General features: G+C 42.3%; 3 protein-coding genes across 4 annotated transcripts; 2 read left to right on the forward strand and 1 right to left on the reverse strand.

Annotated features, from left to right (window-relative positions):
- The first annotated feature begins 1,617 nt into the window (after nt 1-1,617).
- BYSL (bystin like) lies at nt 1,618-12,474 on the forward strand. Its single transcript, XM_054982025.1, has 7 exons — nt 1,618-1,920; nt 3,145-3,307; nt 5,151-5,289; nt 5,875-6,008; nt 6,970-7,130; nt 9,227-9,329; nt 9,684-12,474. Exons 1-7 carry the CDS (start codon nt 1,641-1,643, stop codon nt 10,030-10,032), a joined length of 1,329 nt encoding a protein of 442 aa, XP_054838000.1. The 5' UTR covers nt 1,618-1,640; the 3' UTR covers nt 10,033-12,474.
- Nucleotides 12,475-16,188: 3,714 nt separating this feature from the next.
- CCND3 (cyclin D3) lies at nt 16,189-111,122 on the reverse strand. Of its 2 annotated transcripts, none has more exons than XM_054980956.1 (5): nt 111,001-111,122; nt 32,302-32,517; nt 26,424-26,583; nt 24,396-24,538; nt 16,189-18,007 (listed from the first exon to the last, which is right to left on the reverse strand). In XM_054980956.1, the coding sequence occupies exons 2-5, from the start codon at nt 32,470-32,472 to the stop codon at nt 17,837-17,839; spliced, it is 645 nt and encodes a 214-aa protein (XP_054836931.1). In that variant the 5' UTR covers nt 32,473-32,517; nt 111,001-111,122; the 3' UTR covers nt 16,189-17,836. The 2 variants fall into 2 exon arrangements, with proteins under 2 accessions (XP_054836931.1, XP_054836930.1); XM_054980955.1 differs by lacking the exon at nt 111,001-111,122 and adding an exon at nt 36,039-36,441.
- Nucleotides 111,123-114,153: 3,031 nt separating this feature from the next.
- TAF8 (TATA-box binding protein associated factor 8) lies at nt 114,154-125,259 on the forward strand. The gene is made up of 8 exons (XM_054981953.1): nt 114,154-114,249; nt 115,965-116,121; nt 117,245-117,343; nt 118,364-118,426; nt 119,096-119,220; nt 119,548-119,695; nt 120,088-120,221; nt 121,220-125,259. Exons 1-8 carry the CDS (start codon nt 114,181-114,183, stop codon nt 121,361-121,363), a joined length of 939 nt encoding a protein of 312 aa, XP_054837928.1. The 5' UTR covers nt 114,154-114,180; the 3' UTR covers nt 121,364-125,259.
- The last annotated feature ends 12,188 nt before the right edge of the window (nt 125,260-137,447 follow it).

Raw genomic sequence — 137,447 nt, forward strand, 5'->3', positions numbered from 1 at the left:
GCATGTGTCAGTGAGCTGCATGCCCTGCCTGGCGCGCGTGCGCAGCCTGAAGGACTCAGAACGCAAGAGGAGCCCAGCAAATCCAGCTTCCCTTTTCACCCGGGGGCCCACCACTTGCGCTGGTATTCAGAGGCGTCCTGCCTCTAGCCAAATCAAAAAGAGTCCAGTAGCACCTTTAAGACTAACCAATTTTATTGTAGCATAAGCTTTCGAGAATGAAGTTCTCTTCGTCAGATGCATGATACAGAGACTGGTCAAATATAGAAGAGGAGGGAGGAGAAGGGGAGGAGAGAGAAGAGGCAATTAGGGGGGGAGGGTGCAACCAAAACATTCCTTTGCTAGTATATGTAAACATCTCCTTTTGGTGTGTGGATCAGTTGGCTTCAAAGGAGTTTGCCCTGTTAGTTTGTAGCAGCCAAACAGCTAGACCATCCAATTCCAATGCAGTATGAGCCTTCGATAACCACAGCTCTCCTTGCCAGATGCATCTGACAAAGAGATCTGTGGTCCCCGAAAGCCCACGCCAGCTTATGCTACAATAAAATTGGTCAGTCTTAAAGGTGCTACTGGACTCTTTGATTTTGCTACCACAGACTAACACGGCTAACTCCTCTGCCTCTAGCTGTGGCACTTCCTTTGAGCTAGTAGCTGCCGATGGGCCTCTTTTCCATGAAGCTGGCCAGTCCCCTTTTTAAAGCCACTTATGCCACTAAATCTAGAGGATCCCACAGTCTTTGCCCCTGGGTTGAAAGACGTTCGCGGCGGGGGGAAGAAAGTAAAACCAGGATCCACGCGGATCGTCCAGTTTTTTAAATACCCCACAAATGTAACATCAAATCACACATCAGCCAGGCCCACTCCCCATATTTTTGGATCCGTGTTTTTTATGTTTCAGTCTGTGGACTTGGTTCCGACAGGTGATTTGATGTTACAGTAACATTTGTGGGTGTCCTATTTAAAAAAACTGTTGGATCCATGAGGATCCTGGTTTTACGTTCTTCCTGAAAGGGGCAGGCTTCACCGTGGACTCCCGAAACAGATGCTACTAATAATAACCGTTAAAAACTATCGTTATTCATTAAAAGCATTTATCATTGTTATTAGTATCAGTATATAAATTATTTGCTATTCAAATTCTAGGCGCTGTTAAAAAGAGCACTAGCGAAACAGGTTGTTGCTACAATAATAAAAATAGCAGTGGAATCATAAACAGAATGACGCCGTCCTAAATCCATTGAAGTTAATATGCACAACTGTAGTTAGGACTGTAGTGCAAATAACTTGGTCTCAAGATGTTACGACACATTTTGCCTCCCCCCCCCCCCGGCAGCCAAACCACAAACAAATGCAGAAATCTCGTTTACTAAATTTGAAATTCGCTCTTGCTTAAGTTGTGTCTTAAGTGGGTATTTTATTAGTACTGTCGTGACTCCCTGCGGTCTAGATAAGAATAGCTTAGCACCTAAATTTTCGAATGCAGGCGCAGGCAGGAGAGGAAGTAAAACCAGGTACGCGCGCCTTTAAGACGAAAGCACTGTTGTGAGAGGGAGGAGCTTTTGGAGCGCGACGGTCGCAAATATTCTACGAAGCGCATGCGCTTTTGCGGCTCTTCCCGCGTGTGTTTCTTTCTTGGGGGGGTCATGCCTAAAGTTAAGCGGGCGAGGGGAGCTGGTGGAGGAGCGGAGGCGAGCGTTTCTCTGGCTGATCAGATTATCCAGGGCGATTTAGTGAAGCCCATTACGCGCGTGAAAGCGAGGGGTAAAGGGAGGAGGCGTGGCGGTGAGGAAGAGGAGGATGAGTACGTGGATGAGAAGCTCTCCCGGAGGATCCTGGAGCAGGCTCGGATCCAGCAAGAGGAGCTGGAGGCCGAACACGGCACTGGCAGGGAAGAGTCAAAGAAAAAGAAAACAACTGTCCTGGGTGAGTATGAAGAGAAGAAGAAAAGGAGCGGAGATTAGTCTCTCAAAAAGCGACAGGGGAGTAGGACAGCTGTTAATCCCGAGCTTCTGTTGCATTTTTTAGCAGATCAAGTTCAGGAAGTGTTCAGAAAGCAATTATGAAGCCACACATCATAAAAAGTTCTACAGCTTCAGCCGACAAAATATTTCTGTACGTCCAAGCAGTACAACAGTCCAATGTATAATCATTCTCGCTTGGGACCTATTGAAATCAGTGGTACTGATATCTGAGTAAGCGTGTTTAGGACTGAATTTTAAGGATTTCAAGCACTTTTATAGGAGTGGGTAAAATATTTTAAGTGATCACATTTAAAAAGTGAGTGAAATGAGCATGTTTGCACTGCGCTGTTACATCTATCAGCCTTGTGTAGTGTGTGGAATAGCCCTTGAAATGTTCCTGTAATGTATCTAGCCTGTCTTCATAGGACTTTTTTTTTGTTCTGGGTGCTTACAAGCTAGAGTGTTTTATTGCTGGATAGCCTGGCCTCTACTATAGATTTAACCTCTGGCTTTGGGCAACTTGCATCTTTTCAGCCTTATTTTTCTGGGAATTCACAGTGAAACCTGTAGGAGTTTTGAAAGGGCAACCACAAAGGTTGGATAAGGCTTTGAAAATTAAAAAAATATTGGCAGAAATATATAAAGTGGGTGGGGTGAGTTCCTTCAGTCAGGATGCAGTTATAAATCCCTCTGTTTGTACCTGAAACAAATAGCCTGTGTTAGATGATCATGGATAAACTGAGGTGTTTCATTTAGGGTCATTATTGTGCTTCAGTGCAGCTTTACTCTAGTTTACGATAGAAGATCAGCCAGGTAGCTCAGATTTAAAATAATCTGTTTAGGAAGTTGGCACCCTGGAAGAAATAATATCCTCTCCCGCTCCTCCCAGCTATTTTGTAGTTTGGGGATTTTTCAAGGCTGATGGACAGAGACCTCGCAACACTGGAAGCAGAAGTCCCTCCAACTACATGCTTGTGCTGCCTGATGTCAATGTTGCTTGCCTCCAGGGTGGTGGACCTCTTGCCCATCATATTGTGGATGGAAATTCAAAGAACCATTATACTGTTGCCTCCTTGACCCGGTTTCTGAATCACCATGGTTATTGATGCTGAGAATAGCACAGATATGCCAAGGAAGTTGCTTGAGTTGATAAAATGTCCAGCACTAATTTTGACTCACTTTCCAGGACCTGTATCAAAGGATGGAAATTCAGATACAGAGGACGATGAGTGGCCATCACTGGAGAAAGCAGCAACTATGGAGAAAGGAGATAATTGTGAGGAGGTGACTGTGAATATGGAGGATGAAAAGGCCATTGAGATGTTCATGAACAAGAACCCACCATTGCGGTAAGCATCAGAACAACTTGTCTTTGTATGTTCTTAATGTTTTACTGTATGTAGCATAAAGTATAAGCTTGAATAAGGGTTTTCTGTGCACGTATGTTTTCAGTATTGATTGATTTTGCTGGAGTGAATTAAAGCAATGGTTTTGAAAATATGAAACAGACCATCCATAGGAAGCACAGAAAGTTGATGCGGAATATCGAAACTTTTCCCTGATTGCATCTGTTGTGGGTTTTCCTTCATCTGGGAAGCAGCAGTTTGCCCACCCTCCGCTTACATAGTATGCGTACAATTTATGGGCTTGTTTCTTGGGTAGATTTCCTGTGGAAGTACATGTTAATGTAAATCTTATTAGGTAGGAGTATGTGCCTTTCTAACCCAATTAAAGCATGTCGTTGAGCTGTATATGAAAATGTTTGCCATTCCTAGCCCTGGGCATTTACTTTATGGGCTATCAGATAAGTAAATACCTTGAGTTATTCTAGATCTTTTCATGTGTTCTTCCTTTTTAGTAATCTTTTTATTCATTAGCTGAAAAAATATCAGTGTCTGGTAAAGTGTCTTGTCTTTCATCAGTTACCCCTGGAAAGTTTTAAAGAGGTGCTTTCTTCACTCAAAGGAAAGTTTGGGCTACTTCACCAAGGGTAGTGCTGCCAGTTCCCTTCTGCACAATCATCCTTGGATTCAAGTGTACCCAAGACCACATGGGGATGAACTCCTAGTCCTCGTGGTGCTATGTGCATGTGGCATGGCACAGCAGTGATTCTCATAATCTTGGTACCTCTCTTGAGAATCACAAGAACACCATTGTAATTTCATGTAGTAATTGTAATTTCACTTTGCTTATTTATACTTGCTTGTTTTTGCAGACCCCTGCAAAGTAGGGGATGATTGCACAGAAGGAATTCATCACCACTAACTCATGTGTGAGCTCTTACAAGATATTTGATCTAGGGGTTATATCACTTTGGATTTAAGTTATTAACATAACTTCCTCAGATTCACAGTAAAAATTTTAAATAGCCTTGGCCCCCAAGAATACTTCCAGTTAATTTGGGGGAGGTTTTTTATTTCATTTTTTGACCAGCAGATGGTGCTTAAGGCACTATATAAATCATGCTGCATTCAGTATCTCAGTGGTAGCTGGAGACCCAGCTCTAACTGCATTCTACTTAGTATGGTGCATAGAAATGGTAAGGTATTGCTTCTAGGAATTTAGTGCATGAGGCCTCTGTGCAGTGTAAGTTGTTGGGGTTTTTGATAACTTATATTTCTAACCTTCAAAGTTTGCAAAACCCCATGATTTTATGCAAAATGGTCGTGAGATAACTTCTTTTTCTTTGTGACTGGGGGGGGGAGCAATCATAAGCAGGTCTGCTCAGAAATAAGCCCATTTTATTTACTAGAGCTTACTACCTGGAAAGCATCCCTTAAGATTGCTGTACTTTAAATTGTAAATCAACATCTGTTATTTTCAGGGTTATCTTTAAAGCTTTAAAGTATTCCAATTTTTAGTTCTGTGCTAGAAATTGTACACAACAGTGCAACATATCCATTGTGTCTGATTTCTGAAAATAAAGATCTGTTAACTAGTAGCATGTATAAAGATGCACAAGGTAGTTACTGCCATCAAGAAGGTTTGTTTTCAGAGCCCCATTTTAAATTGGGCATTTTAGAAAGGGCGTTCACATTGGAGACTTGGAACCTCTTCAGAAGAGAGGCTTGGAATTAAACAATCTTATGGTTGCCTGTACAGTTAGGTTGCCTGTACAGTTTGCTAATGTTATGGTTGATAAGGTCCATAGTTTGATTGGGCTCCATTGTGTTTCTTTTTGGTATTTATTAGGCGCACCTTAGCAGATATCATCATGGAGAAAATCACAGAAAAACAGACAGAAGTAGAGACAGTGATGTCAGAAATCTCAGGTCGACCCATGCCGCAGCTTGACCCACGTGTCCTAGAGGTCTATAAGGGTGTCAGAGAAGTAAGTACAATACTACTTTAGCGCAAGGGATTGAACATATGGATAGATGGAGCTCAGCTGCTATGTCTCAGAAGCGTCATTCTAGTTCTGTTCTTACCTGTGTTTTGCTTGAGAGCCAGTGTGGTGTAGTGGTCAGAGTGTCATAGTAGGATCTGGAAGGATCAGATTTCAAATTCCCATTCTGCCATAGAAGCTTGCTGAGTAACCTTGACCTGCTCTCATCCTAAACTACCTCACATAGTTATGAAGATAAAATGGAGGAGAGGAGAATGATGTAAGCTGTTTTGGGTCCCCATTGGAAAGAAAGGCAGGGTATAAGCAGCATATTTATCTCAGCAGGACCTGGGAGGGGCGGGGGGGACAGCACTGTGTGCCATCCTGGCATGACATTTTCAGGGAATTTTATATAGATACAAATATTAATCAGGGCTGAGTTTTACACTGACAAATTGGAACAGTATATGAGGAACTGAAATTAATATCTTTGAATGATTCTTGAAGTGTTCTCATACGAGAAGAGAAACCCAGGAATGAATCATCTTCCCTGTCCATTTCTGTTCTAACCACTTACAAACATTTTTAAAGGTACTGTCAAAATACAGAAGTGGAAAACTGCCCAAAGCCTTCAAGATTATCCCAGCATTATCCAATTGGGAGCAGATCCTTTATATCACAGAACCAGAGACGTGGACAGCAGCTGCCATGTACCAGGCAACCAGGTGGGACACTGTCTGTGGCTCTTCTGTGGATAATGGGTTGTTTCACTAAGGATGGTGCATCCTGCAGATGCAAGAGGCTCTGTTTGCAGGATGTACTTTGCACCAACAGAATGGACCTTGCTCTTGACAGAATATGCTGCCTTTAGCTGAATGGAGTGGTAGGATACAATGCCAGCGTAATGTTTTCAGGCTGAGTCCCATTCCCATAAATGGCCATAATTCCTTTTATCTTTATTCTCTTGCAGTAAGTAGTATAACCACAGTATGCTATTACACAGGAAGTGGAAACAGTACACATGAAACGTGTTTAATGAAATATAGAAATGGAAAATGTATTGATAACATATTTCTCTATAATTTTTGGTGTCAAAAAGTAATTGAGGGGATAGTCATGGAGCAATGTGTGTTTCTGTTGCCAAGAGTTCACTTGCACTCAGTTTGGAACCTTAGCACTACTGTATACTTTGCTTTGGTCTATTGCTTCTTTTTAAATATTAGTTGCTTTAGCTCCGCCCTTTTGAGTCGGAAGGACCTGAAACAGAGGATAGTCTCAGGGGGTGCAGAGGGAAGCCACAAGTGAAAATGCATCTAATGATTGGTCCATGTTCTCTTTCTCAGGAAGGCTTTGGTTCCTCTTTATGGTACAGTTTTGAACATACATGCTATGTCAGAGATTAATCTCCTCATAGACAGACAGGGATAGCTTTTTAAGATAATGATTTGAAGCACTGCCCCACTGTGGAAAACTTCATGGATGCACATCTGAAATGATATTCCACACCCGAGAGAATGTACAGTATGAGGGCAAGGTTTAGAGGTTTTGTATGAATGTACCAGTTACTCCTAAAGAACACATATCCAAGAGAAGAGGTTTAGCAGTGACTATTCCTTAGTTTTCTTAATATGAGTGTACTATTATGCTTCCTTTCTTCTCTCACCTCCACCTTTGTTGCTTCTCAAGAATATTTTCATCTAACCTCAAAGAGAAAATGGCTCAGAGGTTTTACAACTTGGTGCTACTTCCTCGAATTAGAGATGACATTGTTGAATATAAACGTCTCAATTTCCATCTTTACATGGCATTGAAGAAGGCCTTGTTCAAGCCTGGAGCCTGGTTCAAAGGTAATAACAAATCTGATTGGACAGCACAATTATTTTTGAATGTAACATTGGAAGGTGGCTGGATGGTGGCGAGAACTTTGAGAAGGCCTTTTGTAAAGAGCATTTGCTATTAAATTTGTCAATGTATAACTGCTGCTTATAGTAAGTACAGTAAATCGGGCAAGCACCATAGAGCTTAGGAGTTGGGCTTACAGTGTCATTTTTCATCAAAACAGAAATTCTTGCCTTCTGAGAGAACTAATATGATTTGTGGAGCATAGCTGTGTCTGAGCTATGGATTTTTATTTATTTTCTTTTATACATTTATATGCTGCTTTACCACCCAAACAGGGTCCCTGAGGCAGCAAATAATAAAATATTTCAACATTAAAATAGCATTCAAATAGAAGTGTATTTAAATAATTCAATAAAACATGATTTTAAAAATATCAGTAAAACAGAAGTACACACAACACCAAAACCAGGGAGGTAGGCCTGGTGAATTGCCAAATGAAACAAAAATTGTCACTTGCTTGCGGAAATCAACAATAGAGGGAGACAAATGAACCTACTTGTAGCAGGAGTTCCAAAGTTTTGTAAACACCACCAAGAAGGTCCTTTCTTTGTCTAGCCTCAGTTGGGCTGGGGGCATCTGAAGCAAGGCCTCCAAAGATGACTGGAATGAACAGGTAGGTTCATTTGGGAGTGGGCAGCTCTTCAGGGTGATTTCTGGTATCATACGACCAGTCTATTAAAGACGGCACTAAGGATGCTGGTCTGTAAGGCAAGCCAAACAATTGAGTTAAAAACAGATTAGTTGTTATAGAAATTAGGTTATTAACAGTGCTATCCTAAGCAGAGTTATATCCTAAGATCATTGACTTCAGTGTGTTTAGAAGGGTATAACTGCTTAGAATTGCACTGTATTTTAGAAGCCAATCACTACAGATTAATGTTCAACATCAGGGTCAAATGACAAGACCAAGTCTTAATGTTGAGAAGAGGTTATAGATTCTGGAAGTGAATATGAAAAGAAGGGAACGGGCAGAGAGTTTAGGAGAGATGGGAAAGATGATGAGGGAAGAGGTAGATCTGGCTATGAACAGAGTGTGTCAGCTAGCCCTGATTGTCCTATAGCAGCAAGCCATGAGAAGCAATGGATCAGATAAGGTAATGATTTCACCCAAAATCTTGCAGGGTTTCAATGTGTGCAAAGAGACTAATCATATTAATTATGTACTATCATCCCTTCTTTACAGAGATGAATAAACTCTGGAAGAAGGGCAAGTTGAAATGGGCAGGGTGCTGAAGCTAAGATGCCAGTGCCCTGGAAAAATAACATGGGGGAAATGGTCTGGTTCCCAGATGGGATTTCTGAGTAGATGTGTGGGGCCAGCTGGCACTGCAAGCCTCCACTAGTTGGTTCCTGATACAGAACAATTATGTAAAATAGCCAAACTACATTATGATGGAGGCAGCCATCATTAAATGTCATCCTTAATTTCATAAAATAGAGGTATGTGGTTGGGTGTGTGTGTGTCTGATTTGAAGGGAAGAAAGGGGGAGACCCTCTCTGCATTCACCACCCCTATAATTGAAAAAATTGGATTTGAATAAACGAAGTGTAGTACTTCTCTTTTAGCCAGTCTCCAGTTCCAGAATGGTGTCTAGCTGGGAAAAAACTGCCTGAAAGAAGGTGCTGCAGAGAGAGTTTGGTTGCTTTCAACCATGCACCCCTGTTGATCTTTAAATCAGATCTCTCACAGGTGATCAGGGCTGACTCGTGTGTATATAAAATGGTCTGTCCTGAGTTGGCCTGGTATGAGTGAGTCAGTTAGGTTTAGTACTTTATACCATATGCTATACTGATAACTATTTTCAAACTTTGTTAGGGTTTAATTATGCCTAATTACGTTCCGGAGCACTTACAACATTCCTCTGTGTGTGTGTGTGTGTGTTACACATTTTTGTTCTAGTAAACCTTTCAGATACCAAACCATGTTGCTGCTGTGGCTTTTAAAAATAATTTTCACTTTTATGTCAAGTTAATTGGCTTTTTGTAAAGTTTTAGAAAAGAACTGATATGTAACTTAACTACCGCCATCCTTTTTTTCCAGGGATCCTTATCCCCTTGTGTGAGTCAGGAACATGTACGCTGAGGGAAGCCATAATTGTGGGCAGCGTTCTTACCCAGTGCTCCATCCCTGTTCTTCATTCCGGGTAAGGTGGGGCTGGAGGGTGGAAAAGAATTAAAACTATATAACCCTCCTTCCCATGTATTGCTAGTTTGCTTGGGTCATAACACTTTTGATAGCTGCTTTGGCATCTTTGGAGGCATCCTACTCTGGTGCATGTTGTCCCTCCTGTGGGATATTTTCAGAAGCTATGTTAAGAGAGCAGCTGAGAGTCTACAGCATGAATACAAATATAGCCCTTTAGAGGTCTGCCTGCTATCCTAAGAGTATTCTCTTGAAAGGCCCTTCCCCTTTCTAACACTTTGTACATTTTGATACCTGGAGGATCATTCTGGAAACTGCAGCAGATCTCTTCTTCATCTTCTCCTAATCCACACAGGGCTGCTATGCTAAAGATTGCCGAGATGGAGTACAGCGGTGCCAACAGCATCTTCCTCCGCCTGCTCATTGACAAGAAGTATGCATTGCCCTTCCGTGTTGTAGATGCTCTGGTCTTCCACTTCTTAGCGTTCCGGACAGAACAACGCACCTTGCCTGTTCTGTGGCACCAGTGTCTCCTGACCTTTGCCCAGCGTTACAAAGAAGACCTCTCCTCAGAGCAAAAGGAAGGCCTGTTGGAGCTGCTCAAGTTCCAGAGCCATCCTCAGATCTCTCCAGAGATCCGCAGGGAACTGGTGAATTCGAAGTGTCGGGATGTGGAGGGAATGCAACCAGAGGCAATGGAGTGACCTGAAGATGAAAAAAAGAATTATGCCCTAGAACGTTTCAGTTGTGTGGTGGTGACTTTGCTTCAAGATGAAGAAGGCAGCTGGGTTGGTGTCGCAGCTGTAGCAAATTGTTTTTGCACCTTCTCTGTTGTGAGTCTGCATGAGTTCCTTATGCAAAAGGGAGAGAATTTATAACCTTTTCCCAACTTGGGCCTGTTTTGGATTCCCATCCCCACCCCCACTTACTAAACCCTTTTGTGCTAGAGTTGTAAAAATCTGTGGCCTTTGATCTGCAAGGGCTGCAATTATATTTCTGCCTTTTTAAGGTAGTAGGGGATGAATGCTTTAACAAAGAGCTGTTGGACTGCATATAGAAATCTGCAGATTTGCAAAATACATGTTAGAATAAATCATTATCAAGAATTTACACTCTAAAGCAAAGAAGGCCACTTGGACTGTCAGTAACGTCTTTGTGTTCTCTTCAGTGCCCACCAGTTCAATGACGGAATCTGGCACACTGCCCCTCCTGCCAAGCCTCTTGAATGGTCTTGGATGCTGAGGAAAGGGGCAGCAGCTCTGCTTGGAAAAGGCACGCCACCTCCCACCCATGTTGTATTACTTTGGGCTGCTCTGCTTCTCCAGTGGTCCAGCCCAAGCTCAGTGTAACACACCTGAAAGATATGAGCTGCTTCTCAGTGGGCAATCAGTCCTCTCTTTCAGTACTGAAAGCATGGATGGCCTGAGTCACTGGGAAGACAGAGGCCATCCCTAGCAGAGTTCAAAACTAAGTTAAGTAGCATTTGGCTTGAGGCAAGCTCTGTCCCGGAACAAGCCCTTAGAAAGGTACTAATTCAATTCTCACCTGGTGTCATAGAATCATAGAGTTGGAAGGAATCTCCAGGGTCATCTAGTATAACGCCCTGCCCAATGCAGGTAATTCACAACTACCTCCCCTTACACCCCCAGTGACCCCCTGCTCCATGCCCAAAAGATGGCAAAAAAACCCCTGCAGAATCCCTGCCCAAAGTGGCCTGGAGAAAATTGCTTTCCGGCCTCAGCGTGGTGATTAGCATTACCCTGAGCGTGTAACTAAGCACTGATGTAACCCTTCCTGTGCTGCCTCTCTTGATCTGTCTAGATTCATAGAATCAGCATTGCTGTCAGATGGCCATCTAGCCTCTGTTTAAAAACATCCAAAGGAGGAGAGCCCACCACCTCCCAAGGAAGCCTGTTCCACTGAGGGACCGCTCTAACTGTCAGGAAGTTCTTCCTAATGTTTAGCCAAAAATTCTTCATTTAATTTCAACCTGTTGGTTCTGGTCTGACCTGGGGCAATGGAAAACAACTGTGCCATCCTCTATAATGACAGCCCTTCAAGAATTTGAAGATGGTTATCATATCACCTCTTAGTTGTTTCCTCTCCAGGCTAAACATACCAAGCTTCTTCAACTTTTCCTCATAGGACTTGGCTTCTATATCCTTAAATTGTGATCTCCAAAACTGAACGCAAATACGCTAACCAGAGCAGAGTAAAGCGATACTATCACTTCACATGATCTCAGTACTGTACTGTTGGTACAGCCCTCATGTCATATTTTATTAAATCTATACTTTGTGACTAACAAAAATCAAAAGCAAAATGGAAAAACTGGCTGTCACTTCCTTCAACTGAAGGCAATCAATACACATCCTTCTAACCTACAAGAACAGCCTTCAGCCTTTCCATCATTGGGATCAAACATCTCTAGGATGATACCCTCATCTGGTGGGGCTTTATGGAACCGTTGGTCTGTCCCCAAGCAGCTCAGCTGGAAAGGATAATGTCCCATTACTGGAAAAATCTGTCTATACCTGATTTAGGAGCACACAGTGCCTTGTGATCCCATTTTGGCAAATATGAGAAAGTTTTCACAAATAATGATCATTCAAATTACAATGCATAGTATCATCATAGTATAACTTCAGAATCTGTTATGCCTCCCGTCTTCCCTGCTTCATTTTCCATGAAATCTGCCATTCAACCTCATTGAGGGTGAGCAATTGGCTTTCTAGGTTTCTAGCAGTAGCATCCTAAGCAATATTACACCTTTCTGCACCTGTTAAGACAATGGAGTTAGAAGGATATAACTCAACTTAGGATAACTTTTTTTTATTTTGCTACTGGTACAGCTACAGCAGTAAATGTACACACTACTTAGTTAAGGCTCAGACTGCTAATTTATGACACTGGAGAACATATGCAATTTAATAGTATATATAACATTCAGAATATCATTTGTGTATCTAGCGACATCATCTCAGAAAACATGTATAAAGTGAGCCCAGGTTTTCCAGTTTTGATTACTGTTGTTAATCCTAAAAAACAGAAATAGTCCCTTTAAAATCTAATGTATGTTCTTTCATTGTGGTTCTTCCGTTGTAGCTCTAGGAAAAGAAAACTTTGCCTATTAAATTTCCGTCTGAGATGGTTTCAGGTGGGTAGCTGTGTTGATCTGCAGTAGAAGAGCAAGATTCGAGTCCAGTAGCACCTTAAAGACAAACAAGATTTGCAAGGTATAAGCTTTTGAGAGTCAAAACTCCATCAGATTTGTATCTGATGAGGGGAATTTTGATTCTCTAGAGCTTATACCCTGAAAATTATCTTGGTCTTTACAGTGCTACTGAACTCGAATCTTGCGTTTCTGACTAATGCAGCTGTTTAAAAGCACAGGAATTTTGGTGGAAGCAACATTAGTAACCCTAGCTCCTGTGGCTTGCAATTTTGTCTGGGTTCTGTGCACATTCTCCAAAATGTCTTGCAGTCCAATCCTGTGTAGATAAACTGTTGGAACAGTTACTGTTGCTGTTCTTAGTAATTAACAATGCAATCCTAAGAATTACACTTTTCTAAATCCATTGAAATTAGTGGACTTTGAAGGGTGTAGCTCTCTTTAGGATTGCACACTAAATCTGTAGTAATTGACTAACTGTGTAACATCGGCACATGACTAGTCAAAACAATCATTTTGAAAGAGAGAGAAAAGCATTCTTGGTTTTAGGTAATGTACATGGAAGTTCTTCATGTCTTCATTTTACAAACATTTTTGCCTGTGCATGAGAATGAAAGGGAATGCCTTTTCAAAAGGCCCAGTGTTTGCTACCTGTCAGGGATTCATAGTCAACCTGGCGGGGGGGGGGGTGGCAGCTCAGGGTAGAGTATATGCTTGATGTGAGGATGGCCAATATTCAATCAAATCCATCTGCAATTAAAGGATCTTGGATTGCAAGATCTGGGATGGGTCTTTCTCTGCCTGAGAGTCTAGACAGCAGCAGCTGGTCAGAGCAGACAGTATTGAGCTAGATCAAGATGGATAGCCGTGCTAGTCTATAGCAGTAGAAAAGAGACAAGAGTCCAGTAGCACCTATAAAACTAACAAAATTTGTAGTAGGGTATGAGCTTTTGTGAGTCACAGCTCTCTTCTTCAGGTACTCTGATGCCATTCTTAGTAATTAACAGTACTGAGCTAGATGGACAATAGACAAGTTAGTATAAGGCTGTTTCATGACCCATTTGTTAATGTTGTAAGTGATCAAATCCTGAGTGGTTTCTAATGTTTAGGAGTGGCCATTTTTGCAACTCGCTGTCTGGTTTCATTGTCCTAGGTGGGGCAGCAAGGGGAGGTAGTGATTGACAGGCATCTGTTGAACCAGAACATTTAGCTAATTGTCCTTTTTAGCATGATTATCCCAATTGCCATTTTATGTTCACTGTAACATTTCAATGGTTTTTGGAGGGCTTTCTAGTTCTAGATGAGTACAGGTGCTGTGTTTGCTTGAGCTATATTGTTCTCTGGGACTGAACCTGGTAGCAGGAACAAAGGGGGAAATAATGGTATGGGTATCTGTCCATCTGTATCTTCTGTGACATTCTGGTGGATGCAGTCAAAAGTTGAATCTCTTTTACTTTGTACCCTCAGTTGCCAGCCATATTCTTTTGCTTGTTTTCTGTGACTATCAAACCTTGCAGCTGCTTGGCAAACCATGTTAATTGCTTGAAAAGTTAGGACACATTTTCCTATCTGCCTTGAATTTGGCAGAGATGATCCCCTGGATGAGGGGTATAACTGCTGAGAATTTCCTGTTGGCTGGGAATCCAAAGTTGCAGCCTGAAACATTTCCCACTGAAACCAATGGAAATGAATCCAGATTTAAAAGGCAAATTGCAATGGGAGCATGTAACAAATCCCAACCTGAAATTGCATGCTACTTTCAGTTTTGAATTTTAAAAGAAATACTACATTCTTAATAAACCAGGAAGCCTTTTAAACTGGGTTAAAATTAAGAGTTGCAATTAAATCTGATTAAGCCTTGCAGCCTTAAAAATTCCAAACTCTGTTCTTTCTCCTCCACTTCCTTGCCAAAGTGCTGAGAATATATGATCCAAGCCACAGGCATGCTGTGGATTTCATGTCGCAGAATTCCATCTTTCCCCTACTACTAGGGTTAGCCAGGGATGGGCACAATTGATACACCAATTATTTTAATCACTGCCTTCCTGTGCCATATTTTCCTCCCAGTACCTTGCCTCCTTTTAGAAGCCTGAGGCTTGCTGCAGTCACTTGCCTAACATTAATGAGTGCAGGGATTCCAAAGAGCATCCTTGTCTATTATCAGGGGAGAATCAGCCCAGTTCCTCACGTAATTTGCAGGCCAGTGCAGGGCTGCATTGATGTGGGTGCGATTTTGGACCTCCTGGCATCCATCTGTACCAAGCAAATCCACTATTCTCTGTCCAAGATGCAGTCAGCTCAGAGCTGTCCCTGTAGCAGCTTGGAAGGGGCAAGTAATTGGTTTGAACAGGTTTTAGCTCCCAGGGAGATCTGGTTGAGTGGCTGCTCTGAGCAGCAGATTTGTTTGTATTAGAAGGTGCTCCCCCCCCCTGCCCGCCCCAGACAACAACTTGCTAAAGCACAGGTTTCTGAACAATCTGCACGTCTCCCATCCATCTAGTTGGCAGCATTTAGCCAAAGCAGTGGCAGGCAAAAACTGTTAGCTCTACATTGGGCTGTTAAATCAGCTCCTTGAAGCAGCCAAGAGTGCTCGAGTGAATAGAGATCTCCCCTGCTAGTAACAAATAGCCCGTTCTAAAATGAGGCATGTAAGGGGGAGAGGAATGAAGTTAGGCTAAGGAAGACAGTCTTGTAGGCCAACTGTGGTGGCTTAGACTTGTGCAATATGGTGAGCAGCAAGCTGACTGTCCATATCAGTCTCTTAAGATCATTGGCTGCTGCTTGTATTATTTTATAATCTTATTAATGGGTAGGAAGAAGCAGCTGTGACTAAGTCACCATTATGAACAGGATGAAAAATGTTTTACTGGATCACTTGAAAAACATAATAGCCCAGACTTCTCAAATGCTCCTGTAAATGGCCAGTTCTGCGCTGACTGGTATCTCCTTTTTGCTTCTTGTAGTTTAGGTTTCTAGAACAAGCCAGTTCATTTGCACCTGTGATTTTGTAATTGTAAATTGTGTACAATCCAAGCTTTTCTTTTAGCATTTTAGCATCTCTTACATTCCTGTTTCTGGCTTGTTTTTTTTCAAGAACTAAAACAGAAAATACATTAGTTAATTGAACAAAAAACATTTCCAGGTTTTCAGGCTGTACTACATCAGAATGAGTGGAAGCTGGAAGTTTAAACATGCACCCATAGTAAATTCTCCCGCCATGTTCAAGGCTCAGTGTTGACAGAGGGGGCTAAGACTCCTGTCTGTATATAGCAGAACTCTTGGGAGCTTTTCTTACTGGGCAAGAGGGAGCATTCCATGCCTTAACCTAGTCAGTTTTTGGAAAAGGCTGGAGAAAACTGTTCAGAGGACAAGTTCAAGAATAGGCAATTAAACTGAGTGAAGATTTTAAAAGAGCCTGTTCCAGTTAATGGTGTCTGCACTTGTTTTATGCAGTGGTGTCATTTGGCTTGTCTCTTGTTCTAAAACCATCTGTCATACTGAAGTGGCTATAAGTGGATTACACTTATAGGCGAAATGGCAAGAAACGGCCATTTTCTTTCATTTGAAACAAGAACTATAAGACAAACAGCTTTATTATAGAAAAGGGATAAGGTACTTTTTAAGATATTGGTTCTCTTAACCTACTTCCCTACCACCAGACAAGAAGGTGAGAATGTCCCAATTCTTTTAAAATTCTTTTATTGCAACATCATAAAATATTTTTCCCAACAGGTGTTCGACTGACAGTTAATACCATATTATCAAACTTTATTTAAAGCTCTAATATAGATATATATATCAGCATCCATAATCTGCATTTCCCCCCCCCCTTCTCTCTAAACTTCTACCAAGTATAAACAGACTTTTCATTCATCAGTGTTGATGGCACATTAATTGTGGCCTATTGGGCTTAAGCACAATGGAAAAAGCTTTCCTTGACAAATGCAGTGATCTCCAGTGGCGACTTAAGTAGCATTAATTTACGTATCTTTCCCCGCTGGAGGACAAGAATGGAATATCACCAGAATACAAAAGGCAAGTTTTGCTCCCATTTCTATAATACACCCACACCTAATAAAATACTTCTCCAAAGTAATCTACTATAAAAGCAGCATTAAGAAAAAGGCTTTTTTCCTGAACAATAGAACACTCCAGTGCAGTCTGCAGCTCATGACATTGTAAACTTTTAAGTGAAAGACAGCAGGTAAGTTATTTTGCCTTCATGCTCCCATCATGCATCCATCCTTTTGCATGTAACTTTCCTGCTTTTATTTATGTGTGTGTGTGTGTGTGTGAGAGAGAGAAAAGTCAAAGGGATTTTTACATATACTTATAGCAGCACTTGTTGAGTATACTCAGAATGTGAGGAATCCAGGCATTGACTTAATTGCTCCCAAGTAAGAAACCCAAAGTAATTCTCCTAGAAGCAGAATTTATAAAAGACATTAAGGCACTATTTGATATGACAAGGAATGCTGGACCAGGACAACATACTCTACCAAGTCCCCACCCCTCATTGCTTCCTAAAGCGTCTTCCCAACAACAGAGCTCATGCTTCTCATAGAAGTGAGTGACTACAGGCAATTGGGAGCAGCAGGAAGCAGTCATCCACTGAGCATGGAGGAAATTTCTACCAGCAAGCTTTCACTAACACTATTGTATTAGCACCTAAAGGAAAAAAAAAGTCCAAATGTCTTCCCCTGAAAGTGGCAGTTGGAGAGCTTGTTGTGCTAGTATAACCTTCAAAGGAGAACTAAGACTTCAGTAGGATTTGAGTCCAGTGGCACCTTCGAGACCAACAACTGATTTCAGTGGCACTGAATAAAATAGGCAAAGCACTCCAGCGCCACCCTAGATAGTTTGGGCCCATATATGGCAGCATGAGGAAGTCTTGAGTGAATATTGAACTTCCTCAAGGAAGGCAAATATGGTTTAAATATCAAAGTGCGTTTTCTTTATTGACATACATGCAACAAGCACATCGCAATGATACGGACAAAATGGCAGTGATCAGCAGTGCCCCACCAACAAAGCAAACGTAACTGATGAACTTTTTTAACCAACATGAAGCTTGCTTATCTTTCCCAAGCTTAAATATGGCTCACCCATCACAGAAAGCACCCCTGAGCCTAGGAAAGACAGAGTAGTAAGTCCAAAACAGTCCTAAAGACAAGATGACAATTCCCTTTTGAGACCCACATAATTTATCTAAGCCCCTCCAATGCCATTTTTATTATTTGGGAATATATGTTCATTTCTCCATGTACTTCAGCGGACATGTGCAAAATGTTTCAGGGGGCCTCTTTTGTGAAGTTCTACTTGCTGGGAAGAGTTGGTCACAGGTTGATGTCTGTGACATCTGTAGGAGTGCTGGTCAAGATGACTTCCTGGCTGTCTTCGTAAACAGAATTCTTGACTGGTCTGTATTCCTGTGGATGCTGGGAGGGCTGCTTCAGGTTCTCTGCTAAGGCAGCTTCAATCTGCTCTTGGCAAGCTTTCAGGCAGTCCTAGGTAAGAGCAGCACAGCAATTTCATTTTTCACTCTCTTTCATTGGTAGCACTTACCTCTAATACCACATTTGAGCTCCCCCTAACTTTTGACATACTGGTCTTTGGCTTTATTGCCGCTGAAGAAAGACGGGGGTTTTAGTTTGGATATGGAAGCAAAATTGACTCTGGCAGCCCTTCAAGGAGCAAGACTACCAACTTAGATTTTCTAAACTTGAAGCGTACAGGAACCGTATCAGTATCTTGCTACAGTAGAGCAAAAATCCTCAAATGGCTCCCTGAGGCTGCTTTAAATTGAGAAAACCAGAAAATGTAAATTGGAGAGGAAGCAAAAAGAACACTGGAAATAATAACATTTGATTTATATACTGTCCTTCAAGACAACTTAACACCCACTCAGAGCGGTTTACAAAGTATGTTGTTATCCCCACAACAATCACCCTACAAGGTGGGTGGGGCTGAGAGCACTCCAAGAAGCTGTGTCTGATCCAAGGTCACTCAGATGGCCTCAAGCAGAGGAGCGGAGAATCAAACCCAATTCTCCAGATTAGTCCTCCTGGTTTTAACCACTACACCAAACTGGCTGGGTTGGTCACTGAAGCAGTATAGTCCCCTTGACTTTTGGACTTCCTCATATTCTCCCCTCCAGTTGCAGCCCAAAATGCTGTTCCTGAAGGACCACCAGGAATAGCATGTGTTATCAACAAGGGAATTGTAATAATATTTCCTGCTTATAGAACACCAGCAAACCTAGAAGGCACACCTAAAGAAGAATTCTTCAATACTGTAATCCTAAACAGTGCTACACCCCTCAGAGTCCATTAAAGTCAATAGACTTTAAACTTGGCTTAGGGCAGTAGTGTAAAAGATGGGCGGATCTCACACTATATCTGAAAGCATCGGTATCTGCTCTGGCAGGAGGTCACTGGGCAGCAGAGTGGTTCACACACCAGGAAAAATTCCATTATGGTCAATCGAGATTCAACGTGCCTCATGATTTATTGGTGTAGCCCCAGAATACATTCTTACTTGACGAATTTCTCATTAAACTTGAGGGCAGGTGTCACCTCTAGGGACAAAGGGTTGAAATGCCATTTCTATGGGTAGGACCTACCACCAAGTTCCCAGGATGGCAAAGCTATGCAATGGAGGCAGAACTCCAGACACAAAAATGTTAATTCGATTCAACCAAGTTTCTACTTGAATAGGTACACATTAGGTTGTTCCAACAAAAAATGCATGCCAAACAGGAGATCTCAAGAAAAGGTTGTGTGTTACTACATAGGGTGGGAAGAATGCCCTCCTGCTGACATGAACAGAAATTCAACAGGCCAAGTGCTGCCTCAGTCAACGTGAAGGTATCTACTTTATAATGCCTTGGGGGAGGGGATGTGATTCAAGGCTCAAATGACTGTGCTCCAGAACTCTTCCCAGAAAGACTTCCCAAAAAACTGCAAATGAACACCGTTAGGGGAGCGGCAGAATATCCCCTGGAATATGTTCATTATAATCCACTCTCAGAAAAATGGCTATGGATACCTTTTCCTTTCCCTTTGGTAGGGAAAGGGTAGAAGAAATCAAACAGGTTGTGTCAATGTCAGTGTGTCAATGTCAAATTTAATAGCACAATATATGTCAAAGGTATGCACTCAGGTTCCTCTGGACTCAGGTACAGGATTGTAGAACTAACTCCTGTGCTTCACAGAAGTCCACATTTGTTTGGAGGTTGAAAGAGACAATGATTTTTTCCCTACTGAATTAACAGTTTTTCCCCTGGAAAGGAACCCAACAATTGCCAGTCTACAGACAGGCTGAATTAAAATCCAAGAGACTTGTGAGGATGCTCCACTAAGAGGCCTGGAGAGAGGATGAGGGAGTCCTCAGATGACCACATTCCAACTCCATAATAATATTCACTGGAGAGGGGACAGTGAAATTGACAAAGCAGCGCTCTGAAACGCCTTGATCAGAACATACTGAGAAATGACATTCCCTCCTGCTCCTGTTATAATACCTAAAGGACTGAATTTGTGAGGTACTGGCCCAAAAACTAGAGCCCAAGCCATCTCAGAGTAATACAGTAAATACCTGTAACTGAATCTCCAGAGAATATTACTGCCAATGTAATGGCAGAGAAAATCCTAACCTTTTATCTGGGAGGTCTTGCATTCAACATGTTTCTGTGAGACGAGGAAACTCTTCTAGTTTTGCTGTGAGTCATGGTGGTGAGCCCTTACAGGCACTAGTGTCTCATGCATCTCCATTTCTAAAGGCCAGGGGTCACCATCTTGCCCCAGCTGGCAGTGATCTGACATTTTGTGTTGCAGAGTCTCAGGGTTCTGACTGGAACCCCAACCAGGGCCCTTGAGGCTGGCTCTGTTCACAGGATCCCGTTATACATAACACAATCTTACAAAGAATCCACAAATGGTTCTTAGAAATTGACAGAGGATGTGGCTAGTAAAAATAGAGACACCCATCACTCCTTCCCCAGCATGGTTCGAGTAACTGTGGCCTCTAAAACCTCCACCAACTGCAATAAGGACTCACCAAAGCCCATTCTAAGCTTCTTGGCCCGAAAGTAAGTGGGAAGAAAAGGGAAACACTAGCTAAGAAAAGAAGGAAGACTGGTTAAGGAAATTTAGATGAATTCGTGAGGGATTCTGCACTGCAACTGCAAACTACTACTGTGAATTCAACTTTCCAAGTCCACTTTGCAAATGAGTCTCAAGCACCAGTAAAAAAAAACAGCTCCTGATCTTGTAATGTCAGAGTGACAACCTAGTGCTCTGATTACAAAGCCTCAGCATGGCTTTTGTTTTCCATGAGCACTGAAACTGAATGCACATGGGGATTTGGGAATCTCACTTCCTGGAAATATCCCATGAGCTGTGTACAAGAGATATGTCACTAAAATAAATGGGGAAACTCCATGGCTCATATGCCAGGTAATGTAACACCCAGTGTTGTGATTAACCTCCTCTCATCTAAAATTGTTTATCTTAACAGTACCATCCCTAACAAGAAGATGGTGAAACCAAAGCTTATTCTGTGCCAAACTACTAAAATTATATGTATATGACAAACCACGCATATTTGCACAGATTCCCTTCAAGTTATATGATATTTCCATGGGTGATAAGTGGGGGGAAATCTGTATCACACTTTGGCAGCAATAGGGAAGGGAGCAAAAACAGGCTTTGAGCAAGTTGCAGAGGTATAAAAAGTGTAAGGCTTCCAGATGCTATCCTACTCCCTTCTTGTTCCTGAGATGGACTTCATTAGCTCTCCAGATTCCCAATCTTCTGAAGCCATGAAGACTAGAAACTACAGAAAAAGTAGTTCAAGTCTTATGGCATTATCTGTTGCACCAGATTATGTACTTTGTGATACACATACACCCGGCAGCATGAAGGCCTTTATCCTCCCACTCCAGCAGAAAATGCACTTAAGCTGGAAGAAGGCTTCAAACCTTGTTGGGCATAGTAGTAGGACATGGGCCAAAAAAAGTATGTGTGTTATTGTATGCTGTATGCCTAAAGCAGATATAGGGCATGTTCTCTCGATTACAAGGAAAAAATTAAGCAAAGCTGAGATGCAGCAAAATGGAAAGATCAACAGCTCAAGCTGCTATCAAGCTTTACCCAGGCAAGCCTAGTACAGCAGATGAAGTAACTGAGAATGAATCAGGTTACTATCAAAGCCTAGAAATCTGCAGAATAACCAACATCCCAAAGAAATAATTAACTTTTTGGTTGATAGACCCTTCAAACTCCATGGCTAGACTCCATGCACAGCAACGTGACTAGGTTGATACAATCAAGCAGCCAAATCGGTGGTGGTGGTGGAATGTTTACTGGCCTAACAGCTTGGTGTCCTAGTATGAAGACCTCCAGTTCCAATAAACAATGCCTCAACCATGCCATTGACCATCATCCTCTAACACATGGAAAACACTGGGACACAGTAGTTTTTTACCTTAAGAAGATAAACACCAAGTGAGAAGAAACAACCCAAGCCACAGCACGAGCGCCTACCCAGAAGCGTAATAAGCATGGTAGAAGTCCTGGTGAAGGAGCTACCATGAAAAGAGTGCCACCTCCACTGGATTGTCCTTCAGGAAACAAGTGTTCAAAAGATCAGGAAAGCAGGAAAGAGCCCTAAACGAAATAGGCAGGGAACAAGACCCCAGTTGGTGAAACAAACTGAAGAGAAGCTATGTTAGGGTAGGCCACGGCCTCCTAGTGCTGTCAGGCTTTGGCAACTCTAAATGCATCTAATCCTCTCTTTGTAAGCTTTCTCCCTTCTGTAATCCGCTCTACCTCCCACCTGTTCTCCGCTGCCTTCAATCAATTGTGCTCACAGGGGTAGCATTCAGCCTCCAGCTCGTTCACAGTAGCAGCTTGTGAGCAGCTGGCTGCAGGCAATTCAAAGGGCCTGGGGCAAAGAGCCAAGACCCAGAGAGAGAGAGAGAGATTTCTGCTCTACAACTGTCAAGCAGTGATTATTGCAAAATAGGTACAATTCCTCAGCCCCCTTTCAAGTTTTTGCCAGGTAACAGAATATATAAAAAGTCAGTGTTTCACTCTTCTGAGGCCTCAAGTGAGGGTTCTAGAATGCTAATTTAAGTGAGCTGCTCTGAACTCCAACTTTGCACTTGACAGGAATCTGACACTGGGCCACATGAACAGATGCACTGCCTGTCCTAACCCACCCACCCACCCCGCTTTGGCCAACCCAATCATTAACACCTGTCCATTCAGGTGAATAAATCCTTTTCAAAGGCTTCCTTATACGGAAGAGGGGGACCAACGTGGGGTATCAGGCCCGAAACCAGTGGGGGAGCCACAAGCAGATTGCAACTATTGGAACTCAGTGGCAGGTCAGAAGCTTCTGCGGTGCATTGGGAAAATGCAGCTGGGCTTTAGAAAAATAGTCAGATGATTCAAAACTACCTCCACTGACCAAGGAAGGCTGTCAGACTATCAGAGTGGAGGCTTTGTACCAAAAACTAAACACAGGCTTGGGAATCAAGATGGGAAGGGACTTCAGCAGAAGATCCAGTAAAGAACTATCTTCTTGAGTCCACTAAACAAGCATCAGGCAGGCACAGAAAGCCACTGAGTCCCCTGCTTTTGAAGACAGAAGTAATTCCACCATGGTTCGAAAGAAGAACTAGCAACTCTCACTGGCATGGATACATGCATAGGATGAAATAAACTGTTGGGCTCAGAACTTCATGCCGAATAAACCAGTTTGTTCCTAAGATGCCAAAAACATCTGTTATAGTCCTGCTGTCACAAGCTAACATGGTTGCTGTTCTAGAACTAAGCAGGACTCCCACCTGCAGCTCATGTTACCTCAGAGAACCTTCCAGAACCTTTCCCTTTTTAGACTTCCAGGGCAACTTTCTAGAAGGCTTGCAGTAGGAAGGAGGGAGCAACACAAGTTCAGTGCATGTAGAGATAAGGGGAAAGGTCTGCACATGCACTCTCTCCCTGTGACCAGAAACCCAACCACAGGGAGAGGATGTACATACACTCCTTCCACATGTTGGCACCATAATGTTGAGCCTGTGATTGCGGTGGAGGCAGAGGACAGGGCCAGCACGCTCATATCGGCACTCCCTCTCCACATGTAGACTGAATGCATAGAGGGGTCATGTGCTCAGGGCTTGTGTAATAGCAGGTCATAGAATGTATGTATGGTTCTACTCTTAACTGTCTGTCTCTACAAATACAGCATTGTCCAGATCCTTGCCACAGATGCCCCCCCCCTTGATTTTAAGCACAATCTATTCTGGCCTATTTCTCTGAATTATAATGCCTTGTTGTACCTTACACAAGGGTTGTCAGGCCCATGCCCCAAATCTGCTCCAAACAAACCCAGCAGCATCTTTCCTCAAAGTGGAATCCATCCCCCCAAGTCTAGATTAAGAGGTCCCTTTCTCCATTCAGAATTTCTCTCATATACTTCTCTTCATGTACCTGTACACCTCAAAAATGGTAGCAACTGCATTGCCAGAAATTTTTTTATAGCTGTCATAAGCCTCTAGCAGTGCAATTCTAAGTAGAGTTACACCCTTCTAAGTCCATTGAAATCAATGAGCTTAGAAGGTTATAACTCTGCTTGGGGGCTACACTATAAACAAGCCAGCAGCAAGAAATGTGAGCCACTGATTCTCTACACTGTTTCTCTTTGTCCAAAGACATGTTAAGGGACATGCAACTTGGCAATAGTTGGAATCTGTAGCCACGTTATCAATGAAAGAGAGATGCTCTTTGTTCTGGAAGTAGGCAAGAAAAGTCTGCCTGAAGCCCAGCAGCAAAGGGAGCATAATCCCAGTTTTCCAACTCTGACTCTTGCTCCCTCTGAGTATATACTCACCACTTCTGTGCCGGTAATGCTAGCAAGCAGTTCTGTAAGCTCCTCACCAGAAATACAATCAGATGAGGCAGAGAGACCATGGACTGCTGCTCCGATACTACCTGTGGCAATCATAGATGGTGGATACATGGCAAACGTGTAATCTGCAAATTCCAGAGGAACAGAAAATGTCAGGAAAAGGGAAAGAGATTCATTTGATCGTTACTACATCCAGTAAAGGTATGATATCTAAAGAGCAGGGGAAACAACTGAAGGCAGAGCCCATGTAGATGTCTGGGAATCATGGGATACATATAGATAGTATATGACTGAAAATTAAGCAAATTTAAACAAACCGACCAGATATTTTTTTTTCTTACTTAGGGACTAAAGAATAGTAGAGTAATATCTAATCCACAAGATAATGCTCTTCTTCTTTTATTAAGATCTAAAATCTAAGCTACTTTACTAGTTATTTGAAATGTTTGTATCTTGCCTTATACAGTACCCAATCAGCTCACAACAGTAATTAATACCAGAGCAGCACAAGTAATAAGAACAATAAAGGACACCCCCAAACAGTAATGTTAAGAATCCAGCTCATCTGACTTTGGCTGCCAAGTGCCATTTAGAGAAGACCATCTCTGGGAAGCCAGTCTACAACTCCAGAGTTATTACCAAAAAAGCCCTGCTCCTTGAACTCATGCACTAATGGCATATGGAATAGGACATTTAATGTAAACTGTAAATGGCAGGAGGGATTGCATGGGCAGAGGTGGTCCTACACATGCAAAAGAATGAGGGGGCTGAGTCCTGAGGGGGCAGAATGGACTGTACCACACCAGTCTGTAGGTTGGTGATCACATTTTAATATGCTCCCATATATTAAAATTCCTTGCAAACAGACAACTAGCAGAGCTGTCAAGAAGCTCATCTAGAATCCCGTTTCCCCATTGTGGTAACTTTCTATTTGCAGGACAGGTTTTATTTTTTTTCTACATGCCAGAATATTAAAGACTAAATTCAGCAGCCAGTCTGAAATGCTGCAGTCTATTCTACCTCCTCTGTATGCTATCACACATTCTCCAGTATCTGGAGGCCAGGCCTTCGTGCCGTGATACTGGAAGTTTCCCTCATACAAATAAAATAAATGCAGCTGGAGAGCAGGTAAGTGAAAATGAAAATCCACTCCAAATGTGTAGGGCAAACTCAGGAGTGATTCTATTTTGGTTGACCACTGGGACACGAGCAGTCTTTACTTGCAGAGCCAAGGCACTCGAACCAGATTAGAACACTTAAATAGAACCAAGAAGGATAGCACCCTAAAGGCTTGTGGGCTGCACCCTTCAGGTGGGTCACAAAGAGCTCCCATTGTTTTTCTGTTACGAAAGTATTTGCTGCTACTGTGCACACACAAAGATCAAGGGTGCCATATCTTCTGTCTCCTGTCATGCACTCTGAGGGTACCACCAGAATAGTGAGATGAGGTTAGTCAGTGGTGGAGAGGATTCTTTTTTAGCATAGCTTTTGGCTACTTCTCTTTTTGTTTCATGGTTATGTTAGGTGACCTCTTGCCATGTGCTCATACTTCAATGGGTTTCATGTTGCTACTTGTGTTTAAAAATGAATCCCAAGTTTGGAAAGGCTAAAGACCACTGTAGGGGATAAAGCTATCAGACAAACACAGCAGTAACTTCTGGAAAGACTCTCATGGCACCCAGGTACTAGAAGCTTCTGTGAGCAGAGTGCCTTTGCTGTACTTTTTAAAATATGCAACACTACCCTTTTTTCTTGCAGATGTTATATGTCATCTACCAACTGAGAATCTTTAGTGTATTCAGATATCCATCACTCTACAATTTGTACCTTTCAGTCATGGAAACCAAAGCGCAGAGGACAAAGAATCCTAGTCTCAATGGGAGAGAACTTAATTCTCTGAGAAACGAGTCTGACACTCAGTTTAGTATAGCTCAAATCAGAATCAAGGTCAGCCCTTTTTTTATTCTGTAAAACTATACAGAAGGGTATTTATCACAGCACAAACTATACCTGTAGCACACAATGCAATGAACGTCTGTGCATGTTTCTTCACCAAGTCCACTTTAATCTGGGGAAGTGGAAGCCGCTGGAGAATATGATCCAAGAAGTCATTTGCTATTACAGAAACTAGATCCCACTTTAGCTTCTCTAGGACTAAAACCTCCCAGTCCTGAATAGAAAGGAGAAGAGTGTGTTATGGACCTTTTCAAAGATGTTGAATGCACTTCAACACCACCAGCATCAACAACAATAAAGCAGCAGGGTTCAAGATGCTTCTAAATAAACACATTCCAACAAAAGCAATCTTTTGCTATTGCTCCTAGTGGATAGTAGCTAGGATGCAAACAAGCCTTGGGTACTCACCACTGTTTTCCTCTTCAGAGATAAACAGAAAGGAGAGCTACATCAAGATCTGCACCTGCCACTGATATATCCTCCCTAGAGCTGTAAGGCTGCAGCTTGGCAATCCCATCAGAAACCTTCTAAAATACACTGACCTATGGAACTCCCCATCACGACTCTGAATCTCAGAAGACCCCTTACAAAGGAGTCATTTACATAAATTGCTTTATACCAAGTCTGATAATTGGTCTATTTAGTTCAGTACTGCCTTCTGACTGACACTAGTGCTCCAAGCTGAAGCAGAGGAAGGTCTTCCTCACCACTGCTTTTTCAACAGAGTTGCCAGGGACTGAACTTAGGGCATTCTGCAGGCAATGCATGTGCTCCACCATCGAGCCACTGGCTCACCTTCCCCAAGATCTTTCTCTTTCACACACACACTTATCTCACTCTTCCTCCTAGGAGCTCAGGGAAGCATACATGCTTATCTCCCCTATTCTGTCATCACAACAAACTTATGATGCTGAAAAAGAACATGAGTGGCCCAAGGTCACTCAGTAGGCTTCATGGCTGAGTTTTGATTTGAATCTGGGTCTCCTAAATGCGCTCTAACTCCCTGACAGAGACATTGTGTTGTAAAGCAATTCTTGAGGACTAAGGGCCAAGCCCAAAGCAGTCAGGATGAATATCAAGGAAGCGGCCTTCCACTTTTGCTTCAGTAAGTAATTTCATTATGGACGCACAAGCACACCAAGCTATTTTCCCTTGAACAGGCCAGCTCTCGTGACTGTACTAGTTCTCAGCTTGCAGGGATCTTTTTAGCATGGGGGAGCATGCAAAATATCCCCCCCCCCAGTTGCAGATCACCTCAGGACACTAGTTCCTCATACCAAAGGATGCTTATAAACTGCCAATAAATGCCTGAGAGAGCCCTAAAAGGATACAAAGAAATGCAAGAATGTTCTGTTGCTTTTCAGCACTATTCTGGTGAAGTGGCTGAAACTCCAATATCCATGGAGCAGTCTGGAACGTCTCAAAGAACAAGAATCCCTATCACTGTATAGACCAGATGGTTAATGAATGAACTCTGAAAGCAGATCCCATCAAGTTACAGACCTTGTGACCTGCTGACATTCAATGTTCTCTTTGACCATTTTTGCAGCTAAATGTGTACGTAGCAAATTGGCTGAATGAAAAAAAAAGTGCAAAGCAGCTTAGATAATACCCATGAACGGAAACCCAGCTTCCTTCAAGTGGATAAATTCCTTGTTGCATCATTTCCTTCTACTAAGAATAACTTCATCATGATTTTGAGAGGGTGTCAAGCAGGCATCCTCTCCTGCAAGGAGGAAACTAACCCGCTGGGAAAGTGAGGTGGCTTTCCTTCCAGGAGCCAGCAGGGACCTGACTTGATGCTACATCCTGATAAGTAGCCAGGATGTAGCCATTGTCCAAACTTTAATGAAGACGCTTTCTTTTTCCTCTCCCTGGATCACTCTCACTGCCCAGTTGTGAAAGAAGAGAGGCATGGGACATTATTAGCACACAGGAGGGAAGTAGCAGCTCCCTGCGGTTATGTAAGTGAAACATTAACACTGTCAGTCCCAGAAGCAAATGCCATCCAGTGTTCCCAAGGGAGTCATTCTTAGTACTGGTGATCTTCCAAGAGCAGAAGAGAAACAGGAATCATTCTGAAGTTTATTTATTAAAATATTTATACCCCACCTTTCCATTTGGCTCAAGGCAACTTACAGTTCTCCACTTAAGGACTTGAGGCTCAAGTGCAGATCTAGGATCAAGGGGCAAAGTCACAGCTGTCTTCTGCGCTGCTCACCAAAAACTTTCCCCTAATAAAGGGGCATCACACAGTGGATTTGAGTGTATCCTATGCAAAAGAAGATCCACTTCCAGCATACCAAAGAAATCCACCCTTTCTTTCTTAGCCACTGACTATACCATACCTCTTCAACAGGTAGAAATGTTCAGCTTTACAATACTCAAATCTAGAACATTTTGATACCTCTGATTTTTAAAAAAAGTCTTCACCCTTAGTACATTGACCAATGTGAACACCAAACACAAACAGGAGGGAAACACGTTGAGAGGAACCTTTTTGTTTTTCATATATACTTTTCCTGCCTTGTACACACTTCTGAACAGAAAGGCGTAATGGTCATACTCTATGATTGCAGGTATAGAGTGATCTCAACCTGCCAAAAGCCTACACAAATGAGAGGAAATTCCTTGCATGGCACCTCCTAAAAGAGGAAGGATGAATTTATAGCAAACCAAATGCCTGCAAGTGGAGATTACCAAAATTCTTTAGGCCTAAATGGACAATCCCTACCTTCACATATAGTAAATCCCATTGTTTCTTTTTGGCTGGGCAAATCAAAAACCTCCTGGCATGTGCCAAAATGGGCACTGCATGAAGTAAAAGAGATTCATCTGTTTGTCTAAAAAATGTCAGCCACTAAATTCTTTGACATAATCTGACTCTTGCGCTGTATTGATTTCATTTTCTACCAACAGACAAAAGAACCATTCAGACATTATCTCAGCAAACCTCCCTCCAGAAAAGCCAGAATTATCATATATTTATCCTACATTTCCTCCACAGAGCTCAGAGAAGCACGCATGGTCCCTCTTCCCCATTTTATCCTCACAAAAACACTGTGTGGTATGAACAGGTGAAAGTGATGGGCCCAGGGTCCCCCAACAGGCTCCATAGCAGGCAGAGTGGGGGATTTGAACCTGGAACTCCCAGATCCTAGTCCTAGCAATGTAACACACAAACGGTGGGTTAACCTTCATTTAGTCCAGAAAACAAACCCTTTGAATGAATGTTTAGTATTCTGGCGTATGGGATGGATAAAAATCAGTCACTTTTTTTAAAAACTAGGTTTAAAAAACAAATAAAATAAGGTTTCTTCAACACTTCCATTATATTATAAATCTTTTACAGGTATCAAAATGTAATACAAACCTATTACAGTCTACATTCATACTCTGTGTAAACCTTATCCTTGATTTTCTTTCAAGCATACTGAGTTAAAGCCTGCATTTCTATGTAAAAGAATGAACCAGGGACAAAAATGTGACTTTTGAGGTCAAGAATTATGAATATGAAATAACAAGATATACATTGTATTTATTATTGTGAAAAATATGAATATTGAAAAACATTGTTTTGCCCGGTAGCTACCAGTCCTTACTTCTGGAAAATTCTGTGCATTTAGTCTTCAGATAAATGATTTTGCTTATGTCTTCACATATTTCTAGAGAGCCAAAAATAAAATCTTAATTTCACAATTGCTTTTTCCAGGAATTCTCTAGTGAAAAAGCTTGTGGTTTACAAGACTAAAAGTATTCAATTATGATTCTAAAGAATATAAATGATTAGATAATATTTAACTGTGAACAGGTTTGCTTTAATAGTAAGGGGAACCAATTGGAATATGCATTTGTCCACGAAATATGAACATTCAAAAACTGAAAACATGATTTGAAATGATGGTTTAAGTAAGCCTCTTTTCTTGGGGATTTTAAAACACCATGATTTAGACTCAATCAAACCCATTAATGTGAGCTGGATGATTCCTTTTGAAGGATGGCAATTGTGCAGAAGCTCCTCAAAGGGAAGACACAATTTTCCTCCCTCAATGTTCTTTGCTTCTCTGAAGTGAAGGGTTATTACCTCATGGCACTGAAAAGCAACATGTATGAAACTGGGTGTACCTGAAGTTCATTTCCCAGATTGGAAACTGGGAGAATATTAAAACAATGCAAGCCAGCCCTTCCCATTCCCCCCGCCCCCCTTATATCACTCCTGCACCATCCTGCCCTGTTGCTTGCACCTTGATGGCAGCTATCCATCTTAGGTGACAAGAATTAAAGGCCCTAGTCTTGGATGAGACTTTTGGCACTGAGAGTGGTTATACCAAAGAAACCCTTTTTATTAAAGTACTCAGTGGAAAGGTAAAATTATGGCAAGCCAATTCAGGGACAGCATATCTCCCTTGGCAGTGCCCTTTCATTTCAGTCTCTAGAAAACCAGCACCACATTCAACCTTTAGTCAATGGGACATATTAAGTATCTGCAGTAGAAGAATTTAATCTCATGGTAGTTTTGCATAGCTGCATTCATATTAAAAGTGTATAGATTAAAAAGAAAACCTCTGGTTAAAAAATGATCAAAAACAGTTCTTGAAAATATGTAAGTTTAGTTGCTTGTATAGGCAACAGTGGCTAAGACACTGATGCAAAGTTGTTACCGAAGCATGCCACATTTACTGCCATTTTAGATTACGGCTTAGTCTGACAACTAGCGAGCTATCTAATGACAAAGGAACTACATGGTATCAGGCTAAACATCATAGCATACAGCCAAGCCCTATGGGGGGAAAACAGTATCAGCACAGGGAAAGACAGCTATAGAAGGTAACTTCTATAGTTACCTTCTAACTACCTAGTTATACTTCTACCTAGTTATACTTCTAACAGTATCAGCACAGGGAAAGACAGCTATAGAAGGTAACTTTGCTGGAAGATAGGTACGTTAGATGAATCTATGCCTGCACTTTATTTTGCTGATTTACAAATGGAATTACTATTGCAAGTGGCCATAATGCTCTAATATCTGTCCTTTATCAGTGGCAATACAGTTTTAAATCACATCTTGCTACTTCTGCAAAGTACAGTACTTATCACAAGCATGCTGTGGTAACCAACACTAACTGGACAGTGAATGCAATTCTTGTATTAAGAGCAAATCGGTGTTCCAAGCAGAAATGGACAGCTAGCCTGTCCTCTTCAAATATCACATCCTTCATGCTCCCTCACATATTGCAGCAGAGTATGAAAAAGAACAAATCAAGGTAAATGGGAGGAATAAAAATCTCAGTGACATTATCTCATTCATGAGCAAGGTTCAAGTCTGATAACACCTTAAAGATCAACCAAGAATTTCCAGAGTATAAGCTTTCAACAGTCAAGTTCCCTTTGTCAGATATGAGTAGAAATGGAGATCTAAGTCTTTTTATCTCAGTTAGAAGGTGGGAGGGATGTTGCAAAGAAGTAAAGATAGGATGTAGAGGTACAATTTATTCAGTAACAGAATCAAGAGCTTTAAAATAATGTATAAGAGCATCTATAGGAACAATCTTTGAGTACAACAGGAGAATCATGATGCACTCAAAGATGCAAGCATAGGGTTACTCCATTGGCAGTAAAAACTAACATGTAACAATATGCATGTATTTGCATTTATTTGTATCCCTCTTTTCTCCCCAAGGGGATTCAAAGCAGCTTAGAACATCATTCTCCCCTCCTCCGCCTTCTCACAACAACAAACCTGTGAGCTGGGTTAGGTGCAGAGAATATGACTGGCCCAAAGTCAGCCCGCAAGCTTCCATGGTAAAAGTAGAGATACAAACCCGGGTCTCCCAGGACCCTCTGGCAACACTATCCACTACACCATGCCTGCTCTGAAGGAATCCCAAAGAAGGAATCTCATAATGGAAGGGGTGGTGGTGGAAATGCTTACCAAAACTTGACGTTGTGCAACAGAATTGTCTGTATAAATGCAGAGCTTCTCCACAGTCAGTGGAATGGTCTCTCGCAACTTAGAGGCCAGAAGCATACAAACAGCACCCAAAAGCTGCAAGTGGCTTTTGCGAGTGGGCACACAGGACAGGTAGCGGTCCACATAATTCATGGCCAAGGGAAAAACCTCTTCTTCACACTTCTGTTCCTCACAAACCTGACAAAATCCAACAAGACAGAGGAAGTTTATGAACTGGGAAATCATCTGCTCCATTCTGCAAAGAAGATTCAAAACTACTCTTTATCAAAATATTTTGCACTTTTGTAAAGCTGAAGCAAGGCATACAGGTGCCTAAGATGTTAGAAGGGGATCAAGGTATATACTTCTCTGGTCCACCACAGGCTTTCTGCGAACTTGGCTACACTGAGCCACACTTCCTCTCATGTAAAATGGAAATTGAAATTCCTTTCTTCACAGGGGCCTATGAAATGTATATGTACAATGCATGCACTCCAAGACACCAGTGACCAACCTTAGAAAAGGAATAATCTGACACAGCATTTTCTGCCTGCCAATTTTCATGTTGAATATACATAATTTTTGATCGATGGCAGAATCCATGAATGCTTTAGATTTATTACTTTACATTTTACCTCTTCATTTTTCTTGAGATGAAACAGTGTATTCTTCTTCTGTAAAATGGGCAGCTTGTAAAATGTGGTAGCTTGCTGCTCAGTGGTAAAGCATTTGCTCTGCATGTAGGAACTCCCAGGTTTAATCCCCAGCAACTTCAGTTAAAAGGATCAGGTAATAGGTGATGTGAAAGATCTCATCTTGAGATCCTGGAGAGCTGCTGCCAGCCAGAGCAGGCAACACTGATTTTGATAAATCAGTGGTCTGGCTCGGTATAAGGCAGCTTCATGTGCTTATGAGCCTGCCCCTCTTGAGACATTTAAACCACCAGAGGCATCGACCATCTACTGAACCCACTTGCTCCAATTTATTCATTAATTCAGAATAGAAGAGGTTTTGTTTTTTAGGGTTTTTTGGTCAGGACCCAGAAATGTTTCAGATTTAGAACACAGAAATCAGTCTTCGGTTTTGAAAATTCTTCCCCCTGCAAGCAGAATGTCACAAACCCAACCTCAGTGCATACTCTGCTGAAATGAATGATGCTTATACAGAGGAAGCCATCAAATGATGACAGTATTAACCAAGAACCATTTGTGGAACCAAAAAAGCCCTGACATCCAGTCCTTCACTCTGACCACTGACTAGACTGGGTTCCCAAGACTTTTTCATATTGAATTCATTATGTCAGTTTAATAATTAAAATGCTGAAGTTTTTTCTTTTTCCAGAGCTCACTGATCTTTTTCACACGATCTCTCTATATCCTAGGAATTGCTGGTCTGACATTCTTCTTTTGAATGTACTTGTTGCTACATAGCTTTTCTGTTTACTTTTTAAATATCAACCAACAGTTTGAAATTCATGTGTCTTTAAATAAATTATCTTTGACTTGAAGGCAAGTGAATTCTCTAGCCCAGAAAAACAATTCAGGAGCTCACCAACCCACACATGGTTTTTGTAGTCATTTGTGGCATAGTGTCAGACTTTTAAAAAAGAATCCCCATTTTTTTTCCAATTCATAAAAGCTTCCTTGCATGGAGTTTTTGAGGTGTCCCTTCCTACAGATGACTAGGCAAGCGGCTATTTACAAGCCATCCAAAAGAAATTAAGAACAGGATTCCAGGGGAGATAGTAATTTATACTGAATGCTTATTGAAATACTATGTTAAAAACAAGGGAAGGAGAAAAACTGTTATTTGAATTCACATGGCACGTGTCTTGAAAATCTCCAATTTATGATTGCCAGTGCCACCTTCATTGTACAGGGTTCATTTGCCTTTAACACAAGTTGCTTGACAGGAGTCAGAAAGATATTGCTGGATTTGTTGGTATAGTACATTTCTAACCCATTCCCACCCTATTTCCAAGGAGCTCAAGGAAGTATACATCATTTGCCCCTCCTCTATTTTATCCTCACAACAACTCTGTGAGGTAGGTTAGGCTGAAAGTAAGCGAGTTACCCATGGCAGCATGGGCAGTGTGTCCTGTGCCCTAGTAAAACATGCTAAGTGACAGGTCCCTAACCTTTTTAAGCCTGGATGCACCTTTAGAATTCTGACACAGGGAACGGGGGGGGGGGGGTTGCAACCACAAAACGGATGCCACAGGAGGCAGAGCCAGCCATAAAATGTAAGCATGAGATTATGCATAACCCTAAGAGTAACACTTCAACATTTCAGGAAGAAGCCCTCTTTAACAGGATGCCATTTAAAATGAACATATGGTTTAAAAACATTTTCTTGCATACATACAGCTTACCTTCAGTCACAAAGTGAAGATTCTTGTGCTGTGGTGGCAGCTGCTGCCAAAGTAACATTTTTGAATCTGCACAGCCAATCAAATCTCCAGTGGCTGCCAATCAGAAACTTTGCAGGGCAAAAGTCTAACCTGGCTCTGCCCACTTTCTAAAAATACTTTAGTGGTTGCCCAGGAAGATGTCGGTGGACAGCATGGTGCCCACAGGTGCCATGTTGGGGACCACTGCCCTAACTGCTACACCACACTAGTTGCTTGGCAGCCACATATGTATTCCTTGACAGGTATAAGAACCCTGCTGGATCAAAGCAAAGATCCATCTACTCCAGTATTCTTGTTTTCACAGGCAGAAATTCACCAAATAACGTCTCCCCATCACTTCTTCTCCATGTTGGGCACAGCTCTGACCACTGGTTTTATGTCTGCTCATTACCTATTAACTGCAGAGAACTCCAACCAAAATGAAGGAAGCAACCCAACTTCAGTTCCATTTTTATGCTAATCCACAGTATCTGCTTGCTATGATACAGAAATTATTCTTAATTGCAGGCTACTCCTTTTTTAAAAAAAAAATCAAGATATACTCTTTTTCTCCCTCTCCTCTTCATCCTGGCAGTCTAGTTTGAAATTTTGCAATTGTGACAAATTTGTGTCACTCCAGGGATTTCGAACACCGGACAGGGCCGGTGACTGGCGCCCCCTACAGGTTGCAGAGAGAAAGTTCGTAGCGGCCTGGATAGGGCTTTTCCCCCTTTCCGCACAGTGCTAATGCGACGCCTTTCAGCTGCCCCTCCACTGAAAGACAACATTGGCAGAGACGTCGACCTCGTTTAAATCTTTCACAATTTCCCCATTTTTCAAATGCCGCCCCCCAAAGCACGCTTGCCTGCGTATTCCTATTTTACTGTTCGCCGCTTCTTGCAGTGAAAAATCCCTTAAATCCCCCTCCGACACAACACAACCCTCCCCCTACACACACACACACACACACAGAGCTCCAAAAGAATTCTTCCTGTTCTCAGGAGCCACTTAATCTCCCACAAGTGATCTTATCTTCTACTAGATCGAAACCAAGGCCGCAGTCCAATGCATGCTTACTTCGCGTGTAAATTCCAGTGATCTCAGTGGGGTTTACTTCTGAGTACACACGTATGGGGTCGGACTGTAGTGCCAAAAATGTTTGCTTGGAAGTAAGCCCTACTGAAACCAATGAGACTTACTTCCGAGTAAATATGGCAAAAAGGGCGCCTTTAGGATTAGGCGTAAGCGGGGGTGGGTGGGGGGAAACGTGCTCGCTAGGTTGAGAGGAAGCGGGAGGGGGAGTCCCGGTCCTCGGGGATCCAGTACAGACCTCCAACATCCAGAAAGCCAACATCTTCCGCATGTAGGGCTGGATCTCTTTCTGCACGCACTGAAAGTAAGAGGCACGGGGGCTGTAGCGCTCTTCCTGGCTTAGGAGATTCTGCAGAACGCGCCGGTCACTTAACAACTGCGGGTCTCGCTTCGCCCGGATCACCCCTTCCACGCACAGCAGTTCCATGTGTCCGGGGATGGGAAGGATGGACGGGCAGGGAGACCGGGGGACCGGCGAGCTGGAGGCGGCGGCGGAGGGAGGGGAGGACTCTCCTGTGCTCGCCCCCCGGCAAGCAGGCTGGATCCCCCCAGCAGCAGCGCCCAGCCCAGCCCAGCCAGCCGCCTCCCCTCCCCCTGCCGAACTCCTCCAGGCTCCCGGCTGCACTGTCAGCAATGCATGCACGGCGGCCAGACTTTTGCAAGAGGCGGAGCCAAACCAGGTCCTCCTCCTGAGAGGGAAGATGGGAGGAGGAGGGGGTATGGTCTACTCTGATACCCTCTTCCAGGCCGGGCGAGGCATCGCAGGGAGGAGATTGCTACCCATTCCAGCCCGGTGAAACTTTCGCCAGAATGTTTTTGCAGCAAGGCGCTGGCCTGCAAATCGAAACTTCCCTCTCCCCCGATATAATTTCATGGTTGCTTGCTCCATACAGCTGCCTCTTCCTAAACCAGTCAGGAGCGGGGCGCGGGCATGTGGGGCTGCAAAGAGAACTGTTGTATTCCTTCGGCATACCCGTGCTTCTCCAAACTTGCAGGTTCACAAGACATGTTCATGCCGAAAGGGCCTCTCCAGCTACTCCCTCTGACCTATCACATCTGCTGGCATCTTAACAGAGGATGCCTGTAAGTCCAGACCTTAAGATCATTGCCTGAGTATTCTGCCTTCTATCCTTTTTAAATTATGTAACATCCAGCCCGATGAAGAGTTCTGATGTGTTCAAAAGCTTGCACAGTTTCTTGTGCCAAACTGGTTTGGTATTTATTACACATGAAGGTAATACACATGAAGCTGCCTAATACTGAATCAGACCATTGGTCCATCAAGGTCAGTATTGTCTACTCAGACTGGTTGACAGCGGCTCTCTGAGGTCTTGCGCAGAGTTTTTTCACATCATCTGCTGCCTGATATTTTAAGCTAGAGATGCTGGGGATTGAACCTGGGACCTTTTGCATTAAAAGAGAGGCTCTTTCGCTAAGCTAAAGGTCCTCTCCATGCATGGAAACCCCAGCTTTTGTTGATTTCAGATTTTGTATGGTGCAATATGGCTGTACAGCTTTTTGAAATATCATAGCCACCTACTGTGATTCAACAGCACATCAAAAGGATTCTGCCATAATAGGATCCCAGCTCTTTGAAACAGGTTGCTAAGGCTGTGCATTTAAGTATGTTATTTTGCTGCTTTTTAATATTGTTCCGTTCTGCAGGTAAGTTTTGCCATCCTTTCAAAACTGATACATGTTTCATAAATAAGGAGTGGTACCATAATTAGAATCCTGCTGCAGTAGAAAAGAGCAAGAGTCCAGTAGCACCTATAAGCTTAAGCTCATACCCTACCACAAATTTTGTTAGTCTTATAGGTGCTACTGGACTCTTGCTCTTTTCTACTGCTAGACAGACAGACTAACACAGCTACCCATCTTGATCTAGAATCAAGATAGCAGAAGGGATTTTAATAGCTTCTAGCATATATGGTGTTTTTCTACACAGGAGTAGGTTTGTGTAATTTCCCCATTGCTGCTGTGACTGCCAATCTAGCACAGTGGCACAGGCAATGCGGCTTTCATATGACAGGTGAATATTGTTATTGCATTATTAACATATTTTCTATCAGCTTCTCAGAATTTCCAGCTTGTGTAGCTCCTTTCATTGCAAAGACATAAGGGAAAAGGCCTATTTCCTCAGTGAAAGGGGCTTGAGACTTACTTTAAAAAAAAAGTTGAGAATTCAGAGAATCCAGTAGACAGATTATTACAGCTAATGTTATAATTATATTCAACTGCAGATTTTTAAAAAGGGGATAGAGGAAATGGTTGCTATGGGAGACTGGGTCAAAGGATGCCGATTTGGGTGGGACCGGGAAGATCCTGACTTTCCTGTCCAGATGTGTACCACCCTGGCCTTTGCTGTCTTTCCCAAAACACAGCAGCAAAGCACGTTTGAAAAAGGTCACAGGAAAGATGAGGAAAACCTCATACACAAGCACCACAATACTGTGGAGAAGCAACAACAAGAAGAAGCATTTTTCAATAGCAACTGCATCGAGGCAAACAACCCGAGTGTAAGTGACCTGTGTCAGCATGTAACAGTTTAAATCATCAGTTTAGGACAATATGGATTTTCTGTTAAGGCTGCCATCTTGGGTCAGTGGGGAAGATTGGTCATTTATATTTTGAACCTAAACACATATAATTGCCAGTGAATCACATTGTTTTCAAATGGACCTTATACCCCACAGGTGAGTTGAGAAGAATAGCATAAGGTTCAGTCTTTTACTTGGAAGCAACACTGGACAAACTTAGCAAGTCTTACATGCAGGGATTTTTTTTCTGGGAAAAGAGGTGGTGGAACTCTGGGTTGCCCTCAGAGAAAATGGTCACATGGCTGCTGTGCGGAGGACAATCTAAACTCCCGTCTGTCTGGAGATCAGGGGGCGGGGCCACCAGCCATGTGACCATTTTCAAGAGGTTCCAGAACTCCGTTCCACCGCGTTCCCGCTGAAAAAAAGCCCTGCTTACATGTAGGGTTGGGGGACTGCTTGACCATGCTCACACATATATACATGGTTGCATCTTCCATAAGCTCTTCACAACATTTACAAATTCCAAAAATCAGTATTTTTCTTCATAGTTATAAACTGTTTTTTTTTATAATCACAATCAACACTGCAGAACTACAAAGGACTTTAGTTGGCATGTTGAACACTATATCTGCCAAGATGTTAGAGCCGATCCTAGGCAAATTTATTCAGTAGTAGGCTCCACAAGCTCCACTCAGTTCAATGTCACATATTTTCCAAAGTTCAGGACTCAAAAATGCATACACTTGTACCAGACATAAAAAGTTCTTGGTCACCAAAAAGGTTTTTAACTTAATATGTCATAAAAACATACTGCTGAGCTGAGATTTGAGGGGACTTCTCCCCCTTTGTCACTTAGCTTCTCACTAATGAACAAGGCCAGGGTCAATACTAAGGCACCTTTATTCAGGATGGTGATATTTCAAAGGGTAACTCCTAATCATGTCTCCTGTGTATCATAGTCTTATACATTCCAAGCAGGCACTTTTTTTTTTTTTACACTAAAAAGCAACAAAACAGTTCTAAAGAAATGTTCTCCAACCACTGATCATTTTGGAGCAAGATTCAGGTCTAGTAAGGTGAGATTGGACCTGAATCTCGGTCTTCTACTACACTACAGACTTTTCCAGCACTATATCTTTTTGTAATAATAATAATAACATTCGGTTTATATACCGCCCTTCAGGACAACTTAACACCCACTCAGAGTGGTTTACAAAGTATGTTCTTATTACCCCACAACAAAATACCCTGTGAGGTGGGTGGGGCTGAGAGAGCTCCTAGAAGTTGTGACTGACCCAAGGTCACCCAACTGGCTTCAATTGGAGGAGTGGGGATTCAAACCCGGTACTCTAGATTAGAGTCCTGCATTCTTAACCACTACACCAAACTGGCTTTGTGAGATGTTTGCCATTTGATTTTCAATTACTTCCTTAATAATCTTTAACATGGAATATACGTATTTCACAGCTGCTGCGCACTAATGTTCTCACTGAACTAACTATCCACCAGAATATTTTTCCTGGATTATCATAGCCAGTTCAGTTCTCACTAGCATATGTGAGGCTGGGATTTTTTTTTTGTCTCAGTGTGCCTCTGTTTACATTTGCTGGCATTTGTCATTTTATTGTCTATTTACCAGCCTGTAGCAATATTTTTGGAATTGGTTATAGTCTGCTCAGGTTTTCATCATCCTGAATAATGTGACATCATTTGCAAACCTGGCTACCAAACTGCTTGCCCTCGATTGTGGATCATTCAGGAATAATGAGCAGAATTGAGCTTATCTTCGGTGAACCCTTGCACTTTCTGTCTTATGAAAACTGCTCTTTATTCCTACCACCCATAACTAGTTACTAACCTTTAGAGGACATTTCATTTTATCTTATAATTTCTAAGTTTACTAGACAGCTGGAATATTACCAAAAGCTTTTGGGAAGATGAAAAAACATCACTATGCTATCAGAATAGCTAAAGACTGGCACCTTAAAGACTGACAGATGTTTTATGTCATAAGAGGTTTCATGAGCAAGAGACTCCATTAACTGTTTCATTCAGATCCCATTTCATACATCTATCAAATTGGGTTCTAGCTCACAAAAACTTATGCCATAATACATTAATAAGTATTTAAAGTGCCACTCTTTTTTATTCTGGTTTGTGCAAGCTAAGCTGTATAATGCTTTGGTATATGCTATCAGTCATATTTGATATGGGAACTGTGTTACCCTGAACACTCTATCTCTGTTGTTAAGGTGACAGTCAGATCTTAAATATACATTACAATTGCCACAGAGATGCTACCAAAATCTGCCTCCGTATGGCAGGCATAATACATAGAACAGTTTACCACATGGACTATATTGTCAGTCTCCATGACTTAGAAAGCACAAAAAGACAGAATGTGATGCTGGAAATATACTTGACAATTCTGTTTGTTACAGTAGGTTGGGGATAATTTGCCATGTAAAGGCTGTTTTCAGTGGCATCTCTGTGGTTGAACACATTAATATGCAGTCCATGGGTAATCCAGAATAATCTGAAGAACTACAACTCAAAGACCAGGAATGGAATGTATTAGCAAACTGGATAAGATTCTCATTACTAACCTCAATGCTAAGGTACGCAATTCTGGCATAATCAGTCTAGCCTAGATGCCTCTATGGTGTTGATAAAATCTAGTATTTAAGAAGAAACAGTAGACATGATAGGAGGAAAAATACTAGAAACATGGATGAATAATTGTGAAAAATCTTAGTAACGGGAGCAAAAAAATTTTAACTTCATAAAAATACTTTATTACTGTCCTGTATCAAAAATACAGAATTTGAGTAGGTGACATCAGATTTTTTAAAAAAAATAATCTAAACTTTTATTTGAGACTTGGGAACACTTTCAACCTCTGTAGCCATGAAACATTTGAAGATTCCATGAGAGAAATGTCTGTGTTCATCAGTGCAGATTAGTCAGCCGAATTTAAACTATGGCTACCTTCCATTACACTTTTTGTGGCCAGCATCCCTTGGTTTGTATAAGGGCATCAAGTTCTACACTTTCATTGAAAAAAGGAAAGAGTCTGCATTCCTAGCCAAACATTGGGAAACCAGAGTGTGGGATTCTTGTTCCTTAGGTTTTCTAGATCAAGTATTTTGAAACTGAAAAATTCAGGCCACACACTAGACATGATAATCTTCTGCTTTCTCCAGGGCTTGCTTTAATTCAGCCTGGAATATTCTGAAGCTAAGCTACTACACTTAGGGGAACAGAAAGGAGGAAAAAAAATAAGCTTCTTGCAAAACAAAGTGTTCCTTCCAGATGATGACTTGGCAAAACTAGGGCATCCAAAGCCACATTATCAGCCCAAGATGGCAAATTATAGACTCCAGCAACCCTGAAAAGCCTAGTGAATGGGTGTGTGGAAGGAAGGGGGATGGCGCTAGGAAAACAAGAGTTTGCTCACTGTTGACTAAGGATGGACAACTTCCTGGCTTTCCTGGCAGAGAACTTGGCAATGAGAAAAGGACATTCTTGTAGAAAATTTAGAAAGGGTTTCTAGGCTTCCAGGATACCATCTATGTTTTTCTTTGATGAATCATAGAAAATGATCATATTTTTGGTATGTGGATGTTGGGGAATGGTGGCGAGCAACAATGAAGCTCAATCTTGACCAGATGGAATGGCTGACACGAAACGATGAATGAGAATGGATGGAGAAATATGCTAGCTGTCTTTTAAACAGAAAGAATGAGTTGGTCCAGTGTAATGTAAATCAACCCGTATTTGTAGACATATGATATGATATGATATATGATAATTTTTAACAATTGGGGAGGGCTGAGGAATGGAACAGAATTTTCAAATGAAATTAATAATCTATTCTTCCCCAAGATAACCTATATAGAAATAGATCCATAAGGGTGCACCACTAAGCACAATTGGGACTAAATCTTATTAAACTCAGAGGAGCTTACTTCTGAATTAACATGTACAAGATTAAGAAATACAGCATTTTTGTAGAACTCTGCAGACCACAAAAGGTAATCATGCTAAGACAGAACTGATAGTGCCAAATCAAACTGTGACTGATATTGATTTAGCACCCTACAGATAGCCCACAATTTAACCTTAACAGTTAAGAGAAACAAGGCATTTGCTGTACAATAAAACCAAGCTGTACAATGAAACCAAAGTATAAGCAACTGATTAGTAGAACACTGCACAAATCCAACTTTGCAGAGAAAGAAACATAAAACAGGTTATTATCTAATGTAACCTAGGAAGAAATTTCTTCTTAACCTCTATTATCACTTGTTTTGAAAGACTTGTATTGGCCTCCAGTGATTTCTGAACAAAATATAAAATGTATTGTCGAAGGCTTTCACGGCCGGAGAACGATGGTTGTTGTGGGTTTTCCGGGCTGTATTGCCGTGGTCTTGGCATTGTAGTTCCTGACGTTTCGCCAGCAGCTGTGGCTGGCATCTGGGAAAATGGGAGTTTCCCCTCAATTTCTTTCTCCATTGTGAATTGTATGTTAAGGTGGATGTTGTTGAGATGATTCCCATTCCTGGATACCTTGGTCATCCGCAAAGCAAACTTTCAGTTAGGTCACAAGGTCTACAGGAAACCAACTCACACTGATCGGTACTTACACAAAAACTCCAATCACCACCCCTGACAGAAAAGAGGCATAATGAAAACATTAGTGGATCGTGCAAGACAGATATGTGAGCCGCATTTTCTCAATGAGGAAATTAATCATCTAAACCACGCACTTCAGGCAAATGGCTACTCCAGAAATGAAATCCGACGAGCAATCAAACCCAGGATGAATCAAACAACCAAGGAAAAACAGTCTCCTACAGGAAAAGTGTTTTTGCCATATATCAAAGGAATTACTGATCAGATGGGAAAGCTTATGAAAAAGCATAACCTTCAAGCAGTATTCAGACCCACCCGAAAAATACAACAGATGCTACGATCAGCAAAAGACAGTAGAGACCCCCTCACCTCTGCAGGAGTATACCGTATACCCTGCAGCTATGGACAAGTTTACATCGGGACCACAAAGCGTAGCATCCAGACAAGAATAAAAGAACATGAAAGACACTGCAGACTTGGACAACCTGAAAAATCAGCAGTGGCTGAACATAGCCTAACGCAAACAGGGCACAGTATCTTATTCCAGGACACCAAAATACTGGACAACACTTCCAACTACTTTGTCAGACTACACAGGGAAGCCATTGAAATTCACAAGCATAAGCAAAACTTCAACAGGAAAGAAGAAACCTTAAGAATGAATTCAGCATGGTTTCCAGCTCTGAAAAACACCAGGCTAACAAAACACTCTACACCCGACAATAGTCCTGCAGAGAAGATTAGCACATCAAGTACCAATCCATATGCAAAAGAACCTCCTCAGGATACAGTGAAGCCTCCCGCCATTAGCATTCCACACCCTGGGAAACTCTTACAGGATGACTCAGCTCAACCCCACCCCTCCTGAGTAGATACAAATGACCTGCCAACATCTTTTCCACACTGTGACACTGAGAGATCTCTGTCTTTTGGTGCTACACCTCTGAAGATGCCAGCCACAGCTGCTGGCGAAACGTCAGGAACTACAATGCCAAGACCACGGCAATACAGCCCGGAAAACCCCCAACAACCAAAATACAAAATGCTGGTCTTGACCTATCATGTCTGACACTGCTTTGCATTATTGATTTTTGTAGTCTTGGTCCTATTGCCCAGTTTATTAGATAATGATGATGATTTTGATAAACATTTGTATGCCGCCTTTCTACTCAAAATTGGTCCCCAAAGCAGCAAACATTAAAACATTAAACTACTTAAAACATTTTAAACAATTTAAATTTAAAACAACATTTAAAATGTGTGAAAACAATTCAATAAAACCCGCATACAAACGTACAGCACCAAGAACAGGGAGAAGGTCCCATATTAGTTATTTGCAGTATGTCAAACAAAACAAAAAAATCATCTCTGCTGGTAGAAGACAGCAAGAGGGGAGGGAGGAGGGGACAGATGAACTTCCCTGGAGATTGAGTTTCAAAGTTTTAGTGCCACGATTGAGAAGGCCCATTCTCAGGTTACTAGTCCCATCTAGTCTCAGATTGCAGGCACACTTGAAGCTCAGCCTCCCTAAGGCAGTCCTTAAGTTGTGCTGGCCCAACTGTATAGGGCTTTAAGGTCAATACCAGCACCTTGAGTTGGACCCAGAAGCAAACTGGGAGCCACTGCAGAAGAAACAAGATTAGATAGATATGTTCCCTGTGCCTCACTCCAATCAAAATCTTGGCTGCTGTATTCTGCACCAGCTGTACCTTCTGAACAATCTTCAAGGGCAGCCCCACATAGAGTGTGTTGCAGTAATCTAATCTAGATATTACCAAGGCATGCTTAACAATGGCAAGATCTTTCCCACCCAAGAATGGCCATAGCTAGCTCACCAGCTGAAGCTGGTGAATGATGCCACACCTTGGGGGTCAAACAATGAAGCTGCAGGTAAATGCAGCGTAATAGCCAACTGAAGATCGACTGTACATGTTCTTTTCTTTTTCAATACAGGTGGAAATCAAGATAACGAGGGGGAAGACCCCAAACGGGGCTCCCCCTGCCCTACAAGCTGCTGGCTTGATTGTTTAGCTTGTTTCAGGATACACATTCCCCCTGCCCATCTCCTGGTGCATGTCATCCATCAGGGTGACCAAGGCTGGCCTGAAACCAGTTTGGAATATATCCAAGCAATCCACTTAATCAGGAATCCCTGTAGCTGGCCAATCACCACTTGTTCTATCACCTTGCTCAGGAATGGTACATTTGAGACAGGACCATAATTGCTCAACTCTCCTGAGTCCAAATATCTCATGCTGTTTGACTGTATTGTTTACTACCCTGTAATTTACCTTGAGTTACAGTGAGAATGATGGGCTATAAACAAACTTCAAACCCATAACAATTTAGCACTAAGATATCTAATGGGCCATTTGCCCCCATACATTCCTGCCTAGTTCTCTAAACTTATCTTCTGAGGTCCTGGTCCAAATGCCCCTGCCAGATGAATTGAGGCTGGTGGACTGGGGGAAAGTATTTTCTGTGGTGGTGTCACAACAGTTGAACACTGAGAGATTAGCCTGGTGTGGTCTTAATTGTTGTTCAGATACCAGGCAAAGTCTTTTTTTTTTCAAGTTGGCTTTTGGCTAAGTTGCAGGATATTTGTTACTTCCCTTGCCTCTGATGACTCTGACTTTCTCCGCTCTGATTTTATCTTTTATGCAAGTTTTTTTCCTGCTTCTGTGAAGTTTAGCTATTTTCTGCTATTTATGTTTGAAATTATATCTTTATCTTTGCAGTTAGCAATTTTAATCTGTTGTTTGTTATTTATATACTATTTTAACGAATTGTTTTATATTTTTATTGTTATGAGCCACCATAGACTTTTTTGGAAAGGTGGGATTCAATTTTTTTAAACCAAATGCACAAAGGGTGGTGATTTTTATTGTGATTCTTCACTACATAAATAGGATACATTAAGCAAGTACTACTGACTAGATGTGATGCAGGTGAAAAGCACCAATGGCATATCTGTGCCTGCATTCATCAATACACAGGCACAACAGGCATACCAGTGCAGATGCTGGCAAAAAGGGCCGGTCCCTATTCTCTCCTTAGGGACACACTTTTATCTATGCTGTGTATTAGTGATAGAGTCTGTTGTGCTTAAAAGGCTCACTCGAACGTTAATAAGAAGAAAGATCAGTATGTTTGATTAGTCCCACATACACTGTGAGCCAGTTTGGTGTAGTGGTTATGAGTGTGGGACTTTAATCTGGAAAACAGAGTTTGATTCCCCTCTTCCACTTGAAGCCAGCTGGGTGACCTTGGGCTAGTCACAGCTCTCTAGAGCTCTCTCAGCCCCACCCACCTCACAGGGTGTTTTGTTGTCAGGATAATAATAACACACCTTGTAAACCGCTCTGAGTGTGCAACCCTATAGTAAACCTAACACAAGTCCTTGGGCCAAAGAATTAAAAAACTGTTTTCCAGAGCAAAGTGTTAGCAGTCAGACCTCTCCTCTTACTAAAAGGGCCGTTTATAGATATGGAGTATCATAAACCCCTTGGCAGGAGTCCCAGACACTGCCCTGCCTCAGGTAGAGAGGATGCCAGCTGGCATGGAGACTGGTAAGTTACCAAGTCATGAGTCATAGGGGATGACTGACTGAATAGCCCCCATTCCCCAGATAGAAGCAGAGATAACAAGGCTTCCTAAGACTTAATCCCATCAACGCCCTTCCATGCCTCTCCTCACCCTATCTGACTAATCAAGCCATTCAGCTAACCTGATAGCCTTTCTGTCCAACACTTATCAGGCCATCAAGCAATATTTTTAACTATAGTACATCCCAAGATAGTCATTTCACACCTTTCCCAATTTATTGCTCCACCTTTGGACAAGCCATTAAGGTATTGTTTCTGGAAGCAAGATGTTAGTTTTGCTCCAGGGCACGTTTTGTCTTATAACTGGGCCGTCCAGCCCCATGTTCAGTGTGTGTGTGTTTTGGTACCTACTCACACACCTCTACTCCATTGGGCTTCTTCTGTTTGTGAAGTGCTGGTTGTTTTGCTGCTCCTCCACGGACCTCCTCCTTTGCTCAAAGGGACTGGTAAATATCAACCTTTCCCTGAAACTGCTTTCCCATTTCCTCACTGTTTTCCTAGTTAGCTCTGGGCGTATGCTGTTTGTGTTTGCTTTCTGTGTTTGCTTTTTTATTGCTCTGTTAATAAAGAAGCCTTTCCTTTAGAACATCTGCCTGTTTGTTTGAGAGACCTCTAAGGGAACAATTCTGATATACGTTGATAGAGATCCCAGTTACCCTCTCTCACTGCGTCTCTCCCTGGGATAACTGGGTAACTGGGACGGAGATCCCAGTTACCTCCTCTCACTAAGTTTTCCAGCTAATGAATAATCAGGGTTTTAGAACAATCTGAATCTTATTTTTGAATCTAAATGGCAGCCACGTACTTGAGAAAATGTGTCCCTTAATGGCTGTCCATAGAGCTGTCAGCTGTATTCTTCCTTCCATTTCACAGCATGACAGAAACATCATTAATGATGTCATAATGAAACTTCTTAATATGTATGAAGGCTATGAAAACTTAGCCCACACAAATCATATTCATAACTATAAAGTCTAGGAAAGGAAATATCCTAGCTGACTCTAAAGAAATACAAGTCTATTTTGAAATGTGCTTTAAAAAAAAAAAAGACTTTTCCAACTCATCTCAACACACTTTCCCAGTTATTTTTTACAAAGTCACTCACATGCACATTTAATGAAGTGGCATACCATGTAAAGCATCATCTTTTTCTGAAAGCACATCTTAAAGTAGAATGGGACCAACTAATTACTGCTGTTGGTTTGGATCCACTGGAAGAACTCATGGAAGGTGTTGGTGGATGGATCTCTCCCCACCTTTCCCTTCCTCCAGTGTCCTGCTGCTTGCCTAAAATTCCTATCTGAGAATCAGAAAATCCTTGTGAGCAAAATACACTACAAGAGGTGATGGTAGTATTCAAGCAATGAGGGAGAATCAAGCTTTCCCCTCTACCTGCTCATAGCTTACATCAGCCAAAGAGGGGACAAGAGGTGATTTTATTTGATTCGCCATCTTTCCTGCATCTCCCTGTGGTGCATTTTGCTTCTAGCTCTTCAGATCCTGAGAGAGGAGCTTTGAGAAACAGAGCATGCTGCTTGAGGAACGGGAAGGTTGGCAATGATCTGCTCTGCCAGCATTTTCCACGAACTCTTTTAGTGGCTGTCTCCAAACCTGTAGTTTGGTCTATCCAGCAACATAAAGCACATTCAACTTTTAATAGTAAGACGGACTGGGGGAAAGGGAGTAATTTTGTTTAGATTGTGTAAAACGCTGGGAAGAGATAGTGGTTTGGAATCTTTCTGCATGATTTTTCATATGTTTTGTGGGCTGTATTCTTTTTATTTCAATGTCATCTCCACCCTGGCAAATTGAAGTGGCACAATCTAGCAAGAGCTGTATTGTATTGTTTTTCTGTTTGCAAAAACTGCTTAAATATTTGGAATGGTATTGCACCTGCCTTGCATGCAGAAGGTCCAGGCACAATCCATGGAATCTTTAGTACAAGTAGGTGTCACAAAAGACTTTTCTCTGCCTGAAATTCTACACAGCCAGTCAGAGGGCAGGTAATATGGAGCTAGATCTTTTTCATCTTTTTCATCACTCCTTTTCAGTCTGGATATGTCTAAATAAATACATTTCCACAAAGAGAACATGTGATATGTCCTCTAGAAGAAAGAGTTCCAAAGTTCCAGCACCACAACCAAAAAGGCCTTTCCTCAGATTGCCACCCATCTAGCCTCAGATGGTTGGGGACATTCAAAAGTAGGGACTCTGAAGATAGGGTTGCCAGGTCCCCATACCCTCCCAGTGGGAGGGGGGACCCAATACTTACTGGCAGGGGAGAAATCGTGCCACCTGCGGGAGTGCTCTCATGCTTTGAACGGGATCAATTCTTTGAGAACTGGCCCATTTGGGTCCAAAATTGGCCCCAAGTAAAGCATAGGAGCACTCCGGCTGCCAGAGCAATAATGTCACTTCTGGAAGTGATGTCGTGCCTGCTCATGACTAAAGGCAGAACACTTTTTTACAATTACAGGGAGCCAATTTTTCACTGAGCGGTTTGACTATTCTTGGACAGCTTAAGCCTATTTGAAATCCATGGGCTTAGACCAGAGTAGCTCTTCTTAGGATTGCATTATAAATCAGTTTCTCTCTGTAGAAAACAATTAAAAACCCAGAATAAAATAAAATAATTACTTTTATATCTATTTAATCACCTGTGAGGCATGAAGTGCCATGTTCTTTGACCATCCATCTTTCTTAATATTCTCAAGAATATTATGGGTCATTTTGTTCAATCTTTGTTCTAGGAAAATACATCCCTGGATGTTTCTATCTGAAGCTTTTTGCATGGACGTCAAAAGAATTGTAAGGCACCTATTTTGATAATGGAAGTTATTGGACATTTGGTTTTCTCAAACTATGCTGGATTGCCCCAGTTGGGTGTTCAGTCTAATAAATTCCTTGGATATCTGCCATCAATGAATTATCTTTGTTCATCAAAATCACAAATAAATTGAAGATTCATTAGGGTTATCCTGCTATCCATGGTTCCAAGACTGTTATTTTTATTAGATCAATTATGTATTTATTTCAGTTATACTCTCTATATATCTCGCTATCCACGTCCCCACAGAATGCAGTAGAAATCTTAGATCATTGCCCGATAGCCGTGATGAAATGGTTGAAAAACCACAAATTGAAATTGAACCCAGACAAGACTGAAGTGATGCTTGTTGGGAAGGCAGAGAACTTGAAGGACATTGTACTTCCCACTTTCGATGGAGTTTGTCTGACCCTTGCAGACTCAGTAAAGAGCCTAGAGGTTATACTGGATCCAGCGTTATTTCTAGAAAAACAAGTTAAGGCAGCGGCAAAAAATGCTTTCTACAACCTCACTCTAGCCTGAAAGATGGCTTCTTATCTTGACATGACTGACCTGGCTACTTGGATCCATGTTATGGTAACATCAAGGCTTGACTATTGTAATGCTCTTCCATCTAAGTTAACTAGGAGGCTCCAATTGGTGCAAAATGCTGCAGCTCAAATGTTATCAGGAGCAAGCAGGAGCATGAACATCACTCCCATCCTACAGTCGCTCCATTGGCTACCCATCAGTTACCGTGCTCAGTTCAAGGTATTAGATATTACATACAAAGTTCTTCTACAGATCAAAACTGTAGGTATGCCAGCTTTGGTCCAGCATACCTACAGGACCGCCTCCCTCCCTATGTTCCTCCACAACAGCTTCGCTCATCTGAACAGGGTCTCCTGCAGGTGCCAGGCTGCACACGGGTGAAGTCAGCAGCAGCCCAAACATGGACTTTCTCTGTGGTGGCCCCTATCCTGTGGAATGACCTGCCTGAGGAAGTCAGAAGAGCCCCCACTCTCCTGGCTTTTCATAAAAGATGCAAAGCCAAACTATTCAAAAAGGCTTTTTACTCAAATGGGAGGGCTGTATTGTAGGGATGGGGTCTCAGATGCTTTGCTAATGAGTTAGGGACCATAGACTTCATCACTATATTGCCTTACATATTATCTGCTGCTTTAAATATGTACTCCTATGTACCACCAGTGCTCCATGTTGTCTAATGTTAGTCCTAGAATTTATTATGTTCTACTTCAGTATTTTTTCTACTCTGTATTGGATTTTTGCTAATACTATGTCTTTTAAACTTGTATCTCTTTACCCTATGGCATTGTTTATGGAAATGTCCTTGATACTGTATTGAAATGTACTTGATACTGAGAAAGGCGGACTATAAACAAACTAACAAACAAACAAACAAACTCTGCCTTTCTCTCCATGGGCACCCAAAGTGGCTTACATTGTTCTCTCCTCCATCTTGTCCTTACAATAACCCTGTGAGGTAGGTTAGACTTAGAGACAGACAGTGGTGGTGTTTCAGCTAGGTGGGCTGGCTGGCAAATGGCTGACTGAGGGGATAAGGATGGATGGGCAGATAAGAAAGGCAGGGGAAAAGATGGATGGGCAAAGAGGAAATATTATGGAGAGAGGGATGCAGGGGAAAATGAGATGCTGCCCGCAAGGTCTTCCACTTGTGTGTGTGTGTATGTGTGTGAATAACATAACTGTTAATGCACAGAATAAGTAAAATGTTAATAGAACACATGAAAATCCATCTGCATAACATCTAGAAACTCATGACAGTACCTTATTGGTGGGTATGTTAAACACAGATATGTAATATCAAGTCCACTTCAAATAATTGTCACAACATCAATGGAATTAAGATAGAACCGACATGCCTTAAGTTCCTAACAGCCTCCATACTAAACGCTTCTAAACCAGAAGATGCAGTTGGGAGCGAAATTTATGCAAGCAATAAAGGCAATATACAAAAACCAATCTGCAAATATAATTGTTAACTCGGATGTAACAAAAAAGCTGGAAATAAGAAAAGGAACAAGACAAGGGTGTCCACTTTCCCCACTTCTGTTTGTAATGGTACTGGAGATTTTACTTAGGCAAATAAGAGAAGATAATTCAATAAGAGGACTGAGGACAAAAGGATTTGAATATAAAGTGAGAGCTTTTGCTGATGACATAATGGTGATAGTGGAAGATCCAATAGAGTGCATGCCAAAATTGATGAAGAAAATGAAGGATTTTGGAGACGTAGCGGGTTTTGTAATTAATAAGGTGAAGTCCAAAATACTGTGTAAAAATATGACTAAACAACAACAAAAGGAGTTGATGGATAAGGTGGAATGTGAAGTAGTGAACAAAGTTAAATACTTGGGAGTGGAAGTGACAGTGAAAAATATCGACTTATATAAGAATAACTATGACAAGTTATGGCAACAAATAGATAAAGATATGATTAGATGGAATAAAATGAACTTGTCATGGTTAGGTCGTATTGCAGTAATCAAGATGAATGTTCTTCCAAGAATGATGTTTCTACTACAGACAATACCTATTGTTAAAGATAGTAAACAATTTGAAAGGTGGCAGAGAACGATGTTAAACTTTGTTTGGGCTGGAAAGAAACCCAGAGTTAAAATGAAAGTATTGTACGATGCAAAAGAAAGAGGAGGTTTGCAATTACCAAATTTTAAATTATACCATGATGCGGTACGTTTGGACTGGTTAAGGGAATGGTTGTCATTGAAGCATTTGAAGCTATTAGCACTGGAAGGATACAATAAATTATTTGGATGGCATGCATATCTATGGTATGACAAAGTGAAAGCAGACTCTATGTTTTTACACCATTATGTAAGAAGAAGTTTGTTTGTTGTATGGAACAAATACAAGAAATACATGGAAGAGTCTATACCAATGTGGATTATCCCTGCGGAAGTAGTAAACCCAAGAACAGAATATGCAGGGGAAGACTGGTTGACATATAAAGAGATTCTTGAGATAACGCAGAACAATTATTTGCTTAAAGGTAATGATGAATTGCCATTCCAATATGGATGGTTTCAATATATGCAGATAAAAGATTTATATGAGAAGGACAAAAGGAAAAATGGTTTTAGATTACAAAATTCTGAGTTTGAGAACTGTTTGCTTCAGGGGGGGAAGAAAATAATTTCTAAAATATATAAGATATTGCTGAAATGGTTTACAGAGGAGGAAGTTGTTAAAGTTCAGATGGTCAAATGGGCAATAAATTGTAATAAGGAAATTTCAGTGGAAGCTTGGGAAAAGGTATGGAAAAATGTAGTTAAGATTTCAGCATGTACCACTGTGCGTGAAAATGTATACAAAATGTTGTATAGATGGTATTTAACACCGAAGAAGTTGGCCAGTGGTAATAGCCAGATGTCTGATAAATGTTGGAAATGTAAACAGCATGAAGGTTCATTCTATCATATGTGGTGGCCTTGTGATAAGGCTAAGCAATTCTGGGGGGATATAGTTAAAGTTATGTCAGATATTTTACAAAGGAATATAAATAAAACCCCGGAATTGCTGTTATTATGTATGAACCTAGAAGATTTTGATAAAATGGACAGAGTTATGGTGTTTTATATGATTACGGCGGCCAGAATGTGTTATGCACAGATGTGGAAGACTCAGGAGATACCATCTATGGAAGATTGGATTTTGAAAGTTTTGAACATGGCAGAAATGGACAAACTAACAAGGAAATTGAAAGAACAGGAAGAATTGGACTATATATTAAGCAGGGAAAAATTCAAGAAGTATGTGGAGAAAAAGTGGGACATGAAGGGGAAATTGTGGTCTTTGGAGAATTAGGGGAGATAGAAACTTACTTAAGCTTAAAAAGGAGTATATTTTACTATATTTTTATATTTATAGGGGAGTATAAGTATGAATAATAAGGTTATAGGGAGTATATGTGAAATATAGACAATATAGTTAATTGGTATGTAAGGAATAGTAGGTTATATATATATATATATATATATATATATATATATATATATATATATATATATATATATATATATATATATATATATATAACCTACTATTCCTTACATACCAATTACATTCCTTACATACATACATACATACATACATACATATATATATATACACACACACATATATATACATATATATATATGTATGTGTATATATATATGTGTGTGTGTGTGTGTAGTTTTGCTTTAGTTAGTATATGTACTTATTATTACTTATATGATTTTTATATTTTCAATTAAGATAAGCAATATAGTTAGTGTAGATATAGTTAAGATAAGTAAAGAGATTTGATTAGTATGTATAATATAGATATATATTATAGATTTTAAGAATTTATATAATATACTTTTTAGATTAAGTTGGGTATGGAAAACTGCAGGGAGTCACCAGAAAAAGGGGGGAGGGAAAGGATGGGGGAAAATGTAATGGGGTGGATAATGATAATGTTTTTTATGTCTATGTTTGTAAACCCAGCCAATAAAAATTCTTAAAAAAAAAAAACACTAAACGCTTCTAAACCCATCAACTTACTTAGAAGGTATAACACTGTTTAAGATTAACCTGTAAATTACTCCCACCCCCTGCAAAAGATAAAAGAATAAGATTAATAGAATATTAGCAATTATTAACACATTACTAATAATGCTTAATGAGTTATCATTTACACTTTTTCACACATCAAAAAGTACTAGAACATTAAATGAAAATGTTTCCTAATAAATGTTTATTAATCACAAAATCTCAACAAAGTTCTAAAACTTTTCACAAACATTCTTTGTATTAATCCCGGCAATAAATAAGACCAGGTTGTCCACCAGAAACAGGCAAGTAGTCCATGATCTGTCCATCCCTATTGTACAGCATTTTCAAAACCAAATAAATTAAGCTAGGAAACTGCAAAAGCTCAGTGAGGACTGGAAAGCCCCTTAATGGGTCTATTTTTAGTTGATTCTAGGGAGTTATCTGTGGCTACAGTTTATGCAAATTGAAAAAATGTTCTGAAATAAAGATATATTTTTAAATTATACTAGTGTCAATTCACCTTGTTTTCCCAACTGATCAGCAGTTCTTGTTTTCCCAACTGATCCTCCCCCAAACTTTACTCAACTTTTAGTACCCTTGTCCATATCTGTGTTAGCACCCTTCTTCAGTTAGTATTCCTGAGGCCTTCTGTTGAGGCCATAAGGCAGAATTATTTAAAACAGTGTTGTAGAGCAGCTTGAAAGGACTCTGGCTCAATCGTTTCAACTGTTTTAATTATCTCTTTTGGTTATATTTTAATTACCTGTGTTCATTTCTCTGTTTCAATTAATTTAATATCATTGTATTTTATTTATTGTTGTCACTTGCCTTGAGTCCTAATTCTGTCAGGAGAAAAACAGAGTATACAAGTGTCCTGACTGAGTCAGTCAGTCAGTCAGTCCATGGATGTACAGATATGGAGGATAATTCTTCATGCAGCTGAAGTAGGCTCTAGTCCACAAAAGCTTAGGGTACCATAAAATGGTTAGTCTTTAAGGTCCCACAAGACTCTTCCTTGCATTTGATACAAGAGATTGCCCTTCTGGAATCTGAGCAAAGCTGGATTTTCTTTCAGTTAAAATCAGCTGCATAATTTTTGACTTAGTGCACATGCATGAACATAGCTCACATATATCAAAGATTTAAAGGAAGCTCAGCCCCAGCACATCATTTCACATAATGCTGTATGATGCATGCGCATGCCTCTGAGGGAGGGAAGGGGGGCAGTACAGTAACAGGACCTCTTGACAGGGTCAGCTGTAGAAACTGCCCCTGTCACTCACTTATCCATACAGCTCCTTCACTGTGGGAGGGGAGAATGTCCTCAAAGCTAATTTTTCCAGCCTTCAGCTTAGGCAGCAGCATGCAGCCATTCTGTGAAGTCTTTGTTGACTTGCTTCCCTAATTCCTTAAAAATGGAGTGCTCCTCCTCTCTTGTATTGTAGCTCACATTTAACAGATTAAAAATAAAGATGCATTAATAGCAATGGGTTAATGGTTGTTTCCAGCAGCAAGACTGTCCTTCCATCTCCAGGCCATGACAAAAGGTAATGGAAGACAACACTGTTGTAACTTAAAGGGAACTTGCAGGAGTATCGCACAAAAGCTTACAAAGACATCAGGATATCCTTTGATTCATAGTGCAGAAAAGCTCAGAGATTGCAGTTTGCATTCTAATTCATTAGACTACATAACTCCACTGTGAAATCAAATGTACGACCCAAATACCGAAGCTCTGTCAGAAGATCTCAGGGACAGAGGCACAGGCATTTCCAGCATCATCCCTTTATTCTAGTGCTGGCTCATAAATAGGTACGTTACCTATCCAACAGGTACGTTACCTCTCCATTTTTGCCTTGTGTTTAGAATTAGGTAGTTTACAAGTGAGGGATCCACGAGGACTTGTGGAGTGCATCTCATTTCCCCTTTTCCCACTATTGCCTATTTTCCTTTCCTGACATTCCCAACTGCCCCCAACCCATACACATGGGCTGAGACAGTAGCTCATATACACTCTGGTACTGGCATCACTACAGCAATCAGTGGCACTCCTGCACCAGCAGCAGTATCCTGCTGTTGTGGCAGTACAGCTGTGTTGCACAGGGAGACTCCTTGTGCAGTGATCTGGGACCAGCTACAGGGACCAGCTACAGGGACCAGGGACCAGCACAAACATGCACCAGGCATTCTTTATAATACAGCTGGGGTGGGGTGGGGGGGGTGGGGTGAGCCAGCACTTCCTCTGCCCTGCTTGCCAGACACTGGAGTGTACTTCAGCCACAGCATCAAGTCACTCTGCCAAAACAGTTAAAACTCATACCGCTAGTACCTTTTACAAAGCCGTTTGCTAGTGCTTGCATGCTGGGGACATCCTGCTGTTGGTGCTGTGGTGACATAGATACTGTGGGTGACAGGTTGCAGTCTATGACCAAGAGAAAGATGAAACTGCACGGAACAATCAGCAGTACACCAGCTGTGGCTGCACACAGTTGTAAAGTATGTGAATCTCAGCCAGGAGTTGCAAGGAAGAAAGAAAAAAGAAAAAAAACCCCACTGCTGGGTTGTTTTCATTTCCCCAGCTTCAGCAAGACCACCACCTAAGGCTGAAAGCTGTTAGACCTCTACAGCCTAATCTTAGATACATTTACTTAGAAATACGAATAGAACTTACTCTCAAGTGTGCATAAAGTTGCATCCATGAGATGCTTCTGCACTAGCATTCCTCTTTGACATCATCCATTCATTAATTCCTGAGATGGTTTTTCCAAACATCTCCCCCCGTGCCCCCCCAAAGTATTATCCATTTTTTAGAACATTGCTAATTTTTGGAGCTCCTACTTCAGTTGTAATACAGTCTTTTCAGATGAGAACTTAATGTAGTATGAGTGGATCACCTGGTTCAGCTCTCTGCAGTGCAAAGCTAAGCAGAGTTAACTTCAACGGACTTATAAGGGTGTAACTCTGCTTAGGGTTGCATTAATAGTTCATAACATAGTTGGTGATGGTATGTAGTACTCCACCTCTCCCTGATGATGCAACACCATAGGTAACCCATTGCACTACTCATGCTGGGACAGAAGAAAATGTATAACAAAGTCATATTAAAAAGTAGACACATTATATATAATTCGCTGTCATACAGGAACTGCAAAAGTCCATAATTCAAAGCTCAAAACAAGCTGATGATAAATAAAAAGTCATTCAGAGTAAAACGTACTGATCATCCAGTTTTACAAATCCAACTGAGTTTGCTGGTGTATTCCTACTTTCTGATTGTCTATGAAGCCAATATTTTAGTTTAAATATATGGTCATCCTCCTGAATACCCCATGGAATTCCTAGAGTGCTCTGGGTGCCAGGGAGCACCAAATTGTATTAAAGTGTTCATTTGCAATTGGATTTTCCTGTATGAACAAGTCAATTCAATTGTTAATGACTGCTATAGTGCAACAATAGTGCAATGTCCAGCAGTGTGTAGATGCAGCCTGAGTTCAAATTGCTCCTGGCTTCAGTGAGACCTTTAGGAACATCAGAATCTATCCTGTTCTAGAAAACACCCAAACCTCCACTGAATCTTTCATAAATGCAAAAAAAGAAAAAAGAAAAAAGCTACAGATCTCATTAGCAATCTTGCCAGAATGAATAAAATTTTTCCATTTGTTTTTTCATTGCATCTGTGCTCCCACACATCTAGTATTTTCCAGTGCATCAAACCAGTTTGACTGTCATAAATCTGGCGGTGTAAAGCCAGACAACACTAGGCTCTTCCCCACTGATGGTCTTAGCTATAGGGTAGCCATGGCAGATGCCCCAGGCCCCTAACTGAAGGCCCCCAATTCTGAGATGTCCCCTGACCAGTGTGCAGCTCCCCTGGATGCCACTGCCTTCTCTGTTGCCTCTACCGCCACAGCTGCAGGGGCAACTTGAGGTGAGGGACAGATGCTGGGGGGGGGGTCACAACCATGCAGCTGCTCTGCCCCTGGCATGGGGTGACTGAGCTGAGGTGAGGAGCAGAGGTGGCACTGTGCTGCTCGATGCCCACCTGCTTATTTGCCCACTGAGCCAGCCAGCCTGGGCCAGGCAGCTGTGTGGCTGGTGAGTGGAAGTGGGTGCTGCACAGCATGGACTTTCTCTCTGTCCAAGCCCTGCCTTATTGCCAGCATAGAGGATCCATGCCAGCAAGGTGCACAAGGCTACACTTACACAAGATTACTGTAACTCGCTCTACGCAGGGCTGCCTTTGAGCCTGACCCGGAGATTACAGCTGGTACAAAATGCAGTGGCGCGTGTTATTACGAGAGTGCTAAATAAGGCGCATATAACACCATTCTTACGCGAGCTGCATTGGTTGCCAGTGAAGTACCGGATCAGATTCAAGGTTCTGGTACTGACCTATAAGGCCCTGTGCGGACTGGGACCAGCGTATCTACGGGATCGTCTCTCCCCATATATTCCCCAGAGGACATTCTGATCAGGGGACAAACAGCTGTTGGTGGTCCCTGGACCCAAGGAGGCCTGCCTAGCCTCGACTAGAGCCAAGGCCTTTTCGGTCCTGGCTCCCACCTGGTGGAATGCTCTGTCTGCTGAAATCCGGCCCGGCAGGACTTACTATCTTTTTGCTGGGCCTACAAGACAGAGTTGTTCTGCAGCCTGTAGCCTTTCATCCTCCTTCCCCTGAAAAAGTTAGTGGGCCATGTTTCAACCTCTCTGTATGGAGGCACTTTCAGACCCTTCTGAATGACCCCCTTGTGGTGCAGTGCCATGCCTGTGATGGCCTGGTGCGCAGGGGCAATGACCCTAAGCACTTGTCATCATCGGTCCTGCGTAGACACCTGAGGATGCACCACCCGAGCCTGTTGTCTCCTTTCTTGCCCAGCATAACATCTGGCGGGGGGAGAAAGAGGGCTACCAGCTCTTCTGAGCAGGGATCAGTGGGAGGGTCACCCACTTGCCCTGAGGGTGCTGCTGGTGGGAGTGGAATGGTCAGGCAGGCTGCCCTTGCGGAGGTGGTGCCCTCAGGGTCGGGGATAGTGCCAGTGAAAAGAGTGAGGTCGAGGGCTCAGGAGACGGGCATTCATGTCCTGGCAGAGACGATTCCTCTACAAGGATTCCCCCTATCCATCGTGGAGGGTGTGGGCTTCCTCAGGCTGCTTCAGCATTTCACCCCATGGTTGCCCATGCCATCACAGCGCACCGTTGGCCAGTGAGTCCTGCCCGCCCTCTACCCATGCGTGCGAGACATGGTGCTCAGGGAGCTGTTGGCTGCCAATGGCCGTACTGTCCATTTCACGGCAGACTTCTGGAGCAGCTGCCATCATGGCTATCTTGGCATCACTGCCCACTGGTGGCAACCAGAGGACCTCCGCTATCCCAGGCCAAGCACAGGCCACCAAAACGAAGTGCCAAGGTTGATGCCGGGCAACAGGGTAGTTCTTCTCCAGGCCAGGGGGATGGATGATGTTCACACTGGGAAGAACATCACCACCACAATCAAAGCAGCTCTGAGTGAGTGGATGGGGGAGGGGAAGGTTTTGTCCGTGGCTTCATGGTGATGGACGCAGGAAGCAACATGTTGGCAGCCCAGAGAGAGACATCCCTTCCGGGCGTGGTGTGCATGGTACAAAAGCTGCACCTGATCATGAGGGACGTTCTTGGGCTAGGGAGCTAGACGAGGGACAGCTGAGACGAGGAAACGTTGTGGACGCACAAACTGCTGTACAGCTGCCAGCACATCGCTTCCCACTTCTCCCACAGCATCAACTCTTCCTGCGAGCTGCTCCAGAGGCAGGGAGAGGGGGCGACCCCAAGCATCACCTTTATCAGGACCTGCCCACCCACTGGAACTCCACCTACGACATGATAAGTTGTCTGGTGAAGCAGAAGGACACCCTGCAGGACACCCTGTCATTGATGGACATTCTGCAGAAGGGAGAGGAGCTCAGCCTCAGCTCCATGGACTGGAGAGTCTTTGCTCAGATGGCCTGGTTGCTGAAACCCTTTAAGGAGGCCACTGAGCTCTTGTGCTCATACGAGGCCAGCCTGGGTCAGGTCATCCCCCTGATCCACAGGCTCGACCAGTTCCTGGCCAATGAGCTCGAGCACAAGGAAGAGCTGCTCCCCAGGGTTAGGGACTTTGTGAGGAGGATGCAAGTATGTGTGGCCAAGCACTTGCATCCTCTGCACCACGAGGTGCTGTACCAAATGGCATCCCTCTGTGACCCCCGTATTGAGGGCAGCATCGTCATGGGGACGGCGAGATGCAGTGCTGGAAAAAGGAGCTCCGCAGACCAGTGCTCCGTTTCCAGGCAGAGAAGGCAGGATGGAGGTAACCGGGCAGGGGTGAGGGGCAGGCAGCGGAGAAGAAGGAGGAGGGGGAGGAGGTGGGAACAGAGACACACCAGGAGAGACCCAAATGGGCCCACTTGATCTCTGGTCCTTATTGGTGGGCTGTGTGGTTGGCCGCAGCACAGTGGGCACATCTCTCATGGTGGAGGACTCAGCGGGGGCCATGGTGCAAGAGTACCTTGCGGAGACCACCCAGTCCAACCTGTTGGAGTACTGGTTATATAAATCTGCCGTATGGCCGGACCTGTACATCGTGGCCACGAACATCCTGTCCTGCCCTCCTACCAGAATGCAGAGCGAGCGGGTGTTCTCCCACCTGGGAGACCTCCTCTGTCCCTGCCGTGCACGTCTGCACCTGGACTTGAAGGACATGTTGACCTTTATTAAGATCAACCTCCAACTGCTTGGAAATCTGTCCCTAGACCTAGACCTGTCTGGGCTCTGAGCCACCCCAGTCTACCAAGGTTCTCGGCCAAGCTTCGCTGCTGCAGGCTCAAGATCCCGTGGCCACTGCAAGGCTCTAGTGCCAAGCTATTCATTATTATTATTACCTGTCCTGCTGCCTGCTCAGGTCAGGTTTCTGTGAGTGGTGGGGTATTGCTCAAGCCCTCCTCAGTTTTCGGGGCCGCTTTCAAGGTCCGGGGCCAAGCTCAGTGGATGAGGCTTCACAAATGTTATGGTCTTCCTGGTCCTGCTCTGCACCGCAGCATGTAACCCTTTGTCCTCCTCTCAGTGAAAAGTTCCCAGTCCCTTTCTCAATCTCTCCCTCTCTAGAAGCACTCCGACCCTTCCCAACGACCTTTCCTGTCCATCCAATCTTTTCTGCAAAGGCAGGAAGGTGGGCGATGTCTGCGGCCACCGCGTTTGGGCACAAGACAGCTCAGCTGCTGTTGCACTTGTAGTTGTGCAGCATGGTGCCCCCTATATGTGGCCCCCACTGTCCCCTTGCACTGGAGGGAACAGTTCAATAATCCCGTCCTTTCCGCAAAGGAAGGAAGGTGGGCGATGTCTGCGGCCACCGTGTTTGGGCACAAGAAAGCTCAGCTGCTGTTGCACATTTAGTTGTGTAGCACAGTGCCCCCTATACGTGGCCCCTGCTGCCACCTCTGAGCAATGGGGAATGGGTCCCGTCCTTTCCGTGAGGGCAGAAAGGTGGGTGATGTCAGCAGCAGCCTCCACTTCGACACACAAGGGGTGGACAAGGTTCTCCTGCAGTAGTCTTTGCATTCCTTCCAGGTGGATCCCATGATGTCACCCATGGGTCTCAGTTTGGCCTAACTGTCGTCCGAGCTCCACCATGTCTGGCTGGAGGGTCCCTCAATGGCATCAGGCTCCGCTGCAATGCCATCTTGTCTAGCGTGCTGAATTGTCCACCATGTCCACAACAGCAGGCAGGTGGGTGATGCTGGCAGCAGCCCACACCTCTCCATGCAGGCACCTATCTGTCTGCTCGCTATCCCCTTTCTTTGGGGAACCGATGCCTCCCCCTCGACTGGGGGGAAGGCATCCTCCACTGTCTTGACGGACAGCACGTGAGCCTCCACTTCTCCATGTGAGGGGCAGGCCACACTTTCACCCTTGATTATTCCATTCCAACTGTCTAATGACGAGACAAAAATTATATTGATGCAACACACCTGTCTCTCCAATATCCCTGTCCACTATATCTGTCTCACCTGTCCATCCGATACAGGTATCCAATGTATCCATGCATCCCTCTATGTTATACACTTATCCCATACAACTATGCACCTGTCTATTGAGAAACTTATCTAGCCCATGTACCTAACCATCCAATGCACCACGTCCAGCCGGTGTGTTTGGGTGGCAACAGCCTCTGCACCGCGCAAAGTGCGGACATCAGCATCTGCCACGATGCCATGCTGCCCCCATCTGGTGGACATATTTTGTGGTCTCTGATCCACTGGTGTGTGTGTGTGTGTGTGTGTGTGTGCGCGCGCGCACGCACGCAAAGCCTCCTCGTATGCCACAATATCTTGCTAGAGGGTGTTCTTAGCAGATTGTTTCAGGGACATTTGGTTATGCGGTGGCAGCCAAGTCCATCAACCGCCTCCCTAAGCCCTCCAGGTGGGGCAGCCACCATCATCGCCCATCTCCCTGATGTGGTGACACTGGCCTCTCCTAGGACTGGCGGGCGGGCACATGGGGGGTGCCGCCAGTGCGCATCAAGCCCCTTGCCCCCTACAAGGGAGGCAGCCTGACACCACCTCCCTGAGCCCGCAAGGTGGGGTGGCCACTGACATCGCCCATCTCCCTGCCTTAGCGACACCAGCTTCTCCTAGGCCTTGTGGGCGGGCCCATGGGGGTGCCACTGGCACATAGCCAACCTCCCACCCCCTACAAGGGAGGTGGCCCAACACTGCCTCCCTGAGCCTGCCAGGCAGGGCGGCCACCATCATTGCCCATCTCCCTGACTTGGCGACACTGGCCTCTCCTAGGCCTGGTGGGCAGGCACATGGGGGGTGCTGCTGGCGTGCAGCCAAGCCCCCCACCCCCTACAAGGGAGGTGGCCCAACACTGCCTCCCTGAGCCTGCCAGGCAGGGCGGCCAGCATCATCGCCCATCTCCCTGACTTGGCGACACTGGCCTCTCCTAGGCCTGGTGGGCAGGCACATGGGGAGTGCTGCTGGTGTGCAGCCAAGCCCCCCACCCCCTACAAAGGAGGTGGCCCATTGCCACCTCCCTGAGCCTGCCAGGGATCTGGGGTCCATCTCTTGAAATGGGGCCAAAGTCAACTGATGGCTCCTATTGTATTGAATGGGAGTTTCCTGGGGGTGCTGGCTTTGGGAATATATAACTCCAAGATCCATATTACAATGTTGACCAAACTTGGATGATGGCTGGAGGAGAGTCTGCTGAACACTCCCTGCGAATATGGGCTCTCTAACTCCCGAGGGGTCCATTCTGGCCCCGATGAACATCCGAACACGAACATGTTTGTGAAAGGGTCATGGTCGTTTATGTTCATTAATCCCTGTGTGCGGGCAGCAACAAACACCCTGTTCGGGTTTTTTTGTTCATGCCCATCTCTACACAGCAGCACCAACAATGCACAGGTGACTGAAGTAGGTGATAGTGAGGTGTGTGTGTGGGGGGGGGGGATCCTTGACTTTTACCCAGGGCTCCGGAATCATTAAGACCACCGCTACTCCTGCCTTTACTTTTCTGGCCTGCACTCTGTGGCTCTGTAATTCGCACAATCAACTTGCAAGCACCAACAAGGAAGGTCTCTTGCATTCATGCTCTGCTTGTAGGTTCCCTGGGAGCATCTAGTTGGGTATCATAGGAAACAGGATGCTGAAATAAATGGATTCTTGGTTTGGTCCAGGAAGACTCTTCTCAGTTGATGAGATGAGAATTTTTAATCATTTGAATGAAAATTAGTTGAGTTGTCAGAGAAGCTAGTACCAATCACCTGCAGAGGAAGGGGATGAGAATGAATTTGAACTGAACCAAGGCATCGCTAGTATCGAAACTGACAGCTCTCCCTTCCACTCTGCACATGCAGTTCTAGTCCAGTAAAAAGATGTATAGCTTCAGCAAGAATCTAGCATAGGAGCTAGATGGAACTGTTTAAAAGTTGGCAGTCTCAAATGTAATATCTTTAAAATATGTCACATGGTGACATCTGTGCTCATTAAATGTTAAGGAATGTGTTGTGCACCGGTATTAAAAATCCCTGCTAGTTTCTGTTCTATTAATTATTAATATTATTATGTATTTGTGGGCTAAAAAGAGAAAGAGTTCAGGTCAGTTCTATCTAAAGAGGAACCAAATAAACCCTCCAAAGAGGGAATCCTTATAGTCTTCAAAGACAGCAATCAATGGTTATGCCTTGGCTGACTTCATTCCATGGCTAATGAAACTGCAATGTGGCAAACTGACAGGGTGTGGCTGTATGCAGCAGCAGGACTCCCTTCCATCAGGTCACTTCTGACACATGCAAATACAAAACTTCAGAACACCCCATCCTAACTCTCATCTTGGGGAATGAAATGCTGACTATATGGAAATGAAAAAGGATTGCTTACAAGAGAGGGAAGGAAGCTGAGGGGGATTAAACTAGTACTAAAATTTGAGTATAAACATACTGATCTTGCAGCTCTCCACCAGGAAGCATGTTGGTTTCTTTCCTATGCTCAAACTGTTTCAGATTACACCCTCACCCGCACAGACAATAGAAATGACCAGGCAAAGCAGAGAAGAGAAAGGTCAATGGGAAATGGGGTACTTTGTGTGTGTGGAGTTTGAGTGTGTGTTGCAAATGTGGCACCTACAGCAGATCATGGCAATCTAGAATTGGCCTCCTCAGCCACCACATTACATTGATTAATCCATATTATTGGGGATGCAGCGAGACCATCATAACACAAAAATAGGTATCATTTAATAGATTTATAGCCCTCTGCCTCAGTCTTCAGCTTCCAGCTAATGTCAAAACCTCAGCAGATAATCAGAGTACCAAAACCATAAAATACTAATAAAACAAATAAAACCAATATACAATATATCAACTATAAGAACCCATAGCTCACACCAGAAGAAGAAAATCCACCAAAGGTCTGGATAATCAGAGTTTTGATGTGGCATCTGAAACAAAAAACGAGGTGCCAGGTAAACCACTGTGAAGACATGGTTCCACAGTCAAGGTGCCACCACAGAAAAGGCCCTCTCTCAAGTGACCACCTACCTCAATTCTGAATATGAGGGTACATGAAGCAGAGCCTTCATGAATAATCTCAGTCATTGACCCAATTCATAGGGGAAGAAACAATTAATTAAGTGCCCTGGTTTCAAGCCACAATAATAAAACACATCTCATATATTACTGGTACAACTGTTAAAAATACAAAGTGGTGGAACATTCTGGAAATTGGGTGCAGGTAAAGGTGATAAAGCTGCATTCACAGAAAAATAGCATTGCCCTCCTTTAATGGAACGATGACCCACAGGTGCCAGGATTAGGAGAAACAAGATCAAGGGGCCATAGTCCTCCAGTTTTTTTTAAAGAACTCCGTTGCTTAATTAATTGGGGGGAAAGTAACTACATTTTCTTGACCTTACCCCTGATTTTAAATTCTTTTGGTTTACTACTGTATTAACCAGACCTTTTAATTAGGTGAATTTCAGTTTCTTGCCATCTTTTCCTTCCTTTGGGCTTCCTTCTGGGCTTTTCATGGGTCCTTGCAGAGGTACCTTCCATTAATGTTAATCGAGGGATCCCAGCCTTTGCATTATCAGAGTTCCTGGAGGACGCCTAGAGACATGACACCCGCCTGCCACAGAAAGGTCCTAGATAAGCAAAAGAGCCTTACGTGCTTTTGCTTCCTCTGCCTGCCATTTGTCATCTCACTTTCTCAGAATCCATCTGCTTTCACAAGAAAGTAAAACAAACAGAACCATGTTGACAGTGACTGATAATACTTCAATCAGCAGGGGGTTACTTTTTTCTTTTTTGTACATCAGAGACTTTGCCAAGAGTGTAAGGCTTGCTGTATTGTTACATAACCTTGCAAACCATTTGGTCTATAGGTCTACTCATAGCATCATACTAACTGAACAGTGGAGATGCCTATGGGAAAATTCTCACGTACTGAAAGTCGATTATATTCTTCTGGTAAAAAACAAGGTTGGAAAACCCAAAGGCTTTAAAGAGTGCACTGCTAGGGTAGTATAATATATGACTGTACTTGCAGGATCAAGCTGCATCGTACCATTATATCCTGATGCCCTCCCTTGTAACACCCCACCCACCTTTAGCTGGGATATGAAGGCTCAGGGGTCTCCATTCCAACTTGTGTCTGAAGAAGGGAGCTTGGACTGTTGAAAGCTTACACTCTGAAAATCTTGTTGGTCCCAAAGGTGCCACTGGACTCAAATCCTGCTGTTCTTGCAGGATCCTTGTTAAGTGGCTTGAGGCCCACCATGGGATGAACCCACACGTACCCGATAGCGCTAAACTGTCGGAATGCCAGCGTCTTCCTGATGCGATTTCTGATGTCATCGCGCCACGAGAGCAGCATCGTGGTGCGATGACATCAGAAATCACATTAGAAAGACACTGGCATTCTGACAGCTTAGCGCTATCGGGTACGTGTGGATTCAGCCCTTGGACCCAACGCTACCACACATTAGCAAAGTTAATAATAATAGCTTATTTTACAAGGTTTTCACAAGGATTTCTGAAATGTACAGGTCAGTTTCTATGCAAAAGAACAAATGCATACAGATGTGATATTCAAAATAGCAACATTCAGAAAGCATTGGGAGAATATTTCAATCTAACACAGACACTCTGTTGTTGACCGAAACATCACCATTCTTCCACATAAGGACTTCAAAGGGAGATTCTAGTGTGACACTGCCAAACTCGGATTTATCAGAAAAATTTAACAGTATTTCATTATGCCTCAATAAAAACCATTAATCTCTATCAGAATACAGGTACTAGATTAGATTAACATGTCTAGGAAGATTGTGTTATTATCAATTACAGCAGTTGTGTGATTAGTCACTCTACTTACTTAGCATAGAAATGTCAAAGACTGCACCTTTTGCATTTCATGGCCTTTTGACCCCAAATAGATATATATGTGTGTGTATGCATACATATTCATTTGCCAACTGAGCACATTCTTTATATTTTTGATGAGGTAGTTTCTAGACTGTGAAAGTTTGTTTGTTTATTTGTTTGTTTGTTTATGGGGACCCAAAGTGGCTCACATTATTCTCCTTTCCTCCATTTTGCCACAGTAAATGTGTAAATCCTGAAGGTGCCACCAGACTCTTTTGTTTTTGTTGGAACGAAGATGGCTAGTTGGCTACCATTCTAAGATGTGTGAGAAATGCTTTGAAGGACCAAGTGCAATTAAACACTATTACAAATACACTCTTTGCAGTTCATTTGTTTATCATGGTATCTAATTTTCATAGTCAACGATTGACCAAAATCTTGTAATTTTTACATGATACCCCTTTGTGCCCCAATCTAGGAACAATAGTTTTATATTTCCTCCACATATGGGAGGGGGAAAGCCTTATCGATGGAGAAAATAATAGTTGTGCTATTTTTGATACCTTTCCCATTTTAACAATATAATGGGATGTGTGCTGCTAGCATAAGAGAGGAGCGTTGGTAATCCTTTGAAGTATTTGTGATAAAATTTAAAGGTCACAAAATGGTAGGGGAACGATAAAGAATAAATGTAGAAGCCTGAAATGCTGGCTCCATTCAGATATAACAACAAACCATGATTTGTCTTTATGTGAACAAGCCTTGGAACTCTTCACGTTCACACATTCCCGCCTTCAAATATTGTGGACTGCCAGACAAACTTGTTTGTTGTGACATTCACATTGGACAAAAACAGCAAGCTTCCCTTGCCTACAAACCATAGGCCGCTTACTAGGATGCCATTTTGGGCACATAGACATTCTGTGCTGTGCCAGCTGCACTAGCTTCCAGTTCAGTTCCGGATCCAGTTCAAGGTGTTGGTTTTAGTGTTTAAAGCCCTTTACAGACTGGGACCTGCATACCTACCGGACCGCCTCTCCCACTATGTCCCCTGCAGGGCCTTGCGCTCTGCAGATAAGCAGATCCTGGTGGTCCCCAGACCACGGGACATTCGCTTGGCCTTGACCATAGCCAGGGCTTTTTCGGCCCTGGTGGAATGCACTCCTGTTCAAGATCTGGGCCCTGCGGGACCTGCTACAGTTCCGCAGGGCTCGTAAAATGTAAAATGTTCCACTCAGTGAACTATCCCTTTCCCTGTCTTTGTCTGCCACATCTTGTGCTCCACTGGCAGCTTTTTTCTCCAGTGCAAATGGTCTTCATCATCTGGAGATCGGTTGTAATTCTGGGAGAGCATCAGACTCCACCTAGAGGTTGTTGAACCTACACTAAGTAGTATCTGCGAAAGCTGAAGAGTGGATTAAGAGCCAAGCGGATGAATGGGCAGCAGTGAAAAGGGGGAAAGGGGAAATCGCTCTTCTAGCCCCTTCTGTCAGTGGAGCATGGGAATTTTCCCTGGGCCTTTCTCTTGTAGCTGCCCCATTCCACCCTCACCTCCTGCAGGGTTTTTGCTGGGGGCGGGGGAGGGTTGGGGGGAGTGACATTATAGTGATATCTACTATCAATTTAAAATATGGCAAAAAGCTTACTTGTGGTGGCCATAGGGGAATTAGAGGAAATTATGCTGGATGTGGTGTCAGATGTGAATGAGGAGGTACAGAAATCTGTAGCAGTTTTGTCCCGTCCCCCCCGCCACCGTTCTCCGAGGGGCAAAAAATGCCTCCTGAAGCCGTTTCAGATTGCGGGGAATGTGTGGGGAGAGGCAAGAGCCTCTCCTTCCCCTGCACAACAGCTCCAATCCAAATCTGGTCCCTTTGGCACTTCTGAATTGAGTTCCTGTGAGGAACTAGCATTTGGCACTGCTCATCTCATGGCAATCACATGGTTGATGTAATGTGTTGTTCAGTCCATAGACTCTTGGGTTTGGTGACAGGGTTATATTTATTTCTATTAACAGATTAGCAAAGGAACATTGTATGATACCAATATAAAAATAATCTGGTTGAACATGATTGAAGGTATCTCTAAGCAAGCATTCTCACACCAGCAGTGGCCTGCTAGATGCCCAATAACATGAGGGAGAAGTTTCCCCATAGCAACTAGCAATCAGAGGGCCTAATTACACATTCCATTTGGAATGGCCTGCTGAAGTGGGGTTGCCAGTCCCCCACTAGGGGCAGGGAACCCCTGCTCCCACTCCATCCCCACGTAGCCCGCTGGTGGGGGGAAAGGTGGGGGAAACATGTCTCTGAGGGCATACTCCCGGGCAGTGTGACGTACACCCGTGTTCCACAGTGGGCCGAATTGGGCCTGTTTGGGACTGAAATAGGCCCACTGTGAAGCATGGGAGCACTCCAGGGTCTGTCACACTGTCCCTGGGAGTGCTCCTGCACTCCATAGCTGGCTGATTTCGGCCCCAAACAGGCCTGATTCGGCCTGCTGCAGAGTGCAGGAGCACTGCCAGGACGGCCCTGGAGCACTCATGTGCTTCGCAGTGGTCCAATTTAGCCCCCAAATGGGCCCAATTCAGCCCCAAATGGGCTGAAATTGGCCTGCTGTGGAAGCGCTTCCGGGGCGGCACAAGGCCCCTGATGATGTCACTTCTCGGAAGTGATGTCATCACACAGCCCAGGAGTGCGAGCACACATCAATAAAGGTGAGTGTCAGGCCTCCAGCCTTCCACACGGAAGGTGAGAAGACCTGGCAACCCCAGCCTGAAGAAGTTAGGAAAGTTCTCGCTCTCAGCGTTCCAAAAATTATGCAAAACTGAATTACTCAGGAGGGCTTTTTTACTCAGATAATAGGGTTGTACTGTAAGATATACTACTGGGTACTGTGTATTGATGTAGATATGCTCCTACTGGATCATTTCCACATCATTTAATACGTCATGTCAAATTAATTATGTTTTGTTTCAGTGATGTTTCATCTCTGTATTTGGATTTATGCTTGTTTTCAAATTTCTGCAATTCATGTCCCATTATATTGTTTATTGAATGCTCCAGCCATTGATCATATTGACTTACATTGTGTAACAACCTTGAGTCTCAGTGAAAAAGGCAGAGAAAGTTAGACCCTCAGGTATAGTGCTTCTGAATATGAGAGTTCTATTCTTAGCTATCATGGCTAATAGCCATTGATAGCCTCTCATTCCTGAACTTGTCTAGTTCTTTTTCAAAACCATGAATGGCCATTATGAGAGCAAATATAGTGTAATGGTTAGACTATGCCTGGGGAAACCAAGTTTATATCCCATGTCAGCTATAAAGTTTATTGAATAACTTTGGGCAAGTCAGTCTATCTCAACCTAACCTATCTTACTGGGCTGTTGTGGAGACAACATGGTGGGTGACAAGCATATATACTAACTTCCATCCTTGGAGGAAGGGTAGGATAAAAATGTAATAGATACATAGATCACTGCCTATTATGAATTTTTTGTAGACTAATTATGTTGAGAGGAAAGGCAGCATGATATAGCCTGATCTCGTTAGATCTCGGAAACTAAGCAGGGTCAGTACTTGAATGGGCCCACCAAGGAAGACTCTGTAGAGGAAGGCAGACCACTTATGCTTCTCACTTGCATTGAAAGCCCCTTGCTGGGGTTGCCATAAGTCAGTTAGGACTTGATAGCAGATATGTACACAATTATATTGAAATGATAACATATTTCCATTGATATATGTGGAAGCATGCAAAGCCTGAGTGAATGGACTCTCATGGAAATTTACATTCAATTGCCGTAATGAAAACTACAAATTTTGTCACAATGACAGGGATGAGTATTTGAGTAGAGCTAGTCTGGGAAGTCATTGTAAGCCAATTTAAACACAAGATTTAATGCTTTTAATTTATAGCTACTGAATTTGGTCATTGAATCCATGCTATAAAATAAAATTATATTTTAAATTAAAAAATTGCCAAGAGCTCAATAATTACTCCGCTGCCTTTGTACTAATTAGCAGAATACTGGTAGTTAATGGTACAAAATACTTCTTCCTATAAATCCTATTTGCCCACTTTTGCTTAAAGGTAAAAAAGTTACAGGCTTACATTTAATGAACATTCAGGGAAAGCGCTCCAAAATAGGCTCTGAAATAGACCACGCTGTTGGAAACTCCCTCCCAACAGCCACGGAACTGTTTTTAAGGCAACACTGAACTTGACTTAAAGAATGCTTCCAATGAGTGATCTATGATAATGATCAGTGCCTGTTAGGTCCAGTTTCCTCCTAATATGATTCCTGGTCTGATTAGCACTAAAAGGACTATATTGGATTCTATATCCCACACATCATTTGTACAAATGTTTTGCAGCCTCTCTCTTCCTGACACATCTCACCCCATCCCTTCTATACCAGTTTTATCAGAGCTCTTAATCTGTTTGCTGTTGTTTTGTTAATCTGATTGTATCCCTACTCAAAGTTTGTTTTTCTGGCTTTGAGTAGACCCACCTTTCTTGTCTACTCTGACTTTACAGCAACACATCTTCAAAGATGCCTTCTCTTTGATATGGAGTTTATAGGGCGTTGCACAATTGTCACAAAAAAGAGACATGTGGGAATCCCATAAAAAGACTAAAATGCGTTTGGGGCATGCTTTGACTGACTGTCTGGAAACATTTTGTATAGACTTCAGCCAAATTGGATTGACAAATTTGATAAGTTTTCATTTTTCTTATTTATCTGAACTTTTGGGGTTGGATCCTATGTATTTCTACTGCTGGAAGCAAAGCTTTCCCCTAGCACAAAGAGCTAATTGAGGTGATCCACTGGTGGAAGTTTCTTTGCACCAAAGGAAGACTTCACTACTAACAAAATGAATCCATATGATCCAATCCTTGGAATATGATGCTTAAACATCTTATTGGTATCACCCGGCACATGCCTATGTCATCTCAGCCAAGAAATTATTCTCAAATCAAAGGGTTGAGGAGATCTAGAAAGTTATACTGAAAGAGGTGACATGATTATTGATCACACATGGATGTCTAGATCTACTTCATTATCTTGCAGAACTTGAAATTCAGCTTCAGATTGTAAGGAAGTACTCGCAGATCTATTCCCTGATCAGCTGTTTCCTATGATACAGGAAGTAGGAACTGCTGCCTGACTTCCAAATGGAACGACAATGCATGATACCATAATGGTGGCATGTACATGTTAGGGTTGCCAACTCTGGGATGGAACAGTCCTGGAGATTTGGGGATGGATCCTGGGGAAGGCAAGATTTGGGAAGAGTATGGACCTCAGCAGGGTATAGTGCCGTACAATCCAAAGCAGAGATTTTCTCCAGGGGATTTGATCTCTGTCATCTGAAGATCAGCTGTAATGCTGGGAGATCTCCAGCCACCACTTGGAGATTGGCAACCCTAGTATACATCCTAAAATGTATATATTTCTGCGTCTTCTTTGCACCAAAGGAAGCCTTTGGTGCAAAGTCTTCCTTTATTGGTGCAGAGTCTCTGCTGCAAAGTCTTCCTTTATTGCTGTGCTAGTTTTTGCTGCTGTACAAAACAGAGGACTTGACTTTATGTACATTATTATCACACTTGAGACCACCCAGGAGATTTCAATTGACTTTTTTGGAGTCACAGTGTGTTAATCTGGGCTCTTCTTTTTAAGCAAAGGAAACTCGTTCAGCAGAAAAGAAAAGAGAAGTTTAAGTTTGATCACAGATGGTTTAGTCTAAGCATTGCATGTCATCAGGTCAGTCTGAAGTGAATCCATGGAATATAGCCTCTAGTGGTTAATGGCTATTTCAGCTTGAGTCCATATCATGCCACTTCTGAATGCTGTTAATGTGACATAGACAGTCATTTTTAAATTAAATGCATATTATTGTCAGTGTAGCTTTTTCCTCATTCATAGACAGAGTAATATCAGATGTAAGTATCTGTTGGGGGAGAGGCCTAGAATAGTAGTATAGACTTTTATATATTAGACTTTTATGAGTCTGCAGGATTGTAGATAAAACTGGACAACCAGTTCTCCATTATGTGCATCCTTACTATGAAGATCAGTAAACAAGCACTCAGCCTTCTTGCTGGATTTCGCCAGATGGATGCAAGGGGAGAGAAAAATTATGGAAAGTACCTCACAAACCAAAGAGGTTTATTGTTCAAAATTCTATCCCAGCCAGGCAGATAAAAAAATTATATTCTGCTTCTTTATTTGGTTCCATTTATTTATTAATTTGAAAGCATCTCTTGTTTGCCCCAGAGGTTCAGGGTGCTAACACGTAAAAACATTAAATAATAAAAATAAAAAAACAAACCCAAACAAACCTGTAAATCACTTAACCCCAACCAATAAATATCCTCTCAAAAATGCCATTAATTTGAATCTTGCTAAGTGATATTTCTGCCACATTACCACAGAAAGGACATTACAGAAATGTAAAGCAGCTACAGATGATTTAACTTGGGATATGCGTAACATTATGAAGACATCACTCCAATCACAGGGAAAGATTACATCTTCTTCAAGGATGCCAGTCGTAAACCCATGCAATGATGCACAGCCTATGCATGTGATCTGCATCACAAATGTTGATCAGATATGTTGATCAGATACACCAACCTGCAAATAATTCTAAGGATTCAGACTGCATACAGGAGTTCACTGGCACCATTGTTGACCAGTAGCCCAGTAGTGCCAGGATATCCCCCATTCATACTGTTCTAGTTTACTGATGTACAAAGGATCTCATGATGACCTCTCCTCTTTCTTGTTGGAGAAAGATACACAGACACCCTGCAACATCCAGGTTCTTCCCCCAAAAAGGAATCTTGAGTTCACTGCTTAGTTAGAAGATTAAAGACCACTGCATTGTTCCCATGTCTCCATATTCTGTTTTCTTCAGCATTTAATGTGTCACACAGTGAATCCACATAGATCACCAAAGTACTCAAGATGAACTCTCTTATTGTAGGTGAGCTTGGTCATATCTAAGTCAGTTGGAAGAAAAATTTCCCATACTTCAGCCTACAGATGATAACAACAACAACAACATTCGATTTATATACCATCCTTCAGGACAACTTAACACCCACTCAGAGTGGTTTACAAAGTGTGTTATTATTATCCTCATGACAATCACTCTGTGAGGTGCGTGGGGCTGAGAGAGCTCTGAGACAGCTATGACTGACCTAAAGTCACCCAGCTGGCTTCAAGTGGAGGAGTGGGAAATCAAACCCGGTTCTCCAGATTAGAATCCTGCCGCTCCTAATCACTTCACCAAACTGCAGCAGAATATGTGGCAAAGTGGTAATCCATTTGAATTAACTCTTATTTAGGATTCTCAGTTAGTTTAGAAAAGCAAAGTTTTGTTTAAAGTTGACTTTGCATAACGCTGCCATTTTCCGTGCCTCCAAATCAGTGGTTTGCAAGTCTCTTGTACAGCTAGAAGCATCTTTCTCAAACACCTGTTTACAATGACTTGAGAGGAACATAGACACATTCAAAACACAGTAGGTAAAAGTGGGTGAAAAATTATTTGTGTATGAAACACATCATTGCATCCAACCATCTATTTTCTGTTTCTTAATTTGCACTCTGGAGGAAGTAAATAACAATAATGGCAAGCACAGTGATCACAGTTCTGCTTTTTATTGCATCTACCCAGAAGTCAATGGGATTGCGTGTAAGTAACTGATGGATCGTGTTAACTCATTGTTTTACTCCTTTATATATAATTGGTATGTTGACAGCTTCAGTGTTGTTAAACATGCTTCCATTTTCTCATTAGGAGCAAAAATGTAGGTACATTTATGTACACAAAATTCAATTTATTATGAAACACTGTAACAGGAAGATCCTTTGTAACATGTATTTTGCATCCTGGATTCATCAGGGGATGATAAAATACATCCCTACATACCAAACAGTGTGAATTAAAATAAATCATAATTTCAAAGCATTGCCCATCAATAGGATATTTTGATGATCAGTCTGATGCATTTTAAATTCTCAGTGAAGACAGAATTTATTGACTATGAAATACTCCAGAATCCTGATCTATTTCCCTGGTGATGTCCATTTTGATGTTACTTCCAGAGGGGTGGCTGTGTTAGTTCATTGCAGCAAAAATAAACATGAGCCTTGTGTATGGTTGTCACCTCCTGGTGGGGCCTGCTGTTCTCCCAGAATCACATCTGATCTCCTGACTCCAGAGATTAGTTCCCCTGGAAGAAATGGCAGTTTCTTATAGAATCATAGGGTTGGAAGGTACCTCTAGGGTAATCTAGTCCAACCCCCTGCACAATGCAGGAAATTCACAACTATCGCCCCCAACTGCCCCAGTGACTCCTGCTCCATGCTACCTGACCCCCAAGGTGGCAATTGGCATTACCCTGGGCATGTAAGAAGGCCATGAGAACTAAGCACTGATGTAACCCATTCTGCCCTCCCCCTCATAATCTTCCCAGGTAGACTCTACTGTATGACATCCTTGCTGAGCTCCCTCCCCAGGCCCCACCCCCAAATATCCAGGTATTTCCATACCTGGAATTAGCAAACCTAGGCTGCTTCCACACACATTGGATAATCCACTTTCAATACTCTTTAGTGAACATTTGAAACTGATTTTCCATGTGTGGAACAAAAAATCCACTTCCAAAGGATTGCAAAAATGAATTGAAAGTGCATTATTCAAAGTGTGCGGAAATGGCCCTAGTCTCATGGCACCTTTTTATTCCAGCATAAACTTTCATGGACTAAAGTCTACTTACTCAGATGCAGTGAGTGGATCCTCACCATGCAGCTATTTAATGTAGGAGATATGAAGAAAATACAGTAGAGTCATAATTATATTTCAACTGTACTTTCCACAGGTGATCCCTTGACCCTGCTGCTTGTTTTTCATGCTTCCTGCATTAAAGTAAGAAGTGGTCATTGCATCTGAAGACCATGAGCACCAATCCACAAAAGTGTAAAGTATATGTTAAAATGAACTGTTAGTCTTTAAGGTGTCACTAGACTCTGGTTTTTCTTGATGCTGCAGGTCATATCAGTTGCTTAACAATAATAATCTGAGTAAATCAACCAACTATAAAATGAGTCATCTTTTGTTGGAATGACTGCCTGGGAATTTCCAGGGCATGAATTTAGCTCTTTAAAGGTTATTTAATTAATGACTACCTAGTATTAGTTTATATTTAGAGATGGGTGTCTGTGTTCAACATTCCAAACATGCCATTGCCTGTAATCTAAGTGCATGATCTAGCAGAACAAAAGCATTTGGATTTGAAGGGAAGATCAGTCAGGGTAAGTGATAGTACAATCCTAACTGGAGAAAGAATCTCAGTGAGAAAGGCAGACTATAAATGACACAAATAAATGACATAAATGAATAAATAAATAAATATATGCAGCACCAATTTATTGCAGTCTAAGTTTGCAATCCAAAACCCACCTTCCTGGGAGTAAGCCCAATTGAATAAAATAGGACTTCCTTCTGATTAGACCTGTTTAGGATTTCTCCCTAGGTGCTGGAAAAATTGATATCCCTAAAACTCATTCTGGGAAAACATCTGGATCCTGAATGGGTGACAGACATTTTTTTTCTTATTTACTCCAGTCCAGGCACGAACAGGAAAAAAAACATGAACATGATGTTCGTTGTTTGTTGCCATCCACGAACAGGGACTCGAGAACAACCATGAACATGGCCCTGTTCACGAACATGTTCGTGGTTGGCTGTTTGTGGGGGCCAGCAGGCTCTCCTCCAGCCATCATCCAAGTCAAGATCCCTACTGCAACACTCCCAGAAACCTTACCGGAACAGGCAGCAGAAAAGGTACCAATAATAAATAATAGCTTGGCCCCAGAGCCTGGCAGTAGCCCTGGAACTTGAAGGGGTAGATCCCTATCCCACCACACACAAAGAAAATTCAACCTCCAATGCACTCTCTGTATCAAAATGCCAACAGCAGCTGTCTCTCCACTGTCTGCAAAGTCAGAGGTGGGAGACCTCCTCCCCCCTGGTCTTTACTCCCTTGTTGTAACAAATTTGGAGCTCCACGCTTGAAAGGAAGACCTGCCTATGAAGCTAAATTGGGCTTAGATTGGGGTTTCCAGGGCAACAGCAGGAGTTCAGACAGAGTTCATACAATCCCTGCCTAAGTTGCCAAGGGAATTGATTGCAGGTGCCAGACTATCTGGCTTGACGAACAGCAATGAACGAGGCTTGCAACAACCACTTGTTCGTTTAGAATGGGGCCTCACGAACAGCTTGTTCGAGAGCAGCAGATTGGGCTGTTCGTGGCTTTTTTTGTCCGTATTGCTGTTCGTGCCCATCTCTACTCTAATCCAAGATGTGATTGAGTAGGTCTACCTTGAGTAGATGTGGACAAATATTGTCCCTTTCTTCAAGAAGGGGAAAAAGGAGGATCCGGGTAACTACCGACCCATCAGCTTGACATCTATACCTGGAAAAGCTTTAGAACAAATCATCAAACAGTCAGTTCTTGAGCATTTAGTAAGGATGGATGTGATTACTAAGAACCAGCATGGGCTTCTCAAGAATAAGTCATGTCAGACTAACCTTATCTCTTTTTTTTAGAAAGTTACTACCTTGCTAGGTCAGGGGAATGCTGTAGGCATAGTTTATCTTGATTTCAGTAAGGCTTTTGATAAGGTTCCACATGATATCCTTGTCAACAAGTTGGTAAAATGTGGTTTGGATCCTATTACTGTTAGGTGGATCTGTAATTGTTTGGCAGATCGCACCCAAAGAGTGCTTGTTAATGGTTCCTTGTCCTCTTGGAGAAGAGTGACAAGTGACTTCCTGTTTGGGATCCATGGAGGTCTAACGCAGCTCCACTTGCGGAGCTGACCGGACTGCCGTTTTAACCGGCCGGCGGGGTGAAAATAGCCCGCGGCCGACTGCTCTCAGGCGGGGAGCAGGCAAAGAACGCTCAAGACCCTAGGGTGAGCTAGATCTCGGACGAGGGGGGGCTCTATACAACGAGTCTCCCCCCGATCCTTGAGGTCCCACCTTGCGACGGGTCGGCTATAATCTCTGCGGCAGTTTTGGGGCCAATTCGGCTGGCATAAGACCTACATACCCAAGCATCGATTGGGGGAAGAAGCTGAGAGGAGAACTTAAAATCGAAACAGCGATTACAACCCGAGAAAAGTGAAGAGAAGGTAAAGATCATTATCTTCTGAGACGGGACAGATTGATAAAAACAGAGAGGAAAAAAAGTAGATTTTTAAACTGCAACAGACTAGTGAAAAGGAGGGGAAGACTCAGCAGGAATCGAATTTAAAAAGAGACTAAGTTTAAAGAAGTTATTAAAGAAATGGGACTATTGTTTTGAATACCTGTGGCTTTGGAGCTGTGAGAAAAAGACACCATCGCGAGATCTGCTGTGGGAAGACGGGAGACAGGAAGTGCGTAATAACAATAGAGTGGCTGGAGAGAAGCGGCCCTTGCTGGAGGGCAGGAAGTAGGGAATCACCATTTTTGAAAGGGGAAGGGTCGCGGCTTCAGCGGAAGAGGAAGTAGGCCATCTTGGATTACAAAATCATAGAGAAACCATAGAGAAAAGACGCCCGACATTTTGGACTCTTTAAAATTTAATTTCTATAAGAAGACCGGGACATTTAAAATAGAAAAACGTTAAATTTTACGCCACGGAGTTAAGGAAGAGAGCGGATTCGTGGGAGCGAGCTAAAGCAAGCCCCACGATGTCAAAAAAAGAGTGGCAATCGGCAATAGAAAACCTGGATAAAAACCTGGACAAAAAACTTTTAGATATGATTAAAGAACTTAAGGACACGAAATTGGAGCTGATAAAAGAGGTTAAAGAGGTTACACAGACAGTAAAATCGGAGCTGTCAGAAGTGAAAAAAGGTATGGAAACAATACGAAGTGAATTACAAGGAACGCAGCAGAGAGTTAAAACAGTAGAAGACGCGATGGAGAATTTAGCAGACACGCAACAAACAGAGATGAGATTGGTGAAGGGGAGAATGTCAGTTGCAGAAACTAAACATATGGAGAAGCAGCTACGTTTTCGTGGCTTGCCAGAAGTGGAAGGAAAGTCAGCGCAAGAACAGATGACTGAGGTGTTGGCTGAGTACCTGGGGAAGGAGGAGGAGGAAGTTGTGGCTATCCTAGATGTGGCATACCGTGTGAATTCGAGAATAGCAACCCAGAGGAAACTACCAAGAGATGTGATTGTGCAGTTTACAACACGAAATATGAAAGAGAGGATTGTGACAAAACAGTTTCAAGATCCATTGGAGATTGATGGCAAGACGATTATTATAATGAAGGAACTGCCCAGATCAGTGTTACTGGACCGGAAAAAATATAAAGTGCTAATTCAGATTTTGAAGGACATGAAAATCAGGTACAGATGGGAGTTACCGGAAGGAGTGTCCTTTGAGTTTGGAGGGGCCAAAAAACGCATCAGATCTGAGCGAGAGATGGAGCGATTTATTAAGGACAATGAAAAAGACTTACCAACAAGATCATGAGTATGGAGTGTAAAGTATTATCTTGGAATGTAAATGGACTAAACTCACCGAATAAGAGGAAAAATACTTTTCACTGGCTACTAAAACAAAAATGTGACATTGTTTGTTTGCAAGAGACCCATATCAGAAAGCAGGATGTAAAATATTTAAAATCTGGAAAATTGGGCAAAGAATATGTAGCGGCCTCCAACAAGAAAAAAAGAGGAGTGGTGTTGTACATAAAAGAGGAGCTACAGCCAAAATTTGTTATGAGAGATGTGGAAGCTAGATTTGTAGCAGTGGAATGTATTTGGAATTTAAAGAGAGTGTTGGTAGTCGGACTTTATGCACCTAACGGTGCAAAAGAAAGCTTCTTTGAGGATTTAAGGAAGCATTTAGACGATCTTGCATACGACCAGATAATTCTTGCTGGAGACTTCAATGGAGTGACAGACTTGGAACTAGACAAAAAGACTACAACGGCACAAAAGAAAAGAGGACTATTACCAAAGCTTTTTTTTGAGTTGATTCAACAAGAGACTCTTGAAGATGTATGGAGGAGAGAATATCTTAAAAGCAGACAGTTTACTTTTTATTCTGCAAGGCATTCTACATTATCAAGAATTGATATGATCTGGGCCTCAAAAGACTTAGCATTATGGACTAAGGAGGTAGAAATAATGCCTATGGTAGGCTCAGATCACAACCCAATTATGTGGAAATTTGGAAAAAAGAGAAAAAGGAAAGCATGGAGAATAAATGAGGACTTGTTACAGGAAAGAGAGAATATGGAAATACTGAGAAGAGAGACAAAGTTTTTTATACAATACAACGTGAATAAAGAAGTACCAACCAATAAAGTTTGGGATGCTTACAAGGCGGTTGTAAGGGGCATACTAATGGACTTAAATGGTAGAGCAAGAAAGAAGAAAGAGGAGAAAAGACAAGAGATTGAGGAGAAAATAAAAGCCAAAGAAATACAGCTAAAAAAGAGACCAGGGAAAAAGAAGGTATACCAGGAAATTAAAATACTTCAAGAACAGCTAACAGCAATGAGCAATAAAGAATTGGAGTGGAATCTCAAAAGACTGAATCAAAAAGCGTTTGAGGGTGCTAATAAACCTGGGAAGTACCTGGCATGGCAATTGAAGAAGAAAAGGGAAAAGAAGATAATAAATAAAATTTGCAAAGATAACAAAACGTATTTGGAGCAGGCTACCATTAGTAGAGCCTTTTATAAATTTTACGCTAAGCTGTATAATAAAAAAGAAGTAAACAAAGAATCAATAGCGTCATATTTGGAGAAAACCAAACTTCCAGAAATCTCGGAAGCTTGGAGAAATAAGTTGAATAGTGAAGTAACTGACGAGGAAATAAGTAAGGCAATACAATCTGCAAATCTAGGAAAGGCGCCAGGGCCAGATGGACTTACGGCTAAATTCTATAAGACAATGGCTAATGAACTGGCACCATTCCTAAAAGAGGTGATGAATGGGGTTTTAAGGGATCAAAGGATTCCAGAAACTTGGAGTGAAGCGAATATATCATTGATCCCAAAAGAGGGCCAAGACCTGACTAATGTGAAAAATTATAGACCTATATCGCTACTCAACAATAACTATAAAATTTTTGCGAAGATATTGGCGGAGAGATTGAAGGGGTGGCTCTCGGAAGTCATAGAGGAGGAACAAGCAGGCTTTTTGCCAGACAGACAAATAAGAGACAACTTAAGGACAGTGATCAATGCTATTGAATATTATGACAAGCGTTGTGACAAAGAGGTTGGTTTCTTCTTTGTTGACGCTGAAAAAGCGTTTGACAATTTAAACTGGGACTTTATGTTTGCCACTATGGAAAAGCTACAATTGGGAGAAAGATTCATCAGAGCAATTAAGGAAATTTATAGAGACCAGACTGCAGCAATTGTGGTGAATGATGAATTGACCAAGAAATTGACGATAAGTAAAGGAACAAGACAAGGTTGCCCGTTATCTCCATTGTTGTTCATTTTAGTATTGGAGATTCTGATGATACAAATACGTCAAGATGATGAAATTCGTGGAATAAAAATAAAGGACTATTCATACAAGGTCAGAGCATTTGCGGATGACATAATGTTAATTGTAGAGGACCCATTGGAGAACATGCCAAGAGTGATAGATAAGATCAAGGAGTTTGGAGACTTGGCAGGTTTCTTCATTAACAAAAAGAAGTCAAAGATATTATGCAAAAATATGACTAAGCAGAAACAACAATTGTTAATGGAAACAACGGATTGTGAAGTAACAAGTAAAGTGAAATATTTGGGAGTTGAATTAACTGCAAAGAACATAGATCTATTCAAAAACAATTATGAAAAACTATGGACTCAGATAGAGAGAGACTTGATTAAATGGAATAGATTGAATTTGTCATGGTTGGGCAGGATTGCAGCAGTTAAGATGAATGTGTTACCAAGAGTAATGTTTTTGCTACAGACAATACCAATCATCAGAGACTCCAAACAATTTGAAAAATGGCAGAGGAAAATATCAGATTTTGTTTGGGCAGGCAAGAAGCCTCGAGTGAAAGTGAAAGTTTTACAAGATGCAAAGGAAAGAGGCGGAATGCAACTGCCCAATCTGAGACTTTATCATGATGCAATCTGCCTAGTTTGGTTGAAAGAATGGATGACATTAAAGAACAAGAAACTATTAGCCCTAGAGGGATATAAAAAAATATTTGGATGGCACGCATATTTATGGCATGACAAAGTAAAGGTCAACTCGATGTTCCTGCATCACTTTGTTCGGAGAAGTCTATACATAATCTGGAAGAAGTACAGAATTTATCTACAAGAAGGAACCCCTTTGTGGGTGGTTCCATATGAGGTGATAGACCCGAGAGCTGTTGATAATGAACAACAATGTTTAACGTATAAAGAAATAACTAAAACTGAAGCATCCAAACTTAGAATAAAGACACAAGAGGAACTATCACCTAACTACGATTGGTTCCAGTATAGACAGATCAGAGACTTATATAATTCGGACTCTGTAAAGGGAGGTATACGAATAGAGAATTCGGAACTAGAGCAGACCCTTCTTAAAGAAGATAAGAAAAGAATATCCAAGGTATACCAAGTACTGTTGAAGTGGTATACCGAGGATGAGATAGTTAAAACACAAATGGTGAAATGGGCTATAAACTTTAATAAAGAAATAACAATGGAGGCATGGGAATACTTGTGGAAAACTACAATGAAGACAACGACATGTATTAATATCAAAGAGAACATTTATAAAATGATCTATCGTTGGTACATGACACCAAAGAAGATTGCGCTAGGGAATTTGAATACTTCTAATAAATGCTGGAAATGTAAGAAGCATGAGGGCTCCCTCTATCATATGTGGTGGTCGTGTGAGGTAGCCAGGCAGTACTGGGGGGAAATAATAAGAGAAATGAGTGAAATTTTACAATTTCAAATTAATAAGAACCCAGAACTCCTGCTACTGAACTTGGGAATGGAGGGAATTCCAGCCCAACACAGGACGTTGATATTTTATATGACAGCAGCAGCTAGACTTTTGTATGCGCAAAAATGGAAAGTACAAGAAGTGCCAACTATTGAAGATTGGACTTACAAATTGCTGTATATGGCTGAAATGGACAAGATGACAAGAAAACTGAGAGATCTGGACTCAGGGCAGTTCAACACAGACTGGGAGAAGCTGAAACAATACCTGGAGAAGAAATGGGAGGTGGGAGGAAAACTGTGGCAGTTTGAGAACTACTGAAGTATTGAAGTAGAGGGGGGAGACTTTACCGGGGGGAGAAGAGATAAATGTGAATTAATAAGCAGTCAGATTAATAGATTGACATATATATAGATATATATAGGTTAACAAACAGAACATAGAGAAAATAATTAATTATAAGGACTAAATATAAGGAGCGATTAACTAACAATATTTTCTTTTTTTTCTGACAAGTTTTGTACCAAACTGAATGTCTGAAGATATAGATGGGTCAAATTGATTGACTACGTGAGGAGAGATATATAGAACTATTATAAAAAGATAGAATGAGTAATATATATAGAGAATAAGTCAAATTGTTTGATATAAACGAATGTATGATCTATATGGTTTATGATATATAGAAATACCTGAAATTGAAAAATTGGGATAAATTGTTTATCTAAGATGGAAACAAAGGCTTACAGTTTGGGCATATAATGTTAAAAATAGTTAAGGATGTACTGCTTAGAATAATGGAGAATATATATTTGTTTTAGATAGAGGAAGCTAATAAAAGTAAGGGAAAGGGGACAAAGGGTTGGAAAGCTGCTGGAAGTCAACAAAAAGGGGGGGGGAAAGGGAGGGGGTTAGAGATGAAAAAATTGGGGAAAATTGAATGTAAATGTGGAAATAATGGATTCTAACCCAATAAAAAATTTTCAAAAAAAAAAAAAAAGAGAAGAGTGACAAGTGACATGCCTCAGGGATCAGTACTGGGACAACATATTCTGTTCAACATTTTTATAAATTATTCGGATGAAGGAACAGAGTGAATGCTTATTAAATTTACAGATTATACTAAATTGGGAGGGGTAGAAGACAGAGTCAGGATACAGGTGGATCTTGACAGGTTGGAAAACTGGGCTAAAACAAATAAAATCAGTTTCAACAGAGATAAATGCGAAGTTCTGCATTTAGGTAGGAAAAATCAACTGCATAATTATAGGATGGGGGAGACTTGTCTTGGCAGTAGTATGTGCAAAAAGGATCTAGGGGTCTCGTAGACCATACACTGAACATGAACTAGCAGTGTGATGTGGTAGCTAAAAAGGCAAATGCGATGTTGGGCTGTATCAGCAGAAGCACACGAAGTGATGATAGTGCTCTACTCTGCTCTGGTTAGACCTCAACTAGAGCATTGTATTCAGTTTTGGGCCCCACAATTTCAGAAGGATATAGACAAGTTGGAACATGTTCAGAGGAGGGCGACAAAGATGGTGAGGGGTCTAGAGACCAAGTTCTATGAGGAAAGGTTGAAGGAGCTCGGTATGTTGAGCTTGGAGAGGAAACGACTGAGAGGTGATATGATAACCATCTTCAAGTACTTGAAGGGCTGTCAGATAGAGGATGGGCACAGAGTTGTTTTCTGCTGCCCCAGAAGGTCGGACCAGAACCAACTGGTTGAAATTAAATCAAAAGAGTTTATGGCTAAACATTAGGAAGAACTTCCTGATAGTTAGTTCTGCAGACCCTCAGTGGAATAGGCTTCCTCAGGAGATGGTGGGCTCTCCTTCTTTGGAGGTTTTTAAGCAGAGGCTAGATGGCCATCTGACAGCAATGCTGATCCTGTGAACCTAGACAGATCATGAGAGGGAGGGCAGGAAGGGTTACATCAGTGCTCATGGCACCTTCTTATGTGCCCAGGGTAAGGCCAAGCGCCACCTTGGAGTCAGGTAGCAATGTCCCCCAGGCTGGTTTGGCTAGGGATCCTGATGGTGTTTTGACATCTTCTGGGCATGGAGTAAGGGTCACTGGATGTGTGTGTGGGGAGGGAGGTATTTGTGAATTTCCTGCATTGTGCAGGGGTTGGACTAGATGACTCTATAGGTCCCTTCCAACCCTATGATTCTAGGTGTATATAGTATCAGCAGCCTTCAAACATTCTTCTTAATTTAATTTTTAAAAAAGTATTTGCCCAGTGTACCTCTCTTTAGAGTGTGGGTGTCCCACCACTGACAAGGTGTTAAGAGAATACAGACAAATACCGCCTCTCTTCTGAAGAACATACAGGTGACAGTGTGAAGACATTCCTTTAAAATTCTTCCCATCCTTTTTTGTTTTTTTATGATACATCAACCAAAACTGTGGGATTTTTGTGACTATCATGATTATCTTTGACCATTTGATTTGTTATTGGTAATTCTGTATAATGGCATCAAAAATTGCTGGATGAAGCCCAAGGGCATAGGTGCATTATGCCCTCTTTCAGACAACACACTCAGTACTATGATTTGGCTGTCATGATCAGGATTTGTGCTCCAGCACTACTTTCCTCTTTTTCCTCCTTTCTTGTGTATGTTCTGAATACCACCCTGTCACCTAGGTTTGTGGTAAACTGTGGTTTCCAGTTCAAGCTTAAGGGCAAACTATTCTTTGCAGTAACCACAGTTTGCCTGATCTGCATGTCACAGTTATGGTGAACCAGGTATTGAGGAAGGGAATTGGAGCCTGTGAACCCAGAACAAAATTCTACTTTAGTGGTATGAATGCATGAAATTGTTTCCTATGCTGATCACTGCAATGGTTGATTACAACATAATCTTTGCTGTCACATGAGAGTCTGCGCAGAGAAAGTTAATTGTCATATTAAAGAAGCAAAAAAAAAAAGTAGAAGTCTCCATAGCAGCTGAAGAGCTTTAAAATATGTCTCAGATGTAGAAGATCATGTAAACAATGACATTTGATTGATGATGCTTAAGCAAATCTGCTTTGAGCTGAAGTAAGTTCTGATGTTTGACAACACTACAAAAAATCCTGTTCTGATTGGGACATGCGGTCACGGGAAACAATTCCAGTAATGCCACGTCCGACTCCCATTTTGCCTAATGGCAGTGATTTTAATAGGAGTTGATTCAGGTGATCTCTGATATAACTACAGCATGCAAAGAAGCTTAGCCCATCACCCTCCCTCCCACACCAGTTTCTACTTCTGCTCTCAGATAGGAAGTTGATTAATCTCTATTGCAGAAAGAAAATCAGATTTCAAAACTCTTGAATATTCTCCAAGTCTTAAAGTTTTGTTAACTCTTTAAAGAAGTTTCTTCACTTTGCACCTTAATTGGGTGATGGAAGAAAAAATAAGGGGGGGATTTGTGTCAGTGTTAGTGTTAAACTAGGCTTAGCCCCATGCATACAGGCAGTGCAGTGTGAATGTCCTCAGAACAAATTATGTAGATATAGGCATTTGTTTGTTTGTTTGTTTGTTTATAGTCTACTTTTCTCAGTGAGACTCAAGGAGTATTACATAGTGTAAGTTAATATGAACTGCTGCAGGAACATCCCATAAACAATGCAATAGGTTACAGCAATAATCAGTACACAGTAGTATAGTTTGCAGTTCCTGTCTCTTTTCCAAAGCATCTCTCTGAACCATTTTGGTACACTACAGCCCTCCTATCTGCATAGCCATCCTGTAAGGATATTGCCCCTTTAAAAAGCAAGACAAACCAAAGGGGACTGTACACTCATAATGCTGCTATAGGGATGCAGAAGCTTTTTTTTTTTTAAAGGAGAAGATAGAAAACTGAATGAAACAAGAACAGAGGAAACAGCATGCTGAATAACAGAGAAGGAAATAATCTTGTTGATATTTGCCAGTTTTTCTAACTTTAATTTAAAAGGGCTACTTGAGTGCCCTTACTGAAGTGATAAGTAGGTAATGTTGCCTGTGATCCTAAGAATGCTTAGGACTAAGTCATTGAATACAATGAAAGAATTACCTCTAAGTAGACCTCTTTAACTTGCTCCTGTTCAGTTTCTAAGCAACGAGGGAAAAACTAAACAATAAAAAGATTTCAAAATGGTGTAACAGATGGTGGCATTATGTTCTCGGGCACTGTTCATGCCAATAAATGCCCAGTTCATGGTCTTTCTGATAGGTCCAGCTCCAATTTGGGGAGGGGAGGATACCATCTTGATCTAGATGTTGGAGAACCTGTCCTTTGAAAAAAGTCTAAGGACCTGGGACTTTGTAGACTGGAGAAAAGATTTACTTGTAAGGGCAGTGCTGGTTCAATGCAAATTGTTTCTCTTGAGCGCCTTCTTCCTGTGACTGCAAAGCAGTTTTCAAACTTGCTTTGCAGTCCATCATGGACCCGAAGGCATTGCCATAGATCTGGGAGTCAACAACAGGTGAAGGCCACTCCCATACCCTCCCTTCACATACTGTCCTCTGGTACTTTGGTGCTCCAAGCAACACGAGTTGCTTGGGTGGTGGTGAATAGGCCCTGACTAAGAAGGCACTTGCAGGACTGGCTGACGCTAGTGGACCAGCATGTAGATCACTAGGCTGCAGCTGGGATGGGTGAGGGGGGGAAATGGCTCCCTTCAGAACAGTTCTGCTGAAGAGCGATTTATGTCCCTTCCCCTTTCTCATTGCAGTCCACAGACCTGTGTGGCTATTACACAGCTATTACTCCATATAGGTCCCAGAGTCCAGGAATCAATTTTTCCAAAATTGGAAATTGCTGGGGGGGGGCAGAAAAGGGGGGGAATCTATGACTATCAGAAACTTCTGCAGATGAATCGCAGATGAATCCTTTGCCATCACTGCCCCAGAGCAGGCCACAAAGAAGGCTCTTAACTGTAATTGATCAGATTTGGCTCAAATCTTCCTCCTTCATCACTCTTGCGATTGCTTTAAGGTTGCCATTCCCCCACTGCGGGCAGGGGATCCTCCGCTCCCACCCTCCCCTCCGCCCCCGCTTACCGGGCTGGTGGGTGAGGCACAGGCCTCATGGGTGCGCTCCCAGGCGACGCAGCACACTCCTGCAGGCCCAAAATGGCCTGGATTGGGCCGAAATTGTCCCAGATCGGGCCACTGCAGGGCAGGGGGGTGCTCCCCTGTGCGGCAGCAGTCTGTTCCGGGCCATTTGGGGCCCAATTTGGCCCAATTCATGACCAATTTGGCCCAATTTGGGTCCGAAACAGCCCAGTTCGGGCTGCTGATGGGTGGGAGAAAGCTCCGCCACATGGCAACAGCCCGTTGCAGGCCGATTTGGGCCCGATCCGGGCCCCCCATGAAGCATGGGAGCGCTCTTGGGGCGGCCATGGCCTGCGTGATGATGTCACTTCCTGGAAGTGACATTGAGCAGGCCTGGGGGTTGGCAACCTCCAAGTGGTGGCTGGAGATCTCCCAGAATTACAACTGATCTCCAGATGACAGAAATCAGTTCCCCTGGAGAAAACAGATGCTTTGGAGAGTGGACTCTGTGGTATTATATCTTGCTGAGGTCCCTCCACTCCCCAAATCCCACTTTCTCCAGGCTCCACCCACTGAATCTCCAGGAACTTCCCAACCTGGAGTTGGCAATCTTCAATTCATAAATGAGATATGACCTGCATGTTCAGGTGGGTAGCTGTGTTAGTCTATTGTTGCAAAATAAAACAGTAATGGTACCTTATGAAAGCAAACAAAGTCTCATGGAAAGCTCGTACTGAAATAAATGTTGTTAGTTCTTAAGACGCTATTGGACTTCTGTTTTATTTTGCTATGTTACATGTTCAGAGAAATCTTGCAATACAGCCCTCCTAGGACTATGCCACGTGTATGACATGCCTGTATGCTCCCCTGTGCAAAAGCCAGGCAAGGAGAAATTCTGCTAGATTCTTTCTTCTCAGCAGGCTAGCTTTGTATGAACAGAGAGTTGGTGATGCAAGGAAACTGTTATCAGTGCATGTGTGCATTGATGGATAGGTCCATCAACAGATACTAGCCATGATGACTAAAGGTACTCTTCATATTCAATCCAGATTCAGAGGCAGTAAGCCTCTGAATACCAGTGGCAGAAGACAACACCAGGGGAGAGTCTTGACCTCTCTCTATCTTGTTTTTTGGTCCTATCTAGGGCATCTGGTTGGGCACTCTGTTAAACAGAATACTGGACTAAATGGACCACTGGTGTTACCCAGCTGGACTCTTCTGAGGTCCGCATGTTCAGTCAGTCATCAAGGCAGCACAGTCCTTGTAGAGCTATACCACATGGCTGTCCAATGTATAGATTAGGTAATGCCTTAGCCATAGGGCATGCAAAACAAAAATAAAGAGGTTCTGGTCTACGTTGTTAGTAGACATATATGTCTGTGTCATCAACGTGGATATAAAATCGTCACTGGAGTATGGTCTCCCTGGAAGGAATGTTTGCACTTCAGAGGTAGTTCACATACTTACTGAACACCAGTATCTCAAGTTACATGACTCTGGCAAGCAAAAATAAGCAAATATCTAGTGTCTTCTCAACATATGTATGAATTAAATGCTCACCATGTTTTCAGAATCTTCTCATTTTCTTTAACACATTAACATTTACACTTAAAAAAAACCTAAAGCTTCAGCTACTTTTACTGGTCAAGATGGCTATACACCATCAAGGTGAGTTCACTCCTGTCGTCATATATTAATGGAACATTTCCAAACAAGAGAGTACATTCACCTCCTCTGATCAGTTCTGTTCCTATTGACTTTCCCCCTAATGCTAGAAGACATGAAGTTGGACTTCATGATAAATCAGATATTATGTGGAATTCCATATAACTTTTCCTCAATGGTTTTTAAGGAGGAAATCCCTCTTTTCCTCTAAAAAATCACACTCTCTCTCCCCAGCTGTGTTTCTCCTTGCAGAGGATAAGATATGGGACTGGCATTTTTCCCTTACAGAGGAAAATGCAGCAGGATGATGGTGGTGGTACCGGGTTGAAACCAGCCCATTTTTTCACTCCCTCTTGCTTGGTGCTCCTCCGCATTACAGTGCATGTCCCACATAGTTTATGTTCATGCAGGTCCCGTGATCACCAGCATAGTATTTTTGTGTAGATTCTATTTTTCAACAGTAGAAAATCCGGTTGCATCCAACCTATTAGAGCAAGGGTTAAGCACCACACCCTTACTCCGCTCTTCTACCCATTTGTAGCCTCCACGCCACTTTTCATTTTAAAAACTAGAGAGGACTTTTAAACACTACTCTGTGTAACATATAGGCTGCTGCTTAGCCTCTCTTCAAACAGATGCTACTGGCTTTTTAAAAAACAGTCCTTACGTGCCAACCCTCCACCTGCAGTGCAATCTGATCTACAGAGGTTCCCACCTTCTTATTTTCTATCACAGAAAGAATATGGGTAGCTAATTTCCACCCCATGCCTTCTGTGCCAGCTGTGGTTTGTCTCGGGTGATGACTGGCATAGAATACACCAGAATTAAGCCCATTGTTTGAAGCATAACAGGTGTTTGGTCTTTTCCCCAATATGCATTTTGTTATGATTATATCAACCCCATTCAACTGCCAGTGCCAGATGAGAGGACCCTGTTCTTACTAAAGAGGAAAAGAAACCAAGCTTATGAGCAGTGACAGTTGTTCACAGGTGAAGCATGAACAACAACCTCTTGCATCTCCCCAAAGCCTCCATAGTTGGGCATTTAGAACTGGGAGTCCTGCCATATCAGGCATCTGTTTCCAGAGCAGAGACTATGAAATATGGACAAATAGCCAAGACTAACTTTGGAATCAAAATTCTCCTTCCAGCTTTGACTATCTCTTATAAAATCCACACACAAGTTTATTGCTTGATGATTATATATCTGGGATGTTCATGGAACTTTTGACACCCACAATGTGGTTCCTCTCAGGTGCTGACAGGTATAGAATACACCAGGGCAATACACAGGGCTTTTTTTCAGCTGGAACGCGGTGGAGTTCCAGAACCTCTTGAAAATGGTGACATGGCTGGTGGCCCTGCCCCCTGGTCTCCAGACAGAGGGGAGTTTAGATTACCCTCTGCGCCGCTCGGCGCCGCGGAGGGCAATCTCAACTTGCCTCTGTCTGGAGATTGGGGGCGGGGCCACCAGCCATGGACCATTTTCTCCGAGGGCAACCCACTGAGTTCCACCACCTCTTTTTCCAGAAAAAAAGCCCTGGCAATACATAACCCCTTATAATTCTGAGATAAACCCAGGGAATGTCTGTCCTTCCCTATAAAATATTTACTTCCTAGGGTCGCCAACATGTTCAGGTAACTGAGCAGAATGTCTTCGTAACTCAGGGCCTGTTTTCATAACCATCATTAGCCGCAGCAACCCACAAGAAAGGCAATGTAAGACACATACAGGATTCAATCCTGATTTTTTTTTTGGCATGCCACTGAAAACATTTCTCCCTCCCTGTTTACAAGTTGTATGTCAAAACCAAAATCTAGGATGAATGCACACACTGCCAGCTTTCAAAGACTGCTCTGCTGTTAACAGGTGTAGCTCTCTTCCATTTTCTTTCCCATGTTAACAATTTTTACATGCACAAACAAATTATGCAAGAGAAGCTCAGCAGTACTTCAAGTGATATATTTGAAAGGGCCTTTAAACTCTTCTCTCATCCTTGCTGATCTCCTCTGAATCTTTTTTCCAGTCACTGAAATTTTCACTTTAAATCAGAAGTACTCAAAACGTATTCTTATTGATGCTTCATAAAATGTTTCCTCAGTCAAATCAGTGTTCCTATTGCTATAATTTAAATAGTTGTAGAATTTTGAGCCATAACATCACATCATAGACTCCTGTTCAGTTTGTTATGCACCATAAACTCCTAATTGTCCTGGCAAGACTGATGCCTAGCCAATTTATCTCCCTTGTAGATTTTTAATCTTGTGCTAACTGTCTGTAATTTTACTGCTATCAATTGACCTGTCTAATTTTTGAATATTTAGGTCCTTTCCAGATTATCACCAGCTCATAGTGAAAAAATGCACTTCTCATTCATTGATCTTTCAGGGTCCAGGTGTTTTCCTTCAATAAAAGAGTTTTATTTCAGAGATACCAAGTTTTAATATATTGCTGAGAAAATGTGATCCTTTCTCCAGCTAACAGGGCCACTGTGATTTGGAGTGATGTCTGGCAAACCACCCTGTAACAAAAAGTCTGCCAAGAAAATGTCATGATGTGACATCCCCTCATGGGTCAGTAATGACTCGGTGCTTGCACAGGGGGCTACCTTTACCTTTACCTGGAATGAGATTGTGTGGGTTGTCCCAATAGCGTCAACATGCTGAACAGCTCATGTCTCACATGCTTAAGCACAATCTCTTGACCAATCAAAAGAAGATTCACTGGGGAGATGAGGACTGGTTCACATAAATATGCACATCACTTGATTTTTCTGTTCTCCATGACTGGCAGCCAACTATGTGTTTGGCTGCAACTTGAAAACATAGCAGTTGAGGTGATGTTATCAGTGGTGATTACCTATTCATACGTGTAGGGCAATACATAACCCCTTATAATTCTGCATGCAAGCATGCAGAATTATAAGGGGTTATGCATGCAAGCATGAAAAATCCCTAGTTTCAGGACAAAGTATATGGATCATCATGTCATAATTCTTTATGCATGTACACTGGGAAGTTGCAGCTGAGTTCAAAACCAGCCTTAGATATTTTCATATTAGAAGAGAACACGGTGGGTGGGTGGGGGGGAATCCAAGAGGATGTAGGGAAGGGAAATCTGATTTCCTCTTTATTTTTTTCTCCCTGTGATTGCCTCCTCCATTCCACCTGCTTTTGTTATGCCCTCTTCCTTGTTCTCCTGGCCACCTATGCAACCTCATGCCAAATCTCTTCTAAGCAACCCACAATGCCAGCTGAACTTTGGCCAATTTTTTTTCAACATCTATATATGTGCAGATTTCCTAACTAACGTCTGGGGTTCTCTCTCTCTCTCATAGATACATACACACACACAACTTCAGAGTTTCCTGCAAACCTGGGGGTTCTCTTAGAGTCAAGCTACAAGTGACGCCTGACACAGGTTGGACACTTGTCAGCTTCCCTCAAGTTTTGATGGGAAATGTAGGCGTCCTGGTCTTGCAGCTGTAATGGAGAGCCAAGCTGTAAAACCAGGAAGCCTACATTTCCCATCAAAACTTGAAGTAAGCTGACAAGCGTCCAACCTGTGTAAGGCGTCACTTGTAGCTTGGCTCTTAGGCATGCAGAGCTCTAAATATTAGGCATAGTTGGTTCTATTGCACAGTTGTCACTATCTGCTCAGGGGCAAGCCCTGGGCTATTACATATAATGATGAACAAAATTCAGGTTGTTTTGGAACTTTAAAAAAAATGATACAGAGATGGAAGTTTGAGAGTGTACAAATTAGAATTGAAGGAAAAAATGGTTTAAATTTGCTTCAGGGAAGTGTCAGCTGTTTCCAAGCTAACATTTAGAATTTAAATCCTGAAGAAGGAGAAGTTAAGACACTCTTAATTTTTGTACTCTATTAGTTATGTGAACACTTGCAGTTGGTTTAGAATGTTTACCAGACAAAATATCTTTTAACTGGTGTTTGAAATGGCTCCCTCCACTTCTCCAGTTGCTAGTAGAAAATGTTTTCTTTTAGTGGCTTGAATTCCCTTTTATGTGACAAGTAGTACTATGAGACTCTCCAGACTACCTCTGTGCACAAGCTGTTGGCTCCATGGGGCACCTACAACAGAGGCAATAAAAAACCAGGCAGTTGAGCTGGGTAAGTGAGTGATTTTCACAAGGCAGAACTGAGATCACCAGTGAATTTGCAGGGACAAGTTAACAGGGTCTAAGGAGACAAATATAGACCCAGAGAGGAAGAGATGGCAACATAAAAGAGGAGGGAGGGAGGAAGGAAGGAAGGGAGATGATATCCGCCCTTTTCCCCAGAGTAGCGAGGGTGAACAGACGGCGGGCAATGAAGCCTATCATTGTCTCCCAGCTGGTACAGATCCCCAGGGATAGACCGTGGCCTGCTGCCTTGACAGCTGGGCTTCATGAAGCTTTATCAGCAGTTATTTTTCACCCTCTCGACTGACTGTGTATTTCTAAAAAGGGCGGGAGATGGGCTGTACAGAACACATACTGTTCTGAACTGATGTGGCTGCCAACCCCTATCTTTGCTTATTTGGCACCCCTCCGTTCTTCCACTGCTGCCTTTGAATGACATCTTTTACCACCCAACAAATAAGCAGTTATCTTTCGGTAGGCAGCATTTATTCACAGCCTCTCTCCCTGCCACATTCCATTCCTGGATCTAACAACATGGAATATTATTTTCCTTCTCAAACTCTTTTTGAGAAATGGACATACTATTGACTTCATTCTACAGTTTGGGGAAGTGAGGCAGGCAAAGCACTTCTAGATTTCTTGCTCACATTTGCATGAGGCATCTGCATCAGGGCTTTGCACTATGGCCAAGTCACTGATGTGCCACCATTCCTTACCAAGGGAAACTACTTTTCGTTCTTGGGTGTGCTTTCTGAAAGAAGCCACTGATTTAGAAGGTTTCTCCAAACAGTGCATCCATCATAAATCTAACCATGGGTGGCCCTACTATGAATGAATGAATTTATTTGTGCTCAGAGACCATTACAATGGCAAGGCCCTACTATGTGGATCAAAAACTCTGCACAACAAGGCCACCTAGGGCTAGAAACCCCCAAGTGTGCAGGAGGGAAAAAAGTAATCTTCATTCTCAGCATCTCCAGCACAGAAGGCCAGGCAGCTGTGTTCTGCTGAGGCAGTGGACTTTTCGTCTCAAGGTTTCTACTAACTTTATGCATTGGTACAACAACTTCAGTTGCATACTATGCCCGTTGGGAAAGATCTGCACCCCCTCCCTCCACAGAACACACACCCTGCAAGGGCACCACCCTCCATGTGGTTTCCTGAAGGTTTTGTTAGCAGCTTTGCTGAAAAATACTATGAGAAACCCAAATGTGGTGAAGTAAAGATACCCAAATGTGGTAAAGCTCTTTTTTGGATGAGAGAGAGATGTCAGTGCAGGTCGCTAGGCGCAGAACTAGCTGCAGTTTAGCAACACCTCACTCTGTGCAAAGGTTTCACATGCACCAGGCCTTTGCAGTGGAGCTACTTCTCTGCCTCATCTTCACTGAGATGATACCCGAGGATACCGTTCTTCTCACCTTTCAGCTCTCCAGTATTATTTTCCTACCATGTACCTAATTTATTCTTTGATTCAGTGTCCACAGTTTGTTCTAAGGGGCAGGCTAAAATAGCATGAGGAGGCTACAGACCTAGCAGTAGGAACCAACGTCTGAAGTTGCCAAGCCCTTGCTGGTGTTCTTACAGACAGTTCAGAGGGCTTGATTGTAAACCCCTCAGTAACAGAGTACATGAGGACTGTGTTAGTGTGTCTTTAAGGTTTTTTTATTTGTCTGAAGTGCTTGACTCCTTGTGTAGTTGTGGTTTCAGATGTTTGCTTACCATGCTCTGGTTTTTAGTGTGTGTGTGGTGCTTCCCATCACATATGCAAGTATATATTTGAAGAGTCTGTTGCTGACACCTGCATTTGAAGTGCTGGCTTTTCACTTAAAGCCTTATGTACTGAAGAGCAGCCACCTGTTCTCCATGGCCTTCTCTGAATAGTTGGAAATGTCAAATTTCACAAAGGAAAATCCTCCCTCCAAAGTTTTTAAATCACTATTTCAGTAGATAACTTTTACGTCTTTTTAAAATCAACAATGTTGTATAAAACCAAAGAAACTGAAAGTGGGAAAGATTGTATGAAGGCCGAATCCACACTTCCTTTTTGTTTCCGCGTCTTTTTCGCAAGCGGCGCGCTATTCATGCAGATACACGCTTTCCCATTCCACGTGTTCCCCGCCATCACCGCATCACTATTGCACCTTCCCTCAAAACCACGTGATATTGGCGGAAATCCGTTTTCTCCTCTTTTTTTTCACAGTTCATAAAGGTCGGTATACCGGTAAACCAACCGTAGTGAGCAGTGGTTTGCACGGGAAAAGAAATGGTCACCCGAGTCAAGATATCGGTATACTGGATAATTGACCCTTTAAAAAAAAAACCGGGAAGTGACGAGCGCCGTCAATTCTGACGGCAGAGGATGGAACCGCCCACTGTGACGCTTTACTCAGTGGCGTGTGGAGAACTGATTGCACCATAAAGATGCAATGGAAGGGTGAATGTGATGATGCACAGCATGGTAGCGGAATGAACCCGATTGCCATGACTGCACAAGATAAGCAGATGGTGAGTGAGTGTGGATTTGGCCCAAGATAGAAGGGAACATCCATTTTATCTGTTTTATATTTTTATCACACCCATCCTCAAAGGAGATCTATGGATCTCCCCTCCTCCATTTTATCCCCACAACAACCCTGTAAGCTGAGTTAGACTGAGAGAAAATGACTTGCCATGATCCACTCAGCATCATGGCCAAGCAGAGGTGGGGGGTGAAGCCAATCTTCTCAGTTCCGTTTCAACCACTCTAACCACTATGAGATCAGAGGTATATAGGTTCAGTATAGAAACATCTTAAATAAATAAATAAATATGGATTATACCAAGTGCCTGTGTCTTCACATCTGTGGTTTGCATGTATGAATTTCAATAAAGCTTCTTTTATTAACCTCAAGCTGACACTGAGCAGAAATTATTTAATGGCCAATATAATGATTTTCTATATATCAGTTCTCACATGTTACCCCTTTACAGGTAAACATATTCCTTGATCTTATCCATTCTTTTGTTTGTTAATAAAATAGATAAAACTGGAAAAGAACTTCTCAAGCAGATGATCTCATGCACTGTAACCTCCAAATCCCAAAGTTCTTGGCATAAGAAAAGACAGGGAAAAAGAAAACCAATCAGAACAACAGAGCTTGAGTAATTCATCAGACATGATGAAATTACTCAAGATCTGTCATAATTCTCGGCAACCAAGTCTTGGGGTTTTCTGTAGAAGTGGTGGGTCCACATGCTTGCTCCATTAGATACGGAACTATGACTCAGAAGAACACAATGTATTTTCCTAATTCACCAGGAATTCAACCATGAATTTTTTGCTTCCAGCTTCTCTAAGATGGATCTAGATTTCTGAGACAATGAATCCATTAAATACTTTAGACATAGAACCTTCTAGGTGTGTGCAAATCAAATGCCACTGACCAGGAAACCAAGGGTCCAGACCACAGCAGTAGTACTGAGTCAAGGAACCAGTCAAAGAAGGCTTCTCTTCTGAGAAAACTGTATGTCAGGCATTCTTCTGATGATAATTCAACAGATTCATTAAGGTATTTTGGCAGGGGGGGGGGGCTGGCATGCAGGAACTGAGACTGGGCCCAAAGAAACAATAACAGAATGCAGAACGATTTATAGGCTATAGACAAGGAACAAGATTGAAAGAGATCTTGGAGTTATAGTGAAAATGTTGACTCAGTGTGCATCAAGGCAAACTCCATGCTGGTGTTTATTAGGAAAGGGACTGAGAATATAACAGTCAGTATTGTAATGCCTTTGTATAAAGCCATGATATGGCCTCATCTGAAATACTGTACACAGTTCTGGTTGCTGTATCTCAAAAAGAATACTGCAGAGATAGAAAAAGAGCAGAAGAAGACAACCAAGGGGATCCTCCACTTGAAGCCAGCGGGGTGACCTTGGATCAGTCACAGCTTCTAGGAGCTCTCTCAGCCCCACTCACCTCACAGGGTATTTGCTGTTGTGAGGATAATGACATAGATGGTTGTTGTGGATTTTCCGGGCTGTATTGCTGTGGTCTTGGCATTGTAGTAACTGACGTTTCGCCAGCAGCTGTGACTGGCATCGTCAGAGGTGTAGCACTGAAAGACAGGGATCTCTCAGTGTCAAACCGTGGAGGAGATGTTTGCAAGTAATTTATATCTACTCAGAAAGGTGGGTTGGGTTGTGTCATCCTGTAAGGGTTTCCCAGGGTGTGGAATGCTAATGGAGTGCTAATGCTTCACTGTATCCTGAGAAGGTTCTTTTGCATATGGATTGGTGCTTGGTATGCTAATCTTCTCTGCAGGGCTATTGTAGGATGTAGAATATTTTGTTAGCCTGGTATTTTTCAGAACTGGAAACCATGCTCTATTCATTCTTAAAGTCTCTTCTTTCCTGTTGAAGTTTTGCTTATGCTTGTGAATTTCAATGGCTTCCCTGTGCAATCTGACAAAGTAGTTGGACGTGTTGTCCAGTATTTTGGTGTCCTGGAATAAGATACTGTGTCCTGTTTGAGTTAGGCTATGTTCAGCCACTGCTGATTTTTCAGGTTGTCCAAGTCTGCAGTGTCTTTCATGTTCTTTTATTCTTGTCAATATTCTTCGACAATATATCGATAATGACATACTTTGTAAACCGCTCTGAGTGGGGGTGAAGTCATCCTGAAGGGCGGTATATAATTTTTTATTATTATATATAGGGCTATATACGGTTGCTAGCATTTTGGGGTGATTCCTAAAGAATTTGTCTCAATGTGACACCATCACTTCTGGGTTGCACTGGAAGTGACATCATTGGCAAGCACTGTGGAGTTGTTTGCGCCTACTTTCCTGGCCTTCCTTTTGGTCTCTGCCAATGGCGGGCAATCCTCAGGTGGCCTGCCTTTTCCCACCAGGAGATTGCCCACCATTATTAAGAACCTGGTGTCAGTGGTCCATGATACCTGGAAATTCTAGGGTTGGAGCACCTTTCCTGAAAGTCCAGATGTTTTAGCTTAGAAAAAGACAGCTACGAAGGGAACATGAGATTTATAAAATTATTAATAGGATAAAGTAAGTGGACAGATGAAGGTTTTTATCTCTCTTCCATAAAACTGGAACTCATACAATGAGTTGATGGGGAGTATATTCAGGACAGACTAAAGGAGGACATAGAAGGAAGCATGAAGATATTGGATAAAGATAAATGAAGAGATGCAGAAGATTCTCAAGGTCAGGTTTGAACCTGGAAAATATGCTATTAAATATTTTACCAAAAATGTTACAAGAGAACAGGGAGATCTTTTCTGGTATATGGTGACAGCCGCGTGAGTACTATACGTAGCAAAATGGAAAATAGATTTGTGCCCTAATGTGCCTGAGTGGATAGACAAGATGTGACACAAATATGTGTCAATGGCTAAATTAACTTCCTATGTGCACAACAGACCAATATCGGAATGCTGGAAAAATGAAAATATTTCTTTGATTACACAGGTTAAAACTAAGATAATAGAGAGAAAATATAAAAGAGATGACTGATTAAAAATCATTGATATTAAAGTTTGGGTATAAGCAATTAAGGAGAGGGGAAGAGAGCTATTATATAATCTAGCTGTGCTGCTATATACTTTGAAAATATTTTTCTGTTGCAGTTCAAATCAAACTCAGCTGTAGTGCTTTGTATAAGTTCCTATGCACTTTCTACGGTTATTCATATCTTTTCTTTTTAAATAAAACTTTTACTTTAAAAAAAAGACAGACTAAAGGAAATATTCCATTAAAGTATGGAATTAATCACCAGTTGATGTAGTGAAGACCACAAGGGTGGATGGCTTTAAAAGGGATGGCCAGATTCATGGAGGGTAGGTCCACCAATGACTACTAGCTATGATAAGTAAAAGGAACCTCTGCATTTAGGGGCGGTAACCCTCTGAAAGCCAATGCTAGGAGGCTGCACTCATGTGAGGCCTTGGACACTGTACTCTGTTTGTTTGTCCTTCCAAGGCAACTCATTGGCTGCTGTGTGAGACAGGATGCTGGACTAGATGGACCACTAGCCTGATCCTGCAGGGCTCTTCTCATGTTCTTATGAAATATGTCTGACCCAGGATACTTTATGGGGTCTAAATACCATAAAATGATAAAATATTCATGTTGTAGCTTCTCAGTGCTACATACAGATGCCACGTTACATTGCTCTGCTCTCAGTGGATGGATCCAGGTTTGATCTAGGTTTGCTTGACTCCATTGACATCAGTATTTTCCTTTGGGGGCTGGTGAAAGTATCCAAGTCAAAGAAGAGACAGAGTGGTGTAGCCACTCACTTGGCCACAGCACCCGCAGGTTCAAATGTCTGCCATGAAGCTTGCCGGGTGGCCTGGGCGAGTCACAAGCTCTCATCTTGCCCTGCCTCACAATCTTGTTGTGACTGTGTTATTTGGAGGTCCTTAGAAGAAGGGTGCGGTAAAAATAAATACAATAAATACAGGATTCATGTTTCAAAGGAATACCCAGAGGCATACTGGAAAGCACAACAAATCAAAACATTACTGAAGCCTGTAGTCCATTATGACACAATCAAGATAATTGGTCACTCTAAGAAGAAATGTTTCCCCTTAGGTTATTTCATAATTGTTCATGATGTACTTTCTGGTGCCTTTTGCTAACTGTCCGGAACTGGTAGGGTTGCTGTTCCTACAGTGGGGCTGAGGAATCCCCTACTCCCAGGTTCCTCCCCCTGCCACCACTCACCTGGATGGCGAGGGAAAAGACACAGAAACGGGCCTCCAGGGGGTGCACTCAGCACAGTGTGATGAGGTCACTCCCAGGAGTAACCCAGGAGTGACGTCATCACGCAGGCCCCAGGAGTGCTCCCAGGCTTCGCGCCAGGCCAATTTGGCTCATTTGGGGGCCCAAATTGGCCCAGTGTGAAGCCTGGGAACACTTCTGGGCCCTGTACAACGACATCACTCCCAGAAGTGATGTCATTGCGCTGGGCTGAAAGTGCACGCACACCTTATGCATGCACAAAAAGAAAATACAGATAAGTGCTGGTCCCCCTCCCTCCTGCCGAAAGGAAAAGAGTACCTGGCAACTCTAGGTAGTGGTGAATGTCAATCAAGCCACAGCACATTAAGATGCCTGTTCATACAAACTGGCTTGATCTTATGAAGTAATACATGTGTTTATAAAACATTTTGGATGTGCCTGGATAAAGTTTCATTTTGGAAAATTCAACATTAACTTGATCTATGATACTGAGACTAAAGATACAATTCTCTGGTAAAAGTCTGCCCCCTAGTGACATATAAACATTTAAAGCTGAAAAGGAGAGCAATTATTGGAAGGGACACGGAGGAGTTTTCCACAAGGGACAGGATTTTTGTGATTTTCCTGTTGCTGGTGTGGCTGCAGATTGACAGTGAAATCGCAAGCAGAGTTATTCCAGTCTAGGCCCACTGAAATCAATGGGTTTAAACTGGAGTAACTCTGCTTAGGATTGCACTATAAGTGCAGCAGCAGCAGGGATTCCACATGATAGGTTTCCCCATAGTTTCCTGGAAATGGCCAATCTCCTCCCCTAGTCCAAAAAATTGCTTTTGCAATTTTTTAATTAAAAATCAGCAATAGAATATCGTTATATCAACATACCATCGTAAGGTGTAGCAGGCTCTCTGAAAACCCAGCTTTCCTTTTTAAAAATGTAAGTCTCTAGCCCCTTACCTTGCAAAGATATGCCTTTTCCCTTCTCTCTCTGCAAGGGAAGGAGCTAGAGACTTACTTAATAAAAAAGGTTTGAATCCAGTGGCACCTAAAAGACCAAAAAGATTTTCAAGGTATGGGCTTTATGGCGCCACAGGTTAGTCTTTAAGGTGCCACTGGACTCAAATATTGTTGTTCTACTGCAGACCAACACAGCTACCCACCTGAAACCATTAAAAAAAAAGGAACGCTGGAAATTCAGAGAACTTGCTGCAACCACCTACGAGCTACATGTGCTTCATGTTGTCTAATGTCAGTCCTAGAATTGCTTATGTTCTGTTTCAGCATTTCTTCAACTCTGTATTGGATTCCTGCTAATGTTCTGTCTTTGTAAACTAGTATTTATTTATTCTATGGCATTGTTTATGGAAATGTTCTTGATACTGACTGTAGTAGCCTCACACCGTGTAATCCGCTTTGAGTCTCAGTGAGAAAAGTGGACTATAAATGACATCAACAACAACAACTATGATATTCTAGTGATGTTTTTTTCAAAATGGTAAAAGCCACCTAGTGGGGGCGGGATGGCTATCATGTGAGCTGGAAAATCCAAATCTCCCCTCCCCCCCCCCAGCAGCAGAGATGCCATTCCCCAGCTCTTGCTCTGCCCTCCCGCCCCGCCACTCACTTGGACAATGTGTGGGGAGAGGAAATGGGGGAAGCATGCCGGGATACAAGATGGGAACATGGGCACGTGCACACTCACATCCCCTGCCAATGACATCATGATGGGTGCAACTGATTCAGTAAAAACTGGCCCCAAAATGCTATTGGGGGGGGGCAATTTTTACTGAATTGGCTCTTGTGCAACCAAATCGCCTCTGGGTCATGTCAGAAATGATGTAATTGTGCGTGAGGCATGAGCACAGAGGAGTCCCTGCTATCTCCTGGCCCTTGCACCTCCTGTTTTACCTTGAAGGGACCTGGCAACACTGCACAGCAGCCATCCCGGCTATAAAAAAAACTTTTCCAAAAATTCGGAGCAAAGCAGTTTTGAGAAAATCTGGGGAAATCCCCAAAGGTAAACAAATACAACCCAATGTTGCCTCCTGGCACTAGTATTCAGAGGTTTATTGCCTATGAATGCAGAGGTTTCCTTTAGTCACCATGACTAGTATTGTTTATTGATTTAAAATATTGATATCCACCTTTCTTTTGAAAAACAGATACCCAAGTGGGTTCACATCATACGTGAAGACAAAAATTGAAGTTAATGAGCTTAAAATGGTGTGACTTTGCTTAGGACTGCACAGATAGAGACTGCTATCTGGAGGGTAGAGGTAAAGAAAAGAGGCAGGTTTTAGGACAGTCTTTAATGGAAGACAATGCCAGAAAAACAATGCATCTCAGTTATATGGACCCTAATTTATCAAGAGATGTGAGCTCAAAGAAAATGTTTATGAAATCCTAAGCAGAGTTACTCTATTCTAAGTTCATTGGTTTCAATGGGCTTAGACTGGAAGAACTCTTCTTAGGGATTTCGTTGTATGAGTTGGTGTGAGATGGATAGATGGAATTTCTGATGCAAAATTTTGAAGCTGTAATGCACCCAAAATTGATTATTAACCTGGTAGACATGAAAATATATCCTTATAAAAATATAAGGATATATATTTATATTAAATATAAGTAATATAAATATGTTATTGGTTGTGAATTGCTTTATATCAACAGGACATATTTGCAGAGTCATTATAAGGAAACAGCAAATGTGAATTGATGACATCTTAATCTGATGATAAGTGGCAAAACCTTGGAAACAACAGAGCCTAATTGTATTAGAAGAATGGCAAAGGAACATCTGACACAAAATGATTTATCTTATATTTCACACACTCTTTAAAGAATCACCATTTAAATGTTGGCATTCTTTCATACCCTATTGGAACAAGACTAAACCACATGGAAATATAAGGCAAGATGTACTATACTTTATTATTTAAAGAAGAACAGGGAAGATAATGACAGTGAATTTCTTGGAGATACTGGAATAGATCCTACGATTTCTTCTGCTAATAGTGGTGCTTTCTGTTGGTGCAAAGAGCCTTCCATTGGCTCGGGAGACTCTTCCACCAATGGAATGTCCTTGCCCCATTCCAATAGTGAAGTAGATCTGTAGGATTATTCTTTCACTTATATATGCAATTACTTTCCAAAGCTGTTGTTGAGATATAACACACAAATGTGCGCACACATGTGTACACAGTATTTTATAAGAAATTTAATAAAGTGTTAATTAAACTAAGGAAGAGAATATAGCAGCACGATAAATATGTGAAGGTAAATCATTTTAATTTAAGAGGAAGTAGGAATGAACTGAAGCAAATGAACAAGAGACATAAAGATTCATGATTCTCCCTGTTCCTTCGCATGTTTAAAAAGAAAATCATGACAATTAGGGTTTCCAGTGCCAGGCTGGGAAATTCCTGGAGATTCTGGGGGTGGAGCCTAAAGAGGGTGGAGTTTGGGAAGGGGAGGAACCTCAGCAGGGTACAGAGTCCACCTTTGAAGGCAGCCATTTTCTTCAGGGGAACTGATCACTGAGCATTGAAGATCAGTTGTGATCCAGGGAAATCTCCAGCTACCACCTGGTGGTTGGCAAGTTTATGTTGAACTGCTTCCGACAATTTCCTGCATCATTTCTTTTAGTTTGCTTTGACATTGGCATACAACAGGACCCTAGAAGCCACTGTGCAATCTTTGTTACCAACACGATCTTTCTTACTTACACAGTGTCTACACAAATTCACTCCAAGCAACAACACAGAAAGACAGTTAAAAATATTTTGAAACAAACCATCACAATACCATCCTAAACAGGAGGACCCGGCAAGAACTATATTAGAAAAAGGACTAAGTTAAACGAAGTTATTAAAGAAATTGGACAATTGTTTTGCATACCTGTGGCTACAAGGAGATACGAGGCTGTGAGAAAGTTCTACCATCGCGAGAACTGCTGTGGGAAGTCGGGAAACAGGAAGTACGTAACAACGATAGAGTTGCTGGAGAGAAGCGGCTCTTGCCGGAGGGCAGGAAGAAGGGAATCGCCATTTTTGAAAGGGGAAGAGCCGCGGCTTCAGCAGAAGAGGAAGTAAGCCATATTGGATTACAAAAACCATAGAGGAATCAGAGAAAAGACGCCCGACATTTTGGACTCTTTAAAAGACTTCTTTGTGGAAAGACCGGGACATTTAAATTAAAAGGACACCAAACTAAACGCCACGGAGTTAAGGAAGAGAGCGGACTCGTGGGAGTGAGGTAAAGCAAGCCCCACGATGTCGAAAAAAGAGTGGCAATCGGCGATAGAGAATTTGGATAAAAAACTTTTAGAAGTGATTAAGGAGCTCAAAGATATGAAACTGGAGTTGGTGAAAGAGGTTAAAGAGGTTAAAGAGACAGTAAAAAATGAGCTGGCAGAAGTGAAGAAAGGTATGGAAACAATGCAAAATGACCTGCAGGGAACACAGCAAAGAGTCAAGGTAGTGGAAAGTGCGGTGGAGAATTTAGCAGATACGCAACGAACAGAGATGAGGGTGATGAGGGGAAGAATGGCGGTTGCGGAGAGTAAACATATGGAGAAGCAGCTGAGGTTTCGCGGCTTGCCGGAAGTGGAAGGAAAGACAGCCCAAGAACAGATCGCTGAGGTGTTAGCTGAATACCTGGGGAAGGAGGAGGAGGAAGTTGTGGCTATCCTAGATGTGGTATATTGTGTAAATTCAAGATTTGCGACCCAGAGGAAACTACCAAGAGATGTGATTGTGCAATTCACGACTAGAAACATAAAAGAAAAGATTGTGATCAAACAGTTTCAAGATCCATTGGAGATTGATGGCAAGACGATTATTATCATGAAGGAATTACCCAGATCGGTGTTGCTAGATCGAAAAAAATACAAAGCTCTAATTCAGATTCTGAAGGACATGAAAATAAGGTACATATGGGAACTACCAGAAGGAGTGTCCTTTGAATTTGGAGGAGTGAAAAAGCGCATCAGATCTGAGTCAGAAATGGAACAGTTTATAAGGGACAATGAAAAGGACTTACCAGCAACAAGATTATGAATATGGAGTGCAAAGTTTTATCTTGGAATGTAAATGGACTCAATTCACCGAATAAGAGAAAAAGCATTTTCCACTGGCTATTAAAACAAAAATGTGATATTGTGTGCCTGCAAGAGACTCATATTAGAAAGCAGGATGTAAAGTATTTAAAATTGAATAAATTGGGCAATGATTTTGTAGCGACCTCCAAAAAGAAAAAAAGGGGAGTGGTATTGTATATAAAAGAGGAGCTACAGCCAAAGCTAGTATTGAGAGATGCGGAAGCCAGATTTTTAGCAGTGGAATGTACATGGAATTTAAAGAGACTGTTGGTGATTGGAATTTATGCACCTAATGGAGCCAAAGAAAGCTTCCTTGAGGACTTGAGGAAGCAATTAGATGAACTTTCTCATGACCAGATAATTCTTGCAGGAGACTTCAATGGAGTCACAAACTTGGAACTGGATAAAAAATCAGCAACTGCACAAAAGAAAAGAGGATTATTACCAAAGACGTTTTTTGTATTGACGCAGCAGGAAACCTTAGAAGATGTATGGAGAAGACAAAATCCCAAAGGCAGACAATATACCTTTTTCTCTGCGAGACACTCTACGTTATCAAGAATTGATATGATCTGGGCCTCAAAAGATTTAGCGCTTTAGACTAAGGATGTGGAAATATTGCCTATGGTAGGCTCAGATCATAACCCAATTATGTGGAAGCTGGGGAAAAGAAGTAAAAGGAGAGGATGGAGAATAAATGAGGATTTGCTGCAAGAGGGAGAAAATATGGAGATGTTGAGAAGAGAAACAAAGTTTTTCATACAATATAACATGAATAGAGAAGTACCAACCAACAAGGTATGGGACACCTACAAGGCAGTAATTAGAGGCATATTAATGGATTTAAATGGAAGAGCCAGGAAAAAAAGAGAGGAAAAGAGACAGGAGATCATGGAGAAAATAAAAGCCAAAGAAATACAGTTAAAGAAAAGACCAGGGAAAAAGAAAATTTATCAGGATATTAAAATTCTTCAAGAACAGTTGACAGCAATGAACAATAAAGAATTGGAATGGAATCTTAAGAGAATGAATCAAAAGTCGTTTGAAGGCGCAAATAAACCTGGGAAATATTTGGCATGGCAATTGAAGAAGAGAAAGGAGAAGAAGACAATAAATAAAATCTGTGAGGACAATAAAGTATACCTGGAGCAGACAGCTATCAGTAGAGCCTTTTATAAATTCTATGCCAAACTGTATAATAAAAAAGAGGTGAATAAAGACTCAGTAGCGACATATTTGGGGAAAATGAAGCTCCCAGTAATTTCGGAAGCTTGGAGAGACAAATTGAACAATGAAGTGACGGAGGAAGAGATAAGAAAGGCAATACAGTCAACAAATTTGGGAAAGGCGCCAGGACCGGATGGACTTACAGCCAAATTTTACAAGGTAATGGTCAATGAACTGGCACCATTCCTAAAAGAAGTGATCAATGGTGTTTTGAAGGATCAGCGGATCCCAGATATTTGGAGTGAAGCTAACATATCATTGATCCCCAAAGAAGGACAAGATTTGACCAATGTGAAAAATTATAGACCTATTTCGTTACTTAATAATGACTATAAAATTTTTGCGAAGATACTGGCGGAAAGAGTGAAGGGATGGCTTTCTGAAGTTATTGAGGAGGAACAAGCTGGTTTCCTACCAAACAGACAAATTAAAGACAATTTAAGGACAGTTATAAATGCTATTGAATATTATGATAAACGTTGTGACAAGGAGGTTGGTTTCTTCTTTGTGGATGCTGAAAAAGCGTTTGACAATTTGAACTGGGACTTTGTTTGCCACCATGGAAAAGCTACAAATGGGAGAAAGATTCATAAGAGCAGTAAAGGAAATCTACAGAGACCAGAGTGCAGCAATTGTGGTGAATGATGAGGTGACCAAGAAATTGACTATAGGCAAAGGTACAAGACAAGGTTGCCCGTTGTCTCCACTGTTGTTTATTTTGGTTTTGGAAATATTGATGATACAGATTCGAGAAGATAATGCAATCCGTGGAATAAAAATAAAGGACTTTTCCTATAAGGTCAGAGCATTTGTGGACGATATAATGTTAATAGTGGAAGATCCAATGGAGAATATGCCAAAGGTAATAGAGAAAATTAAGGAATTTGGAGATTTGGCAGGATTTTATGTAAACAAAAAGAAGTCAAAGATACTATGTAAAAATATGACTAAACAAAAACAACAGTTATTAACGGAAATAACAGACTGCGAAGTAACAAGTAAGGTGAAATATCTGGGAATTGAATTGACTGCAAAGAATATAGACTTATTTAAAAACAACTATGAGAAACTGTGGACTCAGATAGAGCAAGATTTGATTAAATGGAATAGATTGAATCTGTCATGGTTGGGAAGAATTGCAGTAATTAAGATGAATGTGTTGCCAAGAGTGATGTTTCTGTTACAGACAATACCAATTATCCGAGACTCTAAGCAGTTTGAAAAATGGCAGAGGAAAATATCAGACTTTGTTTGGGCAGGCAAGAAGCCTCGAGTGAAAATGAAAGTGTTACAGGATGCAAAAGAAAGAGGCGGAATGCAACTGCCCAATTTAAGACTTTACTATGACGCAATTTGTTTAGTGTGGTTGAAAGATTGGATGACGTTGAAAAACCGGAAATTACTGGCCTTAGAAGGATATTAAAAAATATTTGGATGGCATGCATACTTGTGGTATGACAAAGTAAAAGCGGACTCTATGTTCTTACACCACTATATTCGGAGAAGCCTCTTCACAATCTGGAAGAAGTACAGAAATTATCTACAAGATGGAATTCCCTCCTGGGTGGTTCCATATGAAGTAATAGATCCAAGAACTGTCGATAATGAACAACAGTGCCTAACGTACAAGGAGATAACACGAACAGAACTTTCTAAACTAAAAATAAAGACGCAAGATGAGTTGTATTGTCGAAGGCTTTCACGGCCGGAGAACGATGGTTGTTGGGGGTTTTCCGGGCTGTATTGCCGTGGTCTTGGCATTGTAGTTCCTGACGTTTCGCCAGCAGCTGTGGCTGGCATCTTCAGAGGTGTAGCACCAAAAGACAGAGATCTCTCAGTGTCACTGAGAGATCTCTGTCTTTTGGTGCTACACCTCTGAAGATGCCAGCCACAGCTGCTGGCGAAACGTCAGGAACTACAATGCCAAGACCACGGCAATACAGCCCGGAAAACCCCCAACAACCAGCAAGATGAGTTGTCTCCAAGTTACGATTGGTTCCAGTACAGTCAGATTAGAGATCTATATAATTCGGACTGTGTGAAGGGAGGAATAAGAATGGAGAATTCGGAATTAGAGCAGGTAATTTTACAAGAGGACAAAAAGGAAATCTCTAAGGTATATAAAGTGTTGTTGAAATGGTACACTGAAGATGAGATAGTTAAAGTGCAAATTGTGAAGTGGGCTATTAATTTTAATAAAGAAATAACAATGGAGGCGTGGGAATACTTGTGGAAAAATACGTTGAAGATCACGACGTGTACTAATATTAAAGAGAATGTTTATAAAATGATCTATCGTTGGTATCTGACACCAAAGAAAATTGCGCTAGGGAATTTGAATATGTCTAACAAATGCTGGAAATGCAAAAAACATGAAGGATCTTTGTATCATATGTGGTGGACTTGTGAGGTAGCTAGGACGTACTGGGGGGAAATAATAAAAGAGATAAGTGAGATTTTACAATTTCAAATAAATAAGAACCCAGAACTCCTGCTGCTGAACTTGGGAATGGAGGGTATTCCAGCACAATGTAGGACATTGTTATTTTATATGACAGCAGCGGCTAGACTTTTGTATGCGCAAAAATGGAAAGTGCAAGAAGTGCCAACTACTGAGGAATGGATTTACAAATTGCTGTACATGGTGGAAATGGATAAAATGACAAGGAAACTGAGAGACCTTGATCCAGGACAGTTTAACACAGATTGGGAGAAGCTGAAACAATATTTGCTGAAAAAATGGGAAGTGGGAAGAGAACTGTGGCAGTTTGAAAATTACTGAAATGCAAGAAAACAAGAGGGGGGTGACTTTACCGGGGATTGGGGAGTTAAATGAGAATTTCTAGGCAATTATTTTAGTTGATTATTATATTAAGTAGCAAGTGATAGAGATATTATAAGATTATAAGGATGGAAATTAATTAATTTTATTTCTGATAGATAAATGTATAATGGAGAAAATATATAACCAAAATAGAAGGAATATAAGTATATAGAAGATAAGTTAAATTGATTAACTTATGCCAAAGATATATTGTGTCTATAGTTATATTAAGAAATGTGGGTTAAACTGACTAATTATTATTGATAGACAGCTATACAATGGAGGAATATATAATCAACATAGAGTATAAGTTAAATTGATTGATATATATGGAATGTATGGGATAAACTGTTTGTGGAAGAAGAGATTAGTAGGAGTAAAATAGAGTACAGAGTATTAAAATTAGATAAAGGGTTATTATCAGTAAAGATGACATGCCAGAAATGAAATACTTAGTTGATATAGTGAAGCCTAGAAGAGAGTGAAAGTATATATACAATGGATAAAATAAGTTTGATATGAGTAGGGGGAAAATAGACAAGGGGTTGGAAAACTGTTGGAAGTCAACAAAAAGGGGGGGAAGGGAGGGGTTAGAATAAGGATAGGTAAAGGAAACTGATTGTATTGATTATAATGATGTCTAATCCAATAAAAATTTTTTTTAAAAAAACAATACCATCCTAAACACAATTGCACTTAGTAGGGTACGACACTGCTTTGGAGAGCACTACAAATCACCCTTCACTTTTCATTTTAATTCCAGTAACTCATGATGACTGATTTAGTATAACACCAGCAGCTAACCAGGTCTGATACCAACAGTAGTATTTTACAAACAAGAAGTGGAAGGCTGCTTCAAGATAGATTTTTACAGGGACCAAGTACAGCAGCGCACAAAATAGCAAATGCACACGCACTGTGCCATTTGTGAACATGTTTAAAACACAGATTTAGACAGTAAAATACAGGACGGGTCACACAACCCTTTTCAAATTTTTCCTAATGAGAATTTGCCATGCAAGCAATAAGATCTACACATATGCATTATTGCTCTGGGTTACTTTTTAACTTAGGAGCGTTAAAATTCTCCAAGCAGAGGCAAATATACATACAGGAAAAGTCTCCAAGTCTGGATGAATAATATTTCACAAAAACCACAGTACCAAACTGAGGGGGGAACCCCAAAGGCAAAACAAATAGGTGCACAAAACATGCTCATATTGTTCTGCTGTAAGTTGAAAACCTAGTTTATTATACAATGTTTTATCCAGGATCAGTCACACTGGCTTATTCTGGATCAGCATTTTCAGGTTCTGCACATTACCCACATGACTGTATTCATCCCAAGGAATTTCCATATATATTTGTACATATTCAAATAATCCCATTTACCAGTCTGATTCCATTTTTGCTATTTACAATATTAAAAAATTGAATAGCTTCCTACCTTACAGCAAGAGGATCACTCCTTAAAGACATTTTTAAAAAATCTCTAATTGCTGATTTATTGTATCTCATCTCAACCTTTGTGTAGCCATCACTGTCACAGCAGGGAACTAGCTCTGTGATTTAAATCAACACTGCAGGAGATCGTTAATTTTCTGTCAGTGTTCTGACAGTTGTTTACATTTTTGTATTTCAGCACAGTTATTGGCTGAAGTGATACTTTCTCGTGTGTACTTGAACAGGAAGTGGGGAGCAGAGGTGCTGTAGGAGGTGGGTTTCCTGTTGAACAGTCTGCAATACATGCGTATACAAGCTCTGATGCTCTGCAGTGTTTTGATCAAAAGATCACCACCTTAGAAGGGAAGCAGAAACAGAGTTTCCCAGATGGCGGACTAGGAACCACTGCAGCATTATAGAAGTCTTTGTGGGTAAATGGCTGGCTTGCCAGTAGTTGAGATTATTTGGGGATTCATAATACATTTTTCAATTCATCTGAGCTCTCAAAGCAGAAAATAACATGAAAACCCACAAAACAGGCATTAAAAACATGATGTAGAAAATACAAAAGAAGCCAGCAATATTAATGTAAATGGCTTGGAGAAAAATGCTCGGCATCCAGGTTGGGGTGTCAGTGGTCTTAAAACAGAACTGTCCCAGCAGAATTTGTTGTTGCTGTTGTTGAAATGTTAAAACAGGCACCCAGCAGCTTGACCAGCATGTGGCAATGGGCTTGGATGGCTAACAGTGCAATTCTAAGCAGAGTTACACCCTTCTCAGGATTGCAACTAGCTTTAGAGATAGCTACATGGTAAGCAGTTCAGGCACACAAAGCTCAGTCACACTTGCCATGAACATAAAATAGCAGCCTCTGATACAACAACAACATTTGATTTGTATACTGCCCTTCAGGATGACTTAACACTCACTCAGAGCAGTTTACAAAGTATGTCATTATTATCTCCACAACAGCAAACATCTTGTGAGGTGGGTAGAGCTGAGCTCCTAGAAGCTGTGACTGACCCAAGGTCACCCAGCTGGCTTCAAGTGGAGGAGTGGGGAATCAAACCTGGTTCTCCAGATTACAGTCCCACACTTAACCACTACACCAAACCGGCTCTCAACAGATTGTTCTTGGCTCTTATTAAGTGGCCAGTCTCTACCAGAAAGATATGAACTTTTTGCATGACACAGCTGAGTGGTTCAGCAGCATTTGACACTAGTTCTTGCAACAGCAGATTGGGCCCAGCACTGGAAATAAGGAATTTGCAGTCACAACATGGAACCCTTTGCTTAGTCCTATGAACTGCTGGTTGATTCCCATTTGCTGTGTGCAACTTTTTTGAAGGGCCAAGAGGAGACACCTAGAATCTGGGAGTTTATGCTGAGGCAGCCCGAGTAAGTAGTCTTCTCCACAGGCTGTCGGAAGCTGTTGCAAGCGGGGAGAAAGGACTGCCTAAAACCCTGAATGTCATCATTTGTCCCCAAGAGTTCTGAATACCCTCCATGTTTTATAGATTGCCCTGAAGTGGACTATGGCCCCAGTTAAGAATCACAGAACTAGACTAGTTAAGAGTGCTCCTATTTGGCAAACCTAACGACAGAGGCTGCACAGGATTTTCAATAAGCAATTTCTCCAACACTTGGATTTTGAAGGGGGATTATTAGATTTTGAAGGGGGGTTATTAGAATTACATAATATCAGGCCACATGTCCTTTTGTGAGACAAAACAATTTGCCCCCACTAGTTTGCAGTTAAATGTGATCACTGAACAGAAATATGTTACTGACAATGGTTCTTGGGGTCTTTGGAGAACTGTTCCATACTCCTCCATAGTCTGCTTCATGTGTGCATTGAGAGTAATAATGAAGCAGTAAAATGGTTTGTTTTTTTCAAGTACACATTACTTAATGCACTGTACATAAGACTCCCCTCTAAGTTAACTCAGAGACTCCACTTAGTGCAGAACGCTAACCCTCAGTTATCAAAAATGAGGAGGAGCATGAATTCATGTGCATTCTCTATGGTTGTCTCTACCTTATACTACAGCCTACCTTAAGAGATCAGGAAAGCTTCCACTCTCCTATCTTTCCACAAGCGATGCAAAACTTAATTTTACTCAGATGGGCTGTATTGTAAGGAAATGATTTCAGAGAGATGTATCAGTAAAGAGATAGATACTATAGACTTTACTACTATGTACTGTCTGTTGCTATACATATGATCCTACTGGGTAGCTTCTATATTGTTTAACATGTCAGTCTCAGAATTACATATGCTGTTTCAGCATTTCCTTAGCTTGGTATTGGATTTCTGCTGGTTTTAAATCTTTGCAAATTTGTATTTATATACCCTATTACATTGTTTATTAAAATGTCCTTGAAATTGACTGTATTGACTCACACGGTGTAATCCACCTTGAGTCTCAATGAGAAAGGGGGACGAACAACAACAACAACAACATAAATATAAAACAAGATGGGTAGCAGTGTTTGTCTGTAGCAGTAGAAAAGCGCAAGAGTCCAGTACCACCTATAAGACTAACAAAATTTGTGGTAGGGTATAAGCTTTTGTGAGTCACAGCTGAAGAATTGAGAAGCTCATACCCTACCACAAATTTTGTTAGTCTTATAGGTGCTGCTGGTCTCTTGCGCTTTTTTACAAATATAAAATAGTTGGCAAATCAGATAAACTTTATTTTTGACTATAACTCAAAAAAGTATTTACTCTACATGTATTTGATTATGTTATTTATATAAAAGTAAAAAATCCACAATCCACGTCTGGCTTCCTCAGGGACGTGTGATACAAGATGAGCATCTAAGTATAAGATGAGCATCTAAGTAGCCAGTCCTTTGTGCAATAAATAATGTTTAAATATGACCACGCCCCCATAAATGAGTTTTGTTTCACCTTCTGAGAAATACCGAGCTTACTGTTGAAAGGAATCTGCTTACTCTCCCCTTCTGCTTAGGGACAGCAACTCTTCACGGCTGTCCCGGATGATTAGTCAACATACCTAACCTACGACCCCCAGCTGACTGGCACTTTAGAAGACTACAAGCCCCACAATGCTCTGAATAGCGGCGCATGCTCACATTCTGCTATCGATCGTTGCGAGTCTTAGTTCTTTCCTTGTTTCTCAGGGAACTACAAGCTCCACAATGCTCTAGCAAGCAACGCATGCTCGCGTTCTCTCATGGCGCTAAGATGGCAGACACTGGAACCGGCGGCTCTACTAGCTCAGGCACGGTAAGGAGGCTACATGAGAGTGATTCTTTATGGAGCGACCGGCTCGTAGGCCTGTGCAGTCATGTGATCCGGTATCTGCCTGCAACAACTATGACGAAGCTTCGGAGAAGCGAGAAATTGGAAATGGGGTGCGATTTGCAGGATTCTGTTCCTCTGGGTTCCTTCTGAACCGAAGGGATTCGGTTCAGTTTATGGCAGTCCCGTTGATAAGGAGAAAGCTCTGAGGGTCCTTCGTGGGGAAAATGAAATGACGATAACGCGAACGTGAAGACAGCCCTCCTCCTTCAACCCCCGCCCATGTTTTTTTGAAAAAATAAACGTACAGATCATGCAGTTCCTTTAACTTCTTAAACTCACCTCATCTTAAAGCATGTTCAGTGTGTGCCTGTCCCCCTCCCCCCACCACATTCAAGAATGGGGAGTGGACTTTTTTCTCAAGTTCTGGCATCTGGGTGGAAAGTGCTATCAAGTCCTAGCGGACTTATGGCAGCTCCTGCTGCGGTTTTCAAGGCAAGAAGCTAACAAAGGTGGTTTTCCATTGCCAGCCTCTGCAGCCCTGGTCGTCTTTGGAGGTCTTCCATCCGATTACTAATCAAGGCTGACCCTGCTTAGCTTCTGACCAGACAAAATCGGGGTTGCCTGGGCTGACCAGGTCAGGGTAGTGGCCACTTTTATATGTGTGTGTGTGTTTATGTGTGGTCAAGTCACAATTGATTTAAGGCAACCCCAGGAGGGGGCTGTCAAAGCAAGTGACAAGCAAAGGTGCCAGTGCCTTCCTCTGCAGAGACTTCCTTGGTAGTTGACTATCCAAGTACAGACCCTGCTTAGCTTCCAAAATCTGATGAGCTCAGGCTATTCCGTGCTGCCTTCCCTTCTGGTTGCAACTTAGAGACTGAAAATCTTGGCAGTCTCTAAGGTGTCCCTGGGCTCAAATCCTACTGTTCTACTGTAGACCAGCATGGCTACCTACCTGAAACTCTCTTCACAGAAGGTGAAAGGAGATTCACAACAAAAAGCGCTATAATGCTGTGTTGCTCCAGTTGAGGAAACAGCTCTGTACTGGGGTATGTGTGTGTCTGCTTTCTCTGTTGGCAATGGTAACTGCAGACCCACTCCCTGATGCTGCTATCCTAGCATTACTCGTTATAACGGTAAAGAAAATTTGTTCTGTTAGGGTCATGGATGCAGAAAAATATGGAAACTTTGGAGATGACCTCTCCCCAAAAAGCTTCTAGGAAATCAGCCTGGTTCAGATTTAATATGCTTCAAGAGGTATGGAATATTGAAATAATCGGAGAGCTTTAAAAAGCCTACTCAAGTCTGAGCGCTTACATAACCCTGGAGAGAGGGATATTTGTGGGAATTTTCAAATCTCACAATTTTTTGCAGGCTCTAGTGTATAGTTCTATATTTGGCAGGTTAAAGAAACACAGTGATGTTTCCTGGATGGGGAACTGATGGTAGGAATGAGAAGAACGTTTTTTGTGTAGCTCAACCATCTTCACCAGTAACCTGGTGCCCATGATAAAACAGTCACGATGAGAACTGAAAGTATGAATTGCCAGAATATGGTTATTTGTATAGGTGCTGAACTCTTAGACATCTAGAATTGTGTTTAGTAGTATTTACACATATCTTGGTAACTTCTGCAAGCTCTTTATTTATGGACCCCCGGTCTGTTATTTCTGTTCGTTGCTTGGGTTCTGTCCCAACAGCGGTCAGGTAGCAAACACTCGACAACACCCGCAGATAATTACTATCTGGCTCGAAGAAGGACACTCCAGGTGGTGGTCAGTTCACTGCTGACAGAGGCTGGGTTTGAGAGTGCTGAGAAGGCTGCTGTGGAAACCATGACGGAGATGATCCAGAGTTGTGAGTATTTCCAAATGTGCATTCCTGGATTAAAATAATAAAAAGCCATCAATTTTCAGTATCAGACACATTCACTGCTTTAAGATCTCATTGAAAGGAAACAATTTGTCAGGAATAACTGGACTGCTGTGTCACTGGAGCAGTCCAGAAGCCTGTTCTGCTGCCCTGCCTACTGTGTGCAAAGTCCCGCATACTGTTGCTGACAAGGGTTGGCAGCAGGACACTGCTGCTGCATCACATCATGGGAAGCCTGCACCACTCATTTTCTCTGCCAATAACCTCTTTTATTCATTTTAAACGTTTATAAACTTGCTTTTTCCCCAGCAGAGCTGGATACCAATGTGGCTATCAAAATAATAATTAAAATCATTTCTAAAGACATCCATGAAAAAATAAATAAGCAAGCAGATAATCATAAAATTACACCAAAGAGCCATCCAGCCCATATGAAATGCTCTCCTGAATAATCTGGCCTTTCCTAAAGGCCAGCAAGATGGACATCTGCCTCACCTCCTCTGGTAGATCATTCTAGAGAAGAGATGGAGATTGAAAAAAACTGGATCCAGGCTGCAGCAGAACATTTCCTGGCTAGATTAGGGACAGCCAATGGTCTTGTAGGGCAGAGAGAGAGTCCCTGGGTCATGAATGGCTCTAAAAGTAAATACCAGCACTTTGATTTGGATTGGCAACCAATGAAGGGAGATCAGAATAAATGTAGTATGGCCACACCTGGATAGTAAGTGGGATGCTGCATTCTGTACCAGCTGACATTTCCCAGTCATTTTTCAAGGACCAACATTTTGACTCTTAGAGCCCTTTTGTCAATGAATTAGGATTCTCTTTTAGTAAAGGAGGACAACTGCTGTGCTCTTGACATACATTGTGGATTACTTAGAAACATAAGATGTTGTATGATGACCTAATTGTTGATGGCTATGTTGTACTTTCAAACACATATCCAAGTTGGGGAAAGCATGCTTCTGTTCACATTCCAGTTTGTTCAGTGGTGTCAAGTAGTCATCTGATACCTTGACTTTTCTTGCAGGAGTGAGATTTGTTTTCATTAGTAATAACATTGCAATAATGACTGTAGATTTCAAATCCCAGCACATTTCTTTTCCAGATATTTCAGAAATTGGGAGGAGTGCCAAATCTTTCTGTGAACATACAGCAAGGACTCAGCCAACCCTTTCAGATATTGTTGTCACCTTGGTTGAAATGGGTGAGTGCCTGGGTAGGTGCATTATGCTTATGTGGCTGTATTACATGTAATTGGTTTTGCAGGGGCACGAAGGTGGGAAGTGATTTAGTAACTGTGGTAATTGAATGGATGTGGCTTCTCCTACAGGGATGTGCAGTCAGTTCCCACTTATTTTCATCTCTCTTCAACTTCACTGTTAGTGGTGCTTGATCTATTTTGTTGGGGCCAATTATTTGTTTGCAGGAAGACAGTGTAGCTTTTCTGCTTTCTACTCCTCCAGCAGCTGTTTCTCATCCTGAGAAAGTTGATTTCCAGGGTCAGGTTCATGGGACCTGTATTGTGTAATAACCATGCAGGTGAGTGGGCTGCAGTGATGAGGGAGAAGGGTAGGAAATCACCCCCTCCTTTTTCCTCTATCAGCAGAGTTCTGCCAGTTGGAAGAGACTGGAAAGGTGATGTCGTCCCCTTCCCCCTCCCTGCTGCAGCCTCCTAACTTGTGTGGCTATTAGTTTGTGGGGGTGGGTGGGACCCCAGGAATAAACTTTCCCAGTGTCAGAAAGGGTTGCTGGATGAGCGGAAAGCACCAAATATCTTCAAGCATTAGCTCCTTCCATTGACTGACTGTTGGATACAATCCGTTGGTTGGTCGAACCATGTGGGGTTGAGGGGGGAGGTGGAAGCCGAGGGAAGGGTAGAGTGATCTTACTGCCCTATGGGCTCCTTTTCCCCAAGTACTTCCTGCATTTGTGTCTTCCAGAGGAAAGTTCAGTCTACTCACACCTGCTCCTCTTTGCTTTAGATATGATAAGTAACTCAGTTCTGCTCAGTTGGGACCTTGGGCACGTGACTTGGGAAACATGGGCATCTCTGCTGTTTTGTCTGAATCTCTACCTGGATTCCTAGGGATTCAGGGAGAACAAATATTGGCGAATTTTCCAGTTTTGTAGTGTAGCCAGTGAGCCAGGACTTCAGAGGTGGATAAATCATAATTTTGAATTTGGAGTTGCCTGCTAGAACGCTTTTTTCCCACCTTTGTTTTAGGATTTAATGTGGAAACTCTCCCTGCTTATGCCAAACGGTCCCAACGGATGGTGATCACTGCACGTGAGTTTTTGTTTAATGTGGTCTTTATTTCTTGCTTTGAGAATCTAAGGCTGGAGTTCTAAACATGCATGCTTGCGAGAGTGTTGAAATCAGTGGGACTTCATTGCAAATAAATGGGTGGAGTAATGGGGCATGTCTGTTTAAAGATTTTGGTTCCAAGCATGGAATAATTTCTACATATGCAGCAGAATAAAATGGTAGGATACTTAGGAGGTTGAATGGGTTACACTACTTGAGAATGCAGGTGGAAAGCTCCTCTGCATTAAGAACTCTCCATAAATACAAAACAAGTGAAACAAGCAGAAGAATAGGTGATGCCTTTGAGGATGGAACTTTATGGTATGTGGGATCCAGAACTGCACCAAAAAGGAACTTCCCAATAAAGAGAAAACATGGGATCCTGTTTTGAGTGGCAGTCTGTGTAATATGTGAAGTCTCTTTGATGTTGCAAGATTGGTCCTATTAAATTCTTGCATAGTCTTTTTTGCACCATTTTGTTTGCTATCTTTACTCTGTTGTTGCCTAAATAGGTCTATTATCTATTCCACCTCAGTTGTATTCACTGCACCTGTGCCATTGGTTTGTCCCAGCAGATTGCCTCAGTGTTGCTCTGAGCTGATAGCAATGTGACAGAGGCTTCTATGATTAAATTTCTGTTTCCAATTGTAGCACCTGTAACTAATCAGCCTGTGACCCCCAAAGCCCTGACAGCTGGACAAAACAAGCCTCACCCATCCCATATACCAGGCCATTTCCCAGAATTTCCAGATCCTCACACTTACATCAAGACACCGGTAAGTTGGCCTGCCTTCCAAAAAAGTGATCACATGTTGCCACCTGTAGTAGAAGTTGGCTCCCAAACAGAACTTTTAATACAAGGTTGTGTACTGAGTTGCTTAAGGTATATTCAACCTTTGGCAGTAATCATGGTATTAGCAGCTCACTGAGATGTTTCTTGATTTTTCTGTGGTGGATTGAATGATAGGTTTTGGCTACCAGTCCAATAGATGTCAATCATCCCTAGCAAGGTTTTACTAGGTGATTCCTCAGTGAGCCTGATAATTACAAAGTCAGTACTGTGCATTGTCATAATTGCCTTTCACTCTCACTCTCTCTTTCAGACCTACCGGGAGCCTGTCCTGGATTATCAGATCCTACGAGAAAAGGCTGCCTCCCAGAGACGGGATGTTGAAAGAGCTTTGACCCGCTTCATGGCAAAGACAGGAGAGACACAGAGTCTTTTCAAGGATGATGTCAGCACCTTCCCTTGTAAGAGATTCTAAATGGTAATAAAACAGATGTTTCTAAGCAGGATGCTGTACGGTTAGATCTTTGTCTGCCATTGATGTATTTTGAAAAATCAGCTTTATGTTAAGTTCCAGTGGTCCATCAACCTGGCATTCAACCACTGCAATAACAAAGACAATGGATGATGTTAAAGTGAACATTAGTGAATTACCTCCTGTCTTTTTACTTCTAGCTTCAGAAGTTTAACATTTAGTGATAGGGTAAGGTAAGACATGGATTGGCCTAATTATTTTAATGAATTAGGTGCATTTAGCGCCATGCTAGCTTAATGCCTAAGATGCTCTGTTACAAAGCAAGAGTTTTGACTCAATCTCTATATCCAACACTACGCAATCTCTCTTCCCTGTCTCCAGTGATAGCTGCCAGGCCTTTTGCAATACCGTACTTGACAGCTCTGCTTCCCTCTGAATTGGAAATGCAGCAGATGGAGGAGACGGATTCATCTGAACAAGATGATCAGACGGACACAGAGAATCTCCCCATTCACGTGAGCATGGCAGAGCTTTAGAGACTGAATTCAATTCACTGGGCCATTATTTCTTGATCCCTGATGTTAAAAAGAAATGTTGCAACTAGAATATACTTTAAAATTCACTTCATTCACATAATGCTACAGAATAAGGTTGGTTTTCTGGCTGCTAGTGGACAGTGGCGCTTCCTGCCATAAGATGTGAACGCCCTTTTTGGTGATTTTTTTTTTGCATCTCTTCATAAAATGGTGTAAACTGTTTGTAAGGCAGGGCAGGTGTTGGGGATGAAAAGGAAATATATCCCTGTTGACAAGACAACTGGGCCAACACTCCCTTTCTTTGTTTCAGTTGCCCATAGCTTCCAGTTAGGGCAGAATGCATCCTCATCCACATTATCCCCTAACTAGTCTGGTGTAACCAAGCAGCAGGATTGGAGCAAACAAAGGTTTGGCAGGCAATAAAATGTATAGTGTGAAAATACTGGAAGTGTAGGCCTAGTTGCCTAGGTAACAGAGATCCATTTCCTCCTTCATTGTGAAGGCAAAGGGAGGGTTTTGTCCAGTAATATTGTCATGTAGCCAACTATGACTATGATTAGTGAAAGTGTGCTGTTATTATATCACAATCAGTATGGGATCTCTAATTCACTAGCATCACATTGAAGACAATCTTTACAGTAAAAAAAAGCTTTAAATCAGGGAAACAGTAGGTATTAAACAATCATGGAACATATGCAAAAGAGTGGAGAACAGAATTTCCCTCCACAAATACTCGTCCCCTCCAGTTTTTCTTTTATGATAATATTTGCATCAAAAACTCAGGGCAGTGCTACTTTGCTTTCAGTTTTAGTCTATGAAGCATTTCCTGATACCCAGCAGGGGGCACTCCACTCCCTGAGATGCCCAAATGTTAATTATCGCCTTGAATGCCCTGAGCATCTTCTGTTTAACGTCTTGTGTTTGAGCATTCTTCAGCTTTGAAGGTGACATTGTTTGTATCTTATCTTACCTATTAGGATGACTCAGGAGCTGAGAAGGAGAATGCATCAGTACTACAGCACAACACATCTATGACAGGCAGCCGAAATGGAGAGGAGAACATGATAGACAATCCCTACCTCCGTCCTGTGAAGAAACCCAAAATCCGCAGGAAGAAGTGAACTGGGGCAAATGGATGAGGTGGACTAATTGAGAGACTGCCATGGGCCCTTCGTGGTCCCTGTGCTGTTGAGATATGGCACAGGAAAGGCAGAAAAGTATTGCTGGTTGAGAGACAGACAACAAGGTGGTCTCTTCTGTAGGAACTTTCCTTGGTAATTTGTTATAACTTCATCTGAAGACTAAACCCCTGACCTAAAAGCACTGAAGGCCACGTACATTGAAATCCTGGCATGTAGTCAACACAGCATGCTGCAGCGTGTGGAAAGTGTAGCATCTCTTCATCCTTCAGATGAACCTTCTTGTTGAGGATTGCAGGAAGATCTGCAGAATGCTTCCTCCATTTCACCAGGCCTTGAGCAACCATAGGAGACTCATCCTTCTTTTCAAGCTGTCTGTCTTTTGTTTCTGTTGCTTTCGCTGGGGTTCAGGCGGTGCCGCTGTGCTAAAGATGATGGGTTTGGGTGAGAGATGGCCTAGTGAGCTGGCTAAAGGCTGTATCATTCTGATCTTTCTCAAGGACTGGATATGGTTAGAGCTGCGGCGATGGTCTCTTCCTTTCTCTAATCTGAGCTTCTGGGTGAGCTGAAAGGGGAAACGTAGCAATAGTTTGATTAAAAGGAAGTCTTTCCACCAGATCTGCCAACTACTGTACTTGAGATCAAATTCTTCAAGATATCCATTTCTTAAAATGCAGTTATTTCCATAGATTGATTGTGGCTGAGAATTCCTTGTGAATTTTTGAATCTGGTGTCTGCACTTTATGGCTCAGAGATTTCAACTCTATTTAGCTCTACAGCATGTTATTTTGCAGTATTTATACTTGCCTCTTGCAAAGGTTCAGTTCTTGTTTGTAATATGAAGGAAGGAAAGAAAAAACCCAACTAGGTGAATTTTCAAGCCTCTCTGTTACTTGTTTTGTCGTCTTTTAAAGAGAGAGATTTTTCTGGTAGGCAGGAGGGGTGTAGTGGCATCAACAGTAGAAAGAAGCGCAGAGCGGCAGGAGGCATTTCCTTCCTGTGTCCTAATGGCTGTGGCTGCGCCTTAACTGGAAAGGGTTTTTAAAAAAAATTCCGCTAGTCCAGCAGTCTGAAGAGTAACCCTGCAGCAACTGTTTCCTAACGTTTCTGAATTCTGTGGATCTGGCATCAGCACAGCACAGAAACTGTAGATGAAAACAAGTCTGAGCTCTACTATGAGATTTTGAGCTATAAAAGATGTCCTTATGGCCCACCAGTATTTTTGCTTATTCCCCAGGACATACATTTGACTAATATTCACAGTTGTGGGAAAAGACCTTGATTTCTAACATGACCTTGCGGTTTCCTGTTAGAAACTGAGATCTGTCCCTTGTACTTCTTTCTCCCAGGCAGTTCTGTGGCTTCTGAGGTAGGATTTTTTGATGCTAAGCACTGATGGGATCACTTTGAACAAGGTTGTTTCTGTACTTGCAGTCAAAATTGCATTCCCTAGAACATTTTTTAGCTGTAAACTGTTAGTCTGGAAATGTTTCGTAAGGAGGAGTGGGGTGCTTTTGTAGAAAGTTAACGCTCCTGGTCAACAGAGGCTGCTGGGCCCAGCTTCCTCCTGTAAAAGGCTTTTTTCTTTCTCAGAAAATCGTCAGTCTTAAGACTCATTGCACTGCCATGTTCATGACCTACAGATTACTATACCCTCAGAAGTAGTTTATGCGAAGAAAGGGACAATATTTTGCATTTTTTCCTCCCAAAATTTCTGGTTGCCTTGTAGATTGGTGATCTGCTGTAGATCTACTGAAAGTGGAAGGAACTGAGCAGAGGTGTTGCCTTAAATAGCACAGTATCCTGCTTCAGATTTTGTGCTCTAATCCTCCAAGCCAAATTTAGGGACTTAAGAACAAATTGTAGGGCTTATGCATTGGTTTTTCTCCCAAAACCAATATTTGAAACCATGGTTTAGAGGTAGTCCTGCTTGGGGGCAGTTTGAAGTATTGTCTGTACTGAATGAAGATGGTATGGAAAGCTTTTGATTTGTGCTAGCAGATCTGCTGTGAAACTGCTGTTCTTTATAGTGGGTTCAGGTTTTCCTATTGCTATATGTTACAAATCCTAACCCTTTCTTTCCCTTCCTCCCTTCCCCCAGACCATCAACCTCTAGGAGTAACTGCAGTGTACTGTAGTTATAAACAAGGGTGGTTCCCCCCTTAAAGCTTACATTTTTACTAAATGTAGCCATAAAAGCTTCAGCTTGAAGCAGAAGAACAATGTGGGAAGGCAAGCCTCATTCTGTTCAGTGTTTTTTCTGCTGAAAATACCCCTCCTATGGTGCTAATTACTATTTCCCCGGTAGAAGGAAAGGAGAAGAGCCATTTAGAAGCAAGTTTTAGGAGAAAAAATGGTAAAGCCTCCCCCTCCCTGGCAGCTCTTCTTTTGTTTTCAGCCTACATATCTGAAACTTATCAAAAATCCAAAATACCCTTGGCTGAGTTGTGTGGACTTCACAGTTACATTTAAAGTAGAATTTGACTTGAAGTTAGAATTTCAGCATCTAGCTTCTCTCACCTCACGTTTTTAAAAAAATATTCCTTCTGATCAACAGACTGATTGACCTAGCATCAAATTACAGACTTAGGATCCTTTGACCCTTTCAGCTGGCAGTGCATTGATTCTTTCCCCCCTCTAGTACCAGGCACAGCTCAGTGGTAGCCATTGCACTGGAGCATTGCCAAGAAACTGCTATGCAAGAGCACTCCAGTGGGTTTAAGGCAGTGGCTCTTGTATAGGAGAGATCCAAAGTGTATTTAGATCTTAGTGAGTGAAAGGAGCTGTCATAACATTGCTCTGTCCTTGCATCATAGGAAAGACCTGCCTGGGGAGATTGTTTGGCTTTGTTGTTTGCTAAGTGTTAGTTCCTGTTCAGTATTAATCCAGTTTAGCCACAGCAGTACTAAGAGGAAGGGATTAGTCTTTGCAGGTAGGGCCATGAAAACAGGATGGTTCTGTGGCTTTACTATCATTGCAGTGAATCCTTTGCAATCCATTCACCTGCTTGTTCAATCAAAGCATGCTGTTCTCTTTGTGTCCTCTTGTGGTTTGACTGTTGAGCCTTCATGATGCAAGTACTGATTTCAGCAGATGCTCTGCATAGCTCTACATCTATCTCTTGCTCACAACTTCTGAAAAATGCCTTTCTTGAAAACACAGTCCTGTAGACTGTTGTTCTGTGGATCCCCTAGGTAGTTTTCTGCTCCTCTAGTTCATCGTACTGCATCACAAGACACATTAGAACATCTTGGATGTGCAGAGTTGCTCCAGCTGAGGCTGCTCATTGGCTTTTACTTAGATACTGACTTCTTTCCTGTTAGCAGCGTCTCTTCTCAAGCTTCTCATGACTTTAAGCGAGTTTTGGTTTTTTGCTACAATCCTAGTCCATAATATTCTTCTTGTGAAAGAAGCAGGATGATTGGATTGATGTCTCAGTTTCGTTCCACTTGTGCCTAGTTTGAGAGGGCTCAGTGGGATTCAGACAACCCGGTGAGCCAGCCTTTGTTCACATTATTCTTGAAACTGCTAATATTAGTCCTTCTTGTGGATCATCTGCAGCTGGAATGCTTTTCATTACCATAAAAATCTTCTCATAGATAGAATTTTTCTATTCAGGGAAAACTTGAAAGACCAACTGTAAACCATTTTCTTTGGCCAAAAGAGTCTAAACATGCCATTGTTAATCATGCAAATGTACTTGTATAGAAAAATGTGAATACAGACAATTATGTGTGTATACACACACACACACACACACACACACACACACATTTTTGCTCATTGGTTAGCCTAATAAAACATTTTTAAAAAGGATAGCTCGGTACAACAAAATAGAGTGAAAATAGTTTATTTTTTCAATTCCTAATAAAATTGTGCCTGCATAAGACAGGTTGAAGCCTTTTTTGTTTGTTTTGTAAATTGACAAAGTCCAACCAGATGAAACACTGGAAAATCCGTGATCGGCTCTCCAGCACAGTTTTTATTGGTAAAGAAGTGCTATGGGATCAGGACCATAGTGTGGGGGAAAGAGTATTCTCTCTTCCCCCTCCATGGTGTTTTCTTGACCTCAAACAGGCCTTTCCCCCTGTTGTTTTCCATTTGGGTTGGGAATACTGACAAGTTGCCTGAATGCCCCCTTGGTAGAAACACGCATCTACTCCAGAGGATTTTTAAAGTTGGAAATGATCATTGGGGAGGGGAACATAAAGAGTTGACCCCTGTGACACCCGTCTGGGTCGGTGCATCCCATAGCTGCTACTTGACAATATTCTTTTTGGGATCCAAGTATAGCTTGTTCAGTATCTCATCTAGTCTCCCATAGGAATGTATTGATTGTTGGTTATCACTTCCCTTTTTCAAACTAGCCTCATGGAAGTTTCATGTAAATTTATCACATTCTTATCCTGCCCTCCATCTGAGGAGCTCAAAACAGCACACATGCTTCTCCCCTCCATTTTATCCTCAAAACGGCCATGTAGGAAAGGATAGACTGAGAGAGTGGGGCTGATTCCGCACATGTTGGATAATGCACTTTCAATGCATTTAGTCGTTTGAGGTGGATTTTTTGTTCCGCACATGAAAAAATCTGTTCCAAATGATCTATAAAGAAGATTGGAAGTGCATTATCCAACGTGTGCGGAATCACTCAATGACAGGCTGAGCTTCTATGGCAGAGTGGGAGCTTGCCTGAATTATCCTTTGCAAAGCATCATTCCATCTGACTTTTGTTCTAGAATGAAAGGGCCTTGGTGACCTTATTTGAGCAGCAAGGTGGGGTGTCACTTTTGTAAATAAAGATTTTAGCCTTGGATCAGTGTCAGCCCTGGAGCGCAAAACTCTAATTGCAATGCTGAAGAAGTTCTTTCTGTTCGAGGATGATTTCATGGAAACCGGATTGGTTTTGATTTTTTTTATTTTCTGATTCTGAATACATTACCTGGAAGTAGATGCAAGTGACTGGATGGAAAATGTGTGCAGGAACAAAGTATGGTTTGTTAGACTGGAATTTTATTCTTAATAATATATTAAGTCCTTTTTTATAATTATGGTTTCCTAAACCTTAGGATAAACCAAACAAACATACAAAAAACAATAATTTGCTATGACATTTTTCAATACAAATAATTAAAACAAATTCTAAGTTGTGTTGGAAGAATGAAATGAAAGAAGAGACAAGGGCAGATAATGTTGCTGGAAAATACGTAGCAGGAGGGTGTCCTAGTATGAGCAAGTGCACCCCTTTTATTCATTGGCAGAAGGATTCATTGTGGCAGAAGGATTGATCCCAGAGTGACAAGCTGGCACTTACAGCATTCTTTTCCATGGGAGGGTTCCCAGATTTCTCAGAACTGTTTACTTTTCTATGGGAAGATTAATTCTTTTGAGCCCTAGGGGCCTTGACTAAGCAAGATAGGGAATACCAGCAGATTGGTTAAATTCTCCTCCTGCTTTTATGTAACCATTTAGTTGGCTTCCCTGGGAAGGTGGTTTTGCTTGCAGGTATATTGTTTGGGAGCAGAGGGCAGAGAGAGCTGGCTTTCCCAGTGAGTAGTTTTTATACAAATACAGTGGTCTTTGAAGCTGGGGACAATTGCTGCCACCAACCCTATTGCAGCAAAAAAGAACGGACACTTGCAGTTACAAAAAAAAAATCTTAACCTTTGGTTTGTACTAAACACTGGTTCAAATGGATGTGCTAAAATGATGGTTCCCTGTACTCCTCCCCCCCATTTTTAGGAATAAGAACAGTGTGTGGGGTGGGGTATAGGGGTGTGCAGGGCCAGCCTGATCCAGTATTCCTGATTTGGGTTTACCCAAATCAGTAAACCGATTTGGGATACCCGAATCTGAACAATTCGGGTTTGTTTCGGAAAGATTTGGCTGTTATTTTCAATGGGGAACTTGCTCCTGGCTTTCTGAGAGCCTGGGGGGGCATTTTCTTTCAGAATCAAACCAAACTTGGTGAGGACCTTCTCCTAACTCTCCTCTAACTGCCCCACAAGTTTCAGAAAGATTGGACTTTGGGGGGCCATGTTATGCCCCCCCCAAAGAAGGTGCCCCCATCCTACACTCCCCATTATTCTCTATGGGGAAAAACAAGTCATCTTTCTAGGTGGTTTGGAGTGGCATTTTGCAAGCAAAATGCACCCAACTTTCAGGGGACCTGCTCCCACCTGTCCTACCACCCTCCCCCAAGTTTCAGGGAGATAGCACTTTGGGGGGCCATTTTATGGCCTCCCAAAGACGGTGCCCCTATCCTCCACTATTCCCTATGGGGGAAAAAAGAGGCTTGTCTGGCTAGGGGTGGCATTTTGCATGCAATTTTGCAACCTTCAGGAGACCTGCTCCCACCGGTCCTCCCACCCTCCACCAAGGCTCAAGCAGATTCCACTTTGGGGGGCCACTTTATGGCCTCCCAAAGAAGCTGATCTTACCCCCCTCCTACTCCATTATTTCCTATGGGGAAAAAAAAGCCTGTCTGGCTAGGGGTGGCATTTTGCATGGAAAATGACCCCAGCCTTCAGGGGACCTGCTCCCACCTGTCCTCCCACCCTCCACCAAGGCTCAAGCAGATCCCCCCCTAAGGAGGTTCTCCTGCCACACCACTTAATGTCTTTTTTTTTTTTGAAAAATTTTTTATTGGGTTAGAATCCGTTATTTTTACATTTACATTCAATTTTCCCCAAATTTTTCATTTCTAACCCCCTCCCTTTCCCCCCCTTTTGTTGACTTCCAACAGTTTTCCAACCCTTTGTCCCTTTTCCCTTACTTCTATTAAATTTCTCTATCTAAAACAAATACATATTCTCCATTATACTAAGCAGTACATCCTTAACTACTTTTCTTATTATATACCCAAACGTCTTTGTTTCCATCTTAGATAAACAATTTATCCCTTTTTCCAATTTTAAATATTTCTATATTTCTATATCATAAACCTATATATCATAAACCATAAAAATCTTACACATTTAAATCAAACAATTTGACTTATTCTCTATGTATTACTCATTCTATCTTTTTATGGTAATTCTATATAACTCTCGTCACATAGTCAATCAATTTGACTCGTCTATACATTCAGTTTGGTGCATTATACAAATCTTATCAAAGAAAGAAAATATTGTTGGTTACTCAATCCGTATATTTAATCCTTATCCTTAATTATTTTCTATCAATATTCTATTTATTAACCAATATATATCTATATATATATCAATCTGTTAATCTAACTGCTTATAAATTCACATTTATCTCTTCCCCCCCCCGGTAAAGTCACCCCCCTCTACATTTTATTATACTTCAGTAGTTCTCAAACTGCCACAGTTTTCCTCCCACCTCCCATTTCTTCTCCAGATATTGTTTCAGCTTCTCCCAATCTGTGTTAAACTGCCCTGAGTCCAGATTTCTCAGTTTTCTTGTCATCTTGTCCATTTCTGCCATGTACAGCAATTTGTAGGTTCAATCTTCAATAGTTGGCACTTCTTGTACTTTCCATTTTTGCGCATACAAAAGTCTAGCTGCTGCTGTCATATAAAATATCAACGTCCTATGATGGGCTGGAATTCCCTCCATTCCCAAGTTTAGTAGCAGGAGTTCTGGGTTCTTATTTATTTGAAATTGTAAAATTTCACTCATTTCTCTTATTATTTCCCCCCAGTACTGCCTAGCTACCTCACACGACCACCACATATGATAGAGGGAGCCCTCATGCTTCCTACATTTCCAGCATTTATTAGAAGTGTTCAAATTCCCTAGCGCAATCTTCTTTGGTGTCATGTACCAACGATAGATCATTTTGTAGATATTCTCTTTAATATTTGTACATGTCGTTGTCTTCATTGTAGTCTTCCACAAGTATTCCCATGCCTCCATTGTTATCTCTTTGTTAAAATTTATAGCCCATTTCACCATTTGTGTTTTAACTGTCTCATCCTCAGTATACCATTTCAACAGTACTTGGTATACCTTGGATATTCTTTTCTTGTCCTCTTTAAGAAGGGTCTGCTCTAGTTCCGAGTTCTCTATTCGTATACCTCCCTTTACAGAGTCCGAGTTATACAAATCTCTGATCTGTCTATACTGGAACCAATCGTAGTTCGGTGATAGTTCCTCTTGCGTCTTTATTCTAAGTTTAGATGCTTCTATTTTAGTTATTTCTTTATAAGTCAAACATTGTCTTTCGTTATCAACAGCTCTCGGGTCTATCACCTCATATGGAACCACCCACCAAGGAGTTCCTTCTTGTAGGTAAATTCTGTACTTCTTCCAGATTGTGTATAGACTTCTCCGTACAAAATGGTGCAGGAACATCGAGTTGACCTTTACTTTGTCATGCCATAGGTATGCATGCCATCCAAATATTTTTTTATATCCCTCTAGGGCTAATAGTTTCTTGTTCTTTAATGTCATCCACTCTTTCAACCAAACTAGGCAGATTGCATCGTGGTAAAGTCTCAGGTTGGGCAGTTGCATTCCGCCTCTTTCCTTTGCATCTTGTAAAACTTTCATTTTCACTCGAGGCTTCTTGCCTGCCCATACAAAATCTGATATTTTCCTCTGCCATTTTTCAAATTGTTTAGAGTCTCTGATGATTGGTATTGTCTGTAGCAAAAACATCACTCTTGGTAACACATTCATTTTAACCGCTGCAATCCTACCCAACCATGACAGATTGAGCCTATTCCATTTAATCAAGTCTCTCTCAATCTGAATCCACAATTTTTCATAATTATTCTTGAACAAATCTATATTCTTTGCAGTCAGTTCAATTCCCAAATATTTCACCTTACTTGTTACTTCACAGTCCGTTGTTTCCATTAACAATTGTTGTTTCTGCTTAGTCATGTTTTTGCATAGTATCTTTGACTTCTTTTTGTTAATGAAGAAACCTGCCAAGTCTCCAAACTCCTTGATCTTATCTATCACTTTTGGCATGTTCTCCAGTGGGTCCTCTACAATTAACATTATGTCATCCGCAAATGCTCTGACCTTGTATGAATAGTCCTTTATTTTTATTCCTCGAATTTCCTCGTCTTGTCGTATTTGTATCATCAGAATCTCCAATACTAAAATGAACAACAGTGGAGACAACGGGCAACCTTGTCTTGTTCCTTTGCTTATAGTCAATTTCTTGGTCAGTTCATCATTCACCACAATTGCTGCAGTCTGGTCTCTGTAAATTTCCTTAATTGCTCTGATGAATCTTTCTCCTAATCGTAGCTTTTCCATAGTGGCAAACATAAAGTCCCAGTTTAAGTTGTCAAATGCCTTTTCAGTGTCAACAAAGAAGAAACCAACCTCTTTATCACAACGCTTATCATAATATTCAATAGCATCAATCACTGTCCTTAAATTGTCTCTTATTTGTCTGTCTGGCAGAAAGCCTGCTTGCTCCTCCTCTATAACTTCCAAAAGCCACTCCTTCAGTCTCTCCGCCAGTATCTTCGCAAAGATTTTATAGTCATTGTTGAGTAACGATATAGGTCTGTAATTTTTCACACTAGTCAAGTCTTGGCCCTCTTTTGGGATCAATGATATGTTCGCTTCAGACCAAGTGTCTGGAATCCTTTGATCCCTTAAAACTCCATTGATCACCTCCTTTAGGAATGGTGCCAGCTCATTGGCCATAGTCTTATAAAATTTAGCTGTAAGTCCGTCTGGCCCTGGCACCTTTCCTAGATTTGCAGATTGTATTGCCTTACTTATTTCCTCATCCGTTACTTCACTGTTCAGTTTATTTCTCCAAGCGTCCGAGATTTCTGGAAGTGTCATTTTCTCCAAATATGACGCTATTGAATCTTTATTTACTTCTTTCTTATTATACAGTTTAGCGTAGAATTTATAAAAGGCTCTACTAATGGTATTCTGTTCCAAATACGTTTTGTCATCTTCACAAATTTTATTTATTGTTTTCTTTTCCCTTCTCTTCTTCAGTTGCCATGCCAGGTACTTCCCAGGTTTATTTGCACCCTCAAACACTTTCTGATTCAGCCTTTTGAGATTCCACTCCAATTCTTTATTACTCATTGCTGTTAGCTGTTCTTGCAGTATTTTAATTTCCTGGTATAATTTCTTTTTCCCTGGTCTCTTTTTTAACTGTATTTCCTTAGTTTTTATTTTCTCCTCAATCTCTTGTCTCTTCTCCTCTTTCTTCTTTCTTGCTCTACCATTTAAGTCCATTAGTATGCCCCTTATAACCGCCTTATAAGCATCCCAAACTTTATCAGTTGGTACTTCTTTATTCACGTTGTATTGTATGAAAAACTTTGTCTCTCTTCTCAATATTTCCATATTCTCTTTTTCCTGTAACAAATCCTCATTTATTCTCCATGCTTTCCTTTTCCTCATTTTCCCCAGCTTCCACATAATTGGGTTGTGATCTGAGCCTACCATCGGCATTATTTCTACATCTTTAGTCCATAACGCCAAATCTTTTGAGGCCCAGATCATGTCAATTCTTGATAATGTGGAGTGCCTTGCAGAATAAAAAGTAAACTGCCTACTTTTAGGATATTCTCTCCTCCATACATCTTCAAGAGTCTCTTGTTGAATCAACTCAAAAAAGAGCTTTGGTAATAGTCCTCTTTTCTTTTGTGCCATTGTAGTCTTTTTATCCAGTTCCAAGTCTGTCACTCCATTGAAGTCTCCAGCAAGAATTATCTGGTCATATGAAAGATCATCTAAATGCTTCCTCAAATCCTCAAAGAAGCTCTCTTTTGCACCGTTGGGTGCATAGATTCCGACTACCAACACTCTCTTTAAATTCCAAGTACATTCCACTGCTACAAATCTGGCTTCCACATCTTTCATTATGAATTTTGGTTGTAGCTCCTCTTTTACATACAACACCACTCCTCTTTTTTTCTTACTTGAGGCCGCTACAAAGTCTTTGCCCAATTTTCCCAGTTTTAAATATTTTACATCCTGTTTTCGAATATGAGTCTCTTGCAAACAAACAATATCACATTTTTGTTTTAGTAGCCAGTGAAAAATATTTTTTCTCTTATTCGGTGAATTTAGTCCATTTACATTCCAAGATAATACTTTACACTCCATATTCATAATCTTGTTGGTAAGTCTTTTTCATTGTCCCTTATAAATCGCTCCATCTCCCGCTCAGATCTGATACGCTTTTTGGCGCCTCCAAATTCGAAGGACAAACCCTCTGGAAGCTCCCATCTGTACCTGATTTTCATGTCCTTCAGCATCTGGATTAGCGCTTTATATTTTTTCCGATCTAGAAACACTGATCTGGGTAGTTCCTTCATTATAATGATTGTCTTGCCATTGATCTCCAATGGATCCTGAAACTGTTTAGTCACAATCTTCTCTTTCATGTTTCTTGTTGTAAATTGTACAATCACGTCTCTTGGTACTTTTCTCTGGGTTGCAATTCTCGAGTTCACACGATATGCCACATCTAGGATAGCCACAACATCCTCCTCCTCCTTCCCCAGGTATTCAGCTAACACCTCCGTCATCTGCTCTTGCGCTGTCTTTCCTTCCATTTCCGGCAGGCCGCGAAATCTGAGCTGCTTCTCCATATGTCTACTTTCCGCAACCGCCATCCTTCCCCTCATCAACCTCATCTCTGTTTGTTGCGTATCTGCTAGGTTCTCCATCGCTCCTTCTACTGTTTTAACTCTCTGCTGCGTCCCTTGTAATTCACTTTGTATTGTTTCCATACCTTTCTTCACTTCTGACAGCTCCGATTTTACTTCTGACAGCTCCGATTTTACTGTCTGTTTAACCTCTTTGATCAGCTCCAATTTCATGTCTTTAAATTCTTTAATCACCTCCAAAAGTTTTTTATCCAGGTTTTCTATTGCCGATTGCCACTCTTTCTTCGACATCGTGGGGCTTGCTTTGGCTCGCTCCCACGAATCCGCTCTCTTCCTTAGCTCCGTGGCGTTAAATTTAGTACCTTTTTTATTTCAAATGTCCCGGTCTTCTTGCATAAATTAATTTTAAAGGGTCCAAAATGTCGGGCGCCACACCACTTAATGTCTTTCTACTGTGGGGAAGACTTCCACACAGCAGAAACACATGGGATTGGGGCTGCCAATGGCCACAGCCACAGTCCACCTGCACTCAAATTTCCAAAGACCGTACATCCCCTCCCAAAGAAGCTGATCTTACCCCCCTCCCCTGTGGCCAGCCACTCTCTCTATTGATTCCTGTTATGGGAAAATCCAGACTCCCACAGCAGGAACCCACGGAATGTGGCATCTATGGCCACAGGCACAGTCCCCCTTTTAAATCCACCCCCCACAGCCCCACACAGACCCAAAGACACCCTCCCCAACATTCCCACACTGGCCACTACCCCAAGAGCAGACTGGCTAGCCGTCCCCCATTGTTCCCTATGATGGGAACTTTTAAACGCTCTTTCCCTGGGCAATTCTGCACAGCCCAGGAGTGCCATAATGATGGGCACGCTCCTGAATGCGAGCTCGTCCCTGTGAAAGCACACCTGAACCACAGACACCCTCCCCAAAATCCTACCACCACCTACAGAGATGGCTGGCCAGCCAGCTCCATTGTTCCCTATGATGGGAACTTACTTCACACCAAAGAAGAAAACACAAAAACACACTGAATAAAGTTTTTTAAAAAATATTTTCTAACTTTCAAAGTACAACTAGGCAAAGTATTGTGACATATTACACCAGCAGTCTCCCACACACTTAACATCAGAGAATCACAAAAACACAATTGCTGTAAAAAACTCTTTATTTCTTTAACTGCTTTAGGTTACACAGTAGGAGGGCACAACAGGGCATGAGAGCAGTCTACTACACAAAAACAACACAACTCACTTCACTGTGTAACCTAAAGCAGTTAAAGAATTACTACTACTGTGTAACCTAAAGCATTTCCGGGGTGGAGGCAATGAGCTGCCCTGGCTGCAAGCCCTGTGGGAGAGGAGGTTGGTGAGCGTGGCAGTCATCTGTGAACAGGCCCCAATGCCCTCAGTCCAATTCCCGCTCACCTTGAGGCTCAGGTTCTAGGTCCCCAGGACCCTTTGATGTGTCTCCCAGATCCATCTCCTTTTGGTTGCCCCAGGGCAGACACCCTCTCCATCGCCATGCATCAAAAGGCACGATAGCGGCTGGTGGGTGCCCCACCCACCCCTGACTAGCATTCGACGGTATGGACTTGGAAAGCCAGGGCGGTGATGGCGGACCCCTGTCCATAGGAGGAGAGGAAGGGGATGAGAGAGGGGATCAGGGCTGGGAAGGGTCAGAGGCCCTGGGGTACCTCACGCTGCAACCAATGTTTTCCCTTCCCTCAGCATCCCACCTTGAAGGCCTCGCCTGATGCCTGCTCTTGCTGGCCCCCATCCAGGGGGGCCTGCCTCATCCACCTCCAGCTGGCGCTGTACATCAGGGCAGCACAAAGCCACTGTAGGAGCCGAATGTGGCGGGTGCGGTGGACTGCACTCATGTCATACTCTGCGCCCTGTGGAAGGAGCCCCAGGTCTACTGGAATTGTCACTGCTTCTACAACATCAACGTCCAGACAGCCTGCGACCACCAGGGCCTCTTCGCAGACCTGGTCAACAAATTCCCAGGGAGTGTTCACAATGCCCAGATCTTCATAGCATCTGGCCTGAACCGCCTCCTTTCCATGTGGCTGGAGGACAAGGAGTGCTTTGGAGGCTGAGGTGATGGCGGGTAGGTGGCCAGAGTGGGATAGCCCAGGAGGTGGCCACGGCAGTGACTAATGTCTCATTTTCTCATACAGGTGACCAGGGCTATCCCCCCCCACACACCTGTTGACCCCATACTCAGTGGATGAGCTGGCAGATAGAGTGACATACAACCAAGCCCTCCAGTGCACAAGGATGGTCATCGAGTGGACCTTTGGACAGGTCAAGATGTGATTCCTCTGCCTGCACAGTGCAGGGGTCCGCTGGGCCATGCAGCTGCTTGCAGTTGCAAAGCTCGTGGCAGCCTGTTGGTGCTCCACATGATGGCCACTCACCAACAGCTCCCCATGCCCCTGACAGGGACCGGCTGTGGACCCCTGAAGACACAGCAGAACATGTCCATGGAGAGATGTGAGCCGGTGCACGAGTTTCTATGCCATGAGGGCTGCTGCGCGAGGGTCACGTTCTGGGCAGTGCCGGAGGCCCAGACCCTGACCTGGCCCAGATGTGGCCATCACCCCCACCCCCCAGCAGCTTGATCAGGATGCCCTTTTGCCACACTTGCAGTCCCTCTGGTCCTTTCACACAGCCTCACCTGGGGGCAACCCCCACCCGCCAGAGTGGGATGGCCCCCAACGGGGCATGCCCACTGCCAAGTGCCAGTCAGTGAGGCATGGGCAATGGAGGCACCTCTGGGGTGCCCTGGCAGTGAGTGAATTGCCCAGTTTGCCGGGTGTGTCAGGAGATTTCAGGGGCCCCTTGAGACACTAGCACAAAACACGCAGAGACGGTTAAAGCAGTCTTTATTCAGGGGGCTTGGAAAAAAATCATGAGGTGCTGAGCTGCGCCCCCCTGAGAGATGTCTTCAGCTGGCCCCTCCCGCGACATTGGCGGTGCCTCCTCATGCTCCGGGGGTGTGCCGGGGGATGGTGTGGAGCTGCTGCCATTGCCCTGGATGTCCCAGAAGGTTGGTCCCATCAGCTGCTTTCACTGTTTTCCTGGGGGAGGGATGAAGCTGCCATCTAGCACAATGTCAGCCTCCGCGTTTTCAAGGGTGGCTTGGGAGAGGACCTGGTGGTGAGTCCCAGGCCTAGGACGGTGTCCACATTCCTTTCCTCCTCTGCTTCAGGCTTCTAGGGGGATGTGGGCATCAAGGAAGGGTGGTCAGGCAGGTGACCAGACCTGCATGTCGAGCTGTCAGGAGGGCAGTGCTCTCCCGAGCAGCAGGTTCCAATAGGTGTGTGGAGGCTGCCTGGAGACATCTCTGACTGGAAAGCCAAGTTTGTCACTGCCCCTGTGTATGGGGCCCTCCACCTATTGTAATGCTGTGGGCGGCAAACTGTGGGCCCTATCAGAAGCCCCCAGTGGAGAGGTGGTCTTGAAAGGAATGACTCACCCCCCCCCAGCGCGAGCTGGCCTGCCCCAGCCATCCATGAGACGGACTAACTCCACTGGACCTCCCATATTGCCTTCACCCAGTCATGCACCCTCTCCAGCATGAGGCTCCAGCATTTGGATGGCTCTCTTTGTGGAGAAACAGGACACTCTTGCACGCTGACCACTGAGGAACATTGTCCTGTGAGGCGGCTGGAGGTGGGGTGGGGGTTGTGGTCGAGCCTGACCCATTGCACCAACGGTGCCAGGGGCTCTTGCCATGATGTGGGGGACCTCCCTCACAGATCTACTGCACCTTGTCATGAACCCTGCCCCATTACCATCTCACTTAATGCTGATAGGCCCTTTCGTGATCTTCTCAAGAAGGCCATGTGGTTCAGCTACACCTGGACTACCCAAGACTCCTCCACTTGGTCTGGGTAGAGCTCCTGCATCAGCCATGATGCCACCGCCATCACCTCAGCCTCCAAAGCACTTGCCCCCCTCATGGGTGGGGTGAATGCCATCATTTCCCACCCCAACCTTCCAGGCCAATAGTCAGCCATGGTCTTATCCACAGGAGCAGGTAGCCTATCAGGGGACTTCTCCCGTGTGTATGCAAGGTGAACCATGTGTTTTGCCAAGTTCCCCGAGTGCACACGCTTGCCCCGCCATGTTGTGTGCCTTCTCCTGGCTCCAGTCCCCATGGCACGGTGCCCTCAGGCAGGACTTCTGGCCATGACCCAACTTCTCTGGGTCCATGACTGCCCCAACTGGAGATGATATACAGTGTGTGTAGGACTATTGGCTGTCAGGGAGGAGGAGTGTTCCCCTGCCTGGCAGTGGCTGTTCCAGGCCGATTTGGGCCTGATCTTTAACTTAACTTTAACTTTAATTGAATTTTTATACCGCCCATCTCCCGAAGGACTCAGGGCGGTGTACAGCAAAAACAAAACATACAAATATAAAACAATAAGAATATAAAATATAAACATATTAAATAGTTTAACTCAGAAACAGGACAATTCAATTAAA

The sequence above is a fragment of the Eublepharis macularius genome, chromosome 5, assembly GCF_028583425.1.
Source record: "Eublepharis macularius isolate TG4126 chromosome 5, MPM_Emac_v1.0, whole genome shotgun sequence".
Lineage (NCBI taxonomy): Eukaryota > Metazoa > Chordata > Lepidosauria > Squamata > Eublepharidae > Eublepharis > Eublepharis macularius.

Coding starts and splice junctions, on each gene's coding strand:
- BYSL (XM_054982025.1), top strand. CDS start 1,641: ATGCCTAAAGTTAAGCGGGCGAGGGGAGCTGGTGGAGGAGCGGAGGCG. Junction 7,131..9,226: donor GCCTGGAGCCTGGTTCAAAG/GTAATAACAAAT, acceptor CTTTTTTTCCAG/GGATCCTTATCCCCTTGTGT. Junction 9,330..9,683: donor ATCCCTGTTCTTCATTCCGG/GTAAGGTGGGGC, acceptor TAATCCACACAG/GGCTGCTATGCTAAAGATTG.
- CCND3 (XM_054980955.1), bottom strand. CDS start 36,227: ATGGAACTGCTGTGCGTGGAAGGGGTGATCCGGGCGAAGCGAGACCCG. Junction 32,518..36,038: donor TGGCTTTCTGGATGTTGGAG/GTCTGTACTGGA, acceptor GGATTTTGTCAG/GTTTGTGAGGAACAGAAGTG. Junction 24,539..26,423: donor CATTGCATTGTGTGCTACAG/GTATAGTTTGTG, acceptor TGGAATTTGCAG/ATTACACGTTTGCCATGTAT.
- TAF8 (XM_054981953.1), top strand. CDS start 114,181: ATGCTCGCGTTCTCTCATGGCGCTAAGATGGCAGACACTGGAACCGGC. Junction 114,250..115,964: donor GCTCTACTAGCTCAGGCACG/GTAAGGAGGCTA, acceptor CTGTCCCAACAG/CGGTCAGGTAGCAAACACTC. Junction 117,344..118,363: donor TGTCACCTTGGTTGAAATGG/GTGAGTGCCTGG, acceptor CCTTTGTTTTAG/GATTTAATGTGGAAACTCTC.